Source organism: Ictalurus punctatus, chromosome 25 (genome assembly GCF_001660625.3).
Source record: "Ictalurus punctatus breed USDA103 chromosome 25, Coco_2.0, whole genome shotgun sequence".
Taxonomy (NCBI): Eukaryota; Metazoa; Chordata; class Actinopteri; order Siluriformes; family Ictaluridae; genus Ictalurus; species Ictalurus punctatus.
Window position 1 is genome coordinate 12,607,516 of NC_030440.2, and position 144,179 is coordinate 12,751,694.

Here is a 144,179-nt window from a genome sequence, read left to right on the forward strand (position 1 = left end):
TGAATTTGGCTAGAGTCAGTATGTTGTGGTGAGGAACATGTAGTTGAGAAGATTACTCCAAGTTGATGAGATGAAATTTCAAGTTGAGAGAGTGTTGTGCACTAAAATTGTTTGAACCTTTTTACATCATATAATTATGATGAATTATTCATATTTTTTCAAATTACTTATGCAAAGGTAGGCAACTGCCTTGGGCCCCCGGAAGCCAAAGTGAATATGAAAGTATTTTAAATTATTAATGCTAAATAACGTATGCTGAAAATTTAAACATCAATGTTAAAACACTGAAATGAGAGGCCCCATTCCTATGTTTGCCTATTTTGCAAATCACTAAATCCACCATTGGCTTTTACTGGTTGGAGGCAGGGAATTACAGAAACCAGGCCATTATGATTAAAATGTCCAGTTTATGTTTAGCCTATAGTTTATGTCATGCAGGTGACAGCTAGGTTTCTGATTTAAAAAGAAGAAGAAGAATTTTTAAGGAGAAAAGGCCACCCTGAAACACATTAAATATGTCTGTATTGTCCATCCATCCATTAATTTTCTGTACAGCTTATCTTACACAGGGTTGCAGTGAGCCTGGAGCCTATCACAGGGAACTCAGGGGACACCCTGGACAGGGTGCCAGTCACACGCTATGAACAATTTGGAAATGCCAATCAGCCTACAAGGCATGCCTTTGGACTTGGGATCAAAAACTCTAAAGCACAGGAGGAACATGCAAGTTCTGCACAGGAGGGTGAAGGCAGGATTCAAGCCTCCAACCCTGGAGGTGCAAGGCAAACGTGCTAACCACTAAGCCACTATGCCCCCATATTTGTGATGTGATTACTGATTTTGTTGTTAATTTGCTGTTAATTTGTGAGAAGTTAAGTGCCATGCTGACATCACAGGAGGTCACTGCCACTGCTAGCACAGTTACAATGGTGTTTAATAGGAGAAAAAAATTAACAAACATAACTTAATGAATCATAAGGGATAACCCCAAAAGAGCAAAGGCTTTTTTTCCCCTCACTTACCATTTTCCATTTCACATTTCATCATAGTAATGAGAAATCCATCATAGGTGAGACATACATTGGACTCCAAAATGTTCCAGAATGCATTGCAGTTATACGTTAGACTCAGCTCGCCTATTTAGTGATTTATGAGATGACGAGTACAATAGAGCTGATGGTGGTATAAGCATGACAACTAGGGAAGGCAGTGTAGAAATCACATAGGACTAAGCGCTAAACACGTTAAAATTGAGGGACAATGAACAGTAAAAATCCATCCATCCATCCATTTTCTGTATTGCTGATCCTACACAGGGTCACGGGGAGCCCAGAGCCTATCCCAGGGGACTTGGGGCACAAGGCGGGGTACACCTTGGGCGGGGTGCCAATCCATCGCAGGTCACAATCACACACACCCATTCACAAAGTACAGACAATTTGGAAATGCCAATCAGCCTACAATGCACATCTTTGGACTTGGGGAGAAAACCAGAGTACCCAGAGGAACCCTCTGAAACATGGGGAGAACATGCAACTCCACATACACATCGAAAAGGTGGAAATTGAGCCCCCAGCACCAGAGGTGTGAAGCAAATGTGCTGAACATAGTAAATATTAATGAACTATCTAAAAAACCTAATACCCAGTATGATGTAGTGTGATGTTTAATGCATTGCTCAATAAATGCCCATCTGTTGCACATTAGCCACAAAGCAGAGGACTTAGGAGGATTCTGTAGACAGATTCATTGCCAAGCCACTTTATTTATTCATTCTTTTGCCTTGAGTACTCACTTTATCATGCTCATGGTTGCAGTGGGTCTGGAGCATATCTCAAAGACACTGGGCACAAGGTGGTAAGACATCCCAGATGAGTCCATGCAGTCCACGCAGGGCACCATGCCCACACGTTCACACACTCATTGACACCTAGGGGCAATTTAGCCTTGCCAGTACACCTAGTAGCTTGTTTTTTGGAAGGTGGGAGTAAATCGGAAGAAACCCACACAGAATTGTTAACTTGCAGACGTATGTGTTATTCAATTTAGAGAGAGTCTAGACTGACTGCCTCACAACCGTGTGTAGGACATGGGGTACAGAAAACGGATGGATGGAATGCCTACTTGTGAAATTGAATGCCTTGCTGCTGGGTCTGTAAAGGCCACTGTGAACTGCTCCAATAAGGCACCAATGCTAAACTCCCTAAGCACATTACAGCCAAGTCAATGTGGCATCTAGGTCTTCTATGGGTGAGCTGATTTTACGTAAGAGGACGGTAATCTGGAAGTTTATGTGTTTCATAACTGTAGCCTTCAAACCTACCGAAAGGTCGATTTCACGCACCAGTCTTCTAGATTTTCCATTTTAATAAATACTTTTGAGGTCAGAGTTTTAGATTTGAGACGCAGTTCATGACAACAGTCACAGCAACTGTGGAAGATTTTAAAGAGAGACAAAGCTTATCAGTCTGTTTAAAATCACTGTGCATGAAATTACTAAAGATTTTAGAGTTCAACATGGAAACAGGGATATTTTGGCTCTGACGTGCTGTATAGTGAATGTCGACTTAATGTCGCATTTAATCCTCCAGATGTACATAAGATGATGTGAACAATGCCACTTGTGCTGCAGCTGCTTCTGCAAGTGCACGCAACGTCATCCGTCAAGTATAAACCAGACCTCTCTGCTTCACATTGGGCCACATCACACTACCCCGGCCTGGTATTTTCCTACAATAACATACCCCGTCATGCTTATGTATCATTCAAATCTGGATGCGAGCGTGGAAGGAGATGCGCCCTTTCAGACACACCTCCTGACTTGTTGAAAAGCTGTGTCAAGAAAATGCCTGCTCACACTTCTACATAGTTCCTGGAATCAAAACCTTTGCCAGGAGATTCTCACCTGTGTCTGCATTTAAACAAAAAGAAATTTTTCATTATTAATTTCAGCCCTTTCATCTGTTGCATTTTTCACTTTTGTTGCTTATTAATTGTTTTTGGAAAAACACTTTTTCTTTTGCTGGGTTTTTTTCCCCCATCTAAAGACAGCAAATGAAGGCCATCAATGTAGGATCTGCCTAAAATCATCACCAAAAAGCTATGACTAAGGCAAATGTAACATTCACCATGGCCAACATTGAGCTTGTTCGGTGTATCGAGTGCAGGAGGTCAGTCATTCTTTCTCCTTCATCAGTAATAGCTATATTTGTGATAAATGCATATTAGTTATGACATATGACAGAGAAGATTGCAGCATTAGAGGTGCGCTAGAGAGGGTTAGCGAGAGTGAGAGCAGCATAGCTTCTGTAGAGGAAAGTCTGGGTGCCTTAGACAGAGGTAGCAAACCCACAAAAAAGTCTACTAAGTCATTTCCAACAATTACTCTTTACATATTTTGAATTATGAATATATTTACATATTTACATATTTTGAATTATGAATTTGAAGGTTTCATCACAATCCTGGTTGTTTCTGTAGGCAAAGCAATTACGTTGGGGGCTTAAACGTTCATTTTGATCATCTAAAAGATGATCACGGCTTAATACTGACATTTGGATTTGATATAGAAAACCTCATCACACAACCCCAGTCTGACGCTATGTCAGATTATTACCTCATCTCATTTAAAATGTGACTTAATCACAATGTATGCACTTTAAATGACCTACTACTGGCCTCCAATCAGGTTTGCATCTCCTTGCTAGGGTTGCTTAATCTCAGTGAAGATTTTGATACCATAGTTAATCCTATTTTTCTAAATAGACTAGAAGTTAGAGGTAAGGGAACAGCTCTCTTCTTGCTCAGGTCTTATTTGACTGCTCACTATCAGTTTGTAGATGTAAATAGTGACGTCTCTATGTATACTAAAATAACAGTTAATGTTTTAGGTAAAGTGGTTTTTTCACTGTATATGCTATCTCTAGAAACAATTATTCATTAGCTTCCAGTGTTATGCTGATGACACTCAGTTGTATGTTTCACCAAAGCCAGGTGGGAGGCACCAGCTTAACAACATTGAGGCATGTGTAAAGGACATTAGACACTGTGTGCTGAGTAACTTCCTCCTACTTAATTGTGACAAGACAGAAGTACTTCTACTAGGACCACATGCAGCTAGAAGAAAGCTTAGTGGTTATCTAGTAACTCTGGATGGCCTTTCAGTTACATCATGTGCAGCAGTAAAAGACCTTGGAGTGATTATTGACTCCAGTCTTTCATTTGAAGCTCATGTAGATAACGTTACTAGGATAGCCTTAGTTTATCTCAGAAATATCGTCAAGATAAGTAATAAGAAGTTCATGCTTTTGTTACCTCTAGTTTGGAGTACTGCCTTTGTGCCTGACTGTCTGGATGTTCCAGTAGGAGCATAAACAGGCTTCAGTTAGTACAGGATGCAGCAGCTACAGTCCTTACTAGAACCAGAAAATATGACTACATCACGCCTATCTTATCCACACATCCAAAAGTGAACTTTTGCATGAATATAAAATACTATGTGATCTATAAAGCACTAAATGTGATGATGTGCTGCATACTTTGATTAAAAGGTGCAGGCTTTTTGTTGGTACCTAGAATAATGAGGATTACAGTAGGGGCCAGAGATTTATTTATTTATTTTTTTTACAGTACAAAGCCCCATATTTGTGGAGCAGCCTTCCAATTAGTGTTTGGGATGCAGACACAGTCTTTAAGTCTAGGCCGAAAATAATTTTTCTCTTGGGTAAAGGTGCAGAGCTGGAGGGTTTGTCAGAATAGTGCTTTAGTAAACTGGGATGTTTGAATGCCGTAACCTCACTACTCATGCTTTCACTCAGGTTTGTTGATGGTGGAGTAGCTGGCTGCTGTGTGTCTCAGAGCACCCTCATACACCCTCAGAGCAACCTCATATACGGGGCGGCTGTGGCTTAGTTGGTAGAGCGGGTTATCCACTAATCGTAGGGTTGGCGGTTTGGTTCCCGGCCTGAGTGACCCCACATGTCGAAGTGTCCTTGGGCAAGACACTGTACCCCAAGTTGCTCCCGATGGTAAGCTCCTGCTACCATTGGTGTGTGAGTGTGTGAATGAGACAGAGTGTAAAGCGCTTTGGATAAAAGCGCTATATAAGTGCGCCATTTACTTATGTTACCTTCTGGCTGTCCCTTTTAATTATGCTGCCACATCTAGTCTTTCAGGAGCTCCTGCTTGCACTCTGTGCACAATATACTGTACATCCACTTAAAGCACTACAGGATCAACATATTTAATACTCTGTGTTCTCTTCCTCTCAGCTGATGAGATGTCTGCCTTCTGGTCCATGCCTGGCCCATTCTGCTTAGAGCTTCCTTCACCTGTGAATCACTTGCTTCTGCTAAGGATGGCCCAGCATGGATAGCCTAACGTTTGCTGTGAGTTTGCTATGGATGGTATCACATGGATAGTCTAAAGATGATTGTGGATGTTCTCTGCACTCTGTATTTGCTAAAAAAAAAAACTATTCTCAACTAAGTCTCATTCATTATTCAGTGGATGATTTCACCGGGATATCATAGACTTAAAGCTAAAGCTCTGCCAAAATATAAAATCACCATGGTGTTTATACTGAAGATCTTTCCTAAACACCTAGCACTGCTTGACTGTATAGTATATAGTTGTAGAAGAGTAATGATTTAAATTCTCACTATCCAGCGCCACCCAGATGAGGATGGGTTTCCTCTCAAGGTTTCTTCCTCATGTCTTCTGATGGAGTTTTTCCTTGCCATCATCACCTCTCGCTTGCTCATTATGGATCATAATATCTATATTGGGGTCCAAAAGTCTGCGACCACGCTGAAAATCTGAGATATTTTTTTTATTAAAGTTGTAAATACACAGAAGCTTTTAGAATTTAAAAAACATTTTAAACAAAGAAAGTAAATGTTCAATATCTTGAATATATAATAGATTATATAGATAGATTATATAGATAGAAGATAGATTGTTTCTAGAGATTTCTGAATTCATTCTTCTGCTTCCATCATGAGTTACATCATCAGTAAAGAAGAAGTTGAAGTACTGAGGAATGGCTAAAATTCCTCCAAGTCGATGTGCAGGACTGATCAACAGTTACCCCAAACGTTTAGTTGCAGTTATTGCTGCACAAGAGGTTCACACCAGATACTGAAAGCAAAGGTTCACATACTTTTTGCCTCTCACAGATATGTAATATTAGATCATTTTCCTCAATAAATAAATGACAAAGTATAATATTTTTGTCTCATTTGTTTAATTGGGTTCTCTTTAGCTACTTTGAGGACTTGTATGAAAATCTGATGATGTTTTAGGTCATACTTATGGAGAAATATAGGAAATTCTAAAGGGTTCAAAAACTTTCACGCACCACTGTAATTTGTTTAACACACCTAGATGTCAACATGAGGACATGAAAGCTGAAATTCTGATCTATCATCTCATAGTCAGATTTTGATCTGAAACCCAAATGCCTTGCAAAAACAAATGGATTGGCCTTGCTTTTCCAATACGTACAGAGGGGACTGTATATCATTTAACACACACACACACACACACACACACACACACACACACACACACACACACACACACACACAGTATATCTCATTAATTTCATTAATTCAAAAGACATCTCCTGGGCCTTTTTAGTTTCAAAAGTATCAGTTGCTCCTGCTTTGTTTTTCCCAGAAAAATGATTATTTGATCTATGTCATTAAATACTTGCTTGCATTTTCCCCTCTTTTTGGCTGATGAAATTAAAGGACCAGTTGTAATAACCATCATCAAGGTCTTGGCAGCTGATTGCCTTGTGCTTCCCATAAACCAAAACCGTGTCTTCTCCAATGGCTTGGGCATGCATCGGTGCTTTCATCGCTTCATAAGACAATAAAACTTGTGCTAGGAATGATGAAAGGCAGCGAAATGGCTTTTCAAGCAGAGTCGGCTGAGCACAATGCGTCACACAGGTGAATATGCCTGCTCACCTAATTACATATTTTGTGGGGAATTGACTTTTCAATTTCACTTTGGTGCTGGGCGAGTGAGTGAGTGGGGGGAGGTAGCTTTATTCCATCATGTATTTGGACCTTGATGCAGTGCCTGGGATTCATAGACCCCAGTAATATGATGTGACACAGCAGCTGATGAATTTCATCTGTAGAGATCTTGAAGATATTTATTTGGGCCTTTGCTATGTTCAAAATATAAATCCAAATGTAAGGTGTGACAAGGTGTGGTATGCAAATATTGCGAAAAATCAGCTTGAGTGGAAAACTGGTATCTTGAGGGATTCTATTCAAAAAAGCTCAAATCCACACATACGCTATTAGTCATTTAGTAAAGAAAGATAAATATTTGGTACATTGTATGTTGTTAACCTTATCCATATTCAGGAACTGATTCAAATTACATTGGATTAAAACTGATTTAAATTAGGATTTGTGTTGTTGTTGTTTTTTTTGTATGTAATATTTTCACCAAGGTATTATCATTAAGATCAAAAATCTCTAACAGCATATTTTACATGGGCTTAGCAAAACCACATAGCCATAACTGATTGAAATAGTTTTATCGGGTTCAACAGATTTTCCAGGTTTTGCAGTAAAAATATTAGGCACACCTAATTACCCTGACATTATTTGTTTTTCACATATACTCTTGATCAGTGTGTCTCATCAGGTTATATATATAAAAAAAATGCATTAACTAAAAAATGCTCCCTTTATTTATGAAAATTCTGCTATCGTTAGTGCTAGAATTCTGACTCGTTAGTGTTTTATTCCTCTTATAACACAGCAATTTACAAATGGTAACAATTTTAATTTATTCAAAACATGATCAGTATCTCATGTTGTTTGAGGGCATATGTTTATGCACAGCTCTCTTAAGATCTCTCCACAACATCCCAATGGGTTTGAAGTCTGGACTTTGACTTGGTAATTCCAACACCTTGATTTTTTTTCTTCTTTAGCCACTCAGATGTCTATTTGCTGCTGTCCTTGGGATCATTGTCCTCTTGCATGACCCAACTACTGGACTGAATAGATGGATAAAGTGGAGTTCATTGTTGACTGCATGTTTTTCAGGTCCTGTGGCTGCAAAACATGTTTGTCGTGATGTGCTGTGCATGATGACCAAACATTTCCACCTTGGTCTCATCAGTTCAAAGAATATAGTTCAGGAACTTTTGTGGTTTGTTCAGATGCAATTTTGCAATCCTTAGTGATGGTGCCATATTCTTTTTGGAGAGAAGGGGCTTTTTCCTAGCCACCGTTCTGTACTTGTTCAATCTTTTTCTGATTGGTCTGTCATGAACATGAACATTTTTTGTGATTACAGAGGCCTAGGTTTTCCTTTACATCTCTGATCATTAAACAGTCTGACTTTGGACTGAATTTGCTGGGACTCCCACTCCTGGAAAGATTAGCAACTGTCTTGAAGGCTCTCAATTTGTAAACAATCCTTCTCACTGTAGAATGGTAAATTTCTAATTGTTTGTAGATGGCCTTATAACTCTTCGAAGATTGATGAGCAGCAGTAATTCCTTCTCTGAGCAATTATTCCAATCTATCTAGGCACATGCCTCTGTTAGAGAGCTGAACATGAAGAAAACTTATAATGACAATAATGACCCAAAGCACAAATCCCAGTCAAAAAAAGAACAGCTTCAGAAGAAGAAGATCAACATTTAGGAATGGCCCTGTCAGAGCCCAGAGCTAAATCTTATCATAAAATCCTGGAGAATAACTTAAGGAGGCCTGTGCACAGGAGATCCAGTCACAATCTGAGAGATCTGGAGCATTTTTCAAGGAAGAATGAGATGAATTCACCAGATCAAGATGAAGTTATTAGACTCTTATCCAAAAAAGACTTAGTGTTGTATTACAGGCAAAAGGTGATTTATTAATGTATTAGTTATGTATAAGTTATTATAATCTTTCTATTTGTTTTCCACTTGAATTTTGTTGGTTGCTACATCACATTAAAGGTGGATAAAGATCTGACATGATTTATCTCAGGTTATTTTTTTTCTTTTTACATCACGAAAACCTGCGATTATAACAGGGGTGTGTAGACTTTTTATATCCACTTGTTCTTTCAACATCACGTTGCTTGGTAACGGGTCACTGTTGACCCCATGGGTATACCTGACAAGAAACTACCACACACAGGTGCAGCACAGAATTACGGTTTGGGTCCAGTCTGTGTCATGAGCAACAGTCCACAAGCTACAGGTTCAATACAGGGAGCATTTGCTCTCTCGCACTGGTGACATAGTCATATTGTAAATGATAGATTTTCTGTACAGGAAACAGGAAAACAGGGATTTAAATACACAAAATCAAGACTGTTGAATGATCCGTGGATCCTTTCATTTTTCTTAATTGACAAATGATACTCTTGATCTTTTTCTCCTTCTCCATTTGCTCTGAGCTGTGATGCCTCAGAAGTCCACTGAGAAGATTCTTTGCCCCTGAGAGCATTTGTTGTTTTTTTTTCCTTGGATGCTCCCGTTAGCTACAAATGATCTTCCTTTCCATTGGCTTCCATTTTATGCAAAATGACAGTCATTCATACGCGTGTATTATCGCACCTAAGCAGAAGATGTGTATTCATTTATTTTTAGCACAAACCTTTTTTTGAGAGCTTAGGACCAGAAGTGACGTTGTTGGTGAACGTATATACGTCAGCGTTGACTAAGGGTTGCTAGTTCAAGTTATGCACAATTACACACCTTACTATGTCCCTGTCTATGAAGCGGAAGAGCCAGAGGGTGTGTTGAGGGAAGGGGGATGTTGGGGGGTGGGGGGTGAACCAGAGGAAGGGGCGGGTTGTTATAAGAGAGGAGAGAGCGTCAAGGCAAGCAGTTGAACAAGGCTGTGTGTTGGACACTGCTGCCTCACTTGAAGAGTCAGTGTGTTTGAGTGAGAACGCAACGACTTCCTCAGCACCGGAGTGCAGGTAAGGCTTGGCACGTCTTTTTCCTCTTTCCTTGTGTGTGTATGTGTGTGTGTGTGTGTGTGTGTGTGTGTGTGTGTGTGTGTGTGTGGTCAAGATCTAGTTTTAAACAGGCTTTCCAAAGTGGTTATATATTGCCCAACATTGTTTATTGTTTATTTTGCTTTAGTTTACTCAACATTATCATCAACACCAAAGAAAGCATTGTAATTGATATTTACAGGCATGTTGACTGTTTTTTTAGTCAAAGGAAATTCATGATCATTGCAGTGCTTTTCAAGTCCCATGTGACAATTTATAATGACTAAGCAATTCCTAATTCTTAATTCTCAATTCTTAATAAAGAATATATTAGTTATTTTAGTTATCACATCCTGTTTTATCAGTATACCTTTTCCTAATACCCTATATATATATATATATATATATATATATATATATATATATATATATATATATATATATATATATATATATATATATATAATTTCTTACATGGATTTTATGGAGTTCACAGAAGCGGTTTAAAACTTATGACTGGCTCAGTTTTATTTTACATTTACTCGTAAAGTTTCTTTGCAATGGTGAAGAAAAACGACTAAAACCATGCAGGCATCAAGAACTTTGCTCTCCCCAAGCTTTAATCTAAAACACCTTAGTGGCTTTATACACACACGCACACACACACACACACACACATATATATATATATATATATATATATATATATATATATATATATATATATATATATATATATATATATATATATATATATTATCTTCAATCATGTCTAATTTTACAGACAGGTTTACCAGTAAGTGTTCTGCTGAAGCTATGACTGATGAGACATAACGCAAATGCTCTGATGGGAACCGTTTGACTAGCATCAACCTAACAACATAGAATGAATTCTTCAGTGCTTCAGTTTCCATCGTGCAACTTTTGTATCATTTTCTCTATTTACATTCCAAATGAACATTTTTACCCAACAAGTAACACCTGCCTTTACTATAAAATACTACAGAAATTCTACACAGTCACTACAAAATAGTTAGAGGATCTTAATCGTAATAATATGAATCCAAAATAATGCCCACAACTGTGTAAATAATTTATGTGTTTAATTATTTGCTGATGAATTACCAGCAATTACATTTCAATTATTCAGAATACAATGAATTACATTTTAAAACCTGAACTTTGAGAACTGAAAGTACTTACAGACGAAAAATGGACCAAAATCTAGGGTACTTTAAAGTTTGTTCGATCTTTTACTATTACTTTTGTCATAATCCTGACGCAAGCAACATTTTATTTTCCATTCGACTGAACTGAAATGCCCAGCTGTAATTTCTTCCTCATCAGAAGGCTAAGCATGCATATCGTCTTGCGCCAATCAAGAGTGTTTTGGGACTGCAGTGTTTGTCGTGGTCTCGGTACTCCTAATTTGGTGTCATTTATTAAATGTTCCATGAAACCAACGTAATATCTCTAAGCATGACTAGCCATGTTTAATTGTATTCAGTTTAACCTTCATATACATACATTTATCTAGATATTATTTCATAAAAATGCTTAGGAAGTAATACTGAATACAAGTAAAAGGCTCTATTCTGAAAATGATTTGATTTTAATACCCCAGTCATGTTTTGCCTCGTATTCCAATTCTCCTTTCCATTAGGAGTGCAGTTTCTTACAGTGGCTGCTTTTAACATCTTATAATTGGTTACATCTGTCAGGAAATTAATGCTTGTACTGCAAGTAAGCCACGAATCAAATGAACTGCTTAATGTGCACAATGATGTTCCTCTTTCCTGCTCATGTAGTCAATATGAAATCAAAGTGTGTGTTTATTAAAGTGTGAGTTTTAAAATATGCAACATGCAAATTGTAAGTGAAAGGAAGTGCACACAGACAGCAGGAGGAAAATCTCTCCTTAGATCCATTCATAATGGCAAATATGCATGATCAAATGTTTAAGCATTTGATGTGCTCAAGTACTGATGCTATATCACATAATCAAATAATTCCTGAGTATTTTACATTTTAAATCACCGTAAAGAATCGGTCGCATATTACACCTCTGACCATGAGGTTAGCCTTTTCTGAACTTACACCATCGTGAGTTTTTTGAAGAGCATGTGCTATACTGAAGCGATGAATTTGAAATGTGCCATTAGTCGTCGCTTATCTGCATTTGGATATAAAACTTGAACTACACTGGCCCTTCATTTCGGTTCAAAAGCAGCAATAAGATGAGAAATTTCTCACGACGAGACAGATTGAGTTCATATCCATTTTCCACTAAAGTCGAGCCTGTAGAGAGTGGTGGTAATTTCATTGAGTTTGTAAGTGTTTTTTTGGAAATGTCTCCACCAAAGTCCATTCCTTAAGCATCCATTCACTGCCTTGGATTGCTTTACGATAAAGTCCCTCATGGGCACTGGGAGATAATACAATAATTGCTACTTTCCTAGTGGAGGCAGAGTAAAATCATCTCCACAGACGCCATAGCTTTGGGGTATCAATGCATTCGCAATTAAAGTGATTGAGCTCGTGCGTCTGCATCTGACTGAAAATGGTGATGACATGACGAGAGTCCTGATGATTAGCATATAACGCCATTGCGAAGGGCAAAATGAAATTGCTGAATGCAGCAAACATGTGGGCTATTACATTACTATGTAATAAAGTTGGAATGAAGTGTGTTTTATTTAATCTTCTCGTGGGCGGGATGGTGATGAGGGGTTGGATTTGGGGTGGTGGCAGGGGACATGGACAATTAGAGAGCTACCCGTGCTTCTACGTATACAGCGTCAGACATCATAGTGAGGACATCCAGATTTGCTTATCTGTCCCCAGCCTGCAACATAGTGCAATCAAATTGGATGGGCAGATGGATTGTAGCCTCAGGAATGAAAAATGGATCTAGCTGTTTACCGTGGAGTTGATAGCATCAGGTGGGTCCTCGATGGGAGAACGGCAGTGGACTGCTTTAATCGGATTAGAATTGCCTCAGATTTATCATTTCACGGCTCTTCCCTGAGGGTATGTGAGTGGAGACTCGCAATCTCTCACTGCAGCATGCAGCCCCATACAAACACACCGCTACATTAATGAGGAATGGTGTCAAAACCCTATAGAATGCACCCAATTTTAAAACTATAACCATGGGCTGTACACTGAGGTCAGCTGCAGTATATGTAGTCAGTGGCCTCATCCTACTGGAAATTTGGATTATACACTGCAAAAATTTTCAGATCCTAGCAAGTGAAAATATATATAGTTAATTTATATAGTATTTCCCATTACAGACGTACAGTTAAAATACACCATATATATGATTATTAAACATATTTCTAGACATGTTTACTAATTTTAGGCTTTAGACTATCTTATTCTATTGGCAGATAATTTAGCAAATTTTTATAGAAAGTATTATTTGCCAATAGAATTTGAACTTTTAAAGCTTGAAACGATTAGGAATTAATCCAAATGGTATTATAAATCTTATATTGGCTTTATTGTAATCATAATCGGAAATACTAGATACACTAGACTATATTCATGATATTTTGAAAGTGAAGACCATAGATACTTTTCTGATAGCTATCTTCAGTACTGTAGAGATCTCTAGTAAACTGTAATATGAAAGTGTTATTAGAACATATATGTATAATAACTACAGAACAATAATTAAAAAAAAATATCATTAAAGTAGTTAAGTACTGAGAGAAACATTTGATGGTCTTTTGTCTCTTTGGATGCAATCATTGGTCTCACACTGCCTGCTTTTAATTTCCCGTATTATCTCTAAAAACCTGCTCAGAGAAGAGTTATAGTGAGGGCGATTAAAAAAGAAAAAAGAATTTCCATCATGCAACTTTTAGAAAATTAATTGAGCTGCATTAATCGTGCGTGAGGTTAAATTGGCTGAAAAATGTTTTTGATCACTCTCCCATCATAAATGGCCTCACCTCGTACAGTATATTATAGGCCTGTAATCACTGCTTTACTTCTGTTCACTCAATAGAAAGTTTAAGAGGAAAGATTGTAATTTTTTTCCTTTTTATCCGACTTTATTACAGTTCAGAGGTTGATTTTTGGTTAAAGGTCGATAAGAAGTGTGTGAAGCCCTAATCTCATCGTGACTAATGTGTGCTGGCACAGTGACTCAGAGTCGTTGTTGCTCCCAGTCTCTCTCGCTCTCTTTCATTTCCTCTTCATTATGCCATACATGCTAATTCAGACATCAATTAAGGCCTATGATGAGTTTCGTTAATGAACATTAGAACGGGGGAAAAACAGATGGTGAATGTTTAATTTTGCCTTCTATAACATAATGTGCTAAGAAAGAGTAATCAGCCTGTGCTATAGGGTTATAAAAATAAAAAGGAGTGAAGACTGATAATCTCCGAGTTTCTTCATGGTTAAAGATTTGAACCAGGGGCAAGAAGGTGTGCAATTAAAGCTCAAGTTCTAAAATGCTACATCAATGTCCTTCTAATTCTAACACGTTGACCTTGGGCAAGACACTTCACTTGATAGCTCGTCTGCTCCAGGCTGGAGATATGCACAATTAAATGGCATATGGCATACAATGTCCTCTTCAGTGCCTCATTTGATCAGATTTGTCCTCAGTGGCAGTGCTGTGGTTGTGGTTGTGGGTAGATAATTGAAAATAAATAGCATCATGTGGATTATAATATAAATAATTACTTTTACACAGTATGCGCTGTCATTTATATACATCAATGCTGATGTATATTTAAACTGAGGAGTGACTGTATATCCATATACAATGAAATAATACAAACACTATAGATATTTTACTATACTGGTATAAAACCTTTCCTCAAAACTTACTACGACACTGACTGCTTTGATATTTATTTCTATGTTATTTTGTTTTAAATAAGAAAGGCTAGACGTGATCCTCTTCTAGCTTCCCTAAGCAAGTAATTTAATACTGACACTGCTGCAGCGCTGTGGTCCTTCAGTAACACCATGAGGTTTTGAGCAGATACTATCAAAAACCCATGAAATTGGCTTCAACAGTTATCGCACCGTGAAATTATCATGCCATTCGTCTCTAATGCAAGCACGTACTTCAAATGAATCCAAACGCAAGCATGGGTATTAGATTCAGAAGTGAAGTACAACATTTTGGATTTCTCATATAGAGTATCATCTCAGGTGGTAAACAATACAGGCTCATGACTAGAGTGTACTGTAAAACAGATTTTTTTTTTTTTTTTTTTTTTTGCATGTAATCCCTAATTAACAAGTAAGGAACTATCCTATTTCAGTGTAGGGGTTCAGGGAAACACCAATGAATAGTATATGAGCAGGATATTATCACATTGTATTACATGGTCATGATACCTGTGTGTGAAAAACATTAAGTCTGATGTGTCATGCATTGTTTAACCCTCATCATCTATAACTTAAAAATGAATGTTCTAACAACACACATCTCTTTTTACTGTTTATATTTTGAAATACCTAATGTATTGCACATACCCAATTGTATTGTATGTGCAGTATCCTCCAAACACTCCTACTCTTAACAATCTTGCTCCTTTATACCTTACGGAGCTCCTATCCTTTCGTAACCTCTCTAGAACTCTAAGGTCATGTGCTCAAGCGCTACTAATGGTTCCCAGATCTAGATTGAAGCTTAGGGGTGATTGTGCTTTTGCTGTGGCTGACCCTTTGCTTTGTAATAGTCGGCTTCTACATATTAAAACAGCTCCTACCTTAACTATTAAGTTAAAAACTGATTTCTTTTCTTTGGCATTTGACCAGCCGTAGAGATAGTTTTAAATGTGTTATATGATTGTTGTGTAATGATACAATATTAGGATTCTTATTTTTCTTCTGTATTCTCCCAAGGCAAATGTGTGCACAGGTTTGATTCTAAATAAGAATGGCTAGATGTGAACAGGGACTAAAATTACTTTTTTGTTTGATATTTTTTAACCAGATTTTATTTAAAATGACCAAGAGGTATGTATACTATGTATACAATGCCCTCCACTAATATTGGCATCCTTGGTAAATATGAGCAAAGAAGGCTGTGAAAAATTGTTTTTATAATTTAACCTTAAAGTTCACAAAAATACTCTGCTCTCATTGATATCAAACAAAACACTGGTTTAACCAAAAAAATAAATAAATTGTTAAATATAGGTGTGCAAGGTGGCACCCTTTTGGTCAATACTTTGTGCTAGCTCCCTTTGCCAAGATAACAGTTCTGAGTCTTCTCCTATATTTCCTGATGAGGTTGGAGAATACATGGCAAGGGCTCTGAGACTGTTCCTCCATACACAATCTCTCCAGATCCTTCACATTTCAGGGTCCACGCTGGTGGACTTTCCTCTTCAGTTCACCCCACAGGTTTTCTACTGGTTTCAGGTCAGGGGACTGGGATGGCCATGGCAGGGATGGCCTCAATTTTGTGGTCAGTAAACCATTTTTGTGTTGATTTTGATGTATGTTTTGGATCATTGTCCTGCTGGAAGATCCAAACACGGCTCATTTTCAACTTTCTCTCACAGGGAGTCAGGTTTTCATTTAATATCTGTTGAGATTTGATAGAGTCCATGATTCCGCGTATCCTAACAAAATGTCCAGGTCCTCTGGTAGAAAAACAGCCCCAAAGCATTAAAGAACCACCACCACATTTAACCGTGAACATGAGGTACCTTTCCATATGGCTACCTCTCTATGTGCGCCAAAACCACCTCTGGTGTTTATTGTCAAAAAGCTCTATTTTGGTTTCATCTGACCATAGAACCTGATCCCATTTGTTCCAGTTCCAGTAGTTCGAGTAGTGTCTGGCAAACTGAAGATGCTTGAGTTTGTTTTTGGATGAGAGTAGAGGCTTTTTTCTGGAAAGCCTTCCAAACTTGTGGTGATGTAGGTGACTTCGGATTGAAGCTATATTCCATGGTCTTACATATTGTTATGAATGAGTAAGGGAATTAGGCCTATCTCTTACCTCAAATTTATAAACCTATGAAACAGGAAGTCATGGTTGATCAAGTCAGCAAGGTGTACCATTATTATTATTTTTTTTAAATATCAATGGGAATATTCTTCAGACATATTTTTCTCATATGAATCCATAGGGGTGCCTATAATTGTTGCACACCTATATTTAACAAATATATTTGTTGGATAAACCTGTGTTGTGTTTGCAATTGTTTGATATCCATGAGAGCAGAGTATTTTTGTGCTTTTTTTTTTAAAAAAAAGATCAAAAAGTTAAACAATAAAGACAATTTTACAGCCTTCTTTGCTCATATTTACCATGGGTGCCAATATTAGTGGAGGGCATTGTATTTGTAAAAATATTTGCAAAAAGTTTTTTTTTTTTTTTTTGCGTGTGTTCATTAGAGATACTGAGCCGAATAAAATTGATTTTTCGCATAAGTGCTAGAACAAATTAGCTTTTTAATGACTCATTTTTGACTTGACTCCTATTTACACTTCTATTTGCTCACTTTTTTACTTAGCGAATCCTGCGACCTTTTACACTGCACTCCATTCTGGGGTTTTTCCGTGAAGAAGCCATGAAGACACCACTTTGGGTCCTGCTGTTGTTGAGTTTGTGTGTCCCTAGTCGTAGCGAATGCCAGGGAGATTGTTTAACCTGCGCACTTCTCCTGCCTCCACAGCAAACTTTCAACACCCTTGTGAGTGATGAGTTATTCTCTCTCTCTCTCTCTCTCTCTCTCTCTCTCTGTCTCACATCACATTTTACATTTCACACACTGTCTGTGTAAGCACCGAGCAAAAGGTCTAGTTTTGTTACTCAACAAAATCCTGGGCTGTTTCATGTAAATTAAATTACTCTTGCTTAAATGCTCTTTAATCAAATTCCTAATGGGTTTGAAGATGCAAAAAACTGTGCCTGAGTCAATTCAGTTAATATATGCACATAATTGGCTGGAGAAAAGTCTGCCACTTATGTGGACGGTGTTTAGTGGGTGGCAACGTGGATTTTCTCAGGCTGGGAAGACATCACGTTATCATTCTTTCATTTCTCAGCTACACACATGCTCACATTGGACTACCTGCTGAATACATGAATGCGTACAAAAATGTGTGTACACATCTGTATATCTATCTATATCTATCTATATCTATCTATATATATATATATATATATATATATATATATATATATATATATATATATACACACCAGACATACTGTATGTACAAATTCTTCCATCCAACACACAGTCCCACCTGGCACTGAGAATCCTCTGTAGCCTGTATTTAATTTGCAAGGGGTAATTAATTTGTGATCAGAGCTTTCTGCTGTATGGAGCTAAATTTTTTAAATAGCCTTTCCCAACACAAGTGACGATTTCTATTTCTTAAGTAATAGACAGTTTGCCTCATTTGGCACATTAGAACCCTTTCCTACACCCATGAGCAGTGTCACAGCCACTATGTGGATTGATACGGTATCACAGTATGGCTGTACCTTTTAGTTCTTATCATTGCACTAATAATGCTATTCTAGTAAAGTCACATTTGTCTAACCCGCCTGTGACATGATGTCTCGGCAGGTGTGTTTGCTGGAATGTGAGGCCCAGACGTTCCCAGCTCATACCTGGGATCTCTGCTACCAAGTGGTGAGTCTAAACCCAGCCGCATTGCCTACACATGATTTATTGAAGCGTACAGAAGACGAAGAAAAGCCTCTGGCCGTAGTGAAGATGGAGGACGAGGGCGTGGAATACTCAGAAGCTTTGGAGCGATTCCGCCACATGGCTCAGGTGCTCAGCAGTCACGAACCCTCCGGGGAGGCACAAAAATCGGATCAGTTTGGGGAAACCTACGACCTGGGGCTCGACTCCGGTATGGAGGACGAGGAGGAGCAAGACAGAGTTGACAAGGGGGAAGAGCAGGACCAAGATGGGGATACCGCCATCAATCTGTCCAAACGCTTTGGTGGCTTTATGAAAGGCCGCCACGGCTTCCGTAAGCTGGTGAGCTCTGGGAGACCCCTGCAGAAGCGCTACGGTGGCTTCATCGGGATCCGTAAGTCAGCCCGCAAATGGAACAACCAGAAGCGGGTGAGCCAGCTGTTGAGGCAGTACCTGAGTCTCACCGCACGCACGGGCCGCTCGGGCCGTTTCGCCAACCTGTCTGCAGCTGCAGTTCGACAAAAGAATGAGGTTTAACCACCCTCCAGCAGGTGCTGATCTCTCCTCTAACCTCCATCATGTACCACATCCAAGATGAGCTAAAAGATATTAAGAAAATTGCATCCAACAAGGAATGTTTTCTTTTCTTTTGTTTGTTTGTTTGGTTGTTTCCACGAGCTCATTGTGCTCATTAATTCAGTAATCAACAGGCTGTTGGTTTGGAATTTCAGCCGCTGGCTGAGTTTTAACCTTGGCAGAAATAAAAGCGATGCACTGAAACTTACATTGAGCATGTCCATCAGTATCATCTCTGGATGTAGGAGGAATCGCAGAGAACTGTGGTCGTTTGTCTGTCCTCTGAAGAGTTGAATGTCATGAATGGAAAAGCACTTTATCTATTTTATCATCCTGTCTTGCACACTGTTGATCACACTCAATAAGGGTTAATTGCAAACAAGGAATGACTCAAGATGTTTTTTTTTTTTCTAGGCTATTTTTTTTAATCCTATTTTTGATTTAAGTCTCATTACTACTCACCAAGAACTTTTGATTTGCTTGCTGAAATCAAAATGAGTCATTATCATCAGATATGGTGCACCACACATGCATCATGTGAACTAAATTCCCCAGAAATAAATGTTTCTATCATCAAATTGTACATGTTAACGGGTTATAATAAAACTTACTAACATATACTTAACACTGCTATTAAGGTGAGCTGAGGTGTAGTCAAGATATTACACATGTGACCAATTTATAACTATCTGTTCAGCACTATGTGTTGGATAGGGAGCCATTTTAGATCCCCATCTAGAATACTACTCCTTGGAATCTAGTTGAGCTTACATTAAATCAATGGAGCAATGCTGCCCTCTAGAGCCACCCCCCCACCCCCACACACACAGATTTTAGATTTAAACCAGCCCTGATATAGATCGATTTTGTGAGTATGATCATAAACAGGGGACATATAATAGATGATCTCTGAGGTGAATAATTCATCTCTTTATTGTTCCCATGTACATTAGAAAATAAAGCTCATGGGAACAATAAAGAGATGAATTGCCTTCTCTACACTTCTATGCTGTTATATATATATATATATATATATATATATATATATATATATATATATATATATATGGTGTACCAAAATTCTTCATACATATGTTTGCCTTCGTCGTGTGTGATGTGCTCGCCATGTTTCCTGTTAAAGTCCATCGCAACCTTGCGACAGCTTCCCGATCCAGCCGTGAGAATGATTTCCATACGTTCTTCTTTTGTCAAAGGCGTTCTTAAAGCCTATCTGAAAATATATATACATAATATAAACTAAGACATTTGGAGATAATTTTGCTGTAGTGTTAATTTCCCCTACATGCATGCATGGAGATTTTTGTCATACCCTTATATATAAAATTCTCATTCAAGTATTCCTTTTCTATCTTTTTTTTTTTTTTAAAGAATAAAATATATATTATTTGATAATTTTTCGGGAAAGTGGTCTGTTAATAGGAAGAAAAAAAACAAACAAACAAACAAGGAACTGGCATACAGATCTCATGTGTCCATTACAGTATTCTTTGTTTATGTCATTTTTAGCTTTGTGGAAAATGTATACTGCAAAACACATTACATTGTGACTTTGTGAAAGGATTCGAACACATCTTTCAGGTATTCAAAAGTGATCTTTTCTTTTCCAGCTGTCTGAATTGTACATAGAATGCAGATAAAATATCAATAAAATAGTTTACTATTTCTCTTGTGGTTTGTCATGCAACTATCAGCGTCTCCATTGTGCATATTGTATAAGGTGTGTGTGTGTGTGTATATTGTAAGTTGTATTTGAATCATTTTGAACAATTAAACAATTTCCTGTTCTTGATCCATAGTATGTGGGTATAACAACAAATTCTTGAAATCTGTCCAAGGTTTTGACTTCATCAGATTAAAAACCAAAGTAAACAAACAAAAACTTGGGACTTGCAATAGCACTTTGGTAATCAATCATAAGTTATAGCTGCTCGCCACTTTTTTTATTTCCTTTCACTTGGTAATATCTTCTCTAAATTTGGTGTGAAATGTCACTGTTACGCTGATGTTTTATGCATCTCCAAATCCTGATTCCATTCTCCCACCTGCCTGTCTTACTAACTGCTTTCACGAACTAAAAGTCTGGTTTTCCTCTGACTTTCTTAAACTTAATGACAGTAAAACTGAAGTACTACTTATAGGCACTAATTCTATTCTTTCTAGGTCCTGCAGTTTCTCATTATCCACTGATGGTTCTTCCATTTTTCCTTCCCGCCAGGTTAGGAACTTGGGGGTCATATTCAACAGCACTCTTTCTTTTGGAGCACACATCAACAGCATAACCAGGTCTTGCTATTTTCATCTTCGTACTATTGCTCGCCTCCGTCCATTTCTCAACGCTCGTAGTACTGCTATTCTTGTTCATTCTCTCGTCACCTCTCACATTGACTACTGTAATTCTCTTTTATCTGGTTTGCCACACAAGCTTCTCAGTAAACTCCAGCGGATTCAGAATTCTGCTTCTCGTATCATAACCTTCTATACAACATTACCCCAACCCTTCAACAGCGCCACTGGCGCCCTACAAACTCCGAAATTGAATTCGAAATTCTCCTCCTCACTTACAAATCTCTTCATCACCTCGCTCTACCTTACGTTGCAGATCTCTTACAGCCCTACAGCCCTTCTCGAACTGTCCGATCCTCTTCATTGGGTCTCCTCCATACACCCTCTGCTCATCTAACCACCATGGGACATAGGGTCAGTTAACATCTGTAATTCAGACTCGTTATCCCAATTTAAAATCAAACAAACTTACTTATTCAGAATAGCTTAGCCTTCATGATTACTGTCTGCACCAAATCCAGCACTTTTTGTTTTTATTACTCTTACGGTTGTCATGTTTGTAATTGTCGCACTCCTCTTTTATGGTTTTATTGACATTGTTATTTATTCTTATTTACTACTCTGACATTGTTATTATGGCTACTTCTTGTTCTTGATGTATGGTGATCTTGAGTGATTTGAAAGGCGCCTTAAATAAATAAAATGCATTATTATTATTATTATTATTATTATTATTATTACTTGATTCGGAAACGCTGTTACTTGGACATAAGTCAACCACAAAAAACTGTTGAAGAAAAACCTAATAGATAGAAACACAATGAACAACATTTTTGAACACATTTCAGGCTATAAAAACAGCAAGAGAAAAAAAAACATAATACAAATATACCAAAACTGACTATATACCAAAAGAGAAAAATCTCAAGAGCGGTTGAAGTGCACAACTGCAGGGGAATGGAAAAAAAATTCTTGCTTTATAGGTTGACAAGAAAGACAGAGGGATCAGGACTGTACCACGTCACACAGCTATCACCAGAACTCGCGTCACAGAAAAAGATCATAAAAAATACACTTCAACTCCTTTTGGAAAACAGGTACAAAAGGTAAAAAGAGGGATTCCCACCATCCTCTACAGTTCCAGGAGTAGTCCAATGTAAGAAAGGAAAGACGGAGATTCTTGCTTGCCTCAAAACGTTGTATTTTTTTTTCAATCGGGGAAGCGCTGACAGGCTTTCTTCCAGCAACACGCGGTGCACCACTGATCCCTGCGCTCCACACCGTACACCTTGCGGCACTTTTTGGCCTCGCCTCGACCTTTCCTGAACAGACACGCATAGGGAGAATGGATTAAACCATTAAAAGATTATAACCACAGTCAGAAATTGCTGAAATGACATCATGGCTGGTGAGTCTGAAACACGTATATGACTGTTTTGCATTAGCAAACACTGGTGTGCTGCTTGCACTGATTCTTTATTGGGGTTTTAATTGTTATTCATATTAACTATAAGATAGATGGATGGATGGATGGATAGAAGACTAAAAAACAATGACTAAACATTACAGTGTTTTTTTTTGTATTAGTTAACACAATGAATAGTTATGCACATACAAACAACATTTCAGAATGGAGAGCACAAACCGGATGGAGCAGTAGCCTCTGGATGGTGATACACTCATGGTATGTGATCTGGTGGGAACGCTGTTCAGCTGTAGCCACTGCTCACCCACGCTGATGGAACGGCTTCGTGACATGCTGATCTGTGAGTAAAGAGACGGTGGAAAGTTTTGACAAACCCTGCAGCAATAAGCACTTCCACTGGGGCTGGGTGATTTTTCATTTCCATTTCCTTCATCACTTCCCAGAATAAGCGGACAGTAGCTTATCGACACTATGACTTTTTGTTGCATATCTGAACTGGTTATATTTCGCTGATTGATGGCCACATACAAATGCTGAAATGAAATAAATGTCATGAAGTGTAATAGAAACTAGCAGATAATTCATTCATCTACATTTATCTTCATTTAGCTTTATCCCGGTAAGAGTTGGGGTGGATTTGGAGCTAGTCTCTGGAATACTGGGCACAAGGTAAGAATACACCCTAGATGATATGCCAGGCCATGACAGCGCACCTCGCACATGCATTCAGGTGGCAAATTTGCCATCTACCTAAATTTGTAGGAGGAAACTGAAGTACCTGGAGGAAACCCATAAGAACTTCCACTCTAGTACCAACCAAAGCGTACAATCGATCCCCAGACCCTGGAGCTGTGAGTCACAAATGCTTCCGGACTGCAAATTTTTTTTTGTATATATCAACAAGCAATGTTAATAATGTGTGTAAACAGTGAGGCAACAGCTGTGTCTACCTGAGGTCTGAGCTGGAGTCCAGCTGAAGTCCAGTCACAGGAAGAAGGAGAGTCTGGGGATATGGTCACCTCATCGGGGGCACAAGCCTAGAGAAATGAAGTATAAAAATGAGAATTTTTGTCCCTGTTGGGGATCCTTTAACAATTCTGTTTAGGATCCTACAACAAAGTTTTAACCTATGTGTAGAGTAATAGAGCCATGCTTTGTTTAAAAAAACAAAACAAATCTATTTGGTCTGCACTCATGTAAATGCACTGTTAAAAGCTGTCATATTGCAATATTGTATGTTCAACAAAGTGAGTTCAAACATAAGAGGTACAGCACTTGTATCACCTGGTAGAGATGCTCAGTGTGAATCTGCCACACACTGCTGGGGGCAGACTGGCTGAGAGTGCTGGAAGAGGACGGGGCCTCTCTGGAAGTGGGCTGGCTGGGAGTGGAGCTGCATGAGGACCAGGGCCCACTGGTGAATGACACAGAAGGAGATGGAGACATCGGTCCCTCTTCCACTGAGGAAACCTCGCTATAATAAAAATCTTCTTCTCTATGAGATTGCTCTGGTCCACTGTGTATGAGAAAAAAACACAAATCCTGATTACTGTGTACTTTATATTTAAGACCTTACAGATTACAGTATACACCAAAGGTACAGCTATAAATTAAAAATCTGTAGGTCCAGTTGCATAAAATTCCTTCCGTCAAAATGTCTGGATAAGCAAGTAACACGAATGAATCATGAATACATTAAAGACTGGCTCCTGGTTATAAATAAGACAAGGATCTGCTACAGCTATGGAGCAGGTTCATGTTTAGAAAACCATAGTCTCTGAATTACAGTTAGTTTTTTCATATATTTATCAGCTCTGTTAAAGTATTTAAAAATTTTAAAATACTTTGCCAGGTCTATGTCCGGACTGCGGTCCACCAGTTAACATCCTCTGGTATATACTAAATATATGAAGTACTCTGTACACTTCTTCCTGCACAGAAAAGCTCACCCCAGATGGAGAATGCGAATGTGACGTTTCATCGCAACCCGTGACGTCAGCACTTTGCTGCAGCCAGGCCACAGGCACTTATACGCTCCCCTGCTCGAAATCTGTCCCAGACAGAGAAAAAGAGCTGAGTCAACCTGCTAAGCATTTTCGCACAATTTGCTGCAAAACGTCATCACTCTCACCTTGCACCGCCTGGTCTCCGGCTCGTCACGTGCTCCCAGCTCCAGCTCCATGTGCAGACCCTCGTCTGCCAGCTGTCCCATGCTGCTGTCTGTCTCTGTAATGGATGGCGATGGAGCAGGACTCACACTGCCATGCTCCCAGCTCCAGTAGCCGCTGCTGCCACTGTCCGACAGTTCCCCTCCACCACACTCCATATCCAGTGGGCCATCTGGACAGTACATATGGAGAGACTGAGACATTGAGATATTTTTTTTGGCTACAGGCACAAGTCAGCAAGAAATTGGGCATATAGAGAGTATTAATGAGTAGGGTTAGGCCTGCAGTGCTGGATTTCTCTTAGCTCAATCTTTATATACATTTATATACGTCCCAACAAATCATCATACAAACCCATTGAATAAAATCATTCATATGTCTGCTGTTCTGCCAGCTTGCCTTTTTTTTTTTTGATGACTTACGTGATAGGGGATCTCTCTGTGTGGGGCTCTGGATCACTGGCCTACTGGCCAGACTAGTGAGGACCATCGCAGCCATCATCTCATCCATTTCTACTGATTCAGGACTCCTTGTAACAGAGGAGAAGTGACAACAGAAAGCAATAAAAAGATATAAATAAATGAATCTACAAATAAATCTGAATTTCAAGAGTATTCCTGATGAGTATCCCAACTTACATAATAAAAAATGGTTTATCTTATAACACAGCACTGTTAAATGATCAATTGTGATTGGTCAGAAGGTGTTGATTACCGTTGCAGAACAACACAGCTCTGTCAGTAGTGTTGGCCGTGGTTAACATCACAGGGTTATATAAACGTGCTTGTTGTAACAAGGTATCATTTCTATACTAGCGTCTCATTCATGGTGGAAGCTCCACATATTCTAAGACTAATAGTAAACAGATTTAAAAAATGGTATTTCATAAAGACATGTAATAATTGATATGATGAAGATTTCTGAAAAGAGACTTCTTTTTTGTTTTTTTAACATTTATGAAAGGAATCTTGGGTGTTTCAGGTGCTTTGTAGCAGTTTCATTTTCTGCCACAGGAAATTGATCAGGATAGAGGACGTTCCACTGCCTGTTTTTTAAATTTTATTATTAACTTCAAGAGAGAAAAGGACTAGATAAAGTGGTACGGGCAGTGCTGTTTATTGCTGCTAAAATGTAAGTGATAATAGAAACTAACTTGTCTTCTGAATATTCCACAACATTAAAATGAGCTATAAGTAGTTAATAGTGCAACACGTCATTCTTTAATCAATTACAAATTGTAAAAGTTGATAAATCGCTGTGGTAAAAAAGGAATAAAATACTTTGGCGTGGCATCACAGCACCCTATTATTGATTCTTTTCCTATAATGGTGTTTCTTTCCTTAAATGATGGGTACAACAGGGTTATAAAGTTTCCATGAAACAGGAGCAAGTGCAAAATTACATTCCCTTAATATGATATCTTGAACAAAAGTACTTTCTTGATCTCCAAGGAAGAATTCAGGCACTATACAGTAGCTGTCGAACACGGGACCTCAACTACGTACAATGACATCAGTGCACAAGCAAGGCAATAGATAACATTGAATGGAGCGTTCACAATCAGTGTGTGTAGGATGATTTATTGGATTTAGTGTTAACACACAGAACATTCACATGTGGGCCAAATAAAATGGAGTAAGATATAAACCAGCTCGGATTCTGAAAGTTACCGGTACGGCAGGTCACTGGAAGAGTGTAAGAAAAACAGGGTGTTTGATCGCTCTGAATTGGCAGACCACACTTCCCCAAGATCCGGAGAGGACTGCAAGATGGAGTTCTGCCGGTCCTTCCGTACGTCTGCGTTCTCTTGAACACAATGTCTGACCTGCAGAGAGTTGAAAGAGATCATTTTTGCTCTGGGGTCCCAAATTAGGACACAGCAAATGACTCATGGCATCAAAATGTCAAATGATGATAGTGTTAAGTTGGAATGCTGATATGTACCAGGCCTCCCTTTTTTCGCCCTGTTGCCGAATGCATGGCCCTGAGTCCTGCCTGGGACTTCACAGCTGCCATGTTGTGCCCTACCCTCTCTCGCTCTCTCCTAACGGGCCGGACCAAACAGTAGTCTCAGGCGCTCCAAAAATCTGAAACCAGAGAAGTATTATTATACATGAAACACGTGCTGAGAGACACAAAATGGCTGATAATACAATAGGCTCATTACAAGCACTGGTACAGCCTACATGACTAAACAGTGCACACTACACAGTACACACTACACTCATGTAATGCCAGCTGGATGACTCAGGATCAATTCTGCAGCTCATACTAATAAGTATACAAGTCAGATTTTATCAAATAGGAAGGATTCGCCCAAACCTGCAAATATAATTCACGTGGATTAAATCCGTGGGGTTTTTGTGTTATAAAAAGAGACAACTAGGTCTTCGCAAACTGCACGAGACTGTTTTTTTTATTATTTTTTTTTTTTAGGGCAACACACCCCCTCAGTGAGCCTCTGATGGACTCAGGCACGAGCTCGGGAGAAGAACCGATCAGACACCGGATCAGACACGGGATCAGACTCACACCTCCATCTGTGTATACGCGTAAATTAAAAAAAAAAAAAAACAACTGAAAACAAATCGTCTTTATTCTCTTTGGATGTATGCGTTGTCCGACATGTGACGTAACCTGGCGGTTTCAGGGTGTCCGCGCAGACCGACTCCGTGCACAGACTCCGCGGATCAGCCTCCGCACTTTTCCCCGAGCCGCTTTCTACTGGGCGTTTAACACCGACCTGTAAACAACCCGCCTATAGTGGGCGTGTCCGGTGCGCTGATTGGCTGAGCGGCTTTCCGCACGCGTACACGCCCTCGCTTACCAACACTTGACGTGTACAGACACGAGTTTCCGACTGGGGCTCTGTGCTGATCGGCAAAAAGCGTGCAATCCAATTAAAGAGTGCAGTAAATGAACGTAATTAACAAACCCGTTCTGCATGAAGCGCACAATTAACACCAAGGTACGAGTGTGAGTAATCTAATCTAATCACTAGTCCCTGACCAAAGAGAAGTGTTCTAGCCGAGAATCACGGTTGGATTAAAGATCTGACCTGTCTGCATACATGCATAACACAGCACGTGCACAAGCCGGTGCAAAAACATTACAAGATTAAATTAAAAATAAAAACTAATGAAAAAAAAAATTAATTAATTTAAAGCGGGTTTTTACCTGGAGTGTGTTTTCCCCGGTAGAGGAGCCACACTGGCTCTCTGGGAGCGCGCGCCTCTACACAAGGCTGTGTGTGTGTGTGTGTGTGTGTGTGGTCAGCAGTGCCGCTATGACAGCTGGGTATGCTATACACGCCTTGTATTATTTTGCCACGTGTCATTTTTTTAGCTACGACTTGACTTTTTGTGTTTAATGGGCAACCCAGAGAGTCTACACATAGGCCTAGTCTATGGGTCTCACACAGGCACTTGTTGAAGTTATTTCCGAATACATGTCGGAGACTTCACCTTTTTTTTCTGCAGTCCTTCAGAAGCAGATTAAACAACCATTAATGTTAATTCTAACACATTGATCACCTGTGACATTTAAAAAAAACTTTCTTAACGATATCCGAATACTGCACTTAGACATATTCACATATGTTTGAAATAAGAATTAGTATACTAATTAGAGGCGTATGACTGGACATCAGGTGGGCACACTCTAAATACTGTTGGGTCGAAAGAACAATCTGACTGGTAAACCAACTAAGGGTTAATATCAAGGCTGGATTATCCATATGTGGGATTGGGCGAGTGCCCTGAGGGGTTCCAAATGATTAAGATAACAACTAGACCATTGAAATATTTTTCATATTTTCTATACATAATTTTTACTGGAAGAGATATAAAAACAGATACAAAATTAACAGTTAATACTATATGTGTGTGTGTGTGTGTGTGTGTGTGTATATATATATATATATATATATATATATATATATATATATATATATAGAGAGAGAGAGAGAGAGAGAGAGAGAGAGAGAGAGAGAGAGAATATGAAAATATATGCATGTAAATAATTGCAATTTGGTGTATGTGCCCCCGGCCCCCCAGTTGAGTCCACAAGAAAAAAAAAATCTGACAAATTCAAAATGGAAAAAATTCACCATATCTTCAAAAAATAAATACATTTATGAATTCTTCCAAAAAATTTAAATATCTGACCTGAAGAAAATGATCAGTTGAAAAATAGTCAGCTTCGTGTCACTTCCTGAAGCATCATTTTAATTGAAAATAGAGCTCCAAAGTCGGCTAAAAACACCCAAAAACCTCTGCGACCTCTTTCTCAGGAACTGTAGATCACAGCGGCCCAGGGTTCATGCCATTTGAAAGCTACTGAAGAGTTCTTTTTATAACATGGTTATGCAACCATATTACCTATAATGGGTATTGTTCTTTGTGTTCCATAACTTTATAAGTGCAGATGATTCGTAGTGATGCTGCAGGCTCTACATGAAAGAACGCAATCATGTGACTAGCATGTTCTCTGTACAGTACACTTTAACTCTATGGGTCGTGCAGAATGTTCCCTCTGGTGTTCAAACAGTGAAATTCCATTAAATGCCTAATTATTGGAATGCTGCACTTTGTTTCGTTTTCTGTTGTCTGTTATGATTGAGTTTGGTTCATGATTAAACTTTTTTAAAATTTAACAATGTTGACCCAAAATTGGATAAGAGGATGTATCTCGGCTGTACTGTGATCAATCGTAATGAAACTTGATAAGCTTCATTAGCAGCATGATCTGAGGGTCCATGCCGAATTCGGGAACAGTGCCACCTACAGGTCATGAGATTGAAAAATGACAGTTTTTGTTCATAACTTCTGAATACTTTGACAGAAAATTATGATCGATGGTGTCTACAGATTCATTGGGTCATTGGTGAATCCATCGATGCTAAATGAACAAAACATTTAAGACAAAATTGATTATCTTTCTCTTCATTTATTTAGCTGCATGATGCTCTTTTCACTGTATCCACTGTGATTGCTCCTCATTAATAATTGCAAGAGGTTTTGGGTTAGAAAACAGTCAGGATTGATGAAGATTTCACCAAAGGGCACATAAAGGTTTATAGAACGTACTTATGAGCCCTAAAACGAAGCATGGGACACACTACACATTCAAAGACCTTGCTGTCATGCTCAGAGGGCCACAACAGGAAAAATGGGCCATTTGGAGAAAGGGGCAGGGCATACATAATACACGCTATCATTAAAAGGCATTCAGAACAATATATATGTTTACCACCTCTTTAGGAGCATAGTACTTTATTTCTTTATTTCTTTATTCTAGCTAGTTGCTACAGTGCTGTGACAAAGTATTACGCACATCCTGATTCCTTCTGTTTTTGTGTATATCTCATACTAAATTGTTTCAGAAATTAAAACAAAATCTAAGATAAAACAATGGCGACCTGCGACCTGAGTAAACACAAAATACACTTTTTAAATGATAATGTTATATATTGAAGCAAAAAAAAGTTAACCAATATTAACTGGGCCTGTGTGAAAATGTATTTGCCCCCCGTAGTTATTAATTCCGCAAATCTATGAAACTGCATTCATAATAGGGTTCAGCTGGACTAGACACAACCAGGTCTGATTACTGCAAACCCTGTTCAATCAAATCAACACTTTAATCGAACTTTTTCAACAGCATGAAGTTGGTTAAAAGGTTTTACCCTGTAACACACGATGCCAAAGTTGAAAGAAATCCCAGAAATGATGAGGAAGTAGGTGATTGAAATACATCAGTCTGGGAAGGGTTACAAAGCTATTTCAAAAGCTCTGGGACTCCAAAGAACCAGAGTGAGAGACATTATCTCCAAATGGAATTTTGCCAAAACCCACTTTGATGATCCTCAAACCTTTTGGGAGAATGTTCTGTGGACTGATGAGACGAAAGTGGAACTGTTTGGAAGACAGGGGTCCCGTTACATCTGGCGTAAACCAAACATAGAATTCCACAAAAAGAACTTCATACCTATGGTCAAGCATGGTGGTGGAAGTGTGATGGTGTGGGGATGTGACGCTGCTTCAGGGTCTGGGCAACTTGCTGTAATTGAGGGAAACATGAATTCTGCTCTCTACCAGAAAATCCTAAAGGAGAATGTCCGGTCTTCAAGCCGTAAATTGACACTCAAGCACAACCGGATTATGCAGCAAGACAATGATCCAAAACACAGGAGTAAGTCCTAGTCCTAGAAGTAAGTGACAGACTGATCTCTAGTTATCAGGAGCATTTGGTTGCAGTTATTACTGCTAAAGGTGTTTTCCTTCTTGGATACCTCTAGGGCTTATAAATGTAATTGTTTAATGTGCGTTACTTTTATTCATCCCACTGTTGTCTCTACATAGGCAAAGAGTAAGAAGATAAAATAATAAATTTGTTTTGTGTTTTCTAATGCACTCATTCAAAACTGCATAAGCAGTAAAACATTTTGACACAGTAATGTAATGTAATCTCAAATTATTTCTGAGAAGTGAAAAGTATTTATTTATTGCAAATATACATACATTAACATATATTACCTCTAATTTCTATTTGGTAGTCAAATATTTTTTTCTGGAATGGGCGGTGCCTCGTCCTCATCCAACACCATCATGTCTTGTACAACAGGGGCTTCTTTGATGCTTTTGTTCTTCCTGTTCACTACTGCATAGATGGCAGTTCTGTCTGTGTTTATTAACACCTGGTCATCCGGGACACCTGGGAGAGGCGGGAAATTAAATTTCAACTCCTCTGGCTTTTGGCTGTCTGTCACAGAGGTTAGGTCATAAGTAGTAGCATGCTCTGTCCATTCCTTCACACTGTAGTAGGGGCTCTCGCGCTCCCATTGGTCCTCATAAGCATCATCAAAGGCGGAGGGTGATGAAGGTCCACTGACTCTTACATTATCTATAAAGGCATAGGGATACCCCTCACTGACTGTCTCAGTAGACCCACTGTTCATATTTGGCTGATCTTCAGGTGGAGGTGTGGCGCCGTCCCACACAGTTTTGACTGTTCTAGGTTGCTGTCCTGAAGAAGACACCATTGGCGGTTCCACCTGGAGTGTGGTCAAATAGAAAACTGGTGGAATTGGTGGAAGAGAAGGAAGTCTTGCAGAAAATGAACCTGTGGATTTGACAGAGAATGTAGGCGTATCTGGAATCCTAGGTGTCATTTGCTGGCTAAAATAACTGTCCGATTTAGCTGTAAAGGAAGAGGGCCTTGTTTAGTAAGATCTCCATTAATGAGCATCACGTTGCATCAAATAAACAGTTAATAATATAACATGAATGTAAACGGTTCCATTTACAAGGAATGCCTGAATCAAAAACCTTAATAGGCTCTATTTAAATCTGCTGGCATCAGCTATGCAAATACGTGGATATATAAACCCAATTCCAAAAAAGTTGGGATGCTGTGTAAAATGTAAATAAATGTAAACAAATTTTGAATTTGATGGCTGCAACATGTTTCAAAACATTTGAGATGGGGGAAACAAAAGGCTTTGTTTTGTATAACATTTGAATATGAATTGTATATTTTTACTCAACTGAAAAATTTGTTTCCACAAATTTAATACATGTTTTTTGGTTGTACTAATTTGCATAGACAAAATAAAAAATGCCACTTTTAAAGTGATAGTAAACAGGCAAATAATGTAAGTAATTTGCCATAAACACTGCTAATATATCAGTTTGCATATTATTTTGTTATCATATATCAGAGATTGAGGTGATTTCTGAAAGCTAGAAAAGATCATAGGAAATGTTTCTAGCAGAAACCCAGTATATTGGCCCAGCAGAAACCTGTAGTATATTGCTGTGTGCCATAGAGCTTAGAACTACAAGAAGAATATTGATAAGAAAATATCATGCAATGTCATCATATTAAACAACATAGTAACCATGGCTGTGACATTCATGCATTGTTAATACTTTGCTTTTATGTCATTTTCTAACTAATTCAACAAAACTCTAATCACATCACCTGCCCTTGTTTCAATTCATCAATACTTCCCATTAAATTAAGTTGGTTATTATTGCTTTACAAAGTTCATTGATTAATGGACAGAAATTTGGGGGGAGAAAAAAATCTTTTACTCCACCATTAAAAAACGACCATTTGCATCTCTATCAGTTTAAGGAGTAGAATTTAGGTTCTAATGACTGATTTAATGCTTCACTCTCATCTTTTATCTAAGATATGACAATTTTATCTATCATCAAAAAAAAAATACATAAGAATATAAGAATGGTTTTAAAATGCCTTTAAACTGGTTAATTAACATTAAATGTAAACTTCTAATGTTTCTAATTCTGTTGATCAACTTTTGGGTTTCTTCTGGGTTCACAAGTTTCCTCCCACCTCCCAAAAACATGCCAGTAGGTGAATTGGCCATCCTAAATTGAATGAATGATGAATGAATGAATATGTGGATAAAGCAGGCAAGTTCCATATGACATTGGATCTCCTGTATGACTGGAGCAGTTTTAGCACAGAACTCCCCCATGTTTGCATTTCTGAGAAGTCAAGATAGATGTATGTGTTAAACATGACTGACAGGAAGGATGTAAACACAACCAAGGAGACTAAATGGAAACTCCACTTTCTTTGTCTTTTCATTAGCTTTGCTCACATTATATTTCATTATATTTAATTTCATTTAATTTAATTTTCACCAGATATTTCCACATTATTAGTAAGAACAACATTGATCAGTGTATCTTTAATATAGAGCATATCACATATAAAAATAGATAAAAACCAGAAAAACAAACCATCCACATTGTTCATAGTTCTGTGTGTGCTCCACTGATCTTCTAGATTCACCTGCACAAAGATGAACAGACATGTTTATGTCTTTAGCCTTATCTTCTAATCAGTTGTAATATGGACAGTGTAATATGGACAATTTGAATTTCCTGCATTATGCAATATGCCACACACTGCTTGAGGAAATTTATGAAGCAGTGACTCAGACATTTCCTGTACATAATTGTGATGCTTAGCAATTTACTAGATTATATGCATTCTGGTTACTTCCTGTTATTACAAATAAAGTACACTGGACATCTGACCATAACACCCATATGGCTTTATTGAACATCTAATTTTAGAATTATTCCACCTTTACTGTTATAATAAGCTCCACTCTACTGGGAAGGCTTTCCACTAGATTTTGGAGCGTGGCTGTGGGGATTTGTGTTCATTCAGCTACAAGAGCATTACTGAGAACATTACTGATTAGTGAGGTCAGGACTCTGTGCAGGACACTCAAGTTGTTCCACTTCAATCTTAACACATCATGTCTTCATGGAGCTCGCTTTGTGCACAGGTGCATCATCATGCTGGAACAGGTTTGGGCCTCTTAGTTCCAGTGAAGCAACAGTTTGAGGAAGAACCATATATGGGCGTCATGGTCAGGTGTCCACATACTTTTGTCCATAAATAGTATCAAAAAAGGCCTTACTTGCCTACTTTTAATGGAGTCTTTAATGTTAGCTTTATTATAGATATCCCATAGGTGTAGCATTTTCTATGTAGGCCTTATCATGAAGATATGTTCTCCATTATATAAACACAGGATCTACAGTATTTAATTGTTCACTTACACTCAGTGAGAGAGATGAGGGTAATTCTTTCTCCTCTGGACACTCTGGAGTCCCGCTAGAATTGATGTGTAATTAAAACAGACAGTTTCAGCAATTGTACTAACAAAATGCAATGTTTAAAGAGTGTCTGGAACTAAAACGCTTACATTCTTGACAAATAAAGCTGCTGTTTAACTGTTCGCTAATTAACTTAAACGTCATATTACAAGCTTTTACAGTGCAAGCATTTAACCTGAACTTATACCATGTACTTTAAATACATACATATATTCTATACTTCAAAATAAAATAGTGATGTAGGAAGAATATTATGAGAATATTTCACCCTTATAGGAAGCGCAGGACTAACAGAATGTAAATATGGAGGCACGATTATCTATAGTGCACCCAAGAATTAGTCATTGCAGTAGATTGTGGTAAAATAGTTCACTTTGAATGGCTACATCTTATTACATATTGAAAAATTATAAAAATGAATTCAATTTCCTGTGTAATTTTGCCTAACAGGGTGGAAAGTTCATTACTTAAATATGCTGTCATGTTAAAAAAAAAATGAAGAGGAGTGTTATGACTTAGGACAGCTTAGCAAGTCACTCAAAAAATTGCAAATTGATGCCAGTATACAGTACGTTTGATTCATTTCTTAACAGGACTGGGCAGAAAAGCCTAACAGGAAGGAAAATACAACTTGGGACAGATGAAAAAAAAACATTACATAAAACTGAAAATACAAATAAACTATAAATATAAAATATAACCATTCATGGAAAATAAAGTAAATAAAAGATTAGCTATTTTTATTTAATTTTAAAACATTGTATACTTCTGTGATATAATTTTAGTCACAGACATTGGATTTACCACCTGGGAACTATATATATAGTCATGTGAAATAAATAAGTACACCCCATGGAACTTGTTGGCTTTATATATATATATATATATATATATATATATATATATATATATATATATATATATATATATATATATATATATATAGTGTTTGCAATTGTTTGATATCCATGAGAGCAGAGTATTTTTTGGATTATTCTCAACAAAAGATCAAAAGATAACGACAATTTTTCACAGCCTTCTTTGCTCATATTGCCAATATTAGTGGAGGGCACTGTATAGATATATGATTGGCCCTCTGGTATTTTGATGAGGTCTAATCTGGCTCATTCTGAGAAAAGTTTGAACAACCCTTCACATAAGTTGCAAGCACATAACCTACAACTCATAAAGTATACATAAGTGTAGGCCATTTCTGTATTACACTTCTTTTCCTTACTTTGGAAGCAGATCTGGGGTTTTTTCAGGGTTCGAAAGCTCTACTCACTAATCATTATTACACAATTATTACTATAAACAAGGGCGTCCCACCTTTTTATGTCAGCTGAACCCTTTCAAGCTAAATTATTTGCCTTACGTACAATGATAATCTGAGATTTCAAATTTCAAACTTTTGCTTGTTGAAAACATTTTTACTCTTTACAGTTTCTGTATTAAGCTTCGCAGACTCACCTTGAAACATTCAACTGGTTTTGGTGCCTGGTTTCCAATGTTTTGCTTGCAAATGTCTTTGTAGGAAAACTGGCTTCATGCTTTCAATAGAAATTGCTGAAAACCTTCCACAGATGTGGGGAGGGATTTGGCCTTGTTACTGTCAGTGCATGTAAATCCAAATTTTAAATAATCCACGCCGTAGCTTTAAAACACTTACTGCTTTGGATTAAAAGTTCCTCCTCTTATGATTTTTTAAAACGGAATGTAACTGAATGAAAGAATTAGCAAAAGAATGAATTATGAGTAATTCAGAGCTTATCGCTTTTCACATTTCCATTTATTCATTTAGCAGACGTTTTATCCAAAGCGACCTACAAATGAGGAAATGCAAGCAAAATTATTTTAAATTTATTGGGCAAAGCTTTTTTTCTAATTAGCTTCCGTTAAATTATTATTATTATTATTTTATTTTTTTTTTGGGGGGGGGGGGGTTACTTGTAAAACATATGAATAAAATTGACATTTCCATCACAGTCTTACAAACCCTTGGTATAAAAAAATGTAAATTTTTGTCATAAGCCAACTTTCACACAAATTGCTCAGTGTTATAGGCTACCATAAATTGGTATAACTGCAGTGAGGGAAACATTACCTATAACAGGTGGTGCAGAGCGTGTAGAGTGTGATGTAGACAACAAGGAAGAAGATGGAGATAATGGTTATGTCTAAGGAGGAAGTGTGGCCTGACATCCAACCCAAGTCTGCAGCCATAGCACTCCATGCAGCTCCTGATATGACTACGTACTAACAAAATCAAAATACATTTTACAGTCAGTCAAAGAAATCAGAGCTGAAGGTCACGCTGTTAAAAACTATATAGCACACATGAAAACTGTTCTAAGGGAACCAATAGAAAGCGCATAAATAGGATCTACAGTAATATGAGGATCTAGTAAAGATCTTTGGATGGAAAAGAAGAATAAAGTAAGCTAGAACTCCATGCAGATAGAAAGTTGCTAGATACTGGATAATAGGATACAGAATATTTACTGTTCTGTTAAGCAATTTCATGTTAGAAACAGGCTAGGTATGAAAAAAACTATAACAAAAACAAAAGCAGTCAAACACTGAAGAGAATATGTCCATAAGTACACTGTATATTTGAACAATATGTGAACAGTAATGCTAGTTCGGTTGAAAAGTGTGGCTTTATCTTCATGTAATGATGAGACTTTATTGGTCACATATACATATGTACAGTGAAATTATTTTCTTCACATACCCCAGCAGGTTAGGAGGCTGGGGTCAGAGCACAGGGTCTCCCATGATACAGTGCCCTGGAGCAGAGAGGGTTAAGGGCCTTGCTCAAGGGCCAAACAGTGGCAGCTTGGCAGTGCTGGGGCTTGAACCCCCAACCTTCTGATCAGTAACCCAGAGCCTTAACTGCCAAGCCACTACTGTGCATATTACTCAGTGATTTCTATGAATGGTGAATTGTACTGGGATTTGCGACCGCTTGAATTTAATAGTGTTAATTTCTATACACATCATGTGCTGGTGCAGTTCATACTTACTGACTCACTTACAGTATGGTAATGTTTTACAGTAAGGTTTCCTTAACTAACATGATTTACTGCATTAGTTAACATGAACGTTAAGAAAATGTACTTTTAGAGGTAAAACTAAGTCTACACAAATTAGAAAATAAATAAAGAAATAAATAAACAGCATGTTCCTAAATGTCACCTGGTTTCCAGGTGTGAAGACTGGATCTTGCTTCAGCCTCAGCTCTGAATTTTGCCACATAGTAACTGCAAGCATGTTAATATGGTTCATATGGGTCATTATGGAAATAGTTTTGATGGACATTAGTTTAGAGTTTTGTTTTTATGTTGTGTTGAATGTTTACTTTATAGTTTGTTGACAATATTGTCCATTGTATAGTTTGGAGTCTATTGTAGAGTCTGTCATCTGTATTTATTGTACTGTCACTGTGGTACTTACTCCTTGTGTTGGATATTTCATGTTGCCTCATGTTTCATTTTCCCTAATATTACAACTGTGTGTGATGAAAGGAATGAGGAAAAACCCTACTTGACTCGACTTGACTTTCCACTTTCTTTTCATGGTTTGTTCATGTTAACTAATGTATTAAATAAAATATCAGTTCAGGGAACATTCGTATAAAGTGATTTTTATTTTAAAAAATTATGTATAAAGAGATGTTATTTTTAGCATCCATAGTATTACAAATAATAATAATAATAATAATACAGTTTATTTTATAGAGTGCCTTTAAAAGCAGCTTCTCAAAGCGCTGTGCACAAAATAAGCAGTGCATAGAAAAAAATTAATTAATAAAAGTAATCAGCAAGCAAATGCTAGTTTAAAAAAGTATGTCTTGAGTTGGGCTTTACAAATGTCATAGGTCTGAGCTTCCCTAAGTTCAAGAGGAAGAGAGTTCCAAAGGGAAGGAGCATAGACAGAAAAAGCCCTGTCAGCCATAGATTTTTAAGCAGGTTTGTGGAACAGTCAACAAATTAGCGAGATTAGTGAGGAGAGCAGTCTGCGATTTGAGGTGTAAGGGATTAACAATGCAGATAAATAATGAGGCGCCAAGCCATTTAATGCTTTGTATGTCAGGATCATAATTTTTAAATCGACGCGGAACCTGAACGGGAGCCAGTGCAAGGACCATTTCCTGGTCCCAGTCAGGATCCTGGCGGCAGAGTTTTGTACATATTAAAGCTTATTGAGTGTGGATTTAGAAACTCCGGTTAAAAGGGCGTTACAATAAACTATCTGAGAGACAACGAATGAGTTAATCAGTTTTTCAGCTACAGAGAAGTTTAGCACAGGGAACAGTCTCACTATATTTCTGAGGTGAAAAAAGGATGCTTTAACAGTTCTCTGAACAAAAGAATCAAATGTAAGACTGGTAGCAAAAATGATTCCAAGGTTCCTCATATTACTTTGAGTTTTCAAAACAGAGCCATGAACAAACAGAGACTTTGAGAATTTGATGACAGGAACCTATAAGCATCTACGAGCGTAGATTTGGGTATTGTCAGCATAAAAGTGATAATGGAGGCCGAGCGATCGCAGCAGATGCCCAATTGGAGATGAATAAATATTGAAAAGTAAAGGGCCTAAAACTGATCCCTGAGGAACACCAGTGAGTACAGAGTTAATGTCAGACCTGTAACCACCCATAGAAATAAACTGAGGACGGTCAGTAAAATAGGATTTAAACCAGTTTTTTTTAACAGGAAGGTAACCCTCTCACATTCCAAGTCACGCCTCTGATTTATGTCAACACAAAGGGAAAGACGTACATCAGGTGTGTTCACAGAAAACAACAAGCAGTAATAATTGCAATAAGAAAGCCAATTTCAATGTGCCTCTGTTTGGACTACTCACTCAACTTTCACATTTGAGAAGCATTCATATACGATAGTTGTGTATTAGGATACACGTGTGTTAGTTAACAGAAACGGCCATTTATCACAAATTATATTAAGCTGTTTCCACTGTAACCTACCAAAAGATAGCTCCCAGGGCATGTCTTACACATTTAACATTTCTTGGTTAGGCTTGATGTACATACTACTGAATGTCAACATACAACACTGAACTGCACAGATCATTTTGCCCTGTTTAAAACAATATACTACAATTGTGTCTTACCTGTAGCCTCAGTGACATCAGGATTAGCTTCGCCTGTCACTGCCACCACCCTGCGTGACTCGTCTGTCAATGTTTTTGCTGCATACTTACTGTTCCCAGACTGCAGAGTCAGTCATACCTCGCCACTCCTACCTGTTTGTTGTGTAACCCTTCAGAGATACCATCACTTGATTCGATATTGATCGAGACAGGTGTTAGAAAAATGTTTTACAGTTTCTCTTCACTTTGACTTAAAACAGTGTTTCACAGTTATGGGAATAACCCAACTATTCATGAACTACACATATATTTCCTGCTCCTAACATACCTGCTTCAACTCATCAACTCATCATATTAATCTATTCATGACTAACACTGAAATGGTAAACATGAAAATAAACAATACAAAATAATAATGAATACATTAATTCATTTCATTTCCTTTGTTTCTCGTGCATGCCAAGGTTCTTTCTGGATATCATTAAACCAGTCATTATGAGATCATAGTTTAAATGAAATCATGACACCATCTAGTGGATCAGACACATATACCATGTTGTTACACGCCACCTTTAATAGACCATTTCAGCGGCATTCACTAAATTCCAGGGGTTTCAGTACTGTGACGTAAAATGGGCTTTTCTGGAGGTGTGGCGAAGACACCCCCTTACAAAAAAAATTACAGGTCACCAAACATGTCAGTAAGAATGAGCTTATTTAAGTAAAACAAGCATTTCATAAGAATAGTATTTTTCAAATATGAAACCTATGTGATCATGGACAGGTATCTGAAGATACAGCAGTATGAATATAAAACCCATGTGATCATGGACAGGTATCTGAAAATATAACAGCACGGATGTATAACCCATGTGATCATGGACAGGTATCTGAAAATATAGCAGTATGGATGTATAACCCATGTGATCATGGACAGGTATCTGAAGATATAGCAGTATGAATATATAACCCATGTGATCATGGACAGGTATCTGAAAATATAGCAGTATGGATGTATAACCCATGTGATCATGGAGAGGTATCTGAAAATATAGCAGTATGAATATATAACCCATGTGATCATGGACGGGTATCTGAAGATACAGCAGTATGAATATAAAACCCATGTGATGTACATTTTCCTCATCAAAATCAATGAATAAAAAAATAGCATTTTTATACTATTATATAGTATTTAGAATTGTATTTTTCAAACATGAAACCTATGTACCAGGTATCTGAAGATATAGCAGTATGAATATATAACCCATGTGATGTACATTTTCCTCATCAAAATCAATGACTAAAAAAATCAATGTTAAAAAATCAGTGTTATAGATTTAACATGCAAATATATCTGTTGATTGATCTAAAGCAAATACTTGCATATACAGCACAACTCATTTGAAGCTAAGAAGTGCTACTTTGTTTACTGTTTATGCTGTGAGCAGTCACATCAATCGTGGAACATGGAGGAGCTCGGAGTTGAGGAGACCACCCCGAGTTCCAGAGTAGGAATTCTGAGTTGAGGTAATTATGACTGCAGCATATTGGATCTGTTTGAAAGGATGGGTAGAGTGAAATCTTGTCTACATTCCTTAATCTAAATTAATTACTAATTGTAAACATCCGGACAAATTAAGCAAATGAATTTCCACAAGGAAAGTATTGTGTGTCCACACTATTTAAAATGAGTTATTAATAAGGGAGTGAGGTCAAAACTGTGGTGTTTAGTGCTTTTTTTGTTTTTTAAGAAATTTGCAAAGGAACTTCTTTCACGTTGTCATTATGGGGTATTGTTTGTAGAATTTTGATTTACATAAATTTGGCAGACACTCTTATCCAGAGCAACTTACATTTTTATTTCATTTATACATCTGAGCAGTTGAGGGCCTTGCTCAAGGGCCCAACAGTGGCAGTTTGGTGGTGCAGGGGTTTGAACTCACAACCTTCAGAACAGTAATCCAACACCTTAACCACTGAGCTGCCATTGTCCAATTAATCTGTCTTGGAATAAGGCTGTAACATAACAAAATGTAGAAAAAGCGAAGCGCTGTGAATACTTTGCGGATGCACTGTACACTTATGGCCAAAATTATGTGGACACCTGACCATCACACCCATATGCACTTGTTGAACATCCCATTGCAGATGTAATCGCACTTTACTGTAATAATTAGCTGCATTCTTCTGGGAAGACTTTCCACTAGATTTTGTAGCGGGGCTGTGGGGATTTAGCCGATGGCAAGTTAGCGCCTTGCATGGCAGCTCTGCTACCATTGGTGTGTGTATGAATGGGTGAATGAGACACAGAGTAAAGAGCTTTGGAACCTCTAAGATTAAAAAAGTGTTATATAAGTACAGACCATTTACCATTTGTGTTCATTCAGCTACAAGAGCATTAGTGAGGTCAGGTTCTGATGTTGGGTGAGGAGGTCTGGGGTCATGGGCGTAGTGAAGTGTGAATGGGTATCCTTCCTGATCATTTTTAATTGAATTAAAAAACTGTATAAATTGCTGAAAAAAAAATCAGCTTTTATACCTGCAGTGTCTTTGCATAATTATCCTCTGCTTATCTATCTTTCTTTGTATCTACCCATGCATCCATCAATCATCTGTTGCGAGGCAATATTTGGGCGATACCAACTTGCACAATAACGTTACAAAATAAATTGTTTCTACATATGTTTCAGGTGATCATGCTATAATAATTGGGGGGTGGGGAATGTGTGTGGGGGGGAATGGTTGTTACTGCTAGTTCTGATTATTGGGCGGGGTTATGGAAACTACGCCCCTGCCTGGGGTGCAATTAGTGCTCCTTTTCCTCCCAAAGTCATTCAGTGGGGTTGAAGTCAGGGCTCTGCACAGGACACTCGAGTTCTTCTACACCAAACTTAACACACCATGTCTTCATGGAGCTCGCTTTGGTCACAGGGGCATTGTCATACTGGAACAGGTTTGGGCCTCTTAGTTACAGTGAAGGGAAACTGTAATGCTCCAGCGTACAGAAACATCCTATACAATTGTGTGCTTCTAACTTTCTGGCAACAGTTTAGGGAAGAACCCCAAATGTGTGTATTAGTCAGGTGTCATACAAAAGTTCGACCATAGATTGTGTCTGTAACTGGTAAGGGCACGTACCCAATTAACTGCCATTGATTTCATATTGGACACAGGGTTTATTTTGTGTTAGTGGGTAACTGGACCCTGTCTGCAGTGTTGCAGAGACTCTCTGAGATTCACCCCTCACTGTGGCTGTTACATACTCTTGCAGTTTGCATAATATGATTATAAGCATGAATAATGTACAATACAATAATAACAATATTATTTTCATACTGCTGTGTCTACATCATGCCATGACAATGCACTGTTTAATATCATGAAATGATCTACTTTATTTAAGTGTTGTTTACAGTTTCATCTTGGGTTCACAGTGGAGATGGTTTTGAGCTTCATTAGGACCCCATTAGCAGAATTGAAAACCTATTTCAAAATCAATACTCTGCATCACATGGAAAACACGCGGTCAGCTGAATACAGTACATTATAACTAAAAAAAAGTTCATATAGTCTTCTATCTTTACCAACTGGCTGAGGTAATAATAATTCTTTAATTAAATACAGTACATTATAACTAGAAATAAAGAACAAACTTACAAACAAATCATGTCATGTTCAACCAACCCCAAACCTGTGTACACATGTTTTGGTGGATATGTTGCCTGCCTCGGTTAACAGTTGTACAGAGAACAGGGGAACATTCTTGCGGTCTGAGGTAAATCTGATTAAATCTGATCTGGTAATTTCACGAGCCAGCATCTGAAAGGCTCTTTGGTAAAAACCAGTCTCACAAAATAAAATTCATTTCTTTGTTCAAACATTCCTCCTCCCGATAGCACTAAATCCAAATCTAACTTGATTCCTGTGTTCTTTTTAAGTGATTAATTGGGCCCAGGCTGAAAAGGATTAGGAGAAAATAGGCCACACACAGACCCATAAACACATAATGCGAGACATGTGAGACAACTACTTTAAATTATTGTAAACTGACCAAAAGCAACTGAAACTGATTATTATGAGGACTCTTGTACATTAGTTTTAAAATACATGTCAGTACATGATGGCTCTATGTGAGTCCAATTAACATAATTGCCCTTGAATAAATGTTACTGAATAATGATGTTACATACACTCTGTGGTCAAAAGTATGTGGACATCTGACCATCACACTCATATGTGTTTGTTGAACATCCCATTCCAGATTCATTCCCCCTTTACTGTTATGATAACCTCCACTCTTCTGGGAAGGCTTTCCACTAGATTATGGGGTGTGGCTGTGGGGATTTGTGATTATTCAGCTAGAAGAGAATTAGTGAGATCAGGCACTGATGTTGGGTGAGGAGGTCTGGGGTACAGTCAGGATTCCAGATTGAGGACAGGGCTCTGTTCAAGACACTCAAGTTTTTCCACTACAACCTTGGAACATGTTTGGACCTCTTATTTCCAGTGAAAGGAAATTGTAATGCTACAGCATATAAAGACATGCTGCACAATACTGCACTTCCAACTTTGTGGCCACAGTTTAGGGCTATTTAGGGAAGTGGTAGCTCAGCGGTTAAGGTGTTGGACTTCTGATCAGAAGATTGTGAGTTAAAATCACAGCGCTGACAAGCACTGCTAATGCTGGGTCCTTGAACAAGACCCTTAACCTTCAACTGCTCAGTTGTATTATTGAGACAATTGTAAATCACTCTGCCAAATACCATAAATAAATATCTAATATAAGAATCACATATGTGTGGGATGGTGTTGTGTCCCCAAACTTGTGATTTGCTATGATTTTTGCATTATCAAGTACTTGTACAGTTAAATGTGATGATGTGTCCATACTTCAATCAAACACATGTAAGCATTAGAAACATATGCAAACACACATTATGGTTCCCATTCATTCTCAAACTAGATAGCACTAAGGTCACAACATACAGCATAGCCTGGTATAGATCTGTTCTCTATGACAGATTGTCACAAGGCATATTCTTACTCTTGTTGTGCAGTATCCCAATAACATAAAATACTCAGAAGGGGACTGCATGTTCTGATCATTCATATATTACCTATTATTAAAAAAAAAGGGTGTAACATTATTAATGTTCACCGATGTCCTTTGTATATCTGGTGTGTGTTCGAGAACAGCACAGTTTAGTAGCCCTCAAGAACTGGAGGTAAACTCCCTAAAACCAAATTTTATTTCATTCGCTCTTCAATCTTTCTTTTTGCAACTGCCTTTGGACTCTCTGCCTCATTCGAGCTGCTGTCAGAATACTGCACAGCACCAGGACAAAGAAAGAGCCTACAGCCAGCCAGAGGCTCCACTCTCCATGCACATGCACTACCAAGCTCCTCTGCACTAAGAAGTCCTTAAAAACAGCCTCCATTTGGCACATGGTGCACATGACCAGAAAGATGTGAAAGATCTGGTGCCCGTGACCTACAATATCACACTTTCCTGGAAAAAAACGCTCAGGCACCGGGCACGAGAAGAAGAAGGCAGCCATCAGGAAGAAGGCCACTTGCAGGGCGTGCAGCACTAGCACAGGCTCATGGCAGGGTCTCCTGGCTAGTCGGAGTGCCACAGGGCTGATATCCAACATGTACGCCAGGCTAGTGGGCACAATCTGGAAGATCTTCCTGCGCAGCGGGTATGGACGGCGATAGTGCAACTTGGCGAAGCAGCAGCTGGCACATGATAACCAGCCCAGGAGAGCAGCGCCAGGCAGGAACAGTGCCCCCACCAGGCTCTGCTTCCACTCCTCCTCAGCACAGTAGAAATAATGAGCCAACGCCGATCCATACTGATACACAGCAACGCCGACATAATCCAAGAAGAAGAGGGAGTAGTGGGATAGCTCTGAGTGAGACTGGAGCAAGTGGGCTAGCGTGCTACAGGTGAGGTAGGTCAGAGCCGAAAGGGTGTAGAGGAAGAGGGGCAGCGATGAGGCGTCAAGAGTCAAGCTTCTTGTGGCGGCAAAGAGCCAGAAGCGTAGTAGCACAGCAGGTACCCCCAGAAGATGTGACCAGACATTCAGCAACTCATTGTGGCGTTGAAAGAGGCTGAGTGCATAGCAGTGCCATGGCTGGCCTACTGGACGGTAGCCTGATTGAATGTAGGGCTCACGGAACAGGCTGGGCACGTTTGAGACTTCCACTGTAGCCTGAAGGGAGGGCAAGGAATGAAGGGAGGGGGAAAGATGAGGCAGGCCAACTACCTGCTTAATGTTGAGTGTCAGGGTGCTCAGACGGCCTAAAACTCCACTTGACATAGTGATCAGCTGGAGAGGAAAAAAAAATACCAGGATCAAAAACAGAGTAAGAGGTGGTGTTGAGAAAAGGAACGTATGAGGGTAGGTAATATTTAGATGGAAAGCAAAATGCCAGTTAGGACTGTGCATACACCTGCAGCTTGTGTACACCAAACATCAGAGGCAGCACATTTTCACATTTGAATTAGATAATTTGTAGTTCAAGTGACTGCTTTGTGGCTATTTTGTATTCCTATTCGTTGCCAATGATTTCAAGTTAAATTTCAAGAATTTACTTGAAATCTTTATAAAAAAAAAAAAAAAAAAAAAAAAAAAAAAACAACTCTTGCAGATCCATGGTTTTAAGCATATAGCTACTTGTATAAATCGGTTGTCAGGTAAACCAGAAACAGCTGAAGTGTCCGTAAACACTCCCTTTGTCTTATCCATCACACTAGCGTGAACACACACCAGCTCTCCATGCTTATGTAGATAATAGGCATTGCCTGGTTGCCCCACCTAGCTTGCACAATGGAAATGTCTTTTCATGACAAGAAACATCTAGCCTTAAGTGCTGCTTGTACTGTTTCAATGGGTAACTAGAGTACCTCATATTACAGTACACTTCACTAATAAGATATACTGTATACAGGCTATTCATTGTTAGACTTTTTGTCTCACAACCAAACTTCAATACCAAAAGACTTAAAAAGACACAATCAAACATCCCACTCTGAGCTAGATTTAAGGCTTCTACTAAATCAATGTGCACATTTTTTAAAAAGAAATAAATAAACAAATAAATAAAATACAGTATGGAAAATTTTATTTTAACTAACATTCTAGCTTCTAAGTAAAATGATTGATATCTCATATATAGGACCTCACCTGTGTTTGCTGACACCGTTGGACAGCCACTGTTCACTCATGGATAAAAAAATAATAAACTGACCTCCTTTCTGGGTTATGTCCAGCGTTTGTAAGTGTACACATATCCCCAGCGATGGAGGGATTCGGCCTCGGGCGAGTCCACAGCTGAACTGGTGAGGCAAGCTGAAAGCTGAGCAGTTTCGGGAGCTGGGAGGAGTAACAAGTTTCACCACCCATGAACATCAGTTAATCTACATGGAAGTACAAAAGTGCTACAGTGCAAAAAATGACACTTTAAATATCTATAGAATATACATAGAGATATGTTTTATATTTAAATATCTATTATAAACTATTATATTATAATCTATTATGCACTAAATATGAAGATCTATAAACAGTAAATGGAATCTGAAATTGGAAACCACCATTAAGAGATTAGTATTGTGGATTTGTTTATTCTTCTTTTCATGAATTTTTCAAGATCCCCTACTACTATTTTCTTCTTCTTTTTTTTTAAAATCCAAATTTATGTCCTGCTTCACAGAGCTCTAACACATTTCATTCAACTGTGCTGTGGGAAATTTGTATTTTTTAACTTTTGAAAATCAGAATATCCAGTGGTATCACTACAGCCTCAGAAGCACTCACACTGTAAAATCGAATAAGTTCATTTAACTCAAAATATTTGAGGAATCTAATTAGCTCAAAATTTTTACGTTGATAAATCAATTTCTTTAAGCCAAATACACTTACATGTAACAAGTTTAAGTTAATTTTTTTGTTATATTTAAGTGTATTTGTTTTAAAGAAATTGATATATGAACTTAAAAATTTTGAGTTCTTTCACTTGAGTTCTTTCACTCCAAGCGTAACAAACCATGTCTTCATATAGCTCGCTTTGTGCACAGGATCAAAGTCATGCAGGAACAGGTTTGGGCCTTTTAAATCCAGGGAAGGGAAATTGCAATACTAAAGCATACAAAAACATCATATACCATTGTTTACTTCCAACTTTGTGGCAACAGTTTGTTGGAGAACCACATATGGATGTGAAGGTCAACTGTCCATGTAGTGCACTGTATTTTGTTATTTCCTAATAACAAAACAGTCTACCATGACTAATGAGTACTATTTCTTGTCTTTTTCTTTTAACAAAGAGTTTTGCTCATACAAGGTTTAATACAAGGTAAGTAATAAAGAAGATGAGATGTTAACGTAACGTTTGTTCAACTTGTAACTGTCGTGGTTCACAAGATGAAGCCTTTTAACACAACACAAAGGCTTCCGGGTCGTTCAGCGCATGCGCACCACTCTCAACTTTTCGCGCGAAATCCTGAAAGCGGATGCAAGCGCGCGCTGTTTTTGATTGGGCGCCTGATTCAGAACTCGGAATATTAAAACAGGTCGACGGCACGTTGACCAATCAGAGCGCATATCGGTGTAGCGTCAGAACTCCGTGTGGCGCGAAAAAGTCAGCGCGGAGCAGAGCAGATTCGGATACTCACTCGGTGCTTCTGTTTCTTTTTTGGTAGAAGTATATTATAATTTTTATTAGCCGGATTATATAAGATGGCTGCCGAAGTTGTGGATGATCATGAGATGAGGGAAGCTCAGAGAGATTACCTTGATTTCCTCGATGATGATGTAAGTATTCTTCTTCTACACCATTGTTTCGGCTTTTAGAACAAAAAAAGTCTCCTCGCTGTCGCTGGTAGCCATGATGGAGGATATTGTTTTACTTTGCCATGCTTTGTGTCTTATCACATTTGGAAATGTATTGTAGAGTCAGTTGATTGAGCAGATTAAAGTGTGACTAGATATGATATTCTTTTTGTTTGCACGTGCGCTAAGCACACTTGAGGCTGGGCCTTGGGAAGGAGAAGCTGCTCTCCTACATCAGCGCATATTTGCATAATATAGCTTTTTATTTTATTTTAATTATGCTCTACAGCAGGATCAGGGGATCTATCAGAGTAAAGTGCGCGACATGATCAGTGAGAATAAAGTCCGCCTCATCGTCAACATCAACGACCTGCGGCGACGCAACGAAGCACGCGCTGCTAAGTAGGTTTTTCTGTCCTTTAACTTTTCTTTTATCCCCACACAAGCCAAATTATGTCCACTTTTATTTCTCCCTCTCATCATGTCGGCTTTTTTTTGCCAACATATATCAGATATCTTAATGCAAAGTGTGAACTTTCCTCCTGCATGTTTCCTCTGTTGTTGGTTATGCAACTTATGGCGTCACAAAATAATTTGCATATTCATAGACATAAGGTATGACCCACTTTGCTTACTTGTGCACTATTTTATGCTGTTTTGGTATATGTTGGCAAACATGATGGAGAGGGCAAAATAAAAGTGGACGCTTACTATGTTGGATTGTGTGCGGAATAACAGGATTCAAGGTAAAAAAAAAAAAAAACCTAAAGAAGTTGAGAGTTTATGGTTTTTATAACAGTCCTCTGTTTACAGACTGTTGAACAACGCTTTCGAGGAGCTCCTGGCGTTCCAGCGTGCTCTGAAGGATTTGGTTGCCTCTGTCGATGCCACCTACGCCAAGCAGTTCGAGGAGTTTTTTATTGGACTGGAGGGCAGCTTTGGGAACAAACATGTCACACCTCGTACCCTCACCTCCCGCCTGCTGGGCTGCATGGTGTGTGTGGAGGGCATCGTCACCAAATGTATGTCACAGCTTGTTAAATTATAAGACAGAAACAAGACTGGAAACATTGTCAGGTTAAACAGTTGTATGCATAGTAATGTGGAAACATGTTATAACAGTACAGTTACAGAACAAAAAAAAATCTTTTTGTTCTTTGTATTCTAGGCTCTCTTGTGCGCCCCAAGGTAGTACGAAGTGTCCATTATTGCCCGGCCACCAAGAAGAGTTTGGAGCGCAAATACACAGACATGACCTCACTGGATGCCTTCCCTTCTAGCGCCATCTACCCCACTAAGGTATTCCTCATTTGTGTACATCTGTTACACATGTGAAATTTGATTTGCGAGAGAAAAGGCTGGCACTAGTGAATTTGGTCCTACAGAAAAAAGATAAACTATATGGTAGGGATGGGTGATGTGGACTTAAAACTATATCACAATATTTTCTGGTATTTATTGTGATAATGATATCAGTGATGATATAAATATAGTACCATTCACCACTGTTTTTGGCTACAAGTGATAGCTGTGATCTTGAGAGTCTCAGGAACATAAACATTGATCTAAAAGTAAAAGTGATTTTCTGTAACCAATCGAGTTCCTGATTGTAGAGGTAGCTCCTCGTTTAGCGATAAACTCCTCCTCGGCATCACGTCCACCTTCCAGCGTACTCGTTTTCACTCTGCATGTGAGCTGCGAATGGGTAGCACATCGTTGCACACAAATACTTCATCAACTAGGCTTTATTGTTATTGTCGCAGGAAGACTAATACTTATTGTGGGGAGAATTTCTACCGGTATATCACAAACGATAAGATATCGCCCATCCCTACTATATTGCATCTACTTCAAACATAACCAGTTTGATTTTCTTTCCAGGATGAGGAGAACAACCCCCTGGAGACAGAGTTTGGTCTGTCCATCTATAAAGACCATCAGACCATCACAGTGCAGGAGATGCCTGAGAAGGCTCCGGCTGGCCAGCTGCCCCGTTCGGTGGACATCATCTTGGACAACGACTTGGTGGACACTGCCAAGCCAGGAGACCGTGTGCAGATAATTGGCACCTACCGCTGCCTGCCAGGCAAGAAGGGAGGCTTCACCTCTGGCACCTTCAGGTACCACAAGAACTCTTTCAATATTTGTTAGATATGGAACATGACCACTGAACACTTTATGTACACACTGTGGGGAGTATTGGCTAGTCCATCAGTCCTCATTGATTTTAACACCGATATTATCAGTAGTAGAGTTAGAATATTGACGTTGATATGTAGGGACTGGGTGTCTAATCAACAGCCACTAGTTTCTGAGCATGCTTATTTCTCCCTTTGTTTCTCCTACATTTAGGACCATCATGATAGCTTGCCAAGTGAAGCAGATGAGCAAAGAGGTCATTCAGTACTTCTCTGCCGATGACGTGGTGAAGATCAAGAACTTCAGCAAGTCTCGAACCAAGGTGAGGATGTGGACATTGCAACACATTGGGTGGAGATCAGAGATCATGTCCTGGTATTTAATGTAAATTATTCCGCCACTAGGTGGCGGAGATGTTCTGTTTTATGGTTGTCCTTACTCTGACTGATATTCTCATCAGCATGTAATCTCAAGAAAAAGTTTCAACGTAACAAGCAGATGAACTGATTACATTTTTGTAATTGATCGAGACAGAGTTGAGGTCATTTGTCTGAAATGTTATCAGTAGCTTCCTTCCTGATGTTATGGTCACATTCATGTTCAGGAAGTCAAGACCTATTTCCTGGTGTAGAGTTTGCCAATTTCCTGGCTATCTCGTTGTAGATTTCTGCTCATTACAGATATTTCATTTGCAACGCATGTGACCAATAGATCTGACATGTTAGAGATAATAAAGACTAAGAATATTTCATTTAATTGGGTCATCTACCTGGATCCTCCGCTCTGTCACTGCCAAACTGGAAGCAAGGTGTGCAGAATACCTGGGCACAGCACAAAAGTATCACATAGGTGTGGGAAACACTGCACAATTTAGACTGGAGAGCCTGTGATGGGTTACGACTAAGGGTGTAACAATACACTTTGGTCATGGTTCAATTTGATTCACGATGCTGATGTCACCATTTTTGCAAAACTCTGACAGAAAAGACTCCTTTTTAATTTCATAAACAATGCAAAACAATGATTTATTTCATTTTGTACAGACAAAAATGCACAACGAGGTTTAATATTGTAAACAAAATGTGCAACCCCAATTCAGAAAAAGTTGGGACAGTATGGAAAATGCTATTAAAAACATAGGAGTGACTTGTAAATGTACTTTGACTTGAATTTAAACAAAAAACGTATGAAGGCAACGTATGTGATGTTTTATCTAATCAACTACACAGTTTTTTTGAAGGTAAACATTTATTTTGAAATTGATGCATGCAACAGGTTTCAAAAAAGTTGGGACAGGGGCAATTTAGGACTAATAGCGATGTGACGAGTTGAAATAAGGAGGTGACGTGAAACAGGTGAGGCAATCGTCTAATCATATTACACTGTATAAGGAGCCTCCAAAAAAGGCCTAGATCTTCAAGAGCAAAGATGGGTCGAGGCTCGCCAATCTGCCAACAGATGAGTCGGCGAATGATCCAACACTTTGAGAACAACATTCCCCAAAGATAAATCGGTAGGATTTTGGGCATTTCACCTTCTATAGTGCACAATATAATTAAAAGATTCGAGGAATCCGGACAAATCTTGGTTTGTAAAGGGCAAGAAAACCACTTCTGAATGCGCATGATCTCTGATCCCTCGGACGTCACTGTCTTAAAAACCGTCATGGGTCTGTAATGGATATCCTGACATGGGCTCGGGAATACTTTGGTAAACCTTTCCTGCCAACATATGCTGCCATCCAGAGCAGGACAACGCCAAGCACATTCTGCCCAGATTACAAGCGCATGGTTGCGTAAGCAGAGAGCGCGGCTGCTAGCATGACCTGTCTGCAGTCCTGACCTGTCTCTGATTGAGAATGTGTGGTGCACTATGAAGCGCAAAAATAAGGCAACGAAGGCCTCGTACAGTTGCGCAGCTGAAGAAATGCATAATGGATGAATGGGGGAAAATTCCGCTTGCTAAACTTAACCAACTGGTGTCTTCACTCAGCGCCCAAACGCTTAAAAAGTGTTATTAAAAGAAAGTGATGTTACACAGTGTCAACTGTCCCAACTGTTTTGGAGTGTGTTGCGGTCATCAGATTTGAAATGTGTACATTTTCAAAAATAAATTAAATTCACAAAGTAAAACATCAAATGTGTTAATAATGTGTCTTCAATATAGTACAGGGTGAACTGAATTTTCAAACGACTCTTTTTGTTTGTTTTTTTGCATTGTCCATGCTGTCCCAACTTTTGCGGAATTGGTGTTGTACTACAGGTTCAGCATATCTTAAAAATAAATAAATAAATTGAGAAATTCTCCCAAAGTGTTGATTGAATAAACAACGTGTCTGACCTAACATAATGAGCTCCGTAGCAGAAATGGAGCTCCAAAGTCGGCTAAAATGCCTGAAATATATATATATATATATATATATATATATATATATATATATATATGATGTACACGTATGACACTACTGTTCACAGTAAAATCATTAATAATGTCGTAAATTTATGGCTGTCCCTCATGTTCTTGTACAGAATGTGTTTGACCAGTTGGCCCGCTCTTTGGCTCCCAGTATCCATGGTCATGAGTACATTAAGAAGGCTATTCTGTGTATGCTGCTGGGTGGAGTAGAGAAGGTCCTAGAAAATGGATCACGCATCCGTGGAGACATCAATGTCCTCCTCATAGGTCTGTATTACAAATGGGCTATTACAATTCACAGAAACTCATGTTTTCGAACCTTAGAAATTAAGCTCGGAAGAGCCTAGATATCGTAAAATGAAGTTTGCACATGCTGTTTGAACCTAGCGAGAAAAATCGCACTCTAGTCTTGAATGATTTAATTAAAGGTTTGGAACGACTGCGTATTGGCAATGTGATGTAACGTAAACGGTTCTCTTTCATTTGCCAGGGGATCCGTCTGTAGCAAAGTCACAGCTGCTGCGCTATGTGCTGCAAACAGCCCCTCGCGCAATTCCCACCACAGGCCGTGGCTCATCAGGTGTTGGTCTCACTGCAGCTGTCACCACAGACCAGGAGACAGGTACTGCAGCATGAACATTAACTGAATCTGCATGCTTTTATGTATTGTCCTGCTGCTCCATGATTGGCTGCTTGAGTGATAGCATAAATGTTCAGGTGTACAGGTGTTCCTATTAAAGTGGCTGGTGAGTATAACTTGAGTGCTAAGGTTTGCATAATCTGGGTTCTGCAGCAAAAAAAAGAGATGGACTGTTAATTGTTTTTTGCCGATATTTTTCGCGATATTTAAGCATTTTTCGGATATCAATTTTGTTATATCGGCTCCACCGATACATGGTTCTCGTGGGTGTTTCGAGAATTGCATACAGGACCTCCGGACATTAATGCACAAATGAGTTGTGTTGCATAAATGTTTGATACTATGAAATATAGACAAACTCACAGAGTCACATAAACTGTTTACCTCATCAAAGCTTTTATTTAAAAAAATAAAAAAAAGGACACTTTAGTAACAGTGCACTTCATTTTTTTATTTTTTGCTCTCTTTCAGAGCGCTCTATATATTGATGTATGAATAAGAAGGAAGTGAGAATCACTCAAATTGTTGTAAATAAAACAGTTTGTTCAGTTGAGTGATGTTTTTATCGGTGTGTCAAACAGAAGTAAAACAGTAAATAAATATCGGTTCTGCATATCCGTTATCTGGAACATAAACATGCAAATAATCGGTGTCGGTTATAAAAAATCAATATCGGTTGAAAAAAACAAAACAAGGCAAACATACCCAATGGGCCTGTATATCTGCACTATATGGCCAAAAGTATGTGGACACCTGACCGTCACAGCCAGTTGTGCTTGTTGAACATCCCATTCCAGATGTATTCCCCTTTGTCATTATGACAAGCGCCACTCTTCTAGGAAGGCTTTTCACTAGATTTTGGGGCGTGGCTGTGGGGATTTATGTTCATTCAGCTACAAGAGCATTAGTGAGATGAGGAGGTCTTTGATCAGTTGGTGTTCCTGTTCATCTCGGAGGTGTTCGCAAACCACGTCTTCATGGACCGTTATCATTTTTACAGTAAAACAGTCAGTGTTGTAATTATGGAAACCCAATGGAAATCTCACTCTGTGTTGTACGCTCTTGTCTTATAGGTGAGCGGCAGCTGGAGGCTGGTGCCATGGTGCTGGCTGATCGAGGCGTGGTCTGCATTGACGAATTTGACAAAATGTCGGACATCGACCGCACTGCGATTCACGAAGTCATGGAGCAGGGGCGTGTCACTATCGCCAAGGCGGGCATTCATGCTCGTCTGAATGCCCGCTGCAGCGTCCTGGCAGCAGCCAACCCTGTCTATGGCCGGGTGAGTCCTTTATAAAAATGATTGGTATGCTCACCCGCTCATATAAACAAAACTACCATTTCTACAGTATATGGATCATCTAGTACGACTGTAAAGACCTCTTGGTTATGGATCCACAACAGTTAGTGTGACTGTCTCTGTCTTGCTGTCTCTCTGCAGTATGACCAGTATAAGACTCCCATGGAGAACATCGGGCTGCAGGACTCTCTGCTGTCCCGTTTCGACTTGCTCTTCATCGTGCTGGATCAGATGGATGCCGAGCAGGATCGTGAGATCTCTGACCACGTTCTGCGCATGCACCGCTACCGTGACCCTCGCGAGCAAGAAGGAGCAGGTACTCATTCACTTCAACTATTCAGTTGAGACCTTGGGTTGCAAAACTTAGCAATTAAATTAAGACCAGATTTAGATGTGTCCTTACTCAGTAAATCTACCTTGGCTGAGCCAAGCACCATGATATTTGTTAGTTAATTTTAAGTGAAGTCACACGGCAAGTATTGTATAATTACACCCTCTTCTGCTCTCCCTTGATGTGTTCCAGCATGGGCTCTGGGTGGTACAGTGGATGTGTTGGCCACTGAGGACCCCGATATGGCACAAGAGGAAGAGGAGGAGCTACAGGTTTATGAGAAACACAACCATCTTCTCCATGGCAACCGGAGACAGAGGTAAACATTGTTGAAATCTGGTCTGGACAAAGTGACGCAGCATTGTGACCAGTTTAACAAGTTTACACGAGTGTTTAAATGTTAGTGATGTCATGTGGTGTTATGTTAATATATTATTAGTGCTTCCTGTGTTCTATCCCATATCCATATCCATGTGTTTATACTGTTTGTAGTCCACAAGCTGATTGAGTTTCTTATTGTGCATGAAATTAAATGAGTTAATTACGACTCCACGAAGAAGAAGAAAGTGTGTGATACATAGGGCTTCTGGTTTTTTTTTCATTTTTTAGGGGACGAGTGGTAAGCAAAGAGTTCATGAGGAAGTACATCCACGTTGCCAAGGTGATTTCTCCCGTATTGACCCAAGAAGCAGCCGATCACATCGCAGAGGAGTACACACGACTGCGGAACCAGGAGCAGCTGGGCTCGGACATTGCTCGGGTGAGGAAAGCAAAGCGCACACGCTCTATCTCTTTCTTGCTTGTCAGTTTGATGTTGATTCTCATAAGCCACAAGATCTTCCAATTTAATTTTTGAGTTATAGCAATCAATTATTGCAGGTGTTTTTTTTTTTTTTTGTTTTTTTTGTTTTTTTTTAAAAGGACACCAGAACAAGCTATGCCTCTGGCAGTGACCTTGTTTTTGCTGTTAATTTGCCTTCGTGGGTTTAATATGTGACCTTTTTCTCCCTCCACCAGACCTCCCCGGTGACCGTCAGGACTCTGGAGACTTTGATCCGTCTGGCCACGGCCCATGCCAAGGCCCGTATGAGCAAAGCTGTGGAGCTCGAGGACACAGAGGTGGCTGTGGAGCTGGTTCAGTTCGCCTACTTCAAAAAGGTTAGCAGGTTTTCCATGGACCTGCACACACCATTAACGTGTAATAATGAGTGGTGTTAATGTCATGAGTGTTAATGTCATGTGGTGTTAATGAGTGGTGTTAATAACATTTTGGCATAATGTCCACATTTTATAAGCGCCTTATAAACCATTAAAAAAAAGGACAGTGTAATCAGAATGTCAGTAACACTTAGTGAAGAAAACTGGTATGCCTAGTGATTCGTTAGATAGTAATCATTCCTTCTGATCCTCTAGGTTCTGGAGAAGGAGAAGAAGCGTGCCAGACAGGGAGAGCATGATGTGACCTCTGAGGATGAGGAAGAAGAGGAGGAAGATCAGGGCACCCCCAGACAACAAAGGAAGAGGTCAGAACACTTAAATCTACGTTTAATCTGTTGTTAGGAAGCAGATATTTACCCTCGTTTTGAAGCATTAAGTTTTGAATGTGCTTTCTGTCCTCTAGGAGGCGACGTTCGACTGAGCGCAGGCCGTCACAAAGCAGTGAACCGTATGACCCGTATGACTTCACCACCTCGGCAGATGTACCTCAGAGTGAGCAGAGTTGCACCATCTCATTATCATAGTGGCTTGATCTGATGACATTACTTTTTTTATATGCTAATATACTTACATTATTTTTTTCTTGTGTTCAGTCCAATCTCCAGCTTCTGCAAGGCCCAGTGAGGAGCCCATGGAGACGCCTGAGCAAAATGGCCACGCAGAGCTATCAGTGGATAGGTGGGTTGCAAAGCACAATGAAGAGTCGCAGCAACCAAATACAAATAAATAGAAAATAAACAGCAAATTACCTCCATAAAGGTACACGTGGGTCATTTACAAAGGGAACACATGTTTTAATAGACTTCAATATACAACTAAAAATAGAACACAGGATTGCCTTCAATTACAAACTATTAGAAAGTTGTAATTGTATTTGAACAGCAAACTATTTTAACAGTCCCAGTAGCCACAGATTACTCTAGACTTAGACAGTTTTGTCTGATGTTTTCTTTACGTTTTTATGCAAGTGTCCTTTATAGAGAAAACATCTGGGTTACGCATGTAACCCTGTTCCCTGAGAAGGGAACGAGACGTTGCGTGAGCTTCACGCTGTGGGAAACGCCCTCACGCATGACTGGTATCTGAAGTCTGTGTGAAATCACGCCTATTTATAGGCCTGCCGTGGTCAGGTGACGTGACAATTTCACGTATCTCATGACTATAAAATGGCACCTGTGAACCACGTCATCAGCCTCTATTATCTGAAGCGAAGACGCAATTCGCAGGATATGCCCCAGTATGACAAAGCTACGCACAGGGAACAGGGTTACATGTGTAACCCAGACGGTCCCTTTCAAAGAGGACTCAACGTTGCATGTGCTTCACGCTATAGGAACGAGAATACCCACTCCGTCATACTGATGGTATTGCCTGTTCAAAAGATCCGAGCCCGAGGGTCACTGCAAGACACTCGAACCCAGGGTGGAATGCATGTTAAAACTGTAATATCGAATGAATGTGTGCGGCGTAGACCACCTCGCGTCAGATTGTCATTGCACTGTGACAGATCGCTGATCAGAGAAGACTGAAAACTTGGGACGACATTGGCTTGGGGAGGTCCTACAATAACACTGGGGGATAACTGCCCTGACAACCTCATGTCCCCTGATTCAGCTGAGAAGAGAGCGAGCCGTGAGCAGAGCTGCCTAATTGTGGTGTTGAAAGTGCAGACAGACAGCCCTCTCAAGGGGCATGTGGCATGCTCCACCCCCAGACAGTTCACACAAAAAGTGTGTCTGTCCCCCCGTAATGAAATGGGGGCGTGTGTGTGTGTGTGTGTGTGTGTGTGTGTGTGTGTGTGTGTGTGTGTGTGTGTGTGTGTGTATTCTTGTGCCATAGAATCTGACGTGTGTGTTTTGCAGGCTGAAGGAGTTCAAAGCCGCATTGCTGGAGGTCTTCCGCACCGCACACGCTCAGTCCGTGGGCATGAACGCTCTGATGGGAGACATCAACAAGAACCGATCCGCTCCGTTCGAGCAGGCCGAGGTCCGAGCAGCTCTCGCACGCATGCAGGACGACAACCAGGTCATGGTAGCTGATGACATCATCTTCCTCATCTAATGAGGGGAAAAAAAAAACTAAGGATGGAAAGAGAAAAGGGAGAAAGTGATAACACTGCAGAGTGTGGACTTGTTTTTGTTGCAGATATGTATTTGGATATGTAAGGTTTTATTTGTTGTAATTCACATGCACATCTATATTCATTCTTTTATTTCTTTTAAATTGTGATTTGCATTATTTTATCTGTGGTTGTTTTTTTTGTATGTAAAATGTATGTGTATTTCATTTAGTTGACCTTTTTTTTTTTTTTAAATTCAGTCTTTGAATTAAGTAAGTGGTGACAAGTGTGTGTGTGTGTGTGTGTGTGTGTGTGTGTGTGTGTTGTCTATTGTCTATTACTCAAAAGAAGTTAATGTTTCAGTTCAATGGAAAAAATAAATTAGCTGTCACCTGATTTTAGGCTTGATTGACTGTTTTGTTTCTTACCAGGTTTAGAGTGTAATTCAATGACTCAGATAATTAAAAAAGAAGCAAAAACGTACAAACAAAAAAATCAAACTCCAGAAGCATACCTGTGGTTTTGTGACTTTTGTTGCTGGGCAAAATGGACAGTTCCAACATATACATTACAATCTTTCTTAAATACTATACAAACAGAAATCCTGTTTCTGAATGTAAATCATGAATGTCTGTGAGACGCAAGAGCAGTCACGTATCTTTAATTCCAGATATGATTTTTTTGCTGGGGAGTTGCCCACTGTCACTGTCACCTTTCCTCCACTGGCCTCAGACTGAAGCGATAAGCACTGGGGGTAGAAACAGACGCGACTGGTGTGTCATAGTGAAAGTGTAGCTGATGTATCAGTGCTTGGAACTCTGCTGTGTTATAAGTAATGCAGTACTTCCCAAGCACTCGCACACACTCACTCACACACACAGTCCCACACCACCTTAACAAGATTATGTGCATCTCCACAGAGTATGCAATTTCTTATGCGTAGGGGTCTTGTTTAAACGGCAGGGTCACTTACGGATATCACCTCAGTACACTGACATCATAAACGGTACACTATTACTATCAGATATAACTGAGATGCAGTTTTCACCCACTCAAGGAGTATTTCTCTTTTTGATGTACTGCAACATCAAATTGAATTGTATCCGAGTGGGATTTTCCCCCCTGCTGCTTTTCAAGTGTCTCAGAAATAAAATGAAAGTATTTACATGTCCTCAGACTTGATAAGTGTTCACCTCCTCAGTGTGGATTACAGACTTGAGTTGTCTCAGATGTGCGTCTGTGAGCTTTGCGCCTTTAGATTTGGGGATTTTCTTCCATTCCTCAATAGAAATTTTCTCTATAACAACTCTATAACAAATTAGATCGAGAATTTTGGTCGACAGCAATTTTCAGGTCATGTTACACATTTTCCACTGGATTTAAATCTGGGCTTTGATTCAACAAGCCACTCCTTTGCAGTTTTCCCCCTGTGCTTTAACTCATTGTGCAGTTGGACCATATATTTTTAACCTAAATGCAGATTTCTGGCTGACTGGAACAGGTTCTCCTGAACAGTTTACTTCTATTTTGCTCCATCCAATTTGCTTATGATGGCAACAAGCTTTCCAGTTCCTCCTGCTGAAAAGCAGCCCCAAAGCATGATGCTACCACCACCATGCTTGATCATATGAATGGTGTTACCTGGGTGTAGAGCTGTATTTGGGTTGCGCTTGAAGTTCTGCTCAAAGAGTTGAATTTTGGGCTCATCAGTTCAGAGGATCTTTTTCCTCATGCTGTCAGATTCCTTGATATGCCTGCTATATGATTTTACTCAGGAGTGGATTCCGTCTAGGTACTCTACCATAAAGGCCTGATTGATGGAATATTTATGAGATGGTTGTCCTCTGGTCTGCTGAGCCAAAAATTCAACTCTTTGAGCAGAACTCTAAGCGCAACCCAAATACAGCTCTACACTCAGGTAACACCATTCATATGATCAAGCATGGTGGTGGTAGCATCATACTTTGGGGCTGCTTTTCAGCAGAAGGAACTGGAAAGCTTGTTGCCATCATAAGCCAATTGGATGAACCTTTGCAGAGGTCTTCTGAAGCTGGTCACCTCCATGACCTTCTAGCCCGGTTACTGAATTTGGCCAGAAGGCCAGCTCTAAGAAGAGTCTGGTGGTTCCTAACTTCTTCCATTTCACAACGATGCTCCTGGGAACATTCAAAGCTTTATAAATGGTTTTATACCCTTGCCCAGATCTATGTCTTAACACAATTTGATCATGGAGTTCTACAGAGCTTGGCTTCATGGTTTGGCATGCAATTATGGGACCTTTTACACACAAGTGTGTGCCTTTCGAAATCATGTCGTATCAGATGAATTTGCCACAGTTCTGAAGACAACTCAAGACAATTAAAGCAAATAGGATGCACATGAGCTCAATTTGAGTACCTTAGTCAAGGGTCTAAATACTTATTTAAATGAGAGATTTAAGTTTTTCATTTTTAATAGATTTGCACCAATTTCTAAAACAAACAAACAAACAAACAAAACAAAACAAACAAAAACATTGTTTTTGCTTTTCCATTATAGATTATTATGTCTACATGGATAGGAAAAAAATGTCAATTTAATCCATTTTAAATTAAATCTATAACACAATAAAGTTTGCAAAAAAACAGAAGAGATCTGAATACCAAAAGCATTATTATTTTTATTACGATAAATTTACGATTATTATTATCGTCCGAGAATGACTCATGTGATCGTATCTCCTGTTGTGGTTTTAGCATTCGTTGCCAGCTGTGTTATAAGAAGTCAATCAGCATTTTAGTGACCTACATTCATGCAAAGTGGGCGACATCATGTCTGCTAGAAGCTGCTTGTGCTGGAGGAAACTGTAGACCTAAATGTGCACAATCCTGTCACTTACACATAACCTTGATAACTACAATGCTTGGAGAAACACTTCCTCTGGGAGAACAGTTTTTCTGGATCATATAATCCCAATATATATATGTAATATATATATATGTATATATATATATTATGTTTGTGTTTAACCCAATGTTTAGGGTCATTGTGTTGTTGAATCACCCAGAATCTCCCCAGATTCAGTTTCTTGGCCATTGAGATTAAATTCTCCTCTAATATGAATGTCTCGATACATCACTCCATTCATGATGTTTGCCTTTAGTGTGTACAATAGAACATGGTGATCAGTATATCAGCGGTGATACTCATTACTCGGTTACACTAGATGATAGACTTTTGTGAATAGCTCAGAACAGGAATAAAATCAAGCATTTACAGGGTAAGAAAATGGTTACTCACCTTAAATCTGAACTTTTTGTGGCCCTAGTCTTGGGCCTCTAAACATGAGAAACCAGGGTAAAATATCTTTTCCTTAATTTGGACTTTCATCAGTATGCTCTCAAGTCAACAGTGAGCCTAACAGTGAGTGGCTCAGTGGTTAAAGGCTCTGGGTTATTGATCAGAAGGTCAGGAGTTCAAGCCCCAGCACTGCCAAACTACCAATGCTGGGCCCTTGGGCAAGGCCCTTAATGCTCAATCGCTCAGTTATATAAATGAGATAAATGTAAGTTGCTCTGGATAAGGGTGTCTGCCAAATACCATTAATGTAATGTAAAATAGGTCTCAGTGACATGGATTTACTTAGCTCTAACATACAACACTCAGGTACAATCCTCTACAGCATTCTTTGTCCAAGGTGTTTTTAATTAACACAGTTTAAAAGAAACATTATCTACAGTTCTTTCAAAGTCAGTGTAGTGACAAATACAATTCAAACATCTTGAACGGTTGAACTAACCTTCTGAACAGTAATGGCAAAATATCCATCCAAGTGTTAGTGAAGTTAAAATAAAATGCTGCCGTGAATCTTAGAGCTGTGTTTAGTATGATAGATCATTGTAATTTTAGTCAGGCAATCAGAAAGACATGTTCTGTGTTTTCTGTGGTGTTACCTCACATAACCCCCCAACCACCCCCTTTCTTAAAAATAATAATAATAATAATAATTTGCCAACTTCCATATCTGTATAGGCAGTACAGAACCATGGTTCAGGTTTTGGCAGGTTGTTCCCTTGTTCACTTTGATATTTTACCCCTAACACATGCCAAATAACACTTTTAGTGTCTGGGGGTGCAGTCGAGCACACATCTAGGGAAACTGCATGATTTCACATATAATTGTGTTGCATTATCAGTGTATCTGATGAGGAGGAATTAACACAATAGAATCAAACAGGTCAAAATGATATTCATACATTTTAGAAAAGACATCGACAGATAAATTATGCTTACATGCTTGATTACAACAACAACAACAAAAAAACCCCCACCAACATTAAATGGTTTCTCTTCATTATTATATCTTGGATTAAACAAACAATCAAAAAAACAAAGCTTTACACTGAGTAAGATTATGGTTTAGAAATGAAACTGAAAAGACATTTTTACACATATCGCTTTTAGGTTGCTCCTTTGCACGGGCCCAGACTGGAACATATTCAACCACTCATCAACATTTAAAAAAAAAAAGTGTGTCATGGGAAGGAAACACAACACAAGAAAAACATGACATGTATAGCTATATAAAGAGGGGGGAATTCACAAACTCTCATTATTCGCTGAATGGACCAGTTCCACACTGAGGACGGTCTACAATACTGACAGCACGCCTGTTTGTCTCAAGATGCACATTTCAGTGGTTAGTTATCATATCTACTTTTTTCCTGTAATTTTGCTGTAGTATCACTGCTGTAAAACTCTGTTAACGAGTGCTGTAATGTAATCATTGAAACTGTCATGAGCACGATGTTTGTAGAAATGTTGACTGATATGCATAGAAACTGGTGCGTTTCCCTGGAACATTGATTACAAGCCTTAGAAGACATTTCTTTACTAAATAAAATCTCCTCTCCTCCCCTCTCCTGTCCTCCAAGCTTTTCAAGGTCGTACTGTTGTTGGCGTTGGGTGTCCTGTTGCTCGGAGCAGATCGTTCTCCTGCAGGACGCAGAGGAAAGAAGGACTGGAAAAATGGTCCAGCTAAAAGGGGCTCCAAAGGAAAGGCCCCAGAACTGCGGATAAGTTTTGATTCTGCAGTAGAAAACCAACCACATACCTACCAAATCTCTCCAAACCAGTCAATATCACCATGGACTTATGAGTGAGTCTGTTTAAAATTTATACACGGTGTTATATACATACAGTGAGGAGAAATTAGTGTTCAGACACTTTTGTTTTTGGTATTTAATATTCTTTCAGAACATCTAGTCAGATTTAACTAGTATTTCCTGTTATAAGACTACAATATAACAAATATAAGATTATTAATAGTCTTTCTACACATTTTTTTAAAACTAATTTCAAACTTGAAATTGAATTGTTTTACTGTCACTATGCTAAATCTAAGCATTTATTTATAGATAGACACATAATTATCTGCCAGTAGAATAATAAAATTTAGCACTTGAAATGAGTAAAAATGTCTAGAATTAGGTTTAATACAATTTGGTTGATTGTAACCTTACACCGATCAGGTGAAGTGAATATCATAAGAAGGGGTGGGATATATTAGGCAGCAAGTCAACAGTCAGTTCTCGAAGTTGACATGTTGGAAGCAGGAAAAATGGGCAAGTGTAAGGATCTGAGTGACTTTGTCAAGGGCCAGATTGTGATGACTAGACAACATCTCTAAAATGACAGGTCTTGTGGGTTGTTCCCGTGAAACAGTGATTAGTACCTACCAAAAGTGGTCTAAGGAAGGAACTCCCAAGGCTCACTGATGCGTGTGGGGAGTGAAGGCTCGCCCGTCTGGTCTGATCTCACAGAAGAGTTACTGTAGCAGAAATTTCTTAAGAAGTTCATGCTGGCTCTGATAGAAAGGTGTCAGAACACACAATGGATCACAGTTCACTGAGTATGGGGCTGCGCAGCTGCAGACTGGTCAGAGTGCCCATTCTGACCCCTGGCCACTGCTGAAAGCACCTAAAATGGGCACATGAGCATCAGAACAGAACCATGGAGCAATGAAAGAAAGTGGCCTGGTCTGATGAATCATGTTAACTTTTACATCATTTTCTTTTATGCTGCTTACCTGGGGAAAAGGTGGCACCAGGATACACTATGGGAAGAAGGCGAGCCAGCAGATGCAGTGTGATGCTCTGGGTAATGTTCTGCTGGGAAACCTTGGGCCCTGGCATGTAACATGTGGATGTTACTTTGACATGTACCACCTACTTAAACATTGTTGCAGACCAAGTACACCCCTTCATGGCAACAGTATTCCCTAATGGCAGTGGCCTGTATACAGTAAAAGTCCACATAAAATGGGGGTAAACTGTACACGGTTATTTTGGGAGCATGACTGCAGTCTTGTGGTATTGACCTGCCGTTAACCTTTTACTCAGCACAGAGCAGATCGTAATCTCAGACATGCATAACAGGGTTTTTTTTTTAAATTCCTGTTATACCGTAACATGACCTGAATATTAAAGCAGTGAACGCATAGTCAGTAAATTACTTTATTAAAACGCTTCATTGTTTGCATTCTCACTGATGGTCTCAAGTTAATCTATTCAAATACATCTCCTGAAGGTATCTAATAACTTAAAACAGCCAAGACATGTTTACTTGAGTTTTATTTAAAACAGTAAATAGTCAAACGATCATAAACCCTCTAGTTTGCTGTTATGAGTCAGTGGGCTGCTTACGCATACAATTGTGGTTACAGTATATGAGCTCTGATTTTCCGGGGGCTGTGAAAGAGAAACAGCTTTTGTGTGTGTGTACTCAAACAAGAATGTTTCACAAAGTCATGTAGTGACATTTTAATACAGTGTTTGCAAGAAATACTACTTTTATATCGCAATCCTGTCTTATTGGTTGTGCCTATTCAAAAGGAGAAAGAACCCTAGTGGTTATCCATGATCCCATTAAAAGTCTACTACATCACACACGTCCTATTTATCATTCTTGTCTTGTAGCAGTTGAGGAACTGTATTCAAATACACTCAGTATATTGCTGTAACTCTTTGACTTTTGCTAAGCTTTAAATCTGCATTATCAGAGACAGGGCATTGAGGTGCACTATAGAATATGGGCAAATGTATCTAATATTTCTTATTATGAGATTAATATAAATTATTGTAAATCAAATATAAGCTTACTCAATCTGTTTTTAGTTTAAAAAATGCTTTAAATTTTTTTAGAAGCATTACATTTTTTATTCTATTGATAATTTTGCTTATTTCTAGAAATATGTAAATACTGTAAATAATTTTTTCAAATTCTGCCAACAGAATAAGACTACTTCAAGCTTGAAATGAGAAAGGTTTAATAATCTTATATATAGTTTGTTTGTAACCTTATAGGAAATACTAGATAAATGGGATTGTATTCTAGATGTTCGTACTTGTTAGATGTCAGTTTTGTTGTGTGTAGTTATTGTATTGTCAGGATTTACATAAAGTTATACATTTCTTACTAAACAGTATCATAACCACAAAACACTATGTAATAGGCAAGAAAATAAGCTCTGTGGGTTAAGGTGTACAATGGAAATTAACCTCTTTGAACGTACTGCCTCATCCCAGGGTCTCTTACGACGAATCCCGCATCCCGAGCCATATCTTTGAGGCGAAGTGTGAAAGGACTGGCTGCATGAATAAAGATGGACATGAAGACGCTGGTCTGGAATCGAAACCCATCTTCTACCAAATCCTGGTGCTCAGAAGAGTAAAGGGCAAAAAGAAGAAATATTCCTTCCGTCTGGAGAAATATACCACCAGAGTGGGCTGCACATGTGTTTTACCTTACATCATCTCTCACATGTAGTGCTGCAGTGCCATATTTGACTGAAAAAAAAAAAAGTGCCTACACCTTCAAGACCCCCTGTATAGGCTATACAAGGTCATATGTTGCTCTATTATTGCTTGCTTTTCAACTCAGGAAACTATCAAACATAAAGAGCTTGACATGAAGAACACTGTCAAGGGGCTAAACATTTGAACTGTTTTCACAAACATTAGCGTTGTCTCCTCAACTCTAAGCTGTTTTTTGTTCTGAGTCTCATTAACAACAATAAAGGACCAACAAAAAGACAAAGCACAAATTAGTCATTTAGTAAAGATATGTTTTACTGACTGTCATGCCAAATCAGAAATACGATCTTTATGACAACCACAAAAAGAGCAAATGGGTTTTCCTCAACAATTCACATCAATATTGTCATTTTGTCTTCGGCCTAACTGCCATTAACAGGTGGCATGACAACACAAAGAAAAACACATAGACGTTCCCAAACAAATCACAGCATTCACAACTAATGCTAAAGCACCTTCTCTGATTGCCACTTCATTAAAATATAAGTACAGCATCTAAGTGTTTCTTAATTCTCTCTCTCTGCCTTTCTGTCTCCCTCTTTCCCCATCTTGTGTCCCTGCTCTGCTCTCTTGATATCTCTTTTCTTAGCTATCATTTGAGCATGATACAAACAAAAGTCCTTTAGCTTATATATGCCTTTGAATTGTGCTTAAACATTTATTAAGGAATATCATTCTGAAGAGGATAACAGTTATGAGCTTATAATTTTTTTTTTGTGTCATCAAATCTCATGAAAATGCATAATGTTAGTTTAGAGAAAAATCTGCGTAGAGAACAAAGGCAATGTGAATAAACTCCTTTATAAATGTTTTTTATTGAGAAATCACATGTGCCTCTATAATAAATAAATGGTAAGTGAATAAACATGCATAGCTTGCGCTTTGCTTTGCTAGATGGCATACATTTAAGAAAAAGCAGATTATTATTATTATTATTTTTATTATATTTTTTTTTGCAATGTGTATAGACATTTATGAAGTGCAATATCTGGTTGTCTTGTCCCCAAAGTACTGATCGTAAGTTTCAACGTCTGTACGTTTGCATTATTTATTAGCTATTTCTTGTTTCTCTTCTGTCTTCTACATCATCACCTCAGTACGTACAAAGGATTGATTTTCTAAACGGTTGCTGATATCTGCCACCTGAACGTTTGACACTAGAAATTCGGCACACTTTGCATTGTTGTCCAGACAGTTATTAATTTTGACATTTTATACCCCATGAAAAAAAAAAGCTTTGTTGAGTTTTAAATTGCCATTAGCAATGTCCACTATTCGCCTCCAATACTTTAATGAGAAGTGATGTCTTCTTTTACTGATCTCCCTCTCGTCCTACTTTTTTTTTAAAAACCATCCCAAACACAGTCCGCTTTTCCTCCACCACTCTATCGGCAAGCTTCCTCCTTCAACTCCTTATTCTTCCTCACTTCTTCTGCGTGCTTGTCCTAAAAGCATCAAAAACAGTCCTCATTAGAGTAATTAAGGACAGCTGAAAAAAAAAGCCTCAGTATTGGGCTCCAAAACTTCTCATATTCAAGAGAAAGAACATTTCTAGGCAATAAAACATTATTTACATTATTATACATTATATAACATTACAGTTATGCCACTGCTGAAGGGAGGACATATTTACATTTATGGCATTTGGCAGACCCCATTATACAAAGCGACTTACATTTGTTTCATTTAAGAACCTTGCTCAAGGGCCAAACAGTGGCAGCTTGACGGTGCTGGGGTTTGAACTTCTGATCAGTAGTCCAATGTCTTAACCATAAAAGTCTAATGTTTCAAAGTTATCTGGCATCATTTATATTAGAAAAGAAGGTTAAACCTACAGCTCTTTAGTTTGTTCCCAACCTTCTATTTACAGCCCTATAACAGGGTATTACTCAGTCAGTGATGATTTGAAGTAAAACCCCTTTAGGAAGCTAAGAACTCTTACGATAACTATGGTGTCGGTCTCAGCTACTGTATCTGTCTATATTCAGAGCAGATGAGGGTCTTGCTCAAGAGACCCGACCAGCAGCAGATAGTGACCAGGGATTTTGGTCAGGCAGGGCAACATTAAGGCCATTAGAGTAACTCTGCAAAAGGCAGTTGAGAGTCAACAACATACAGTGTTTAATCTTTGAGTCTAGCAGCTAAATATAATAAATGAACAGAGTTGACATCCCAATTTCTCAAAAACCACACAAAAGGCTCAAAACAAACCCCAAACCTTTTGGCATTGGAAAATGGAGATATGTATCTTGTATCTGCAATGTATGTTAAATTGTTATAAGATTAATTAAGAGAAATTGTTCTCTACATCATAGACACACTGTCTGCATTTACTGTATATGTTGCCATATTGCAGAATTTGTGAGGTTTTATTATTAATTTTTAACTATTCCAATCTAGCAACCCTGTCATTACCTGTCCTGTCTGTTCCACCTGTTCGACTGAAAATGTTCACAGAGCGAGTATGGGCCAGGAAATATCCTGCCCCTACAAATCTCTCTTAGGGCTTGTTGCAATTCCAATTTAGACCACTAGGTGCAATAATAACTCATGAGGTGGCAGTGAGCACGCTGCCTCATGGTTGATGCACATCTAGAAATGTGAGCAAATCAACAAAAATCGTTTGTATGTATCAAATAACTATATCAAATACCCCCCCCCCCCCCCCCCCCCCCACACACACACACTGCTCGCTCGCCCTCACAATGAATTAAAGGGCCAGTACACCGTTGAAAGATTTAAATGAAGATGAGTTGACAAAAAAGTATATATTGCGCAGAAAAATATATTTGTAGAGTAGTATATTTCATATCCAGTTAATGTTATTATATATAAAGTTGATATTGTATATTACCAATTTGATGTTCAGTGATGAAGTAGAAATGCTTTTGTTGTGGTGAGTGAATGTGAGACTAACAGGAGGTCTTTTAGAATTCAGTCAATGTTAATATGAATTAATAACATTCAATAAGTTAATAATCTTACTTTAATCTTCAGAATTTAGGTCATGTGTTCATGTTAATGTGAGTAATGTGTTTTCTGCTTATGAGACCAGTTACTGTGAAATAAATTGTTCAAATGGAGAGAATAAAGTTTATATTTACAGTTCCTTCAGAATTAATAAATAAATTTTATTATATATAAATATATTTAATAAATGGATTATTATTAATTCATAAGAAGGTTTGAAAGGCAGGACTATCAGTATCGGTTATCGGTATCAGTCGATATCACTCTGAATAATCGCTTATCGGTATCGGTGTATTAAAAGTGATTTTCTGGATTAAATACACCACTAACAATTGGCTTGAAATGTGTATCTTTAGGCTAGAGAATCCATCCTGAAAAAGAAATTGCTACAAATTTTATGGTGCATATTTGGGAAATAATATAGTGCACTGTCCAGGGAATATTCACATTTGGACGACACTACAAAATGGCCACACCCCAAATAGTGCACTATATGGTGAATATGGTGAAATTCAGACATGGCGGCTATTTTCTTTACACGATACCTTTTCCTGAAGTCTCTCCAGCATTGCGGCCAGCAGGGCCTCGCGGTTCTCTTTGTTGGTCTCCATCTTCTGTTCCAGCTTCTCCTTTGCGTTCTTGATGAAGTTGTTGTTCTCCTCAAAGGCCTTCTGGATGACCTCCCTCTCGTGCTCTCTCTTCTCAGCCAGGTGCTTCAACAACTCTGCCTCCTGGAACTGAGCGGAGGCTTATGTGTGTTAATATCTTATTGTCTGGAGATTATGTGTGTGAGACAAAGACAGTGTGTGTGCGTGTGTTTGTGTGTGTGTATGTGTGTGTGCATTCTAACCTTCCGTCTCTCCTCAGCAGCCTCCAGCTTCTTCTGGATCTCCTCCAGTGAGGGGTCCTTGCGATGTGGCATGGTGGCATTCAGCTCTGGCACGCCATCGAATGACGGGGGTTTCAAGATCACTTCAAATGCCTGGCCCGATGCACGCTTGTTCAGCTCGATCACTTCAACGTCCTTGATCTCACACCAGTTCAGGTCCACTGCATCTATCAGAGAATGATTCAAATCTTATTTATAATATTACAAATGAGACAGGGACAAGTGGTCCCCCCCCACCCCAAATTAGAAGGAAGGTAACAGGTGTCAGAGTACCATAACTTTAAAATGAAAAGAAAGTCAAACAATGCAGGCAGATAAATATCTTAAAATCACTGTAAAGCAACATACCAAAAATACAATATCTAGTATTTTTAAAAGCATGAAGAGCTAAACAATGCTTATTTATAGTGATAGTGAAAAATTAAAGACTTTGTGGTTAGTATAAATATAATGAACTGTAACCAAGTGAGTAAATGTATTGAGTGATGGTAAAATGAGCTAAGAGTTGCCAGGCTACACAGGAGGCCATTTACCTTCAGCTTTGTAGGTCGGCTTCTCTGTAATGTCTTCCTTGATGCAGGAGCAGAATAGTGACACTAGAGGGAGCTCCTTCAGCTTGTCTCGATATGCTTAAGGGAGAACAGTCATGTCAACAAAGCGTCTACAAAGTGGTTCCTTCACTTCAGAGGAACTACAAACAGCATTAGGAACAACTTGGTCATTTATCTTTAGGCCATGTGGAGTAAAACTGTAATGAACATGACCTGTGGAATAATGCAACCAGTCAACATACCTGCCAGGGTCATACTGTTCGTTTTCTTTCTTCACGTAGCTAGCAAGGAAGTTTAATCGGCTCTTTTCACTGAGAGAGAGAGAGAGAGAGAGAGAGAGAGAGAGAGAGAGAGAGAGAGAGAGAGAGGATTATGTTTCTTTCTTCATCAACTGCACTTAAAGTAAGCATCAAATAACCTCATGAGCAAAACTTGTTGGCTATTGATTATGTTAAATATATCTTTTCCCCAATACTTCTGACTAATGATATAATGATAGTATAATCCAAAATGTTGATCCTAATTAATGCTAGTGTTTTGCGTAGTGTTTTCCCCACACTTTTTAAAAATTTTATTCAATATTTCATTTCAAGACATCTATCAACACACTGACCAATCAATAAATCAATAAATCAATTGATCGATATTGAATATTGATGTTGTTTGCTACTTTGCCCCAAATCCATGGTAACAGCACATCCACATCTCATTGTGTAATGAGTGTAATGATGAGGATGACTGACTACACTGTGATTTTGTCCTGACACCTGCTGAGGGAATAATGTAAATTCAGATGAGGGTCAGCAAAAGGGTTCAGGTCAGTGATATGTGCTCTGGGTTTCATTTCATAATTACATAAACACATGATATGACCCATATAACATGCAGAAAAAAATTCTCATGCACCTGTCTTGGCATATGATTATGCATAATAGTGACACATGCCTTTGAAAGTGGGAGACACCCCCCATCCCCCCATCCCCCCACCCAAGCCCACACACACACACACACACACACACACACACACACACACACACACACACACACACACACACACACACACACACGCTAACCTTGTGCAACCTCCTATATACACGGAGTGCTGATCAATATCCACTTCCTGCAGACGTGGCTGTTTATTTACAGCTTGTCAGTGGAATGGAGAGAAGAGCCACGGCTGCGCTTGGAGGTTACTAGACATGTTACAATACCACTTTTACTTTTTCCGATACCAATAATGATACTGAAACCTTAAGTATGAGCCGATATCGATACCCATCTGATATTGTTCTCTTTGCCCAGATGAGGATGGGTTCCCTTCTGAGTCTGGATCCTCTCAAGGTTTCTTCCTCATATCATCTTAGGGAGTTTTTCCTCGCCACCGTCACCACCCGCTCGCTCAATAGGGATAAATTCACACACTTAAAATCTGTATCCTGTGTTCATATGTTTCTGTAAAGCTGCTTTGAGACAACGTCCATTGTTAAAAGTGCTACACAAATCAAACTGAATTATATTGAAATTGAATTTGCAAACTACTAAGATTTAGAATGTATTTATGTATTTACTTTTCTGTTTTTTTTTCCCCACACTCTCTCAAAAAATCCAAATTCAATCTTTGCCATTTGTTAAAAGATCTGATATCAAATCCACCATGATTTGCTGCTATCAGACCCGATACCGATACTGGGTTCCATCTCTACCAGCTATCATACACTGATATTATTGAAATTTTGAGCATAATTGTTACACATGCAACTTTTCCCTGTAAATCCCACTTTAAATGTATTACATAACAATCGGCTTCTGAGGCCAAAATGGCACACAGGCATGATGCCAGTCTGTAGTTAGTATCATGCTCTTCCTAGACCATAAAATATCAATCAGTGAGTACAACAACAAACATCCTCATTCACCAATAAATTTCAGCATTGACTTTCACATATACACACAAGCTGCATCACGTACATTATTAATGACTAAACAAAAATGTTGCATTAGCACAGACATTACATTAGTGAACAATCTTCATTAGTGATCTCTGATGCAGCACAATCAGTCCTTTGTTAAATCAGTCTAATCCGAACATTTTGAAAGGTTAGATAAATGTTCAAAAAAGTCACTGGGTGGTTTGTTTTTGGTACAGTGCACACTTACCCAGTCTCCTTAATAATGTCCGTAATGGTCGTCCCCCTCTCTCCTGCTTTTTCTCAGAGTCTGCACGTCCTCGGATACAAGAGCTCAGCAGCATCAGCAGCACTACCACTCCTAATGCATGACATCACCAGCTAAGGCTGCTATTGGCTGAGGAGCACAGTGCTTTCAGAGGATGGAGGGAAAGGAGGGGCAGCAATAGAGCAATAGAGGGATATATATATATATGTGTGTGTGTGTGTGTGTGTGTGTGTGTGTGTGTGTGTGTGTGTGTGTGTGTGTGTGTGTGTGTGTGTGTGTGTGTGTGGAAAAGAGGGATGGGGTGACGACTTACTTTTTTGCATCGTTCTTTGGGTTCTTTTAGCCTCTCAAGCCACTGGGTTATTTATTTCAATAATTTACTATAACTGCCTTTGTAGTGCTGGAAATGGCTCTAAGCCTGCTTTGTACTGCACAAATTTAATAAGGAAATTCTTATTCTTAAACTCATTTATGCCATTTCAATTTCTCTAGAAAAAGCAAATAGACAATAACATCTCCTCTATTCAGTTTCTGATACTTTTTCATGCCAATTAAAAAAAACCTGCTTGTTACATTTGTAAGATACATATCTGAAAATAAAAAATAACTTAAAAAAAGCTGTTTATGACAGCCTTAATTATCATTAGATGACATCTGAAAATTCTTTAATATGCGTGATACTGGCTTAAAACAACATCTATTTCAGTTTTACAAGTGTTCATGTGTCAGACTTTGCTGTTTGGTTGTCGCTGCCAAAGAGAGTTGTCTCTTTGAGAGGTGTGAGACAATGTCGAAGGCTGTCGCGGAGCTAAAATGCAGAGAAAAAAAGGAGAAGAAAAGACGTAGAGTGACAAACCTAGTCAGCATGGAAGTAAAAAAAAAAAAAAAATCACTGTCACTGACAAGAGAATTGAGTTTTTATGATGATGTTAAGTTTTGCTTTAGGAAGCATGGAGTCAGTGTTGTGGCTGAACAGGAGAAATAATCAGCTGCCTGTTTATATCTTGTGTCACGTGTAATATTTCATTCAGCAAAAAAACCCATAACATTTAGTTGCTACTGTAATTTGAATGTTATTAAGAACATGTCACTCCTTCATGCATGTGGTGCACACTGCAAAAACTTACATCTTAGCAAGTGGAAATACAATATCTTGAATATAATCAAATGTATCTAGTGTTTCCTATTAAAAGATTACAATAAACTAAATATGAGATTATTAAACCTATTCCTATCCTTTTTTATTTCTAGCTTTAGCATTTTTTTTTTAGCTTTTATTTCTAGAAACAAGCAAAAGGATCTGACAATAGAATAAGAAAATTTAAAGCTTGAAATGAGTACAAATGTCTATAAAAGGGTTTAATAAATGTATAGTAAATTGACAGTTTAGTGCAGTTATAGAAGGGAATGATATATAATTGCACTATCCAGTGTCACCCAGATTAGGATGGGCTCCCTTTTGAGTCTGGTTCCTCTCAAGGTTTCTTCCTCATATCTCTCAGGGAGTTTTTCCTCACCACCGTCGCCTCTGGCTTGCTCATTAGGGATAAATTCATACATTTAAAATCTGTATCCTGAATTTATATATTTCTGTAAAGCTGCTTTGGGACAATGTCCATTGTTAAAAGCAAATATACAAATAAAAGCAAATTGAATTGAATTGAATATTGTGCTAATGATAAAAAATACTAGATAAATTTGACTCAATTCAAGATATTTTCACCTGCTAAGATGACATTTTTTAGAAACCCAGCCCTGTTGATCTGATATATTACAGCAGCTATATTCCCATAATCTAGATGATGTCATCCAAATGACTTTTATCGGTAGTGAAGAGAGAGAGAGAGAGAGAGAGAGAGAGAGAGAGAGAGAGAGAAGATCACAAAAGAGGGTGTAGAATGAAATAGGAGGAAATAAAGGAACTCAGAACAATACAAGAAGGGATGTTAGGTTTAGAGAAATGTAGCCAAGTTGATGTGTGTCCTTATGTCGTTGTCTCCCCACTACACATAAGGATATCTAAGAGAGGATATCACTCTCTTACATGAAAGATTCAGAGCTATTAACTCACACTTATATCCTGTAAATGACAAAAACCATAAACTTCCAATGACATCATACACACAAAGCCTGTGTCAACCCTCTCTGTTTCTATTTACTCTCAGTTGTAGTGCTCCACTAGGACTATGACTTAAACCTGAAAAGCTTCTCGTGGCAGACTTCAGGAAGCTCAGGATTTGCACAGATGCCAAACATGACTCACTCAGGTAGGGCAAGTGAGAGGGAGGAAGTGCAATCTGACATCGACTCCCTCTTCTCAATGACTTCACTCTCTTGCCTTATCGATCCGGTGTAGCAAATTAGATTGCATATTTGAATTCAGTTAAAATGATGCCAAAGTCATGCATTAAAAGGTGACAGTGTCCTAATTCCTGAATAAACACACAGTAAGTAAATCATTTGTTCCCTATTCCTCGTTCCTGTTTCCCTTTGTCTGAATAAGTATTAGTTTAGTCTTTATTACAGATGTGAGATAATTCCTGTTATTCCATTGGGTCAAATTGTTCTACTGAGAGAGAGAGAGAGAGAGAGAGAGAGAGAGAGAGAGAGAGAGAGAGAGAGAGGACTAAAGGGCAGAAAATGGATTTATATTCCACTGAGATTTGTAATTAATTCAAGGCATCTTAAAGAATGCTCAGTGCTGCTTTCCTTGCAGTCAGTACACAGAAACAGCAAAAACACACATCCCTTCTTGAAGCTTTCTTTTAAATTTCTTTTTTGTTCTTGTTGTTGTTGTTGTTTATTTATTTATTTATTTATTTATTTATTTATTTATTTATTTTACAGAAATATGTGTCGCCTTCCTAATCAGACTTTGGATCTTGGCCACCTTGAAAATAAATGTCCTAGAACTTATATTACTTTCAGGCAGTTCTGTTTTATTCCTGATTGTTGTAGAACGCCTTTTCAGCCTCTTGTCCCCCTTTCCTTGACACCCGCCCCCCCCATGTTTGTTAATATTCATTGAATTGCTAAGCTTTCTCAATGATAGAGCAAACATTTTGCATGCCAATATAATCAGACGTCTTCTTTCAGAGATCAGCAACTTATTCAGCTTTTTCAAACCTAGTCAGAATATATGCTGATTCACTGCTGTTTACTGTTGCCTTTTTTCATACGCTGATGTAGTCTGAGAAAATGATCTTGATCCCATTATCAGATTTTGAGCTGTCTGTAAATATAGAAACCGTTTCAGCAGGATTGTCTTGTTTAACAAAAAAATGGTTATGTTCTGTGTTTGGTGACTATTGTACTGAATCATGGCATTTTGTCTATGTGTGACTACCATGGATAAATTATGGTAAAAAAAAAAAAATAGTACTGAGAGTATTGAGTTAATTGAGTATTGAGATATTAGTGTATGGAATAAATAAATATTTTTTTTACCACTTTGGAGCTCTCAATTTGAGTATTGTTGCTCGTGTTAAATAGGGTAAATAATAGTAAATAGTATAGTACGTGAAAATAATGCACCATCAGTGGATTGTTCATATAGAATATAGGTGAGAAGCATATATTTGATAAGCTTGTCATGACAGATATAATTTAGTAGATATAATGTAATAAAGAGCAAACAAAACACCAAACATAAACTGTGAACCCGTGATACTAAGAAAAGACACATGGACATGAAAGCATAGAGTACAAAATGACAACATGAGACAAATGAAGACAGTATGTGCGGTGCAAAACGTGCCTTATACACAAGAGCTAATTAACCCCAAACATGACAGCACATTGGCTTAGTGGTTAGCACCTTTGCCTCATACCTCCACCCTGTGTGTTCGTGGAGTTTGCATGTTCTCCCTGTGGTTCAGGGGTTTCCATTCATAACAGATGTTTAGTAGTTAAACTGTCCACTGTTCTTCAGAAAAATCTCCCAGGTCCTACACATTCTTAGCTTTTCCAGCATCTTCTGCATATTTCACTTCTTTCCAACAGTGGCTATGTGGAGATCCATCTTTTCACCATCTTTGGGGGGCAGTAGTAGCTTAGAGGTTAAGGCTCTAGGTTACTGATCGGTTACAGGTCAGAGGTTCAAGCCCCGGCACTGCCAAGCTGCCACTGTTTGGCCCTTGAGCAAGGCCCTTAACCCTCTCTGCTCCAGGGGCGCTGTATCATGGCTGACCCTGTGCTGACCCTGCACTCTGAACCCAACTTCCTATTACATGCTGGGGTATGCAAAGAAAAGAATTTCACTGTGCTGTAATGTACATGTGACCAGTAAAGACTCATTATCATTATCACACTGAGGACAACTGAGGGACTCGTACACGACTATTACAAAAGGTGCAAACATTCACTGATGTCCAAGAAAGCAACACGATACATAAGGTTTAATAATCTTTTAATTTGAGATTTTCAATCATTTAATAAAAATTACTAGACACATCTGACTATATTCAAGAAATTTTCCCTTGATGTCATTTTTTTTCCTCGCAATGTTACTGAATAAGGAATGCATGATTATGAGTAAAAGAGTACTGGAGCAAATGATCCTCAGTTATACTTACTGATGTTTCATTATTATTTTTCCGAGCCTGGATTGCCTTAAAAGGCCTCATCCTCATCATATGCTGTTGCAAGCACTGTGATTATCATTCACATACGAAGAATATGTTTAGCTCTAATAATCAGGGCATGATTTCTTTCTGAACTGTAGGCTGGTTTGGTCTGTCTCATCTGCATGCAATGAGAAAAACCACATCCCAGTTCTGTTACAGAGCGATTCATCACACATATGCAAAACCTGCTACAGAGCTCATTAGCACATAGCATGATATATCGATATGCTAGTAGTGATGAGGCTCGTGTGCCCTTGAGCTCTGAGCTACAGCTCTTTCACCTCAACATTACAATTTACTAGAGGAAGTAAATAATAATCACTTTCCCCAGATGTTCTGTGTGACTTCCTTTAGACATGACTGGAAAAATAGAATGAGAGCCCAGAGTTCAGGTGGATGACATGACCTCTGAGGTAACAGGAATAATATATACGATATATATGCTGGAATGTCGGCCTGGTAGGACTCCCTTCTGGGAATATAGCATTCATGGATGAAGTGGATTGCACTTGAAGATAATGTGTTGGGGAGGGAACACACTGCTCTCCTTCATCCACATTAGTACTTCCAGTATGCTATGCTCCTGTTTCAGGTGGATTCTTGGTTCTTCCAGTTGAAAAGTTTTCTTAGATATTTTCCTCTATTATTTCTCTGTGGGATTTTTTTCCTGCTCTGATGGTCACAGTGATATTTGTAATAAGGCAGTTGTATACAATACTATAAATGTGCATAGTTGCTTTGTTTTGACTTTGAAATACTCAAAGGATTATCAAAGACTAATTCATGACACTCAAACTAGGCATGCCAGCGCAATTGTTTTTATTCACGTGATGTCACAAAAAAAATCTGTCTGCCATTTTGATTCCCTACACAAACACCACATCTCAAACACTGTGTAGTAAATATGCCAATTTGTGGTATGTTCCAGTTGACCAGGTGGACAAAGAAAGTTGTGATGAATCAGGACCCCAAGACTCAGATATTAAGGAGAAGTGGGATCGAACGATCTTCTGTTTAAACTGTTTTGCTCTTTCAATATTTGCTTTCTGCAGTCAATGACAAAGTAAAATGCTGTTTTACTGCACTGTGAAGTCCAGACTCCCAATCCTTGATTACATTACCTCACCCAGGTTGATCTGTTCCACAGATATAGCGAATGGATTTGAAACGTACAACTTAATTAGACAGTTTTAATTCTAAAAATTCTCAACAATACTGACAAACCATAAAGATCTTCCAGGAGCGATCTCAACCCCCATCCTACATGCACATACACGGAGGTACAGTCATTTGTCACCTGGGGTGAATGAGTTACATGTAGGACTGGAATGGTGTTTTTTTTTTTTTTTTGTTTTTTTTTTTTGTTTTTTTTAAAGAAATTAAATAAAAATAGTTTGAATTTCATGTAAGAAGGCCTATCTGCATGAAAGGACCAATCCATTAGGAAATCAAAATGGCCACACAGTTACAAACCTGTTGCATTGTGGCCAATTGCATAGATCGCAGTGAAAACATAGGATGCAATACTAAAAGTAGGAAAATGGCTCAATTTATCCAATAAAATAATGTAATGCATAAACTAACAAGATTTTTATTATTATTATTATTATTATTATTATTATTATTATTATTATTATTATTATTATTATTATTATTTATTTATTTATTTATTTATTTATTTATTTATTTTTTACAAAAGACTGAATGGAAACATAAACAGAAATATTGATGTATAATAAATGCTAGCATTTGATAGGTCTTATTAGCATTCATTCAGGCAAGTAATGATGTAGTGATGTAATGATGACAACTGGGACAGTGACTTTGCTTATATAGAGATATGTTAACATACACAGTATAATATACGACAGTTGTTGATATGTTAATGTACAAATAATGTAAAAAAATATATATATTCTCAATGCTGATGTTTGATATGAGCATGATCTGAAGCTCTTGACTTGTATCTGCATGATTTTATGCATTGTGCTGATGATTAGAAAACTGCATAAATGAGCAGATGTATAAAAGTGACTGTTTAGTGTATGCCTGAGTAATAAAAACAGATGTGCAGACTGCAAACTCACTTTTTCATTATGTTTAATTCTATTGTGTACGATTTCATTAGCAGATTTCATTATTAGTACTCTGTAGCTCATAGGTTCATTCTTATTAAGTGAAATCTTTATTTAACCAGGCACACTCGCTTTCATTTGCAAGATTTGTCTGGGTAAGAATGAGCATGAAGAGCACTTTATCAATCTTAAAATGCTAAATAGGCCAGTGTGCTGAACACTGACTTAATAGCTACTTAGAAATACATTTGAAAAAGAAAAAAAACTGGCTTAAATCTAGTATTATTAATATTGGGGTTTACTTTTACTGATTACTGTGCAAACATTTTTCTAATTTGATATCTCATTATTGGTGTCACATTAAAGTATTTCAGCTTTGTCATGCACTTTAGAGATTGTTTTTGAAGGCTACACAAAAACTCACATCCTCATCTTTCTACCTTTCCCACAGCTGGTCTCCTTCTACCTTATGAGATGGTCTGAGTCACTGCTTCTGAGGCGGGTATGACTTTTCCTCACATCCTGGGAGGTGAGATACACTCTGCTACTAGAGAAAACTTGCCGTTTATTTATTTATTTATTTATTTATTTATTTATTTATTTATATATATATATAAATGACTAGGGTAACTGCATTGAGCATTACTTACACCCTAAGGTGTTGTTGTGCACGCCCTCTTGTGGTGAACATGTGCTTCTAACTGCCTAGACAATGCAACAATCCTTAAAGTGATACTCCATTAAAACGGTTTGAGGATATCTTAAGGGTTATATCTGAGAGCCACAACCATGGCATTCCATATCTTCTTGTTCATTCAGTCCCTCACATGCAGATCCACATGTTTGAGGCAGTTCATAATTAGAGTACAAATATAAAGTATACCCAGCAGTGTTTTTCTATATAATCATACACATTATGCTCATTACAAGTGAGGACAGATTCCTATCATATGACCGCTATCGACCGGATAGGGTGAAGTCTAATATGTGCGCCTTTCAGACACATAAAGCTAGCCAATCATTTCTTTTCAAACTGCTGCTCACAGGGCAGTGTAACAAACTCAAAGGAAAGCTCTATCCACTTTCTTCTGCAGACATGTGCTCACAGACACCCATGATTGGCTAGTGTAACTGTGATTGACAGGGCAGAGAGTGTATGCCCCTCCCACCAGAGAGGATGGGCAAAGTTTTGCTCCTTTGGCTTTGTGGATTGCTGTGGGATCCATCCTTGGGATTCAAACTCACGATCTCCACATGATAGGTTGAATGATTCTCTGTTGGTGCACCAGTTCTTCAACCTCAGCTGCAACACTCCTGTTTATAATTGGTCTCAGCTAGTGATATGTGTGGGACTGTTTCGTTTTATCCCACTAGTGCAGTTATTATTTTTTCTTTGTACTTGCTTTTGATCATTTACAATGAATTATTTAGGTCGATTTCCCAAAATATAAAACAAACTAACAGCCTAATTTAAACCAGGCAGTAACTAAGGTTGAATGAACAGATTATCTAAGTGGATTGCTGTTTGTTCTTTGTCGTTGTTTGTCCTGCCTTCTTCATATCTGACTGCTCGCCCACACCTGCATGACTTTTATGCTGTGTTATGTAAGATCCCAGGCCTGAGGCACACCTTGTCTTAAAGATATCCTGTAAACCTTCCTGTAAAGCTTTCTAAAATAAAACAAATAGTGCGTCTCTTATTCTTATCAGCCGAGTCAACAGGAGGGCCTAGGGGTGGCCTGACCCACCCAAAAACAAAACTGGCCCACCTGGGGTTGACTCCCTATACAGGTCAACCCCACTTTTTGGGAAAAACAAACACAAGATCAGATTCAATGCAGGGTACCATAGAAACAATAATAATTTAAAAAAAAAAAAAGAAGAAGAAAAAAAAAACAACTGAATATTGTGACATTAAATATTTGGATTAAATAGTTAAATAATATCATTCTTACGCTCTTTCATTCTTGCATTCTTGTCTGTTTAACTTCAGATTCATTATAAAGCAAAAACACAGAATAAATCAAAAAGACAAAGCTGAAGAAGGGCCTGATTTGTATCTGTATTTCCATATGTGTAGAACACATTATCCGTCTATTCTGTATAGTGCATTTGTATAACCTTCGATCCTCACAGTAAAATCCCTAGTGTTGAATTAACACCCACAGTGTTCATATAAACACTGTAGGGTGTGAATTCAACACTCTGGGTGTTAGATCAACACTGGTGATTTTGCTGTATGCATAAAATCTAACCCTCATTCTGGCCAATAAAAGTAGAAACAGTTTGACTCAAAAATACTGGACGTGTATGTGTTTATAACGCTACTGATCATGTCATTACAGGATTCCATAGTGATAGTTCGTTCTATTATGAAGCTCATCCCACCTGTTTGAAAAAGTGCAGTGACTCTCATTAGCAGGGATTGAAACAAGGCTCATTACTGCCTTTGGGCTGCACTGTTCAGAGAACAACACTCACCTTTCATGACATAAAATGACTAATATAATAGTAATAGCTGTCAGGGCTTATTACACTGTGTTTCCAAATGCATGCCAGGATGTCTGTAGAGAACGTTGAAAGGAATGCACAAAACAGTGATAACCGTCACCTCACTTGAATAAAGCAACACGTTAGGTGAAAAAGATTTCACTTGGACAAGCTTTGTAATCAGCTGAAACAGAGTCAAATGGATGCAAATACACAGGACATTCTACAGTAGTTACAGTCTCTCTAAACAAGTACGTCAATATGATATATCAATATCATGATACACTTTGTATCATGTGTGTACAGTAGACATGATCGTGTGTTCTGTTCTTAAGGCACATTTGAAGGAAAACCTATTGACAGGGTCTCTTTGAATGTGATTGGCAGCAAAGGTGTGCCTATGCAGTGTTTGGTAATATTGTGACAATTACAAGACCTCTTTTCAATAAATCAATATTCTAGGACATACCTTTTGTGAAACATTATATAATAATAGCTTCATTTTTAAATAAACGGTGGAAATGGGGATACACAAATTTAATACCTACCCTTCGGACATATGAAATTATGCATGCAAAGTAGCTTTCAGATTTAGTAAATCACATTGTTGTAGTACTATTAATTAATCTGCATGGACACCTCACTGTGTTCTGCACTTAGAAACACCCTTAATTCCCTGTTCATTTAAGGAAACACGCAAACTACAAAACATTCATGTGAAACACACAATGCACTTACACTGTTATAGCGGGCTATGCGTTCATACCCTGTCTTAGTTAATCAGAGCCTGACACTTTAAGAGGTTAAGAAAGAGGACGCTAGAAAAGCTGCTGATTTTTTACATGAAAACAAGTTTGGTCCCCCATAACTGCGGTTGTACAACGTTGCTTTATTTATATTTAGTGTATATGATTTTCAGAATGGCCTCTGGCACTCAAACAGGAAAAGCACAATGTTAGTTGACACAAGAGACTCCTTTTGAGGATCAAATACTGCTGTCTGCCCTCTTTATCAGGGTTAATAGGAAGCAGATCTTATGGTCTTATGGTTCACTTCCAGGAATGTACCGTTATGAAAAGGGAAGCTTTGTAGCTGTGTGAGGAGAACACGTACCCGTGCTATGCACATCCTTTTATGATGTGGCAGACGTCAGAGAGACTTTATTTAGGGCACTGTATATGGAAGGAAGGAAATAAACTGATAAATCTGCTCTTTCAGCAAATTGAAAATACACTTTTAAGAACTATGGCAGAACTATGCCTTATTTAAGACAGTCCTGGGTCAAATTAGCAGACAAGCAATCTTTCAAATTGTTACCACTACCTGGATGAATGCAAAGGCTTAAATAAAACAGGAGCATATTCAGCAAACCGGAACCCAGGAGCCCACAGCATGCATATTCAACAAACCCTGCTGTAATCATGATGTTTTTTCCAGGGAATGGGGTCTTCCATTCTCAGATTTATTGATGTTTCATCGTATGTTAAAAGGGAGTCGAGGCAGGAAATGTCTTATCGGGAACATGTAAACCAGCTGTCAAATGGTGAGCACGTTACAGTCCACCCAGGCTGTCATGGAAGGCTTTCCTGTCTCACCATTTGAAAGCAAAGCTGTGTATCATCTTCGGAGGGATGGACAGGAAGAGCATAGCTACATTCTCACTGTCACGTTAGATAAGAAGCAACATTTGCAGATGTTGCATATATGTATATATTTTTTAATCTTTCTTTTGAGTACGCTTACTCCTCTATCAGTTTCAACTATTTGCTCATAACTATGAAATGCCACTGAGTGTGTTCTTCCTGCATTAGGACTAGCTTGAGATAACAGCACAGTCGGACATCCATTTGAGTAACAGATGTCCTACAGTCTAGCAGGCCAATACTTATGAAAGGATAAACTTTCTAAATCTCTCTAAATGGCAAATTGTACTTTACAGAATCCTGATCATGAAATGCCTACTTTCCCTTAAATATAGCCTGAACCTTCTACACCAGATGTGGTGCAATCGGATCACATCAGGACTACAAGAGATACTGTAGATGCAAGGCAGAAAGCGGATTAATACATGCATTTTACGGAACAAGAGGTGATCCTAGGAACTTGGACAATATTGCTAACAAACAAATAACTGCACAGTACTGTACTGTAATCTGCTAATCATAAGAGTGCTTTAATAAGAGGTTAAATATAACAAATATCCAGAATCCAAATATCATCATACACAGATTAATCTCAGAGTAAATTAATCCAGAAGTCACATGCAAAATCATAATCAGTAACCACAGGCAATGGTAGGCACGCAGTATATAAGAATAAACTAGACCCTGGAATAATCCAAGATGGGAAAAAACTAGACAGGCACGATCATTTGCAAGAATCAGTCAAGATAACAACAGCTCCGAACTTAGCAAATGGAAAGACTTCGTGTCTAGGATATTGTCCATACACTTTTTATATGTTCATAGATGGAAATTAAGGAAATGAATTGTTGATCAACAAAGGAACGTTCAAAATTTAGAGGAAGGTACTGTTTGGTGGTGTGGTGGTGAATTGTCTATGACTGGTGTGACAATTGTCTCACTTTTTATTTTATGTTTTCCCCCAACAAACACACATAGGAAGATTGGAATGCGACTAAAATTCCATTGTCCCTTTTTCCCCTATAGTAGTCATAACGTATTGATCAGCTATAAGATTAAAACCACTGACAGGTGAAGTGAATGACATTGATTATCTTGGTACACGGGCATCTGTAAAGGGGCGGGATATATTAGGGAGGAAGTGAACAGTCAGTTCTCAAAGTTGATGTGTTGGATGCAGGAAAAATGGAAAAGCGTAAAGATCTGAGCAGCTTTGACAAGGACCAAATTGTGATGACTGAACGACTGGGTCAGAACATCTCCAAAACAGCAGGTCTTGTGGGGTGTTCCCGGTATGCAGTTAGTACCTACCAAAAGTGGTCCAAAGAAGGACAACCACTGAACCAGCAACAGGGTCATGGTCGCCCAAGACTCATTGATGTGTGTAGGGAGTCCAGCACAGTGCCTCTAAGCACACTCCTCAGTTAATTTACAGTTTAAGGAGGTGTGTTAGAGCAGAAAAATAATAAAACTATGCTAGATTCCCAAAAAGCAGTACATGCCTACTAAACATGTATAAATAAACAGGTATTTGTACCTGTAGTAGTATAAAACAAGTGCCAAATTCACTAGTATTAGACTGGATCATACATATTAATACATTGTGTTCTACTTTAGTTATCAACAAGGGGCCCCACTTTGAGATAATGGCCCTGGAAGGTAAGCATTCCTATGTATAAAGCCCTCTTTAAGTTTACATATGGTGGTGAAGGAATTTCAGATTAATCATGTGCTTTGCCAGTTTTTCCAAGGAGTCCAACAAAGAGGGTCTTTTATGTGCAACTCTGAAGTTGACAGACATACTCCACCCAAGTCACTGAAACCTTTTTCCATCTAGACATTCTCCTCTCTCAGCCGCTGGTCTGTTTATGGCCTATGACGTTTCTGGGAGTTGGCACCATTGGCGTATGGTGAGAACCTTGTCTATGCCTTTCCTTCCCAAAACCACATGTCAGCAGGGATAAGAAAGCCTCCTGCAGATTTGGACAGGTCAACTGTTTAAACACAGAGAGCCAGTCATTGGAGGACAAGGTCCTTGGCTCTGATGAATAAGATGGAAACTTCAGGAATCAAATCCCGTGCAGAGCTCATTATGCATTGCAGTGCTTTACATGGTTTTTATCAGGCTTCACTTTAACTTCCCCTACTATTAGGCTTTGGTGTGATTCACGTCAGTGTTTGAGTATTGAGAAAAACAGGATCAGTGCATGTACAGTAAAATTGTGTACGCCTCTCAAGGTCTGGCAGTCACTCAGAGAGAGCGTTCGAGTGTTGTGTGACAGTAAGTGCTGTATGACCATTAGTGCCATAAGCATGCTCTTTGTCAGCACTGTGAATAACACTGTTTTTTTTAAATAGTTGTGCAGAAACCAGACAAAAACAAGCTTTATAAGGAAACACCTCTTGAATTGGAAGACATTTTGGATACATTTCCTCTCAGTAATCTTAGCATGGTTTACACTGCCTGACAGTCTTTTACTTTCCGAAAAGAGTGTTAAGGTTTTGCTTAGTGTGCTTTATTAGTCATTTAACTGGATGTTTGTGGTATGAGGTCAACAGCACAATTTTGCACAACTGCTGAAAAAAAAACACGTAGATATTATCCAAATTTACCACAGACTTGGCTCACACCAGACCCACTCATGTGCAGACTGAAAGAAAAACTTCACTTCCTACTAAGCCATAAATCTGCCTATTTTATGAATGTCCATATTTTTCAGTGTTTACATTATCACAGGTTAACATGTGTCTGTATTCCTCTTGTGCTATCTGCAGCAGGTTTGGCCCCCAAGTGTGCGCTCCATCATACTGATTTAAGGCAGTAAGTGGTGAGTAAAGATGGCCTGACTGCTTTGCACTGCACACTGTGTTATTTCATATAGCATATTTATGAACTAAGTACTGATTGGGGATCAGCCATCTTCTTGTCCATCTCTAAACCTGCTCCCATTTCAACAACTTCAGCAACTGTCAAGAGATGAACATCCCTCAGAACCTGTAAGTTCTCAGAGCAAGCAGCTTTCCCATTCCTAGGTCCACTGGTTTGACCTGACCAAGCAAGAGTATGAAGGAATCCACATGCCTCTGCCTCATTTACTGCTACATTATTTTAATTGTCATTGTTTTAACATTTTTTTTTTGTTACTTTGTACTGCTGCTTCATCTACTTTTTATACTCTCCTATGTCTATAGAGGACTGCTCGGACACTACAACTACACACAGCTACTAGTTATTTTACTACCTTTTGCATTTTTGACTGCACAAATTCCTGTCTCTACTGTTAGGATCAGCGCTATATACTATCAAGGCTCACATACAATACATAATAATAAATTCTGCATATTTTATATGTATGTATGTATGTATGTATGTATATATATATATATATATATATATATATATATATATATATATATATATATATATATAGTACTTGTAAATAATCTCTTTTCCTTATTATATATATATATAAATATATATATATATATATATATATATATATATATATATATATATAAGGATATATATATATATATATATATATATATATATATATATATATATATATATATATATATATATATAAAAGGATATATATATATATCCTTATATATATATTGTATCACACAGCTGTCAGCCTCACAACACATACAAATATAATGTACAATTGTCATTGACATTTTGTGCACATAACTTAAATAGACTTGAAACTTGAAACATGATGGCCTACACTGCTCTGAAATGCACAACACACAATAACTTTTTTATTTCAGGATTGTTACCCTCTCTATTTTCTTCGATGTGCCATTTCCTTTATAGTTCCTTTTCTCATTTTCTGATAAAAAGGAACTGTATTTTTGCCTTGCCTATTTCCATTATTTAAAAATGATGTCATTTTGAAGGAAACCTGTATTTCACAATAAGCTGTTAAAATAGCTAGGAGTTGCAGTCTGTTTAAGCAGTGTAACAAATATCCCTCAAATCCCAATCCCTCCTCGATCCTTACTACGCAGAAAAGGAAGCATGGACATACATTGGTCCCTTTGTGCATCTTCATAATATGCAGCACACGGTGGTTAAAAGGTCAGTATTGATACTCCACAGTGAAGGAAACATTAAAAGCACAACCTTTGACCACTTTTCTACTTGCTGTGCTATCTTCATGACCGACTCAAATAAACCAGAGTAAGGATTAAAAAAAAAATAAAAAATCTATGAATGATAAAACACAGATTTCATTCTCGTTGTGTTTTTGAAATGAAGCAAACTCTGAATTTTTTTTATGAGACATTGACATTGTGCAAGAAGCCAGTAAAGTAAAAGATTTTTTGGATTTTATATGTATGCTTACTGATTTGAATATTGCTCAGTAAAGTATCATTGCCAGCATTGGACAGTCATGAAGTTCGCTGCTCATTTTGTATATGTTAGTCATAATCTCTCTAAATTATATGAATCTTGATCTTTTTTCTATCCAAGACCAATTCAAACCATCACTACATGATAGAGCTAATTCTAACAATAATAATTCTACAGCAAAGACAGATTCACTATGAACAGCTTTTGTATATTTGTTTGAGGATTCGGATCACATCGAGGATTACAGAAGAAGGTCTTCATTTCATACTAACAGTGTTAAAGTGAGAGAATTTGCTGATATGACCAGCATAGTTATTTTGCCATATATGTTTCATGTTGAATGTTGTCCGCATTAATGATGCTTATATTGTGAATGTCATTTAAAGTGATAAAAAGGGACCATTTCTTTGTACCTTATTCTTTGGTTTTACTCCATGCACATCAGGTTTGTTTTTCATTCATTGGTGTATTATGCTTCTTTTTTTTTTTTTTTTTAGATTACAAATGAACACTAAACCATATAATAATTTGTTGGCTATTTCCCCCAAATACTATCAAGCTTTCACTCTTTCATTTCACATGTGGGATGCTTTAAGTATTGGATATCATGTTAGCAAGATGAACAGGCCTTTAGTCAGCAATAAAATATACAGTCAGGAATGCAATAATGGCTTGTTTTAGATAATTAGAGCTATTTCTTAGAGGCATCTTAGATGCATTTCTAAGGGAAAATGAATAAGTTTTCAACATCCTAGTGTTTACATGGTGAGACACAAGTGGTGAGTTCTTGGGTTTAATAAGTGCTACAGGTCAGACAGGGAGGGACACGAGTAGTCACTAAGTGAGTAGGCATTTAGTGAGTAGCCATTTAGATGCCATTTCTTGTTTTATGCATCAAAGTGGCAGATGGAACCATGCTAAACTGATTATCCATGATTAGTTCAGGTTATTTATAAGGAAGAGAGTCTGCTCTTTTGAGAAAAGGTGCCCCTGTGAACAACCCTGGCCTGGATAAAAGCTCTGATTGTCTTCCTCTGTGAAAAAGAAAGAAAAAAAAAAAAACGTTTCCAGTTCATCACCCAGCAATGTTTTAAACCTGGTTTAGAGCTGCACAAAAGCAGAGGAAGCACAGCCTATGGTTCACTACAGCATTCCAGGCATTAGCTCTTCAGCTAAATTGCTCTGCAGGGAACTAGAGAGGTGCAAGGAGGCCATAAAACCCCTTAGCTCTGACATTTGCAGAAGGCTGGGATAAATTCTCCTTATGTCTAGAGAGAAATGATTGAAGGAGAATGAAGTGGTTTGTGGTGATAAATTTTTTCCAGTTTAGGGACAACTTACTGATTTACCTCCACTATCTTACATTAAGGACCTAATGGAGTTAACGCTGGTCATAACAGAAGGTGAGTTATAAACAAAAGTGCAGTGGGACATGACATACTCACTGGACTGACATTTTTAGAGTGGTACAGTGCATTAACTTCACCACTTAGCATTTAAGTATAAACACGAGGGAGTCTGATGGCCAATGCAAAAGTGAAAAACGTTCTACTTGACTGTTATCACTTACCAAAAGCCACACTCGTGTGATTTTGTGTCTGGTACAGGCTGTCCATCTTTGAATAAAAAATAATAAAGTACACTTGAAAGTATGAATATTTTGTTAAAATCCACACATAAATGTGACAAATATAATTGAATTGAAATTCAGAACATTAAGGTAATGTAGTAAAATATGCATAGACAAACTGTGAAATGTAATATAAATAAATAATTAAATAAGTATAATGAACTTTTGACAATTTGCCTCAGTGATACAACGTGTAAGTTCAACACCCACTGGTAAATTGAATGCTTGTTAACTAGCTGATGTACAGTAGCACAGCAGACCACAGACACCCAGATGGCTAGCTAGCTATAAATGTAGGCTTGCTTGTTAGCTAGCCTTCCAGTGGCAAAGATGTGTAAAGTAGTTTATAAATTTACAATTATACTCAATAAAAAAAAATAATCCTCACACAAAGAATAGTAATAGTAATAGTAATAATATTACATTGGCACACACCTTCAGTTATGTTCACATAAAACTAATTATAATTCATTTTCTGTTATTTATCAGCTAATTATCTGCACTGGTGTCCACATACTGAATCATAATGATACAAATTACATGAATGAAAATGTATCCAACAGACTAACATGGCAAACAATCAATAAACACTGATGCAGCAATGTTAAGCAAGTTGTGATTGGCATTATAGGAGAGAAATTGCTTTAGTTTGAGTTTTTTTTTTTTTTTTGGGGGGGGGGGGGGGGGGGGATAGGGTGTAGTGTTTTTTGGGTGTACTTAATATAAGTTTTGGCTTGGTCAGATGTCAGACCACTGTCCATACTTCAAAGGCCCTCAGCTTGAGGATCCTGCCTGGACTCTTTGATTTGTTTATGTGAGGAAGATTCAAGGTATAACAACATCAGCAACAGAGAATGCAGTCAATTGACGTTTGTAAGAAGTCAAAAGTGAGATGTTCATCTTTGATAAGAGAGATAGATTTCTTTCCTATTGAGCAGACGTCTTTGGCTTGTTCCTAATTGGGACTAAGCACAACTAAAATGTGATAAGGTAAGATAAGATAAGGTATGCATGACTTCAAAACACAGAGCACAGTATGTGTCCCAAATGAGTGCCAGTTAACATGCCAATCATTTAATGATCAGTGTGAGAGTCTGTGAACTTGGCATGGAATGTAGATTATGTGGTTCGCATTCTGGACTAGCAAGTAACTTTACTGACACTCCATTCAGATGGTATTAACATCCGTATCGGGTGATCTGCAGTAAACATTGTCAAATGGCTCTTGTGATCCTTTCATTCAGACACAGGTGGTCTGGGACCCATGTAGCCACATTACAGTTGTTGTGTGAATTCAAGCATCCTAACACCATCAAAAGAATCACCAGTGCTGCTACGTGTCTAGCCATTCTATTGCTACACAACGGGCTTCTTTTTTTAATACGTGGCATTAATAAAACCTTTATAGTAAAACTAAATCTCAATGTTAAAACATACCAGCCACACATGCAATTATCTAATCAACCAATAATGTGGCAGCATCACAATGCAACAACAACAACAAAAAAAAAATAAAAAATTCATTTCATTCATTCATTTCAATTCATGCCTCAGGTTCCACTCCTGTCAGCCAAGAACAAGAATCTGAGGCTATCATGGGCACAGACTCACCCAAACTGGACAGCTAAAGACTGGAAAAAGTTAACTACGTGAATGTGAAGGTGTACACATGTTCCTAATAAAGTGGACGGTGAGTCCATCCACTTGAATAGAAACCTCTATACATCTGCTCATTCATGCATTATCCAATCAGCCAATTATATAGCTGCAGCACAATATATAAAACCATGCAGATGCACATCAAGAGATGTGTGATCTCTATGACTTTAAATGTGGCATGCTTGTTGGTGCCAGATGGGCTGGTTTGAGTATTTCAGAAATGGCTGATCTGCTGGGATTTTCACACACACAGCAGTCTCTTGAGAGATCAACGGAGAATGGCCAGAGCTCTAGAGCTCAAGAAAACTACAGAAACTCAAATATCTCCTCTTTACAAATGAGATGAGCATAAAAGCATCTCAGAATGCACAATACGATATGTCAAAACTTGACGTGGATGGGCTATACCAGCAGAAGACCACATCCTGTTCCACTCCTGTAAGCCAAGAACGGAAATCTGAGGCTACCGTGTACACAGGCTTACTGGAAACCACACTTTTGAAGATCACAAAAAGACCAGGAGATGCTTTTCTTATCTTTAACTGTCCATGTTTACAGCAGATGTGGTCTTCTTCAGTTGTGTGTGATTGTGCAGTAAGTGCACTCCAAATGTTGATGTGGCCTGTATCAGAAAAAAATATGTGTTTGTCCATCCATCCATCTTCTATACCGCTTATCCTCCTTCAGGGTCACTGGGAAACCTGGAGCCTATTCCAGGGAGCATCGGGCACATGGCGGGGTACACCCTTGACAGGGATATGTGTTTGTGTGTGAGAATATTATTCCTCTGCTTAAACTGCCCAGTTGTGAGGGAATGCTACTGATAGCCTGGAATGTTTTGGGATGCTACACATTCCATCTACTCCTCCAGTGTCACCACTGATATCAACCAGGTTCTCTGCTTTGGCATGGTCAGCCAATATAAAGGATAACCTCCAAATTCTTATGCATTCTTTATAAAGTAATATGCAATCCAAATGCTATCCAATACACTGTTTTTGTTTGTATTATTTGTAGCCTTGCCTAGCGATTCGGGTACAGCTGCATTTAACTTTCCTGTTTGAGAAATTAATATGTTATGCGGTCTGATAGCGTTCCTGTCTGGAATGTCTCGTCTCGGAAATAGAGATGCAAGACTCCTTCACTGGTTTGGTTTGGCAGCCTGATTAGATCCGATAAATCCACTCCACACATGGGTTGGAAAGTTTATTGACTTTACTCTTCACTGATAGTAATTAAAAGTGTCTTAACTTGAGAATGGAAAGTTTCAAACTGGCCTTAAAAAAAATAAAAAATTTAAATGGTGCAAATTTGTAGGAATTGTTTTGTGATTTTGAGGTAGCAACACAAAGCTAATAAACACAATTTCATGAAATGCATTGCAGATTTTTTTCACGTTTAATACACAACCAATCCACGAAATAGCTATAATTAAAACCCACCTGGCTGGTTAACCTATGTGTTGTATATTATGAATGATGGCTTTGTCCCTACCAAGCAGTAGGCCAATTCATGGAGGAGGGAGAACGTACTGCAGGTACTTGTGCCTGAAGGTTATTTGTCACCAAAGAGGAAGTTTCTTGACTTGCTTTTCAGACTCCATATAGATGGGCCTCCATACACTGAAAGCAGAATACTTCTTCATACCCTGCATTTAGTCCATAAGGAAGTGCATCGAATGAGACCCTTGAGCTCTGTGTTTCAGTTTGATTAGATTGCTTATACTTCCCAAGGGCCTCATTTCTCCATTAGTCTTTTGGTTTAAAGCAGGTATCAAACATCATGTTATTTTTACTCTGTTTTCTCAGTATCTTATATTCACAGAAACCCCTTGCAGTCAAAGTGAAAGCAGAAGTGGCAAGAATAGCATTTTTGATGTGTATGTGTATGTGTATGTGATTTCGCTGCTGACTCCCTCATAGCTCCTGGGGTTATGGCTGAACGGAAGTCAAAGGAAAGGGGGAGGGTGTGGAGGAAAGAGAGGATGGGTTCAACCGTCGACCACACACACAAAGAAGGGCTTTCTTTACCCTGTCTCTTTGCTTTCTTAACTTCTGCTCCCATTAAAATCCCTCTTTCCTTGTGTGGGACACCGGTGTCAGAATGACGATTCACCGGAACAGAACTCTGCTCTGCCTTACTGTCCAGAGGACCACACCCTGGATCTGGTGCCCTCCAGACCAGAATCTTTAACCTATTTGGGGCAGGAACATAGTTAGTGACCCTAATTCTTACCAAAGTGTTTGCAAATTCTTACAGATTTCTTCTATCTTCTTGTTTATTTCTTGTTTATTAATTAGGTATGTGTTGTATAACACATTTCATTGGAGAATGCGAAACAAGTCAAAAATGATGGCAACCGGCTTAAATTTTTCAAACAGAATTACTTTTTCCCACCGGCAAACAATGCCAGCTCATGAGTGCCGTTTGTGACCACAAACTGTGTGATGCCTACTGAGAAAAAAGCAAGGTGCAGATGGTAAACATTAACAGCAACAGAGCTGCCTCATAAATGAAAAGGGATTAACCAACAAAAGTTGTTTACTTTTTTCCACAGTAGTCATTAGTCTCTTGCATGTGTTACATACACTGTGCCTAAATAGCCACTTTTATTTTATTGGTTAAGGACCCCAAACATTGTGTGGTTAGGTCTTGCACGCATAGAGTACAGGTGTTTGCTGATTTGATTAGTAGCAACTAAGGTAGAAAATCCTATCATGATAAAGTTGTGGAACTGTTGCTTGTATATGTAGTTCTTACTGATATTTCTAACTGGCATTCAAGTATTGAGAAGAAGAACTTTGGGTTTATTTTTGGCCTGAACTCCAGGCCAGTGCCGTACATTTTAGATCTCCAATGCAGCTTATGCCACTAGGAAAACCTGACAGAGCCACACCTATGAAATAAAAACCAAAGAAAACTCATGAACTAAACAGAAGTCTGTTATTCCATCCATGAAACAATCAGACCTCTAGTTATTGAAAAGCAATGTTGGCAATGGAAAATCAATCACCACTGCACTGACCCCAAAGGTTAAAATACCATCACACTCATATGTGCTTGTTGAACACCCTATTCCATATTTAGTCCCTCTCTGCTGCTATAATAAGCTCCACTCTTCTGAGAAGGCTTTCCACTAGATTTTGGAAGGTGGCTGTGTGGATTTGTGTTCATTCAGCTACAAGAGCATTAGTGAGGTACTAATGGCACTGATGTTGTGTGAGGAGGTCTGGGGTCGGTGTTCCAGTTGATTCCAAAGGTGTTCAGTGGGGTTGAAATCAGGACTCTCGGGTTCTTCCAGTACAACATTAACATGTCTTCATGCTTTGTGCACAGTCATGCTGGAACATGTTTGGGCCTCTTAGTTCCAGTGAAGAGAAATTGTAATGTTACAGTATACAGAGACATCCTATACAATTCCAACTTTGTGGCATCTATTTGGGAAGAACCACATTTTGGTGTGATGATCAGGTGTCCACATACTTTTGGCCATATAGTGTATTAACAAACGACACACAGTGCAAACTGACATCAGTGATGATTCTAAGATGCGAAAAAATACAACATAATAAGATGCAAATATAGAGCAAGTTTCAAAATAACCTTCACAACATTCAAGTTGGTGAGTATGGCATCATATATGATGATTGTATGCTTACATATATATGAATTCTGTCACGTTGTTCATTCACTCTATGTAGCTGGATGTGCGTCCCATGGATATTCATAGTAGTTGCAGAATATATAAGGAATAAAACATGGCAGGGCTTGCTGTCATAAGGAAAAATCAACGACAGATTGGTGTGATTTGTTACCACACCAAAGTTAATTATTTTTCAATCACAGCACATCCTGAAACTTTTAATTCATCTCATGCTACAGTATTTTGCCAAAGAATGCATTAAAAAAAACGAAAGTATGTATAACATGCAGTGTACATTTAACCGTTTACAGCTATATGTAACATTACGGAACATCCCAGAAACAAGTTAGTTCCTGTTATTACTTACATTATAAACAGTATATCCTTTTTTCACCCTCTTTCTTGAAGCAAGTAAAACACAGCTTGTCATGATACACAGAAACGGGAAACTTACTGACCATTACAGAATGCTGACGCTGAAGAATGTTAAATAAACCTCTCCACACAGAAAGCTTTACCATATGAACAATTATCATTTCTTTTCATTAAATAACATATTTTCTAATGCCTTTATTTATTGGCATTAGTTCACTCCATGTGATTGAGCTGTTACTATAGAAACAATAATGTAATAGTACATGTGCATACATGTGCATTAATATAAAGCCTGCAGCTGGCACTATTGTGAGAGACGTGCTGTTATAGAAAATGAATCAACACCTTCTGCAGTCAGAACTGAGGATTCCACAGTGTTGTGGTATAATATACAGATGGGTTAATAAACCCTTTTAAAGTCATTTGTCAAGCAGGGTGCACGGTGGCATAGTGGTTAACACGTTCCCCTCACACCTTCAGGTTTGATTCCCGCCACGGCCCTTTCCTCCGGGTACTATGGTTTCCTCCTCCAATCCAAAGACATGCACAGTAGGCTGATTGCCGTGTCCATAGTGTATGAATGAGTATGTGAATGTATGTGTGATTGTGCATTGTGATGGATTGGCACCCTGTCCAGGGTGTACCCTGCCTTGTGCCCAATGCTTCTTGGGATATGTTCCAGGTTCTCTGCGACCAAGTAGGATAAGCGGTATACAAAATGGATGTATGGATGGATTTGTCAAGCACACAAGTAAAGTTAGGCTTGTCAAATCGGTGCCTTAGCACCTTTCTAATTCATCTTTGCTTTTCTACATAATGATGTGCATTACTGACACAACATGCAAAAATAACAAAGGGCTGAGTATCTTTAAGGAGAGAAATCGATCAGTTTTCCTAGACTGCAACGGCATACCATTTCCACAATTAAGCCAGCAGAGTAAATATTAGCTATGTCACTAGGCAGCAGACAAATGGCCCGAGCTTTCCACCAATGTAGGCACAGCAGCCATTGTGCCAGTTTCCCAAAAGAATTTAAGTTAAATTAGTTAAGATCATCGTAACTGATAGAGAGGGAACAATTCTGGGGGGGAAAAAAATAGAAACAGAAAAAAAACATGTATGACACCAAAAATTTCAACTTTACATTTTAACACAATTTAACTGGTTTGTTAAATTTGATGGAAAAGTAATGGAATAAATAAATAAAGGTGACAAAGTATAGGAAATAAATCCAGCATAATGTGTTGGTTAGGTTATTGGCCACAAGAAGATATTCTACTGGTCAGAATGGATGGGCCATCATTCGTCACTGAGGTTCGCTCACCAGTGTGTTCAAATGTACCTTCTGTCAGAAATGCTGACCTGACCACTCTCAGACATATCTAAAATGCCAAATGTGCACAGACAAAGTAGCGCTTTATGGTCTACAAGTTTAAAATGAAGAGCCTAGATATATCTAATACACATACAATGCCCTCCACTAAATATTGGCACCCATGGTAAATATGAGCAAAGAATGCTGTGAAAATTTGTCTTATTGTTTAACCTGAAAATTCCCCAAAATACTCTGCTCTCATGGATATCAAACAATTGCAAACAAAACAAACACAGTTTTATATATTAAAAAAAACAAAAAAAAACAAAACAAACATCTTTGTTAAATATAGGTGTGCAACCATCATTGGCACCCTTTTAGTCAAAATTTTGTGCTACCTCCCTTTGCCAAGATAACAGCTTTGTGTCTTCTCCTATAATGCCTGATGAGGTTGGAGAATACTTGGCAAGGGATCTGAGACCATTCCTCCATACAGAATCTCTCCAGATCCTTCAAATGTCGAGGTCCACGCTGGTGGACTCTCCTCTTCAGTTCAGACTGGGATGGCCATGGCAGGACCATGATTTTAATGATAATGATAATGAGTCTTTATTAATCACATATACATTACAGCATGGTGAAATTATTTGCTTCGCATACCCCAGCATGTCAGGAAGCTGGGGTCAGAGCGCAGGGTCAGCCAGGATACAGAGCCCCTGGAGCAGAGAGGGTTAAGGGCCAACCAGCACTTGGCAGTACTGCGGTTTGAACCCCCGACCTTCTGACCCAGAGCCTTAACCGCCAAGCCACCACTGCCCCTGATTTTGTGGACAGGAAACCATTTTTGTGTGGATTTTGATGTATGTTTTGGATCATTGTCGTGCCTGAAGATCCAACCAGGCAATCAGGTTTTCATTTAATATCTGTTGATATTTGATAGAGTCCATATCCTAACAAAATGTCCAGGTCATCTGGCAGAAAAACATCCCCAAAACATTAAAGAGCCACCACCATATTTAACCATGGGCGTGAGGTACTTTTCCATGTGGCTACCTCTCTGTGTACGCCAAAATCACCTCTGGCGTTTATTACCAAAAAGCAATAAAACTTCTGTAATTTTCCAGCTGTGATCTTTGGAGATTTTTTGGCCACTTGACCCATCCTATTCACAGTGTGTTAAGACAATATAGACACACGTCCAATTCCAGGTTGATTCATAACATTTCCAGTTGACTGGAACTTCTTAATTATTGCCCTGATGGTGGAAATGGGCATTTTCAATGCTTGTGTTATTTTCTTATAGGCACTTCCCATTTTGTGAAGCTCAACAAACTTTTGCCACACATCACAGCTATATTCCTTGGTCTTACCCGTTATTATGAATGACTAAGGGAATTTGGCCTATGTGTTACCTCATATTTATACCCCTGTGAAACGGGAAGTCATGGTTGAACAATTTCCTGTTCCTAGTCACTCAGGCGTACTAAAAAAAAAGTCAAATATCAATGGGAATATACTTTAAATATATTTTTCTCATATGAATCCATAGGGGTGCCATTAATTGTTACACACCTATATATATATATTTTTTTAATACACCTGTGTTGTGTTTGCAATTGTTTGATATCCAATATCCATATTGTTTGATTTTTTTTTTTTTAACAAAACATTCAAAGGTTAAACAATAAGGACAATTTTTCACAGCCTTCCTTGCTCATATGTACCAGGGGTGCCAATATTAGTGGAGGGCACTTTACATTAAACAGTTTATCCAGTCTAGTACAAACTGAGGATTTGAGTTTAGGCTAATGTTGGAAGTATCTTCCTGAGAGAGTGTGGGTGTGTTTTGCAGAGGAAGGCAGCTGTCACTGCATTTGATTGAGCGTATTTATGTAAACATAAAGAGTTTGTGTGTGGTCACGCAAAGCCGTGTCTGAGGCGGCGTGTGGGACAGCGCACTGTAGTTTAATGACCTGTGTTAAACCAGACTGAGCTTTATTGCTCCAGTACAGCTCCTGCTAAGTTGGTGCTTTTTCTTAATAGCACCACTGCTGTGATCTAGTAAAACTATATGAAAGTAACATGCATCCTGTGGGTGTCTGAAAGTGCCAAATAACAATAGCTTAACAAAAAATAATAATAAAAAAAAAATAAAAATAAAAGTAATTAGTCTATTAGAGTACAGTTTGCCTCAGGATCTTGGATTAAAAAACTGCAGGTTGTGTCTGTGTTACAGCAGGACTTTAGAATAAATTAAATAGAATATAATTAGCATTGCTGGTTATAAACTGGAATTTTAATACCTACCAGAAATTCCAGAGTCTTAACAGTGCTTTGTAAAAATATGAAATGAAAGTGGAAAGGATGCAGGAAAAGCAGGGTCATAATGTTACAGATCAGATTTGATGAACTATACTCATTGTGGTAATGCTATAATAAATATATTGTACAGTGGTGATATTTATGGTTTGGATTTGAAAAACAAAATATTTATCTGAGCCTGAGATGCTGACAGAAACACATGAATGAATAACACACTTGATGCAGACAAATATGATATTTCTGTTATCAAATGATTAAAGAGATTGTATTTTCAAGTTAAATAAATGCCTGTCTTTTGAGGTCAAGTTGTGTTGGCTATGAAAGCACTGAAGGAGGATACACACATTCCACACTTAAAAATAAAATAAAACAATCCATCGTCAACTTTGCTTAGCTGCTAATCCTAAACACATCCAACTAGATTTTCATCCAAAGCCAGTGACCTGACTTTTTCTCCCAGAATTCCAAATACCTCTCGGATTAACTGCTAGATCCCACTGGATTTTTAGAAACTATTTTTGGTCACACTCTTGCAACGGAGATGTCAAGTGAGTAGAGAGAACTGGCTTATGCAGACCATGATCTATCAGTTGTGGAATATAAATAATGTATATAAGTACTGAAACGCCTGCTGTGTCAACAAATGTCTCCCGCAGGGATGTTAAAGGATCTGTTTGGGACACATTAACACTGAGACATAGTTGCTTGATTCCCTTCTTTTTATGCTTTTTAAAAATACTTTTCCCTGCCTCCGGGGTTGGGGGTTCGAATCCTGCCTCTGTGTGCATGGAGTTTGCATGTTCTCCACGTGCTTCGGGGGTTTCCTCCTGGTTTCCTCCCGGTTTCCTCCCTCAGTCCAAAGACATGTCTGATTGTCATTGGCTTGGGTCTACTTTTCCTCTTAGAGGTGAAAGTCATTCCAAAATCATTGTAAAGTTATTCTGGCTGATCACCTTTATCCTTTATCCTAGTACAGGAGTGCTCTCTTCTAGGATGACTCTGCCCATGACCTCAGGAGAGACTGAGACCAAAACTGCGTTCTGGGCCGGAATGTGTGTTTGTGTTTACATGGCGAACCTGTCAGTCACACTCTCCCACACTTCATTCCACGCTCTGCTAACATGCTAATACGGCTTATTACCAGTCTCACAAGTCATTATGAGCCCGATTTTGTGTGTTTATATTGTTATATTGTGTGATCGAAAGTGATGTCATGACAGTCCTTGCTAATGCTAACACTAGTTGAACTTCAAATCTTATTCAGCTGCATCAACATTCAGCTCTACCTACTTAACTGGTAAAGACCTAATCTGGACAAACCTAATGCACCTTTAAGTACAGTTCCAGAGATTTGTAGAATAAGTGCCAAGGTGCATTGAAGCTGTACTAGAAGCTTGTGGTGGCCCAAGAATTCACTAAAATATTTTATACTTATCACCTGTCTGTATATGACTTGTTTGAGAGGGGGGAGAGAGAGACAGAGGGTGAGAGAGATGGGTGTGTGAGAGAGAGAGAGAGAGAGAGAGAGAGAGAGAGAGAGAGAGAGGTGGGTGAGAGAGTGAGAGGTGGGTGAGAGAGAGAGAGAGAGGTGGGTGAGAGAGTGAGAGGTGGGTGAGAGAGAGAGAGAGAGGGGTGGGTGAGAGAGAGAGGGGGGTGGGTGAGAAAGAGAGAGCGAGAGGTGGGTGAGAGAGAGAGAGAGAGAGGTGGGTGAGAGAGTGAGAGAGAGGGAGTGAGTGAGAGAGAGAGAGAGAGAGAGAGGTGGGTGAGAGAGAGAGAGAGTGAGAGAGAGGGAGTGAGTGAGAGAGAGAGAGAGAGGTGGGTGAGAGAGAGAGAGAGAGGGAGTGAGTGAGAGAGAGAGAGGTGGGTGAGAGAGAGAGAGAGAGAGAGAGAGAGAGAGAGAGAGTGAGAGAGAGGGAGTGAGTGAGAGAGAGAGAGGTGGGTGAGAGAGAGAGAGAGAGAGTGAGAGAGAGGGAGTGAGTGAGAGAGAGAGAGAGGTGGGTGAGAGAGAGAGAGAGAGAGAGAGAGAGGTGGGTGAGAGAGAAAGAGAGAGAGAGGTGGGTGAGAGAGAGAGAGAGAGGTGGGTGAGAGAGTGAGAGAGAGGGAGTGAGTGAGTGAGAGAGAGAGAGAGAGAGAGAGAGAGAGAGAGAAAGAGAGAGAGAAGTATTCTGTGCTCCCCTGAACACGCAGCAGTAGTTGTATTTCCTCATGACGTTTCTCAGAGTGGATCATCATGTGGACACTGAACGGATCCTCAGTTTTGGCTCGCGAGCTTCTTACAGAATGACGGAAATCAACTTAAACCTGAGGTTATGAGACTTTTCAAAGAGACAGAGGGAGAGATCGGATTAGAACTTTGCGGTCCTGTGCGTAACGCGGACTTTTTTAAAAAAAAAAAATATATATATATATATACCTTGAGCTGTTTTTGTTGTTGTTTTTAGGGGGTGTAACTGCATACTGAATCGAATGTAACTCTGTTTAGATCTGATCCTTTATTCTGTAAATCATGGCGCGCAGTTTTCTCCTGTGTTTTGCTGCACTGCTGTTGAACAGATGTGTTTGGGCAGCGGGATCTTACACACCACCAACACGCACTCAGCAAGCGCGCGCCGTCAGCAGGCACAGGTGAGGAGACCTACACCCAAACTGAGCACACACACTGTATAGAGGGAATACTGCTCAAGTGGGACACACTCCAATCTCTGTATGTTAACGTGCACTGTGTATGGTCTGAGTTATAAATAACTACGTCTCATACAGTATAAGAAACCTATACTGTAGCCTATATGACAGCCACTTCAGCACTGCTAAAGATCTGATGAGAACTGGTGTGCAGTTTCTAATAATAATAATTATTATGTTTACATAATGTACATAAGGGGGCAGTGGTAGCTTAGCGGTTAAGGCTCTGGGTTCAAGCCCCTGCCACTGTTGGGCTCTTGAGCAAGGCCCTTAACCCTCTCTGCTCCAGGGGTGCTGTATCATGGCTGACCCTGTGCTCTGACCCCAACTTTCTGACATGCTGGGGTATGTGAAGAAAAGAATTTCACTATGATGTAATGTATATGTGATTAATAAAGACCCGGTATCATTACTAGGCACTGTGACTGTAATTCAATATTACTCCAGTTTACTGAAAAAAGTCAGATGCACATGGACAGAATTCATTTACAGAATTTATTATTCCTTCCCTCACGTTCGCCTCACCCCTCCAGGGTCTGGGGTTCGAGTCCCGCCGGGGCCATGTGTGTACGGAGTTTGCATGTTCTCCCCGTGCTGCGGGGGTTTCCTCTGGGTGTTCCGGTTTCCTCCCCCAGTCCAAAGACATGCATGGTAGGCTGATTGGCGTGTCCAAAGTGTCCTTATTGTATGAAAGGGTGTGTGAGTGTGTCTGTGATTGTGCCCTGCGATGGACTGGCACCCTGTCCAGGGTGTACCCTGCCTTGTGCCCCATGCTCCCTGTGATAGGCTGCAGGTTCCCCGTGACCCTGAAAAGGAGTAAGCAGTAGAAGATGGATGGATGGATTTTTCCTTCTCTAATGATTGAATAGGCAGTGTGACTTGTAGGCAGATTTTCCTGACCCAGGTTTTGTGCCTGTGTGCCTCAATCTCCACTCGTTACAAAACACCCATGATATTTACTGGGCAGATTATGGGCCATTGCCAGAGTGGAAGGAAGCTTTATAAGTATATCCTCTCTTGAAACAATTGAAATTCACAACATGGTAACACAGAGTTTTAATAAGTTATGGCAATATGAAAGAATGTGAGTGCATATTTTAAAACAAAAGATGTACTTTGACAAAATATGTTGCTAACAGTGTTGCTAACTGTTGCTACTAACTCCTTTTAGAGGAAAGTAACTAATGAACGTTTAGAACGTAGGTGGAAGTTGGCGTCATCGATTATTTTTAATATTCAGTGATAACTTGATCAGGATTAAAGAATTAAATATATATATATATATATATATATATATATATATATATATATATATATATATATATATATATATATATATATATATATAAACTAAGCATTTGGAAGGTACCATATCAATTTTTTTAAATTTTGTTAATAGGGCAACATAACAATCATAAAAACAATTTCTTTGCGTTAAGTAGATCTTGGCTTGCTTTTGCGGTAAGTTTTGGATCATTGACCGTCTGTACTGTGAGGCCCCATCCTATACGTTTTGTAGTATTTGTCTGAATCTGAGCAGAAAGTATGGCTCTATACTTTCACAATTCATCTTGCTCCTTCTATCAGCAGTCACATCATCAATAAACACCAGTAACCCAGTTCCATTGGCAGCCATACATGTCCATGTCAGAACTGGTCAGGATTTTTTTTAAAAAGAGGTTTTAGAGGTCTAATCTGGCCTTTCTGCTCTTGAGTGTTGCCAGCGGCTTGCATCTTGAGGTAAACTGTCTGTATTTACATTCATGAAGGTGTCTCTTGATTGTAGACCTTGACAATGATACACCTCCCTCCTCCAGAGTGTTTTTGACTTGGCGAGATGTTGTAAGTGGTTTTTCTTCAACAAGGAAAGAATTTGTATGATCATCCACTTTAGTTGTCTTCCGTGGTCTTCCAGGCCTTTTGGTGTTACTGAGCGCACCAGTGCATTCCTTCTTTTTAAGAATGTACCAAAATTGTTGAGTTGGCCACTCCTAAAGTTTCTGCTATCTCTCTGATAGTTCTGTTATGTTTTTTTCAGCCTAATAATGGTCTCTCTCACTTGCATCAAAACCGCAATGGGCTTCATATTGAGAGTTCCCATGTACAGCTACCAAATGCAGTCAACACTTGGAATCAACTCCAGAGCTTTTATCTCCTTAATTTGTCATAAAATAACGAGGAAACAAGCCACACCTGGCCATGAAATGGCTTATCAGTCAATCGTCCAATTACTTTTGAGCCAGTGAAAATGGAGGGACTCTGTAAAAAAAAAAAAAAAAGGCAATATCTTAATGCAATATTTTTGTTAAACCCCTTGACTTAAAGCTGAACGTCTACACTTCAGTCATTTCAAATCCATTATGGTGGTGTACAGAGGCCAAATTACAAAAATTGTGTCACTATCCAAATACTTATGGAACTGACTAGACATGAAAGGGGAGACTGGAAAGGAAGGGAGACCAAATGTGATCAAACTTTGGTTGAATCATTGCCTTTAATTCTAGCACTCAGACACTCAAGGGGAAAGATTTTTAAAAAAAAAAAAAATATATATATATATATATATAATTTCCTTGTACCAGAGGTTAGTTGTAGGTGATTTGTCCCCAATTCAGTTAATCAAGATACATTTACGTGCAATGAACAATAGTTTAAGAGCGAGCTAGATTTCAAAATGTCATTATTTCTATGAAGAACGTAGACAAAATGAAGCAGTGGAAGCGGCTGTGATCTGGAGAGCCATATCTAGTGTGTAACAGTCACACACAATGTCTACTCAGTAATCACTCGAGTGGTTTAAAAAGTCACCAAATCTCACTAAGTAAACAACACTGGCAGTGTATTCAGTAATCAGTTGTAAATACCACCCAACCTAGACCATAAATGAGCACATTTGAAATCTGTAGCAAAAGCATGAAAGTTATCAGCGTCTCCATCAACATGACAAAGCGATTTGTAAAACCTGGCCTTTTTTGGCTTTTGTTGTCTGAAAGAGCACAGTATTCAGTGGGATTACTGTCAGAGTCCTTAGCTGCACCCACGAGCAGAGATGTACTGTTCTTTTTGAGAAAGAATGCCACTTCAGAGTGCTTGTTGGATCTCCATTTTATTTGAACAGATGTGTGAAATATTACATGGCTAGCAATATCAGTAGCTCTTAATTCCTTCCTCTCTCCTTTGGCATTTTAAGTGCTTGGGCCTGGGTTTGTGTTTCCAGTGGATGTACTGTGTTCATATTTTGCTAATTCACCATGCGTGGTAGAAGCATGTGTAAAACCAACTCTTTAATCCTATAACTACATTTGAATACAATGCAACTGTCTTCTTTGGCAGAAAGAACATCTGGCAAGAGGTTAGGTTTATCACTGGGTTGTGTGCCAGTCACAGAGTTTATACAATCTCTAGTCTGTAGCGGTAGACAATCAGACATCTGGCGGTCTGACACTTAGTAGTCCAGTCGTTTCCAAATTCTCTGTATTACTATATTCAGTCTCTGGCCCCCTTTAAGGGTTTGTTAAAAGTTGAATGATGTTTTTTAGGAGCAGGGAGTTTAAAACCATGTAAAAACACTTACATAGATTTAAACCTGACCAATCCTGAACGTCTAGTGAAGAATTCATTTGATGGTAAAGCACTGGCAACGTAGAAACTTTGTGAAGAAATCTTCTTTCTCAGAAGTGGTCTTGACTAAAAATACATTAATACTTTGGGGAGGAGTATGACAGGAAAGCATCATTATGAAACTTAAGAAGTGTTTCATTTGGCCATATTCAGGGTTCAGTTAAGCATGTACGTCAGGAGTGAGGAGCAATATTAAATCCAGTGCCACTGTATGGCACTTTGATGTAACCACAATTGTAAATGCACTTAAAAATCTATGGAATGCCACTTAGGGCGGGCGTGAGCCCCCCACACACATTATGAGTCAGTTTATTTGAAAATAGTACAGATACACAACGAAATTTTACGACCTGGCAAATTCTGATGCAATCGCCTGAATTTTCGCTCCATTTATCAATAAAGCACTGCACGGATGATGTATTTTTGTAGACCAACCAGGAAGTTAGCATCATCCTGGTTCCCTTGACAAAAATCCAACAGGACTTTTCCATTAGCTTTTAGATTATTGCAGAAAATAAGCTCTGTGACCAACAAAAGTTTATGATTCTTACATGTTTTGTTCATCAAGATATTCTTCACAAATGAACACAGCTTTTATGAATTTTGAAGCCTAAATACAATCGGCAAAAATAAAAAGCTAAAGTTAGGCTATAAACGAACTACACCACGGTCGCATGACTTCACTGTCACCACCATGAAGCCTCCGACGACTCTTTCAATCGTTATTTAAAAAACACTACAAGTAGAAAATACTACAAATTGATAAATCTACAAGCTGGTAGATTGAACTTCAGGTAGATCGCCAAATCGGCTCGTTCAGTGTTTAAAAATGTTCAGAAGGTCGTAAACTGCTCGTGAGCAGCTCGGCTGCACTTGTAATACCTCTCACATGACAGGCAAAAATCGCACCGTCTACGCTCCCCCTTAAGGCCAATATTAAATACTATTTTAAAAAATTCACACAGAGGACATCTCTTATTCAGAGACATAGCTTATCTTGAGGACTGAATTTTTTTTATGGGTAAAATTATTAACTAAATTTGAATTGTAAATGTAGCAGATGCTTTATGAGCTGATTTTTTCTTTAAAGCACAATGCATCAAATTATTAAAAACACTGGGCTTATTTTATTAAGTCAAGAATTCAACATAGCAAATTTAAATAAAATGTGATAAAATACCCTATATCTGTGCACACATTATGATTTCATGACCAATTTAGTATCTCTTTAAGATGTGTACTCTAAGTTGCAGTTTTATACACATAGAACTAGAAGGCACATATAGGACATTGACTCTGTGAAGTCAGTGGACCTCTCTGTTAATTGGGGACAACAGATCTACCTTAGCAGTCCAGGTACTAGTGAAACCTGCCATTTTGTGATCACACGACTCTGTGGCCTAATTACTGTATTCTTTGTATTCTGCAGAAACAGTGGTAGAGTTGGTAGAGGTGGTCCCATATTCTCCAGTCCATATGTGTTGCATTGACATTGACATGTCTGCTCCCCAATTGTGCTGTCCCATGAGTTGTTGTCAGTGAAGATGGCTCTTGGTGACAGAGAGTGCCATCTGACCTCGTGCCACCCCTGTGATTGATGTATCTGACATTCACAATATTGTGTGATAGTCCAGCTTGCTTCAATGTCTCAGAACCATTTGCCCTCAGTTCCTGCTGGTTGTTTCAATCTGTGGACTCCACACCCCACTTGGGTCCCCCCAGTGTCCTGGTGAAAATTCCCCAATTGGCCCTTCTCTATCATGGCACCCTAATAATCCCCATCTCTGAATTAGCTACATCACTCTCTCCTCTCCACTAATAGCTGGTGTGTGGTGGGCGTTCTGGCACACTATGGCTGCCGTCACATCATCCAGGTGGTTGTTGAGGATACCCCCCCATACTATGTAAAGTGCTTTGAGTGTCTAGAAAAGCTCTATATACATGTAACTGTAACTGGTGAAGAGCTGTCTCTTGTACTGACTTAGGTGTCCCACTGCTAGGAGAGAGTTTCTTATCAGCTCCTCCAAAGAGGGGTCCACAGCTGTTTCATAGCTAATGAATTGCTTCTGTAATATTGCAAGATCTCGCAAAAGATCCTCAGTGCTTTCACTTATTCTCTCCCTTTTAACCACTGATTATATTTTTATGTTTTATAACAACTGAATAACCTTCATGATTTTATAGTTTATAAAAATTGAGTAACCTCTGATTTTGGATGTGAAGACCCAACTGAGATAGAACTGTTCTGCAAATTTGTCCAAATGTAGACCTGGATTGACAAAGTAGCTCAGAATATGTGTGCTGATTTTGGATGAGATCTTGTGCTTAATTGACAGATATTTTTTACTATGGAGTACAGAAGAAAGCTGACTCCAAACCAGTAGCCCCTACACAAAGCCTAAGCTGCTTTGTAACAGGCTTCATTTCAAGGGTGATTTCAATGGTGAGTTCCGTGCATTGATGGCCCTAAAGAGCAGGGGCACTGGCCTGATTTTGTCTTTCAAAGAGGCTGCCACTGTCTTGCTCAGTAGGGTGGGAGAGGCAGAACCGGAAAAGAGACCATCAAAGAGGTCTTAAGTCTGACCTGTATGCCTTTTGCTGACCTCTAGACCTTAGCTTTCTTCTAAACAAAACAAATAGGAAAATAAAACTTTTGACAGGCCTTTGAAGACTATGTATTGAAGACTAATCACAAAGAGCTTTATGGTAAATTAACATATCACATAGTATGTAGCTCTTAAGTAGCTGTTTATGTGGTTTAGTTAGCCCATGACTATGCTTCTTTTTTTGGCACAAAAGTGTGTGAATTCAATATACTGCTGTCCATCACTAATTTAACATTTGCAGTATTGTGTTGGTGTGGCCAGGTTTTGTCATAAGATGTCATTTGCTTGTGTATAAAAGCAGTATGCTGACAGGTGTTGCCTGCTGTATGGGCTAGGATAAATGGCTCCTGTGTGTGTGTGTGTGTGTGTGTGTGTGTGGTGCCCTGCGATCAACTGTCGTCCCACTCGGTCTGATTTCCCTTGGGGCGACACAGACATAATGGTTTCTTAGACTAAGCTTTAGCAAGGAACCACTCTAGCAAGCAAATGGCTGATGTTGAAAACTATAACAAAGGTAATTAATCATAGTTCACCTTCACACAGTGCTTATTTGATCAATCAAACTTTAAAATGTTTGATGTAGGGTAAACGGTAGGTTAAAATAGCTGAGAAAGTGTAGTGCTTAAACAGGATGGGTGGCTACCTGAACCACAAACAAATTTGATGATAACTGCAAACATTTGTTGGCAAACCCAAAACTATGACTGTGTGAAAATGTTATTCCTGTGTGGTCACCAGAGAGAGATTTGCTGCTGGAGTAAGAGTAACCGGTGTGTAGTTATTGCTGAGGGGAAAGGGAGGACAATGAGTGATAGAAAAGATATTTATGGATCTTTGTGCGTCATGCTGAGAACAGATATTTTGGTGGGAAGGGGCTCAGGGGGAAAAATTAATAGCACCATTACCATTCCACCACACCTTATACCAGCTGTACACACACACACACACACACACACACACACACACACACACATGGTGTTCAGCCTCAAGGTGTGACATGTCGTCTGGTCTGAGATGCTTTTCTGCTCACCATGGTTGTACTGTAACGTGTAGTTATTTATTTGTTTGACCGTAGCCTTTCCTGTCAGCGCGAACCAGTCTGGTCATTCCCCTCTGACCTCTCTCATCAACAAGGCGTTTCTGCCCACAAAGCTGTCACTCACAGCAGTGGCTGAATCACTCAAACCATTCTGATGTTTGATGTGAACACTAGCTGAAGCTCTTGACCTGTAATGGCATGATTTTTTGCATTTGTACTGCTACCACATGATTGGCTGATTAGATGACTGCGTAAATGAGCAGGTGTTTGTAAAGAGCAGTAAAGAGTAATGAACTAAATCAAATCAATAAACTATGTTGTGACTTCCCTTTGATTTTAAAACTTCATTAGTTCTCTCACAACATTATAGCCTTACCTCATTCTTCATCACTTAGCAGATCAACACTTCCTCTCTCAAGTGGCACCAGCACTTACACCCAAAGTTTCATCTAGTTCATCGTTGAAGGGACTTTTTGTAAACAGATTCCCTGAAAACCCCACAGACAGTCATTCTTTTTTTTCTTCTTTTTTTTTTTTTCCCCTGTAGCCCAAACCCCTCTCCACACCACACACCATAGTAGGGGATGCAGTAGGAGTGAAAAGATCATAAGAGTGATGGACCAAACATAATCCACTAACTATTATGTATAACAGTTGTTCCTCAGTGAAGCAGATCTTGGATAATGGCACGGCCAAGCCGAGACCCCTGTTGCAACTTTCATGACTTCACTCCAGGCGTGCTTCTTTGCCGTTTTAACTATAATAATTATTATACATGTTGACCAAGAGGCACTTGTCCTGTCTGAGGGATAAAGGGCAGGGGCTCAAGCTCACCCCTGGGGGTGATCTTTGCATCGGCTTGCTGTGTGTGTCTGGGAAAAAACACAAAATGGCTGCTCTGACCTTTCTGCCAGCCATCTCTCATCAGAGTTGGGGAATAGACGAAAGGAACAGGATGTTGTTGTGTTGGTGGGTGTGTACAGTATGTGTGCATATATTCAACAATAACAGTTACTTGATGCATTTCTCTATTTGTGCCGTGTCTTTCAACAGGAATTGGTGTGCCTATGTGGTTATGAAATCTGTTAGCTGTGTTATGGAGGATGGAGTGGAGACCTACGTGAAGCCTGATTACCAGCCATGTGGTTGGGGCCAGTGCTCGCGGGTTGTGGTGTAAGTATTGCTCTGTTTGTTAGAAATATGGAGCTTGTCCCCACTGACTATTATGCCTCTCTCATGGTCAGGTCAATGTCCTCATAAAGCAATGACTTAACACACAAACATACAGTACAAGATGTTTAATCTTATGACAACTGGCTTTATATAAGCATTTTTATAATATTTTACAGTATGTTTGCTAAGCCACTCAAACATTTACTGAACAGCACTTTTCTATAAATTTCTTACTCAATAGATATCGGACATTCAGAAGACCAAAGTACAAGATTTCGTACAAAATGGTGACAGAGATGGAATGGAAGTGTTGTAATGGTTACTCAGGTGAAGACTGCAGCAATGGCCCCAATCTCGACTCACAGAACAGCAATAGTGGATCTTCTACATCTGGATCTAATGTTGAAAATGAACAGAAGGGTGGACAAGGTAAAGAAATTATACTGCTGAACATGTATATATAGTATTATAATATAATATAGACCCTTTAGTTCTAACAGTGTACCCAGTTCCATATATGGTTCTATATATCTTCTTGTGTTTATGTTACATTTTTACCTCTTTACTATAGTATATAGGATTTAAAGATTGATTTTAAAATGAAAGCATAGAATGTCAGTGTTTTGGGGTATGTATGTAGTGGGTGAACTGACTTTTATACTCTTCTACTATTTTAGGGGTTTTGTTGTTTGTTTTGTTGTTGTTGTGTTTTATCTCAGAATAAGAAAGCCCTTACTGGCCAAGTAAGATTTCACTTGTAAGGAACTTGACAGCTGCTCCATTAACACATACTAATTTGAAAAGTAAGACAATTAAAGAAGTATCCCATTGTCATATTAATGCTGTGCATCCAGTTTACTGTCGGAACATGTAATGAACATAAAATGAAAGGATAACTCTTTTTTGTGGCTGGTTCACTCATTTTTGCATTTGCGGTTCTGCCTATGCTTTTAATTTTCTGCTGTTGTTGGAACAAAACATCGGCCATGTCTAGCTCAGCCTGTAAAAAATAAGCTGTGCTGTATCAAGTGCTATTTTATAAGCTTGGTGCCAATCAATGTGGGTGGAGCCTATATTGTTAAAATGAGAAACTTGTAGTAACTGTGCGATTAACATAATCATGACTGGCATCTTTTCTGCATCTTTTCTCCACCATGAATAACATTTTTTACCACCATATGGATTAATCTGACAGTTGCAATTAGTACACATTCAACGAGAATTTAGTGTTGGACATTCATGGTTTGTTGCTTTGTTTAAATTCTCTCTCTCTCTCTCTCTCTCTCTCTCTCTCTCTCTCTTTTTTCCCTTCTCTCTCCATTCACCACCTAGTCATACTTCTATCCGCTTAGGCTAGATGACATTTTACATATTGGCGCTGGCGTATGTATGATGTGTTTATAGCCCCTGACAGTGTTGAGTGCAAGTTACTATTACAGAGCTGTCAGGGTGATTTATAGACTAAGGAGCAACAAATTATAGAGGATAGTTTTTCTTTCATGACACAATCATGGTTTGTTTTTTTAGTTGTTATCATAATAATCCTACAAACTGTAAATCTGTTTCCCATTTAATTTTGCAAATAAGAATATGGGCCATTGTCATTGTTTCATATCAATTCCATTCTGTTGGAATACAGAACCAATCCACAGAAATCATGACACAATATAAATAATAGCGTTCACATATTTAGTGACTTTTTTCCCCTTCCTTAGGAACAGGAGAGAGTGATAAAATCATACAGCTTGAGGAGAAGATTCAGAGTCTGACTAAAGAACTCCGTGACATGCAGTCCACCTTACAGAGAGTGAATCAAAGAATAAACGAGCCTGCTGATGCAGCCCGACCCGAAATGAGGGAAACCATTAACAGCATTCAGACCAAGCTGGATCTGCTTGACAACATGACGCAAGTGCATGACAGGACCCTCATCAGTATAAACAACCATCTGGTCGGTGGCAATAGTGCAGGCAATGATGTAGACAGAGGAGGTCAGTACAGCACGCTGAAGGATGAGATTCTACAGGAGCTAGAACTTCGCATCACACTGTCCTGCTCTTCCTGCCAGAGTGGAGTAGAGAGCATTCAGCGGCAGCTGCAGGAGGACAGGGAGAGAATCCGTGCATTGGAAAAGCACATAAGTGTCATGGAGCAGCACAACAGGCAGACAGTGGAGGTCTTGCAGAGGGAGCTGGCCCGCTCACAGAGCTGCTGTGACTCCAGTGTGGAGCTGGAAAGGCGGGTTGGCGTACTTGAAAAGAAGGTTAGTTCTACTGCAGAATCATATGACATCCTACATGGGCGCATTGAGAAAGAGTTAAAAGAAACCACTGGGAATACAGGACAAGGAAAGGTATCAGATGAGAAGCTAAACAGCCGCCTGAGAGACTTGGAGCGTCGACTGAATGGAACGGTGAGGAAAGCTGAGCAAAAATGCTTTCACACGGAGAGCAGTATGAAGGAGCTACTGCAAAGAGAAATCAGCAAGATACGGACCTCTGTCCTTAATCAAATTCCTGATCATAACTTAAGAATTTCAAACATTGAACGCGACATGAGGGATGTAGAGGATTCCATTTATGACCACAAGGATCGCATAACTAAGTTGGAAAACAAGACATCTGTCTTTGAGAACAAGTTGACGTCAGCAGTTGTTTTGTGTGCAGAGACATGTGCAGCACAAGACCAAGAAAATAAGATTGAGGATGCTGTGAAAAAATTGGAGTGGAAAATCATTGCCAACAAGGAAGACATCCAGAGGTTTGACACCAGGCTGAAAGATCTCTCTGTGTCTGGTGACTCCATGATGGACCGCATTTCAGACCTAAGCTATAACGTTCAGGACATCATGGCTTCGATTGGTGAGAATGGTGAGAACTTTAATAAGATAGTCTCAGAAGTGGAGATGTTAAGGCTTAACTGCAGTGCTTGCAGTTCTGCTTTCACTGAAATAGAGAATGAACTCAGAAACCTGAGAAACACAACCATCAGCACGTTTGAGAAATATCAAGGTGAATTCACCAACTTGCACAGAAAACTGACCTCTGGTGAAAGTGAATGCTCTCAGATCTGCTCCAACTTGCAGGAGGAAGTGGGCAAGCTTAAAGAGGAAGTGGAGAAATGCCAGGACCAATACCATATTAGTACGACTGAACACCAGAAATACATCAAGGGTCAGAATATCATAACTAGCACACTGGGAAAGGAACTCAGGTCCATTCAAGGTGAGCTCTCAGGAATCAAGCTGACCTTCAGCTCCATCAATGACACCCTGAGGGGACTAGATCATACTGTTCAGACACATGGCAGCACTATAACTGACCTGGATACTTCAAAGAATAAAATCTTTTCACAGATCGACAAGATCCAGGGTGGGCTGGACGAGCACATAGAGGATAGTCAGGAACAGTTCAAGAGCATTAGCCATGACATTCAGAAATTCAATAGCAGTCTGTTGGTGGAGACGAGTGAATGCAAACATGCTAGTGAGGGGCTGGAGAAGAGGCTTTTGAAAATGGAGAATGTTTGTGGTAGACTGGACTCACTTTCAGAGAATCTGCAGCAGATCCAGAATATAATAAGCGAACATATTTCTGGACTTTGGACCTGTGTTAATGGGCTCAACACTACCATCATTACTCAGGGAGAGGCCATACACAACATTGAGAGTGTGAATTTGGAGAATATCCATGTCAAGATGAACAATCTCAACTCAACACTATTGGACATCCTGAAAGAATTCCAGACCTTCACTGAGCAGGACTTTATTGGTACGTACCGAGAAATAATAAAAAAACAAATCGTGATAATAGTGGCTATAACATTTGATACATAAACAAAACATTCTGGAGCACAAGAAGCAAAATACTTTAACTGATAATAACTGGAAATATACTAATGCATCCTACTGTATAATAACTGTATATATGTACTCTGTATGTGTTACAATGTAGACTAGTACCTCTGACAGAAACCTGTGATGAATGAACAATATATAGAAATCTTAAGAACTTTGCAAATACTAAGTTCACATTAATAAGTTAATTTGGCTGTCCTTTATACACATAAACCTGATCAAAAATTAAATGATAGCATATTGTGCAGCTACTTAATTATGAGTCATCTCAATATGTAACAAGATTTTTAGTTTGAAGTTTGAGGAACCCTGTGATAGGCTACACATCTACAACCCTGACATGGATTAATTAGTTATTTAAAATGAACAAATAAATGAACCAAGATAAAACATTTCTTACCACCCTATTGACATTCTAGTATTCCTATAGTATTTGTCTTTCTAATAAAAATCACTATTGTTAAACAACTATATTAAAACAGATGCAAATCCTGTACAGTCTCAAATCAAGTTTTTACCATTAAAAAAAATATATATTAATATTGTACTTAAACCAGTTACCGTTTTTGATATGCAGGAAATTTTAAACAATTACAGTTATATTTAAAGAATTTCTAATGGAAAAAGTTGTTTGTCTGTTTTATTCCAGGACCTCCTGGACCACAAGGAGAGAGAGGTGACCAAGGTTTACCAGGTCCAATGGGACCACCGGGGAGAGAAGGTCGCCAGGGCATACCAGGGAAGGAGGGACCAATTGGACAGCCAGGTGCAGAAAACCCTGATGAAACCAGAAACTCCATAACTGTTTTACAAGCTTTAATTAATTAAATCATTAAATGTCTCTGTTTTGCTTTGCAGGCTCAAGGGGTGAAAAAGGTTAGTGTTTTAATCTTTATGACACATTACCCTGCTCAGACACACAGATGAAGTGCTTAATGAAAACTTACAAGGAACAAAGAAAATGCTCTAAGAGAATTCACTACCTCACAGTGCAAACCAGGGAATATAAATATACTGGTTAACAAGCAGACGGATTGGAAATGGGCCATAGACTATGTTTACATGCACATCAATATTCCGATATTAATCGGAATTTGGGCAATATTCTGATTAGTATTGTGTCATGATTAAGACAATATTCCCCAAATTCTGATTCCCACCCCTGGAATATGCCTGCTTTAAACGGGAATTTGTTGCATGTAAACACCTTATTCAGAAAATCCACTGAAAGGAGATACATGCGCATGCTCAGTCCGCAAGGAATTGTGGGTGCTAACGGATGCTTAGCTGTAGGCTAGGCATTTAGGAATGGCAACTCAGGCATAATTACAACAACCATGTATACAGGAATATTCTGATGCCTGCACGCATATAAACATCATATTCGGAATATGGCTGCAACCCGAATACAGACCTTAAATGGAATTTGATGTGCATGTAAACATATTCATAGTACTCAGGTGAGGCTAAATACACTGCCAGGGACACTGGCATGACAGTCCTCTTTATAACGAATGTGCCATTTAAACCCAACAGGTCCTCCAGGAGATGATGCAAAAGTACCACGGCTGTCCTTTTCAGCAGCTCTTACAAAACCACAAGTTAGTTCAGGCACCATCGTTTTCAACGAGGTCTTTGTCAACGAAGGGATGTCATACAGTCCGCACACAGGTATGCAGGCGTGTTGTTAATGATTTTAGGAGTCAACCATTTGACTTTAAATGGGCTTAGCTGTAACTGATTAAATGATGTCATTTATGAATGATATATGCGGATATTTTAACAGGCATATTCACAGCACCGGTGAGTGGACGTTATTTCTTCAGTGCAGTCCTGACTGGTCAGAAGAACATGAAGATAGAGGCAGTGTTGTCCAAGTCTGACTACGGTATTGTGCGTGGAGACTCAACTGGATACCAGCCAGAGGGTTTGGAGAAACCTTTGGCTGAAACAAGAAACGCTCCAGGATCGCTGGTCATTTTCAATATCATACTTCCCCTAGAGGAGGGAGACACCGTGTGCATTGACCTGGTCACAGGGAAACTGGCCGATTCCGTCGAACCTCTTACCATGTTCTCTGGGATGCTGCTGTATGACAATGTGGACGCTGTGTTATAAGAGTGAAATGTTCTACTTAGAAAAGGAAAACCGGAGATGTGCAGACTTGATGATGAAGTACTTTTGAAAAATAATTTACATTGCCAAGTGGCAGCAGCACTGTGGGGTGACGCAATATGCGTTATTTCTTAAAGTCATATTTGTTGTGCCACCTGTTAATACTTGGTGTAGGAGAGTGTTTTTTTTTTCTTTTCAGATCAAGATTCAAGATTTTATTTGTCACATACACAATTATATACAGGATATAACTTGCAGTGAAATGAAAAATCGGCCTTATCCGCTTTAGACTGTGCATTTTGACTAACATTTCTGTTTCAGTAAAATTTATCAGTGTTAACAAGGTCTTTACACAAAAAGAAGTTTGTACTGGCTCAGTGGCTTCGTCTGGAAATTTTAACCAGGAAGCTCTCTTTTCTTGACACTCAACATCCAGATGTGGCATCTGTACAACACCCCCAAACCACTGTGGTTACATTTTCTTTCTTTCTTTCTTTCTTTCTTTCTTTCTTTCTTTCTTTCTTTTAAAAAAATTTTTGTAGACATGCATGTTGGAGTTTAAATTGAATTAGCAAAGAGAGAGAGAGAGTGAGAGAGAGAGAGAGAGAGTGAACAAAGCAGTGTGTGTTTGCTCAAGGCTAAATTTTTCCTGAAATGGCCATAATAAAGTGGTCATAATTATTTTATGCCTTCAAAACTCCATATTTGGGGTGAAAGAATTCACTTCCGTGTGACTGCAGTTCAATGAGCAAAAACAACAAAAAAACAACAACTTTGAAGCAGACATTTCAGATCATAAATGGCAGAATCTATGAGAAAGCATGCTTTTGTAAACCACAGAACTGTCAGTGTGATGCTGTTGGTTTCCTCAGCAATGAACTTTTACAATACAAACAAGATAAATAGCTTACATATACTGCGGCTTTGAAGTTCACATTGTTTTCATGAGTTCATGAGAGGAAAATAAGGAGCATCTTGGTGGACCAGTGGATCTGAGACCAGTGGAAACCTTAATGCAAGGGATTGTACTTTTCAACTTGACTGTTGTGAGAACACTGACCTCTTGAGCTAAATTATCCCAAAAGACAAGAAAAGAAACAGGGACCCTTTAAAGCCACTGGACTTTTTTTTATTAAAGAATAATTTTTCAAGGACATTGCTAGTTCCTTGCTGTTTGACCATTGAACTTTCATCATTTTGAATCATTATGTATGCGCCACATATATTTAGTTTTATACTCTAAATGCCCATAGTTTATATACAGTATTAATGTGCATCAAATACATTCTAAGCAATTATTTTTTCACATAGTTGTCTGAAGATAATCTTTGAAAATGCTTTTTTTGTTGTTGTTGCTTTTGTATTTTGGGGGGAATGTTACCATTTCTAACTTAAAAAAAAAAAAAAACTTTTTGGAAAAAAATACACCTTTATAGACATTTATTGTTTTGTGTGAGTGTGTGTGTGTGTGTGTGTCTCCTCATTTTCTAAAATAAATATATGTAAAGTCTTGGATGCTGGAGTCAATAATATTATAGTGAAGGACTGTAGGCTAATTTGCTAAGGATGGGTTATACACAGTAGACCAGTGTTTCTTTGAGTGGGTTCTGGGGACCACAGGGGTCAATGAAGCAAAGCCAGCGGATATGTGATTATTATTATTTTTAAAAATTGTATTACAGTGATGGAAATCCAATCATCATTAACAAAGTTATTATATTAATTATTTAGTTTTATTTATTGTCCTGTTTGACCTGTTGCTTGAATCGAATGGTTCTAATCCAAACCTCAATCATTCAAAAACAAGTAAATAATGTCAACTTGTGTTCTGCCTATGGACAATTTAGGTATAAAAGCTCCATGGCTCTAATAAACAAATATTACTTTACACATTTGAATAATTAGCCAGATATTCGAATTGTTGAGTTATGTTCAGAAAATAAATCTGTGCTGAAGAGGTCTGTGAAATGTATTTTCCAGTAAAAAGTGTCCCTGGCTACAAAAACTTGGAGAACTGCTGATATAGACAGTACATTAATGTGGGATGTGTTTAGTGCTGGGGACCTCTTGTGTCAAAAGTGGAAGTTTGCAGCGTGAACTACAGGTTTCAAGACTCTCACTCAGTTCATGACCTGGATCACTGTATCATATACCATCCCATACGAAACTATTGGAATGGCAAGGGCTTGTTGTTGTTGTTATTGTTTTTTTTTTTTTTTAACAATACAGTTTTTATTTATTATTTTTTATTAAGGAAAAAAAAAAAAAAAAAAACTTTATCCAACACATATCACCCATGTGAAAACTAATTGCCCATTTAAACTTAAAATCTGCCACCTTTAGCAGCAATAACTGCAACCAAACACTTCTGATAACCGGAGATCAGTTTTCCCTGACTTCTAGGACCCTAGTACTTAACTTACTCCTATGCTTTGGATCATTGTGCTGCTGATAATCCAGTTGCACTTGAGTTTTAACTTATGGACTCAAGACCGGGCATTCTCCTTTAGGATTTTCTGATAAAGATGGGGGGCAAGATGGTCCCATTTCATAATTTTAATTTCTTTGCTGTTACAACTAAATTGTTAATTGCTTCCATTTGATTCCCATAATAGTATGTTGGGTGATGCATAATGGACTTCTACATGCTAAACTTTACCAGTAAATGGACATTGTTTTTAAAACGGGGCATCTTCCTCCATCTTACCGAAGTACTGACACAATATAAGCCTTACTATTTTAAAGTTCTTCAGGTCCATATGAAATTTAGGTACCAAAATTCATGCCCCTGCCCCTTCCATTACAATATTATGGTGTTTTTCCCCTCCCCTGACTCTTTATTTTCTACACACTGTAGCTTTAACTAATGAAAGGAGAAAGATGGTGACAGCTGAAACTGGAGTGGGAGCTTCACTTCTCCGTTAGCTCAGACTTAAGAAGCGCTCGAGCGTTCCTGTTGCTATGGAGGCGGGCTGGCACTAAAAGAAACAATGAGTTAGGAAAGTATGTGTCCAGCACTCAGTTACTCAGAGCTGCTCTCACTAAGAAAGTACTCTACAGCTGCAGCTCTTTTCCAGTTCCAGTTGAAGGTAGGAAATATGATATATTTGTAATAAAAAAATACCCTCTTGAGGACTAATATGCGGTATCTTTAGTAGATGTAGCCAGTGGCTGCAGTCCTCACCATCAGTCGGCATGATGTCTGAACATGGTTAACATGACTGTTGATAGCCTTTTTTAAAATACAAGTGGATAAGTTTGATGAAGCTTATTTGACCTCTTTCAATATTGTCATTATGAATTTAGGTTTGTTATTATTATCATTGGTAGTAGTAGTAGTAGTAGTATTATAATTATTATCATCATTATTATTGTTATTATTATTATTATTAATAATAATAATAATTGTTACAAAAGTTTCTATAGGCGATGTGTGTGTGTGTGTGTGTGTGTGTGTGTGTGTGTGTGTGTGTGTGTGTGTGTTTGTTTAGATGATCTACATTAGAGTACTTCATGCTTTTTTGGTAGCAGGTTTAAGAACACATGAGTTATATATGTATATGAGCATATTCGACTAGTAAAAAATAGGAGAATGTACAGTAGTATATATAGGCTATACTTTGAATATGTGTATTGGTTTCATTACTTAACATGAGAGTGCTTTTCACTGTTGCATATACATGTGCATAAATTTGTCCCATGTGTCCCACATAATTATGTGAAGAAATATAATCTAAAAGATTAACATGACAGCAAAAAATCATGCGTAAAAAAAAATCACATGAAATAAAAACACATGTGCTACATGTAGAAAGTCCATTATATGTGAAGTCTAAAATGTGCAAGTCCAAAAAATCACATGTTCATTTATGAGGATAGTAGCTGCTAGTGATCTCCACAGTCTGTAACTAAAATAATAATAATAAAAAATTTTTAAACAGCATGTGACTAAATTTGATACCAAATAATAGGCCTATATGAGAATATTCGCCTTCTGCTATCAGTATATTTGACATAATGAATCTTTATTGGTCACATATACATTACAGCAAAGTGAAAAGTTTTTCTTTGCATAGCCCATCATGTTAGGAAGGTGAGAGCACAGGTTCAGCCATGATACAGCACCCCTGGAGCAGAGGACCCAAGAGTGGCAGTTGGCAGTGCTGGGGCCTGAACCCCCAACCTTCTGATTAGTCATCCAGAGCCATAACCAGCCATAACCACCAAGCCACCACTGACATGGTCTTCATCATCATTTTTGTTTATTATTTGCAGGCTCCTGATGAGCTCGGTAGCTGCGTGCCGCCTGCAGGAGCTGCAAATTTACCGGCTACTGCATTGTGTGCAGGCGCGAGACACTGCACAGGTCAAGAAGTTGTTGCGTGTTGGCGTTCATGACCTTGTCAACCTCACGGAGCCACATGAGGGCAAAGGCGTCCTGCACGTTGCTGCAGTAGCTAACAACACCGACATGATCGAATTTCTTATGCTTCATGGTGCTTGTCCAGATGTCCAGGACAAGCAGGGACGCACGCCGGTGATGTTGGCAGCTGAACTCGGACATGACGGTGTGGTGACTGTGCTGGCCGAGAAACACGCAGATATGAAGTTGACAGACATAGAAGGGAAAGGTGAGAGAAAGAAAAACATAGCAGAAAGGAAAATATGGCAAATCTCACTGATGGAACATGATTTAGAAAGGCACACACATGTGTCCTACATTTCACAGTGCACTTCAGAACAAAATCCAAGCCAATCCAACCCAAGAAGCTCTCTGTAGACTTCCACAATTTGCAAATTGTGTCAAGACATAGTTCTGAGCAATAGTATAAACCTATTTCTAAAGTTTTGAATGAGCACAGTGGGATCCATCAGTGTGAAATGGTAAAAGATAAGAAACTGCAGGTTTAGAAACACCAACAATATTTCTAGAGCTGGTTGATCTGACCAAATTTAGTAACTGGGCTTAAAAGGCCTTGGTCAGGGACGTGACCAAGAGCCAAATGGCAACTCTAGCAGAGCTCAGAGTAGCTAGACAGAATCCACTCTTGAGTAAAAGGCATATGTCAGACATTTAAAGAATTCTGAGAGCAAAAGGAAATAGATTCTCTGGTCTGATGAGACAAAAAAGTGACCTCCTTTGGCTGAACTCCAAGTGCTACTAATGTTGAAAACCAAGTAATGCTCATCAACTGGGTAATACAATCCCTACCATGAAGCATGGTGGTGGCAGCATCATGCTATGGGAGTGCTTCTCATCGTCAAGGACAGGGAGACTGGTGAGATTTAAGAGAAGGATGAATGCAGCTAAATAGAGAGAGTTCCTTGAAGAAAACCTGCTCTAGAGTGTACATGATCATATAAGTGTGGGCAAAGGTTCACCTTTTGGCAAGACACCTGACCTAAAGCATGCAGCCATGACAATGCTGGAGTGGCTTTAGAACAAGTCTCTGAATGTCCTTAATTGGGTCAGTTTCACTCCCCCGGCTGCCAAAGATGCTTCTTCAAAGTATTGAATAAAGCGTCTAAATACTTATCTAAAAGTGAAGGGGTGTGAGTACTTTCCAAAGCCACTGAAACGCTAGCTATATAACTTGTTTTGAATAGTTTATCTTTCTTTTTACATTTAGATTTTGATGTGTTATTGATGCTTCATCTAGTGCCCTAAATCAAGCATCTACAGTGCCATATTTATTGCATTTCCAGCTCACCTACTTGAGTTACACAAGTGCTGCTACAAGTGATAAAGTACATGAAGTATCTAGATGGCCATTTGATGCACTGCTCTCTCCCACTGGTAATATATTGATGAGGTTTCAAGCACACTTCATGGTACAGTAACTCCACATGCTAAGTGACATTCTATCACTCATATTAATTCAAGTTAACAATCGGTAGGTCCTCTCTGGTGATCAGACACAGCAGAGTGCAGAATCCTCCTTTTTGTGGGTCTGTCTAATTACAGATCAGAGTAGGGCCAGCTAAATCTTGTTTGTAATGTGATCTGCCTCTGTCTGCTCTACTAGGCGTGCTATTCTACTGCCTCTGTCCCACCAAAAGACACGCGCGCTGCCTGCAGGTGGCGCTGAACAACATGGCAGACGTAAACAACGTGTCACATGCGGGCATCCCGCTGTTCCTGCAGGCCTGTGAGAACGCTCGGGAATGTGAGGACATGTGCCTCAGCCTGTTGGATAAGGGGGCTGACCCCAATTCTGTCAATCAGGTATGGTGTGCTGAGGAGTGTGTCGTGTGTGTGCCAAGTGTGAGTGGGCAAAAAAGGCAAAGAGATGGCTTACATGTGTGTGTGTGTGTGTGTGTGTGTGTGTGTGTGTGTGTGTGTGTGTGTGTGTTTGAGATTCTTATTATCTAACACCTGTCACAGTGCAGTTTGTAGTTGTGTGTAAATTATTCATTTACTGTGCAATGCAGCATTTCAGTTTAAGGATAACAAATCAACCAGTTCTACCAAAATGACTTGATGCCTGTGGACCTAGGCAAGATCACATAATTTTACCAAGCAAACTGAAAGTAGAGACAAAAACAACTATATTTTATTCAAACAATTAGGAAAAATAATCTCTTTCAAAAGCATATGTGGAAAATTCATTAAAAATAATGGAAATACATGTAAACAAATTCCCAGTCTCAAATTTCAGTCTCCAGGTACTTTATTCTTGACCATTCTGTTTTATTTATTTATTTATTTATTTATTTATTTATTTATTTATTTATTTATTTATTTGCATATAAATATAATATTTCACATTTCATTGTCACATTTTGTGACACTTATTTTCAATAAACAATGCAAAAAAAATAGATAAGTAAAACAACAACAACAACAACAAAAAAATAGCCCAACATTGGTTGGTTAGTTACTGTGATAAAACTAACTAGCTTCTTAATAGCATTAATTATCACAAGAATGTCAAAACCTAGCTCATTCTGTAAAACCTAACAATGGAAATGACTAAATATGAGTAATTACTACTCAGATGTGTTTAAATGTCATATTCACTTCATTTGAATTACATTATGTGATCTTAGTAACTGAACATTGTTGGAAGAATTTTAAGTAAGAACAACTCATAAGACTCAAGCTTAATTACTCAAATAATATTCGTTTAAACTAGACCAAACCTTGTTGGTGTGTTTTATCCCTTAACTCCAGTTCAGTTACTTAACAAACTGTGACCAATGTAGGGCAAAGGTATTCAATTAAATTAAAGGTCCAGTTCCATGAAAAAAAACAACACTGTTTCCTTACAAAGGACCGGAAAAGTGACTTTCATGACTGAACATCGACAACAGTTAGCTTCAGTGCAGTGATTAGTTGGTGGCTACTACTCAAATAACATAAGATGCATCAATTATAGTATATCTATAGTATATCTGTTTTATTTTGGTGGCATGAACAAGAACACTTTATCAATGTGATCATAAGAATAATCAAATAATTAACAATACTGTTTGAAAAAAATAATAAATCCCCATAATAGCATAATTTACAGCTTTAGATACCAGAGGCCATATTACAGAGGTCTGAAGGTCCTAAGAAAAATCTGATCACAAATTCATATTACAGAAAAGAATATTATCTTAATTTAAGAATATCTTATTTTGCAACATTTAATCTCATGTAAAGAAATCCTAAACTATAGTCAATAATCAATGATCACACCTGTTATCTAGAACTGATGACCCCATGGAGCTGTTACACATAAACAGAACACTACAAATGTAGATGGTTAATCCTCCTCATTACAAATATAGTCCACTATAAATGCTGTAAAAGCCATTATTTCAAGTCACATAGTGCTCTATGCGTATTCGTATAAACACAGCTTGCTGTAAAAATAAACATTCAATCGCCGGAGTTGCTAATAAACCTTTTGTTATTGCCTCATATATAATTTCACTTATTACACTGTTACAAGCATTTCAGTAATATGGTACCTATTTTCACCATGTACAATATAAATGAATGTCACACCATTATGCTACAGTAGCTGATGTTAGTAAACAAACTAATATTATGGTACATTGTCAGCTATCTTCAGTGCAATGGCTAACAGTAGACAGTAAACCATAGAAAAACACAAGTTAATCATGACTGGAGTTATCCTAAAGTTAAGACCCCAGTTCTGATGTCACTGACTGTGTTGAACTTCCACCATGAAGCAGAAGATTTAGTCCTGCAAGTAACTATGTCTGCGACTAAACAAATTCAAGCTCAGGATATATTGTACCGTTACACGAAGGGAACATCTTGTGTTAGATATCCATACTAGATCAGTGTATGAAGTTTATCCACTCTGACACATTGCATGAAATACAGTGTTGTCAAATTGTGCCGACAGCATGTGTCTGTCAAATTCCTGTCAGCTGCAACATGATATGAGGAGACACAAGCCAAATGTACTTTGATAGCAGGTGTGCGATGAGTTATTCATATTTGCACTTGCAGGTGACAGGTCGCACTGCTCTAATGGAGGCGGTGAGAGCAGGAGCGGTGGGGCTGGTGAGAGCCATCCTTAAAAGAGGGGCAAATGTCAACACGCTGGACAGCAAGCGGTTCAATGCAGTTCACTTCGCTGCTGAAGGAGGCTACTTTGAAGTGACTACAAAATATCTTTCATAATTCGAAGTCACATTTAAACACTAAAGTCAAGCTCGCTGATTTTGCCATTCTAAAGATCTATGTAGAATGGTTGTGTGTTGTGGGTCTGTGTGTTAGAAGATGCAATATACAGTACCGTCTAAAACCCAGTGAAACAAGTGGGCAGCATTTGCATCACACTACCTGTCTGTTATTATAAATTTCTTGTTGGTTATTAGCAATCTTAGCATTTTTGGGTGAAGAAAATCTTTCAACTTCACCTGGTCTCCTGTCCAGATCCTTCAGGTGTTGTCTGCATATGTGGCGGATATGGGCGTAATGACAGCAGAAGGAAACACGGCTCTGCACTATGCTGCCCAAGGGGGCTTTGCTGACTGCTGCAGATTTTTGGCACAGAGAGGTAATATTTCCAAGAAACAGTCTTCTAATTTCGGGCTGTTTTATTATTTTTTTTTTTTTAATTTTTTGAGAATGACAGTAAAAGCAATGTTGGAAGGGTGGAGTTTAGTAGGAGTTTTATGAATTTTTTTTATGAGTTTTTTTCGTGAATATGTCATGAATGGTGGACAGATGGAAACAGGTGCAGGTTCAGTCTTTATTATAATCGACTTAGCAAGTAAACATCCCAAAGGAGCTAGGCAATTCTCAAAACTATACACAGGCAAAAGTTTAGGTGATCACCAAGCAGGCATGAACTGCAACAGGCAAGGTGAATGAAACAACTAGACATAATAAGCCATGCAAATGTGAATTTTGCATGTGAGATGTCAGTAATTTACTGAATGTCTGAGTTATTTAAGGAGTGTGTGCAATTGCAAACTGGTGAGTCTCATTAGAAATCTGGAGATTGGGACTATGGATAAGTTTCGCTTTCAGTGGCATGTGTCGTCGGAACAGGCTGAGGAGAGTTTTTGGCAGGTACAGACATGACAACCAGACTCAAGCTCCAGGTTCATACATGAGTGTTTCCAAGTTCTGTCTCTGAGCAAATTTTTTATGTTGTTGAATAGCTTGATCCAGATCTAGGGCATCTATGGCCAATCTCCCATGGGCCATTTTGTACCCATTTATCTACGTCAATGGGTGTGGTGTTCTGGGGAAACAGAGGGAAATTAGTCACACAGGAAAAGTGAACAGTATAGCAGAGTGATGTAGGGAATTCAGGGTGTACAAGGTCCACAGGAGGAAATGTGAGCACCTCTCTCCTGTTCCAGTATCTTGGTTCATTCTCTCAGCTTGACCAGAACTTGAACTGACTCCCATATTTTCAATGAACACTCACCATATGTGTGACATGAAATGGGGTCACCTGTCTGACTCTGTGTCTGCAGTGAGGCCAAAGTACTGGAAAACATACTGAAACAATACTTTCAAAATCTAGTGGGTGGAGAGAGAGGAAGTCTCAAGTGGTCATCATTCCTTGGGAGGAAGGCAAATCAGTGACAATGTGAGATTATGGTCTTTGAAAGATTGAAAGAACCAAACAAATGTGCCATGGTAAATGCTTGTTTTTAAGGCCGGATCAGCTTAGGCATTCTAAATATTTTTTTCATTAAAAAAAAGCGATATGATGGAAGGCTTCCACATATTAAAAGCAGGATTACAGGAGTCTGGATCAGAGTTCATAGTTCAAGGGACTGTGGATAGGTTTTGCTTTGAGTGACATGTAATGTGAGAACCATCTGAAGATTATGGGAGTTGAGTTCATGGCAGGTTCAGATGTGACACTCTGCTACAACATTGCTTTTTAACAGCTCACATCTGACTTAATTGATGTAAGGTCTAATTATTGGGTAATTGATATTAAATTAAATGTGTTGGGGCAGACCTGCTGGACTGAGAGTTGAGAACATGATGTGGGTCCTTTAGTCATAATTATAGCCACCGTGTGTGTGAGCAGATGCATACACAATGCATACAGATGCATAGCACCAGCAATTTTGTTACTACATCCTATCTAGAACCTAATTTTGAACATCTGCACTTGCTATAGGTTTTATCGTGACATGTTTTATTCTGATAATTTCAGGATGCAATCCCAAACAGAAAAACATGGAAGGCCTGTTACCACGTCAAATTGCTAAGGACTTGGATCACAAAGCCTCAGTGAAAGAGCTTAAGAAGGCTGAACGTTTGAATGGGAAGCTTTTAAAGAGCTGCACTAATGAATCATGGGCACTGACCCTTTATGATTGGTCTCATGAAAATGAAGCCGAACTGCGAAAGGCCTTTGAATTCACTTCATGTGGAATTACCAACTCAGAGATGGTGTCTTTTGAGAATTTCATCTCTGTTCTCCAAGACTTCCAGGCACCGATAAATGATGACCATGTCCGGAAAATAAAGCTCGCTCATGACAAGCGTAGGCAGGGTTTAATTAACATCAACGACTTTTTCAAAGGAGTCAGATATCTGCCCAGGACTCTTGTTATGACCTACTATGAACTAAATAGGACAAAAAAAAGGGCTGGCAAGTCAGTGAAGGGCAAGAAGAAAAGCAAGTTGAACCTTCCAATGCCAATTTGCGTCACCTCACCAGAAAATGTTTACCGACAAGATGACAGAGGGCCACCACATTTCATGATTGAGAAGTACCAGCTTTTTACAGACACACACCGATTTAATCAGGACCATCCACCTAGGCACCCGATAGAGGATGACTCAGCCTGGTATAAAGATGAACCAGAAAAGACATACATAAACATAAACTACTGCGTTAAAACGGGAGACATCGAATCCCTGAAGATGGCCTTTAGTCGGAAGGTCCCAGTTGATGTGAAGGATCGCTTTTACAAGACACCACTCATGACCGCTTGTGCAAGTGGGAATTACAGAGTGGTCAATTTTCTACTCAATCTTGGGTAAGGTTAGTCATGATATTTATTTTATGATATTTATGTACACATAACAACTAACTTTCAAATCAAACTATGCCAGGCATGTTTGAACAAACACTTGAATATTTCTCATTTTTTCTATTTAACATTACAGATATTTTATATAGAAATTATTCTAATTCAATGTGTTTATTCATATTTGGGCTGGGCTGTCAAATGATTAAAAGAATTAATTGTAATTAGTCACCTATCTATCTATCTATCTATCTATCTATCTATCTATCTATCTATCTATCTATCTAACTAACTGGTCAAATAAATTAAAGAAAGCCTTAAAGTACAACACAGTGAAAATTGGAGGCATTCAAAATTAAAAGACAACCACAATTATATTCCTTATATTCCTGCATTGCTACATTCATGAAATTTTCTGTTTTCATTATGGTCTGACCATGTGAATGCCTTTTCCTGTTGCTGATTTCACCATTCACAGCCAGTCCTTGTACATGTGCACCTAGTCTAATCTACACTATGCACTACAGGTTCACAGGTTAAAAAAAAAAAAAAAAAAAAAAAAAAACCCTGAATTAATGGCATCATAAAAATAATGGTGTTAAATTCAAATTTGCTTTAAATCATTATCAGTGCAATAATTTTGACAGCTCTAATACATATACTGTACACTATTGTTGTTTTAATTAAAAGACGTTCATGCAGTGTAAGTCTATGTGCAGGGCTGATGTGAATGCTTGTGATCAGTTCTGCTGGACTCCATTACACCATGCCTGCCATACTGGACAACTTGACATCATTAAAAAATTAGTGGAGGCAGGGGCAGCAGTGAACACACCCACTTTCAGTGGAGCCACACCCCTAATGAGGGCCATTGAGAGTTCCAGACCCTGCTGTGTGGACTACCTTATCAAGGCTGGCGCAACAGTTACAGCAGCAAACAAGTCAGGTACGGATGCAGCCTCCATCATGTACAGTCATCTGTACCGTCATAAAAACATAGTCAAATATTTCCTGGCCAACCTTTAGCAGCTCAGAATCACTTGGTTCTCTGGCTACATAACATGTCAAACTTTTTTATTGTAGAAATGAGATTTATTTATTTTAAAAAAAGTACGTAGAAAAGCCTTTTATACCTGCTACTATTACGTAATGCTGTTTTTTTTTTTAAATAACCGCATCACTACATTACCCCCTACCATCTCTCCACCTTGACTGCTGTGAGACAGCATGAAAATTCCTCTAAACAAACAATATCTTTGCATGATCAAAGCATATATCACATTTTTTTTTGCTGTTAGATCAGTGCTACCTCATCAGAGGAAAAGAAGCTACTCTGATTTACTGAACTGTGATGTATTAAATAATTAAGAGTGATTAACTGTGGATCCAGCTCTCACCGGAGTCAAGGACATTCAATCTTTTAAATGCAGAGCAAAGCTGCTTGGACATTGCCCATGCGTATGCAGACTTTAGGATTGTAGAGCTGATCCAGGCCAAGATTGACAGCCTTCGGAAGCCAAAGGACCACAAAATGGATAAGGCAATCAAACCTCAGGCCAAACCTAGACCAGCCACTGGCACTTCTGAGGAGAAGGTACACAAAACTTATAGCTACACTTATTTGCCATTTTAACACATTGATTTAGGTTTACAATTACTTACTATAGTCCATCTTTTACATCTCTTGCACAGTTTTAAGTCTTAGTATGCACAGCCTCCTTCTACGCCATCCATTAGTGAAAAATTACTTCCTTGTACAGTTCTGACAAGGGTGTGTGTGTGTGTGTGTTAGATTGTTATTAATGTTTCGAGCATAACAGTTAGCTAACTGCTGGATTGAAAACCAACCAACCATTGAACCAAAATATCCAGACAGAAGTGGTCCTGCGGTGAGAAACTGAGCGCTGATGAGAGCCTTGATTAACACAAATTATGCCCAGAAAAAGATGAGCTACAGTCTCTAACAGTCTATCTACAAAGTTGACCAAAAAGGTAGATGTGTCTAATAAAGTGTCCAGTGGTGGTCTATTATTCGTTCCTTTTAATGGAGCCGGTGACGGATGGCATAGAAGGGGTTTGACAACATATATAGCGATATATGTACTTTACAAATACAGTATTCATCATGAATGAAATCTTGAATACAAGCCGGTTAGTTATTTAATATGCACACTGTAACTGATCTGTACTGAAACATTGAACCTGATAGCAGAAAGACAGGAGTAGGCCTCAGCAAAGTGTAAGCAAATAAGAGTGGATGTGTCGGATTACGTCTGCTTCAACAGGCTGTGTTACTGCTGCCAGAGAAACCATGTACTATGCCATGTCTGTGGTGTCTGTCAGTCACCACTGTAATTACCATCAGGGGTAGTACTCGCATAAGCATGCATGTAATGCATGTTCCTTCTCTGTTTTCATTGATGAAGTAGTCATATAATAAAAGTGTAGGTAATTACAGTGTAGGTGCTCAGCACACTCAATAGAACTTTCTCACAGTTCACAAAAACTCCAATGACCACAATCCATTATTCCTCGCATGAAGCACACAGCTACAACTTACAGAAACAAGTGAGTGATACAAAATGTTTTCAGATGGAGAAAGAAACAATGCTGAAATTGAATTTAGGCGGTACACTGCTGTGTGACTATACCAGACAAGAACTTTCACAAGTAAAACATGATACTGAGCAACAATAATCCCCAACAAACTTTTTAGCTGTTTTTTTTTTTTTTGTCCACGCTATGTGCTGCGTATAGGCTTTTGTCTTGTGTTTTATCTTGTGGTTTTATAATGCGTCTGGGTGTCTATCTCAAACTATATTAAAAGGTGCTCAGTATTTATAGATGCGAAACAAATTCAAAACAATGAAGATTACCACACATATACCAATGCAGGCATGGTGTCAATTTGACCATAACTTTTAGCCCATTAATGCCAATGCTGGATTCTATTCTCATTTCTAGTATAATTTTCATCTGTGGTATCACTGAAAGTGATTATTGTTGCTCTCAAAATGCACTAAAATGCATTTTATACTTTATTTATACTATAGTCTTAACAAAGTAAAGGGGTGCTGGGACTCATGACCTCGGTATTTTAACAAATCCTGGCTACGGCTCTGTGTGTGTGTGTGTGTGTGTGTGTGTGTGTGTGTGTGTGTGTGTGTGAAGGTATTTGGTTTGTGTCACGTCTGCCATGTTTAGCATCTGTCGGGACTGCTAGGTGCTACAGGCAGCAGTACACACACTCCCCACCTTCATCCTTTACTTGACAGAACAAACAGCTTTGTCTACATGCTCCTCATAACCAGACCAATGAGACACTCACTTTCAGAAATCTCACAAACAACAAGAGGTATTATATTTGACTTGTAACAGAAAGTGATGATCATCAAGTCCCTTTGAAAAGTTAATCCACCAGCATTGTTTTTGGCCTTGCCTTTGGTTTTGTGGCCTGATGCCATCTTTATTCTGCGTATCTCTAGCAGGGGGCTGTTCCCACACCACAGGCCTCAGAGTACTTTGCAACCTCGACAGGGAAAACAGAAGCGCAGGCCAACAGTGTGATCCTTCACAGCACTCGGATCACCAGTGGAGCACTGAAAAAAGTGGACATCAGCTTTGTGCCAAAAACAGTACGTTGGTTAGCTGAAAAACATATGATCCTGGAGATAAGACATACTTGATTATATTGATATATCTTGATTATATCTTAGATTTTCCTGTTGTGTTCATTTGTGGTTCTTTTTAGTAATGTGTAAAGGAAACAATGATTCCTAAATTCGATTTGGGTCAAAAACAAACACAAATGGAAATCCAAAAATGTATATGCTTTAGTCAGTTTCTTTTATAAACTTTAATAATCTATCTATCTATCTATCTATCTATCTATCTATCTATCTATCTATCTATCTATATGCACACACACACATACACGCACACAAAATAATGAAAATAAATGTTTCTATATTTACATAAAAAATACTATAAAGAGTAGTAAACAGTAAAAAAATTAAACAAAGTCAATAATCAGTGTAATGACCCTTTGCTTTAAAAAATTAAGGAAATGAATTCAATTGAATTCAATTTTATTTGTATAGTGTTTTTTTTAACCATTTAAATTTTCACAAAGAAGCTTTACATTAATATATAAATTCAGGATATACATTTTAAATAATTAAATATTATATGTATATATTGTTTTACACACACACTCACATTTGCACTGAAACTGTTTGCGTACACTGATCAATGTTTTGGTATGGTTGTGTAAACAAAAGAAATCAATGTCAATAGGACATCCATTGCTGATGGAATGTTAGTGAACTGTTTCCCATATTCACCATTTATGCATTTTGGAGCTTCCAATATTATATATAAATATTATAATAATTTGGATCTGTATTGAAGGTTTGGAGCAAACAACTCACTACCTGCCAGCTGATGGAGAAGAAGGAGAAAAGGAGACAACGGTTTACCCATGAAGTGGATTTTGATGAACTCGAGATGCCTTTCAACAAGAATATTGAGAAGAACACACTGGAGCTATCACAGATCTTTGAGCATAATTGACGAAGGGCGAATCGTCTGACTTAAACTAAACTCCAGCCTCAATTCATTAAAAAAATCTATGAAAAAGCCAGGACTGAACTTATCATATGCAATTATGGATTTATATTTTTGTTTGTTTATTTAGATGTGTAAATATGACATCATGTGCCCTATAAAGATCTCAGTAAAAGTACTGTACGTATTTACATATAGCAAATAATGCATGCATCATCTGTACTCTCCTCAGAAAGAGATGGGGGAAGAGGGGGGAAGAGATCTCTCTCTTTCTCTCTCTCTCTCTCTCTCTCTCTTTGTGTTGTGTTGTGTGTGTGTGTGTGTGTGTGTGTGTGTGTGTGTGTGTGTGTGTGTGTGTGTGTGTGTGTGTGTGTGTGTGTGTGTGTGTGTGTCCTGCCTGCTTTCAGGGCTGGGCCACTCTATGCTGGCATTTCTCCACACCTCCTCCTTTATCTTGTTTATCTGAGAATCCTACGTATCTGCATGCTGCTCATACCCCTGGAGCATTGGCTCTATCACCCCTTCCTCAAATCTAAGAAGACATACACAACATAACATTGGTGTTTTGTGACCGAGGAGGAGTCTGAAAGCTAACTCAGCAGCACTGTCCACACATATTTCCAGCTAAAATTGTTAAATCATTCAAAGTGAAAGAAGAGTGTCAGTTAGTTGAGCTCATTGGTTGACTTGTAGCTGCAAGATCTGCTGGATTCGTTGACTAGATGTACTACATGGACTGCATGTAATAGGCCTGTTTTTTTGCTTCGCAGGTCACACGGGGAAATGCGCCATACTGCAGCACTACTCCTGCAGCACTCTTCCTCTTTATTCCTCGCAGTTCTTGTGAGTGACCAGCAGAGGGTGAAGCAGGGGCACAATGTTGACATATGTTTAAAAAAAAAAGAAAGAAAGAAAGTAAAAAAAATCTTGTTTGGAGAGCTGGCTATGTGCTTTCAGAGTCTTATAGCAAAATGGCAGCCACAATAATCGGGACTGGTATTGTTTTCCCTCAATATTGACTTTTTTCCCCTAATGAACATGAAAAGATGCGGTTTTGACTTTTGGTCAATTCAGTTTTATTTGTATAGCACTTTTAACAATGGACAATGTTTATATAAATTCAGGATATAGGTATTAAATGTATGAATTTATCCCTAATGAGCAAGCCAGAGGCGACTGTGGAAAGGAAAAACTCCCTGAGACGATATGAGGAAGAATCCTTGAGAGGAGCCATCCTTATCTGGGTGACCCAGAGTGCAATTGTAAATAAATAAATCCCTTCTATAAATGTGCTAATACTACATGGCCAAATAGTGTAGTTGTGTAACCAGGAAACTTCATTACAGTTTTTACATGAAGTCTGTTTTGTTGAACTTCTCCACTGTTCACTGATGGAGACTTGAAATGGTTTGTGCCACAAAATGGTTTGTGGCAATTGCAGTGCTAAAGCTATCATAGAAATTGTAGTCCTAGCCATCACAGCATAACTGTTCATATGACTCAAGGTCCAAAGTGGTTTTTAAGTGGTATCATCCTCAGTAATCTCAATGATCTTTAGGCTGCACCATGTGGGGCCATCCACAGCAGCAGCATGTGACTTCCAATTGATGAGAACTCTAACCAGAAGTAGGGCATCAGGATGGATCAGGCAGGTCCGGAGATCAGAAGGAGTCAGAATCACTGGTATCTCAGGAGTATCATGTGTAGCTCGACAGAAAGAGAGAGGGAAAGAGAGGTAGAGATTATCAGGTATGCTTATTGCCCCGTAATGGTTAAGCACAATGTGTTGTGCTTGAATGCAAACAGGGACTCCAGCAAGACTACCTATGACTGCATAACTAAAAGGGAGAGCCAGAAGGTAACACAGACATGAAGGCGCCCTGGGACATAAGTGGACCAAAACACTCTATGACTGTGAGCCTCTAGATCTGCTCCTTTACCTAAATAAAAAAACTATTCACAAAAAGTTTGAATAAACAAATATGTTTTCAGCCTGGACTTAAACACTTAGACTGTGTCTGAGTCCCAAAAACTAATTAGAAGACTGTTCGATAACTGTGGGGCTTTGTAAGAGAAAGCTCTGTCCCCTGCTGTAGCCTTCACTATTCGAGGTACCAGCAAAGACACTGCACCTTTTGATCGAATAGGCGTGGAAGATCATAAAAGACCAAAGTTTGCTGAGGTACTGTGGCATGAGACCATTTTATATTACATCATATTGTCCTACAAAGATAATCCAGTTCGGGGCTTTACTGTTAGCACCCCTAAGCACATTATTTTTGCATAACCGCATGGTCTGGAGTATGTTACTCTGCTTAAATCAAAGTGATTTGCCAATGATTACAATTTTTTTTATTTATAATGAATGACATGTCACACTTTTTAATGGTTTAGAGTTAGATTTAATGTTGTGGAACATCCATGAGACAAGTTCCTGTTATCTCCTGTTAGTTGTATTATAGCCATGATAAACAGTCTCTCTCTCTCTCTCTCTCTCTCTCTCTCTCTCTCTCTCTCTCTCTCTCTCTCTTTGTGCTTAGACACCCTAGACTCCTTTCATAAATGTTACATAAATATCTCCTAACAAAAAGTCATCACATCAACAATTGATTGTAGTCACTGTGTACGAGCTGTTCATATAGAAACAATACAGTATTAGAATGAGTGCATTAATATAAATCTGTCCTTCATGTTACAGCAGGCACTACTGTCAAAGCTGTGCTGTTACACAGAAATAATGCACAATTTCTGACGCTCTGTGGTATAAAACAGACTGGGCAAATATTAATTGACAGAACCCAAAATAGTTTAATTCACATTATGTTGCATTTCCTCCATGTCTTAGTGGCACACACACCTCATTACACACACCTGCAGGTCCCCAAGCATGAGAAGTGGTTTTCCTCTTCCCCATAAACAGACGCTGGTCATTTTAAATGTCATTTTGCACAGCTGCTCAAAGTTAATATGACCCCTGAAGAGTACATCCATTACTAAGTAACAAACAGAATAGGTTAGAGAAGCTGTGTCTGAAAAGTTGAGGAACAGAGGCAATAAGACTGCAGAGCAAGACCCAGATTAAGCTCACTCCTGTCTGCTGATACGTAATTACTGCTGAATTAGATTGTTAGATTTGAGGCTCTTCGAGGTCTACTGGGTAGAGTTACATAACCAAGCAAGCAAAACCAATGGCCTTCACACTGCTTCCTTCAAAGTGTTTAATCTGCCCAGCTAATCTAAATGGTAAATGGCGCACTTATATCCAAGGCGCTTTACACTGTGTCTCATTCACCCATTCACACACCAATGGTAGCAGAGCTGCCATGAAAAGCGCTAACTTGCCATTGGGAGCAACTTGGGGTTCAGCGTCTTACACGAGGACACTTCGGCATGTGGAGTCATGTGGACCGGGAATCAAACCGCCAACTCTACGATTAGTGGACAACCTGCTCTACCACCTGAGCCATAGCCACCCCTAAATGCACACACACACACACACACACACACACACACACACACACACACACACACACACACACACACACACACACACACACACACACACACACACACACACACACACACACACACACACACACACACACACACACACACACACACACACACACACACACACACACAGAGAGAGAGAGGCAGAATTGCATTTACAGTAAATGTTTATTGTTTGGTGAAATATATGTATGTGTGAGAGTGGACAAAGCTATTTGGAGTGGATGTGTATTAGAGAGATTGGTTTAGAGAAGTGGCAGAATACAAATAATAAAAGAGGGATAGAAAAATATGAGGTGGCCAAGAGGACAGAGTGCATCAGAGAGAAAAAGCGAAGGGCAGCCCAGTGTCAGAGTGAGCCCATGGTGACATTCATCTCTGTGGATGGGTGTAATGAGACACAGAGAGCTGGGCAGGGTGAGTCGGGGATAGAAAGAGGAGAGAAAAGAGAAGGAGATTGGGGAAAGGAGAATAGTAGAATAGTAGAAGAGAAGGAGAAGTTTTTTTTTTTTTTTTAATGAAATCAATGCAATGCTGCTTTAGCGTAAACACCAGCTGTGAGCAGGGATAAAACAGCACCTGAGTCGTTTCTGTGGATGGAAGAATGTTGCATGTCAAAGAAAGTCTCACCATGTTCTTCATATTCAGGCTGTGTTTAGTTGATAAGATCTGCCTGTGTGCACTCTGCCTTCTGAGGAGTTTTTTCTTGCAGTACTGCAGTGCCTCAGCACCCCCCCTTCACCCCCATCCCACCATCAGCAGCACCCCCCCCCCCCCCCCAAACACACACACGCACTTACACACTCACACGCATCCACACCTACATTATTACAAGCTTATTCAGCAGTCCTGCTCTCTCTCCCTCCCTCCCTCTCTCTCTCTCTCTCTCTCTCTCTCACACACACACACACACACACACACACACTTTACAGGCAGCTCTGTCCTACTACCAAGCCCCACAGTTATAAGAACAATCAGACGGCGTCCCCTCAGGCTCATTACATCACCATGACTGACCTGATACCTGTAATGTAATCTAAACTAAGCAGACTGAGAGCAGCAGTAAACAATACAATACTATCTGAACAAATGTGCACTATTTTCAGCCAGCTTTTTGTCACAGATTTAAATTATTCATTGTTTGCTTATATTTGTCTGCCACTGGGGACAGTAGTACACAGACCTGACATGAACCTTACGAGCAGAGCGACGACCATTAAACCGGTAGGCTTCCAGGTATGGGCAAAACAAAGAAAGTCAATTGTTCGTCTAGTATTGGTGTCCGTTACAAATAGTAAATAAAAGGCTGTAGGGCCATATTACTCCTCAAAGAAACAATGGACTATACATGTAAAAGGTTTGGATAGCATGATGGGATAGACCACATATGGGTATTGAAGCTTTTTATACATCATAAGGTTAAATGAGTGCATTGAGGGCTGGTCTCACTTATAAATTAAGAACTATGTGGCACTAAAAAAAGTTAGTAGTGTTTGTTTTTGAATTGAATAATTTAATGGCCAAAATGTATAATGAATGGATTCTTCATTTGATTATTTTCCAGCTGGAAACTACAGATACAGATTATGTTCACTCGTGCAAATGATCTTGATGGATCCAGTGTCCATATTTGCAATATTATACAAATATTTACATTGCTGATACAACAGCCTCTAAGAGCCAGTATAGAGAAACATTGGCAGTACTTTATTTTACAATTTAATTGCATACTAAAATGTGAGTCCATATGATTTATTTATTTATTTATTTATTATTAATTAGGTAAATATGTAGTAATTACTACGTAATAGCTGTTCTATATTTTGCATGTTGTATATTCAATTATTCAATTATAGTAACTCAGGTGAAAACTACTATTTATGTCCAGCAGTGAATTGTGCTACAGTGTTCACAATTTTATGTATGTGTATGTATATGTATATGTATATGTATATAAATATATATCAATAAAGTTTGTAATCCTTACAATCATATAACAAAAAGTAACACATGGAGGCATAACTTGAAGTTATTGATATTAACTTAACATAACTTGAAGTTAAAAATTCAGAAGTACATACATACTAATGTGAGCAGCATACCAGAAATACCATAAATGTGGCAGTGTTCGTGCTAAAATCCATATTTGGACATAAAATTATCAAAACCAATGTTATGATATTCAGCTTAATATTAAATAATTACATAATGCTAAGCATTAGCACACATTTGTGGCCTCTACTTGTATACTGTTTATAGATAAACCTGTGTTTACTGAAGTGTGGTAATACTTACCATCTGAAAATTCAGTGCTTAGCGAGTACAACGGGTATAAAAGTTTGCATACTCCTGTTAAAATTGCAAGTTTTTGTGATGTCAGTTTTATTTCCTTTCATGTGGTAGCAACCAACAAAATTTCTTCACATCTGAAGCCTGCTGAAGTCAAAGTGCTTACAAAGAATGTAATGGATCTCATTGTTGAATAGTATTGATAAGTAGAGGGGTACAAAAGTATTACCAAAACATTAGGTGAACCACGGAACACATTTCCTACAACAAGCGTTGAAAATATGGCATCACTATGACATCACCAAGAACGTAATGTCCCTCCAAAAATGTAGAAAATGAACAAGAAAGAAGAAAACAGATCTGGGAAGTTTGGGAGACCTACTGCAATGCCCAAGAGGAGCTGCAGGAATATTTCGCAAGTACTGGTAACATGCTCCATGTGACAACAATCTCTCGTACAACCCCAATTCCAAAAAAGTTGGGACGCTGTGTAAAATGTAAATAAAAACAGAATACAGTGATTGGCAAATCTCAGTAACCCATATGTTATTTACAGTAGAACATGGAAAACATATCAAATGTTTAAACTGAGGAAATGAACCATTTTAGCGAAAAAATTAGGTAATTTTGAATTTGTGAATGATAATGTGCAAATAAATTGTCACATAATTTCAGTATAAACACACCAGTTGCTGGAAGGCCTCATGAACAGAGAACACAACTAAACAAACAGCATGAAGACCAATGAGCTATCAAAACAAGTCCAAGGCAAAGTTCTAGAAATGTATCAATCAGGGATTGGTTATTTAAAAAAGAAATCTAAAAGTCCTACTGAGCACCAATAAATCCATTATTTAAAATGTAAAGAACATGGCACGACTATGACTCTACCTAGAGGAGTCCATACACCAGACTTCACTGACTGGGTATGGAGGGTATTAGTCAGAGAAGTAAAAAATGATCAAGAGTAGCTCTGAAGGAGCTGGAGAGATCCACGAATCACATGAGAGAAACAATCATAGGCAGACACTCTCCAAAGCTGGGCTTTATGGAGAGTTGTGAGCCCTACAGTTTGTTGTTTATGAAAAGCCGTGTTTACTAAGACACAAATCTTCTAAATGTAGAAAAAGTTTATCTACACCTTTTTGCCGTTGGCACAAAGAGTTATGGAAACCCAACACTGCTCATCACCCTGAAAACACCATCATGGCAGGCTGTGAAGCATGATGGTGGTAGCATGATGTCCGGCATTACTCTTGGTTGCATCATTAACTAATCCCCCCCGACCCGATTACTGACATTTGCAGGCAGAGAGACATGGCAGTGTCATATTCTTTCTATTTTTTAAATAATAAATGTAATAGTGTTCTGTGAATTGTTCTGCTCTTTGGTCTTTAATGTGAAAAAGTTCAAGTGGGTGAATACTCATACAAGGCACTGTCCATGTCGAAAACCTAAAAATTATTCCACTTTGTGTCTTTTTAAATACTAAGTGCTGTAAAATCAAATGCTAATGAGATTTGTTTTGTTGTTTTTAGTTCTTAAAAATATTTTAAACATTCTGGTACCTGCATGTCTAAGATAACCTCCTTATCTACCACACAATACGAACACTGTATATGTTCTGAATATGAACACATTCATTCAACACTCTTTTCTACAATTCATTTGTGTAATAAGCACTCTGGTAATATCCACCTGCTCTTACTGCCCTGAAGTGACCAATGCTTGTGTGGAATTTCAGTAGTTGAGGGCAGATGGATGCCTTTAGAGTTCCCTGCTGCTGGCCATCTTTCTTCAACTAGTGCTGCACAGCGTCTGCGCTTGGCACACTCACTCAGAGCCTTCGCCTCCCTCCTCTGCTCTTTTCCTCCTACTTTGCCGAGTCAGAACAGTGAGCAGAAACCGGAGAGCAGTAAACTCTATGCATGCACTGACGGTGAGGAGCTGTAAAGATGAATGAACTAAATCTTGAAAAATTACATAAGTGGAGTTGGAGGAGGGCATTGAGCAAGGAGTAAAAATAGTGCAAGGATAGGATGTGCGTTTGTATTCAGTAGGCAAACAGGAATATATAAACAGTGTTTGTCTTTTGCCATATCCCTTTCTGTTATTCAGCCCTGGCAGTTTAGACTGATGAAGTGTTGGTTCGTGATAAGCTTTTAATAAAGTCCCACAGTACACAGACGAGTATCAGCTCACTGTTAACATACAGTAATGACATGCTACTGTGCCATGATAAATTATGCAATTATCTTTTCTTTTCTTTTTTTAAAATACAGTCTCTTTCTGGGCTCATAAAGCTTCAGGAGTGTCATATTCCTCAGTGTGCAGCATTATTGATCTCAAATACACCATCAAGATTAGTAACTCTAATCATAGATGCTTTAGAAGTAATGGCAGCAGACAGAGCGAGGACTTTGTTTCATAGTGTAGCTTAAAGCAATCACATTGCAGTCCATGGCAAAACATTAGTGTGTGTAGCTGTGTGCTAGGGTTTGTGGACTATAAATCAGTGTCGGGGCAGAGACAACACTACGGAGGTGCAGTCCTTCCATCGATCCAGCGAAGTGGCAATGGTTTCACTGCAGTGGAGTCATGTACCATTCTACCTTGAGGCCATCACGTACACACTGTCTCTCTCTCTCACACACGCGCACACACACACACACACACATACACACACACACAAACACAAGAAGGCGTGAAGAAACCTTGAGGAAATCCATAAGGACAGATATTTATTGTCAGTCACTTTTGCACTATGCTCAAAGTTCTTGCAGTGTGTGTGTGTGTGTGTGTGTGTGTGTGTGTATGTGTGTGTGTGTGTGTGTGTGTGTGTGTGTGTGTGTGTGTGTACAGATTAGTTCCCACGCTTTCTTTTTTCACAAGCACAGGCAGCACCAAGTGTGTGGCGTATTCTTCCTCTACAGAGAATTGTGTCTCGTACGAAAGTCGGAAAGAGACGACAAATCAAGGCTGCAGGTGATGCAGACAGTCTAGAGAGGAACCCTGCGTTTCCATGGCAATGCACAGGTGAAGGTGCAGAGGGCTAATCAGGTGCTCCATTTGCGGTATTGTCCCACTCCCTTATACACAAATACACATCCACACTCTCAATTTCTCTGTCATACACCCACACATGCATGTTTTTCTCTTCCCTGAAGTCTTGCATTAAGCTTTCAGTGCTAACAATTAGCAGCACAAGCCTTGAGTCATCAACCGGAACAATGACCTCCACAACGGAAGGGGGGGGGTTGGCACCAAAAAAAAGCACAGTAGCTGTGTGTAGGAGGATTGATGGTTTTGGTGACACATTCCACTCATCCCGCTATCCATATATTTTCCAAATGGCACACTCACCCACAACTCCACAACACCTCCCTTCCTTATAAAGCAGACTCTGTAGCAAAATGGCTGGCTGAGAGTGTGATATCTCAGTCCTATTTTTATTTATTAAGCCCGAATAACAATTTAAGAGTTATAGTACATCTGCTCAGAGATATTCACACATCAGATATGCTCATGCAGCAATGATCACATAGCCTGAATACACACGCAAATAAACACTCATGCAAAAGAAGAAGAAATGAAGCACTGCAGGAGAAACACACATTTTGTTGGCTTCCTGTGAGCTGGCCAGAAGGGACAGTGCATTCTGGACCATTGCACACACACACGCACGCACACACACACACATACACGCACACACACAGTATGCTACGACTACCACACAGATCTGATATAGACTTAGTTGCACACAAGAAGCACCTATTTATGTGCAAATTCCATCAAACAGAGTTTCTCAGAGGATAAATGTCAAGTATCAAGTTGTCAGTTGGAATTCCAAGTGATTTTACAACCAGGTCCTCAGGTGATTACTGGAGAGTTATATCAAACAATCTGTTTTCTACTTAACCTCTGCCTGAACTGGTTTGTGTTGTGTATGTATGTGCATTTCAAACCTTTTGCTTTGTTCAAACCTGCACTCACTATCGTTATGTGACATTGTAATTACTGTCATGAGTATTTAACACAATCTTCTCTACAAATCGTCTCTTTGCTTCTGTATATTCTCTACAAAAACCCGTTTCATTAATACATTCATATTCAGTAGCCTGGTCAGGTGGTTTTAGCATGGGGAGACTAAACACTTCCTGGGACAATACTCCTCCAGTTGCATCTCTGCTAGTGTTGGCCATGGTTTAAATACAAATCCCAGCTATGGGTATATACTATGTGCATATTTAGACAAAGTCCTAGGGCATTTAACCCAAGTTGGTATCAAAGTTTGTCCATGGCTAGAACACTCCGTAAAGCTAGACACATATGTACAGTTGCAATCAAAATTATTCGCCCCCCACTGCAAATCAGGTTTATTGTCAAAATGTACAGACTTTCAGCTGTTTGCAATGAAAAAATCAAACAAACACAATTGAAACAGCTCAACACAATGAATACTTCAAGTGATTTCCCCAAATTCAACTGAAAATGCAAGTTATAATGATTTCTCCAGTTTCAAAATGATTCAGCACCTGCATGGCAAGCATCTTTTTTACTTAGTAGAGCACCCTTTTGCTGTTATTACCTGCTGCAAATGAGATGCATATCTTCTGGCAGCGTTCCTGAGGATTCTTAGCCCATTCCTCATGAGCAATGGCCTCTAGTTCAGTAATATTCTTGGGTTTGCGTACTGCAACCGCCTTCTTCAAATCCCACCAGAGATTTTCTATGGGGTTCAAGTCAGGTGACTGTGATGACCCTGTAGAATCTTCCACGACTTCTTCTGCAACCAAACCTTAGTGGAATTTGAGGTATGCTTGGGATAATTGTCCTGCTGTAAGGTCCAGTGACTCCCAAGCTTCAGCTTCCTCCCAGATGGCATGACGTTTTCTCCTGATACTTCAATGAATCAATCTTGCCTTCCACACGCTGCAGGTTTCCAGTGCGAGAGCATGCAAAGCAGCCCCTGAGCATCACCGAGCCACCACCATGCTTGACTGTGGACAGAGTGTTCTTTGTTCATTCTTCTTCCTCCAGACACACCGCTGATCCATCATGCTGAAAAGTTCCAGTTTTGTTTCATCACTCCACAGAACAGAATCCCAAAACTTCTGTGGCTTATTTATATGATTTTGAGCGACTTTTCTTGTGCTTTTGGGTCAGTAGTGGTGTACAACTTGGAGTTATGGCATGGAAACCTTCTGTGTTTAGTACGTGCCTTGCTGTGCTCACTGAAACTTCAGTGCCTGTTGCCACCAAGTCTTGCTGCAGGTCTTTTGCAGTCACTCGAGGGTTTTTCACAACCTGCCTTCTCAGAAATCTGCTTGCAGCCGTTAATAGCTTCCTTTTTCTGCCCCTTGCCAGTTCATGTGTTCCAGCTCAAGCACACCTGGTGCCCTAGATTAGTCGCATCAGGTGTGCTTGAGACAACACCTGTTTTGCATATTTGTGCTGTTGTGAGGGATTCTATTCAGGGGGTTGAATAATTTTGAAACTGGAGAAATCATTACAACTTGCATTTCAGTTGAATTTGGGGAAACCACTTGAAGAATTCATTGTGTCGAACTATTTCAACTGCTTTTGTTTGATTACTTCATTGCAAACAGCTGAAAGTCTGTCAATTTTGACAATAAACCTGAATGGGGTGTGAATAATTTTGATTGCAACTGTACATCTGCTTCTCCTGTTGAAGGTTTGGGCCCACAAATGATATTGTAAAGTACAGATATTTATTATATAAAATATTAATTATTTAGAGGGGCATGGTGGCTTAGTGGTTTAGCACGTTTGTCTCAAACCTCTGGTGATGTGGGTTCAAATCCCGTCTCTGCCCTATGTGTGTGGAGTTTGCAT

General features: G+C 38.8%; 9 protein-coding genes across 17 annotated transcripts; 5 read left to right on the forward strand and 4 right to left on the reverse strand.

Annotated features, from left to right (window-relative positions):
• Window positions 1-9,845: 9,845 nt before the first annotated feature.
• On the forward strand, window positions 9,846-19,814 carry pnocb (prepronociceptin b). The gene is made up of 3 exons (XM_017455574.3): window positions 9,846-9,951; window positions 17,472-17,651; window positions 18,537-19,814. Exons 2-3 carry the CDS (start codon window positions 17,529-17,531, stop codon window positions 19,152-19,154), a joined length of 741 nt encoding a protein of 246 aa, XP_017311063.1. The 5' UTR covers window positions 9,846-9,951; window positions 17,472-17,528; the 3' UTR covers window positions 19,155-19,814.
• Window positions 19,815-20,678: 864 nt separating this feature from the next.
• znf395b (zinc finger protein 395b) lies at window positions 20,679-28,356 on the reverse strand. 2 transcript variants are annotated; one of them, XM_017455381.3, is made up of 10 exons: window positions 28,269-28,356; window positions 27,036-27,178; window positions 26,762-26,916; window positions 25,514-25,620; window positions 25,055-25,263; window positions 24,873-24,973; window positions 24,208-24,439; window positions 23,874-23,960; window positions 23,143-23,261; window positions 20,679-22,819 (listed from the first exon to the last, which is right to left on the reverse strand). In XM_017455381.3, the coding sequence occupies exons 2-10, from the start codon at window positions 27,105-27,107 to the stop codon at window positions 22,708-22,710; spliced, it is 1,194 nt and encodes a 397-aa protein (XP_017310870.1). In that variant the 5' UTR covers window positions 27,108-27,178; window positions 28,269-28,356; the 3' UTR covers window positions 20,679-22,707. The 2 variants fall into 2 exon arrangements, with proteins under 2 accessions (XP_017310870.1, XP_017310869.1); XM_017455380.3 differs by lacking the exon at window positions 28,269-28,356 and adding an exon at window positions 27,414-27,796.
• A 1,713-nt stretch (window positions 28,357-30,069) lies between these two features.
• Window positions 30,070-40,000, reverse strand: LOC108257523 (uncharacterized). Its single transcript, XM_017455382.3, has 5 exons — window positions 39,896-40,000; window positions 36,861-37,012; window positions 34,700-34,754; window positions 33,866-33,917; window positions 30,070-32,291 (listed from the first exon to the last, which is right to left on the reverse strand). Exons 1-5 carry the CDS (start codon window positions 39,911-39,913, stop codon window positions 31,648-31,650), a joined length of 921 nt encoding a protein of 306 aa, XP_017310871.1. The 5' UTR covers window positions 39,914-40,000; the 3' UTR covers window positions 30,070-31,647.
• A 3,449-nt stretch (window positions 40,001-43,449) lies between these two features.
• On the reverse strand, window positions 43,450-48,561 carry paqr8 (progestin and adipoQ receptor family member VIII). The gene is given in 3 exon segments (NM_001200190.1): window positions 43,450-46,209; window positions 47,132-47,256; window positions 48,048-48,561. A coding segment is annotated over 1 exon segment (1,071 nt). The 5' UTR covers window positions 46,201-46,209; window positions 47,132-47,256; window positions 48,048-48,561; the 3' UTR covers window positions 43,450-45,129.
• Window positions 48,492-59,212, forward strand: mcm3 (minichromosome maintenance complex component 3). The gene is made up of 17 exons (XM_017456660.3): window positions 48,492-48,696; window positions 49,004-49,116; window positions 49,528-49,736; window positions 49,883-50,013; window positions 50,596-50,834; window positions 51,067-51,175; window positions 53,382-53,535; window positions 53,759-53,890; window positions 54,982-55,190; window positions 55,350-55,524; window positions 55,732-55,858; window positions 56,149-56,299; window positions 56,557-56,697; window positions 56,953-57,062; window positions 57,161-57,249; window positions 57,351-57,435; window positions 58,620-59,212. The coding sequence occupies exons 1-17, from the start codon at window positions 48,622-48,624 to the stop codon at window positions 58,816-58,818; spliced, it is 2,448 nt and encodes an 815-aa protein (XP_017312149.1). The 5' UTR covers window positions 48,492-48,621; the 3' UTR covers window positions 58,819-59,212.
• Window positions 59,213-63,368: 4,156 nt separating this feature from the next.
• Window positions 63,369-66,733, forward strand: il17a/f3 (interleukin 17a/f3). The gene is made up of 3 exons (XM_017455432.3): window positions 63,369-63,494; window positions 63,730-63,953; window positions 66,382-66,733. The coding sequence occupies exons 1-3, from the start codon at window positions 63,480-63,482 to the stop codon at window positions 66,620-66,622; spliced, it is 480 nt and encodes a 159-aa protein (XP_017310921.1). The 5' UTR covers window positions 63,369-63,479; the 3' UTR covers window positions 66,623-66,733.
• Window positions 66,734-66,903: 170 nt separating this feature from the next.
• Window positions 66,904-73,341, reverse strand: stmn4 (stathmin-like 4). Of its 4 annotated transcripts, none has more exons than XM_047150984.2 (7): window positions 73,237-73,334; window positions 72,355-72,477; window positions 71,322-71,390; window positions 71,062-71,157; window positions 70,490-70,695; window positions 70,185-70,376; window positions 66,904-68,114 (listed from the first exon to the last, which is right to left on the reverse strand). In XM_047150984.2, the coding sequence occupies exons 3-7, from the start codon at window positions 71,332-71,334 to the stop codon at window positions 68,055-68,057; spliced, it is 567 nt and encodes a 188-aa protein (XP_047006940.1). In that variant the 5' UTR covers window positions 71,335-71,390; window positions 72,355-72,477; window positions 73,237-73,334; the 3' UTR covers window positions 66,904-68,054. The 4 variants fall into 4 exon arrangements, with proteins under 4 accessions (XP_047006940.1, XP_047006939.1, XP_017310917.1 ...); XM_047150983.2 differs by having other exon boundaries at window positions 72,330-72,477; XM_017455428.3 differs by lacking the exon at window positions 72,355-72,477 and having other exon boundaries at window positions 73,237-73,341.
• Window positions 73,342-101,513: 28,172 nt separating this feature from the next.
• On the forward strand, window positions 101,514-117,993 carry emilin1a (elastin microfibril interfacer 1a). Of its 2 annotated transcripts, none has more exons than XM_017455707.3 (9): window positions 101,514-101,697; window positions 101,874-102,016; window positions 110,393-110,512; window positions 110,754-110,941; window positions 112,228-114,282; window positions 115,018-115,134; window positions 115,227-115,244; window positions 115,905-116,039; window positions 116,155-117,993. In XM_017455707.3, exons 2-9 carry the CDS (start codon window positions 101,898-101,900, stop codon window positions 116,484-116,486), a joined length of 3,084 nt encoding a protein of 1,027 aa, XP_017311196.1. In that variant the 5' UTR covers window positions 101,514-101,697; window positions 101,874-101,897; the 3' UTR covers window positions 116,487-117,993. The 2 variants fall into 2 exon arrangements, with proteins under 2 accessions (XP_017311196.1, XP_017311195.1); XM_017455706.3 differs by having other exon boundaries at window positions 101,515-101,754.
• A 124-nt stretch (window positions 117,994-118,117) lies between these two features.
• On the forward strand, window positions 118,118-136,745 carry ankef1a (ankyrin repeat and EF-hand domain containing 1a). 4 transcript variants are annotated; one of them, XM_017455711.3, is made up of 10 exons: window positions 118,118-119,572; window positions 120,759-121,114; window positions 122,510-122,709; window positions 124,954-125,103; window positions 125,383-125,506; window positions 127,136-127,967; window positions 128,678-128,904; window positions 129,389-129,552; window positions 131,444-131,593; window positions 132,369-136,745. In XM_017455711.3, the coding sequence occupies exons 2-10, from the start codon at window positions 120,766-120,768 to the stop codon at window positions 132,528-132,530; spliced, it is 2,358 nt and encodes a 785-aa protein (XP_017311200.1). In that variant the 5' UTR covers window positions 118,118-119,572; window positions 120,759-120,765; the 3' UTR covers window positions 132,531-136,745. The 4 variants fall into 4 exon arrangements, 3 of the variants coding, with proteins under 3 accessions (XP_017311200.1, XP_047006933.1, XP_053531751.1); XR_008393448.1 differs by lacking the exon at window positions 132,369-136,745 and adding an exon at window positions 131,130-131,313 and having other exon boundaries at window positions 118,118-121,114; window positions 131,444-131,512; XM_047150977.2 differs by having other exon boundaries at window positions 118,118-121,114.
• The last annotated feature ends 7,434 nt before the right edge of the window (window positions 136,746-144,179 follow it).

Coding starts and splice junctions, on each gene's coding strand:
- mcm3 (XM_017456660.3), top strand. CDS start 48,622: ATGGCTGCCGAAGTTGTGGATGATCATGAGATGAGGGAAGCTCAGAGA. Junction 55,191..55,349: donor CCAACCCTGTCTATGGCCGG/GTGAGTCCTTTA, acceptor GTCTCTCTGCAG/TATGACCAGTATAAGACTCC. Junction 55,525..55,731: donor TCGCGAGCAAGAAGGAGCAG/GTACTCATTCAC, acceptor GATGTGTTCCAG/CATGGGCTCTGGGTGGTACA.
- emilin1a (XM_017455707.3), top strand. CDS start 101,898: ATGGCGCGCAGTTTTCTCCTGTGTTTTGCTGCACTGCTGTTGAACAGA. Junction 110,513..110,753: donor CAGTGCTCGCGGGTTGTGGT/GTAAGTATTGCT, acceptor CTTACTCAATAG/ATATCGGACATTCAGAAGAC. Junction 114,283..115,017: donor CACTGAGCAGGACTTTATTG/GTACGTACCGAG, acceptor GTTTTATTCCAG/GACCTCCTGGACCACAAGGA.
- ankef1a (XM_047150977.2), top strand. CDS start 120,766: ATGAGCTCGGTAGCTGCGTGCCGCCTGCAGGAGCTGCAAATTTACCGG. Junction 125,104..125,382: donor CTGAAGGAGGCTACTTTGAA/GTGACTACAAAA, acceptor TCTCCTGTCCAG/ATCCTTCAGGTGTTGTCTGC. Junction 129,553..131,443: donor CTGGCACTTCTGAGGAGAAG/GTACACAAAACT, acceptor GCGTATCTCTAG/CAGGGGGCTGTTCCCACACC.
- pnocb (XM_017455574.3), top strand. CDS start 17,529: ATGAAGACACCACTTTGGGTCCTGCTGTTGTTGAGTTTGTGTGTCCCT. Junction 17,652..18,536: donor AGCAAACTTTCAACACCCTT/GTGAGTGATGAG, acceptor ATGTCTCGGCAG/GTGTGTTTGCTGGAATGTGA.
- LOC108257523 (XM_017455382.3), bottom strand. Junction 33,918..34,699: donor CCTCATCTCTCTCACTGAGT/GTAAGTGAACAA, acceptor ATCTTTGTGCAG/GTGAATCTAGAAGATCAGTG. Junction 32,292..33,865: donor AACTATGAACAATGTGGATG/GTTTGTTTTTCT, acceptor CTTCCTTTACAG/CTAAATCGGACAGTTATTTT.
- znf395b (XM_017455381.3), bottom strand. CDS start 27,107: ATGGCAGCTGTGAAGTCCCAGGCAGGACTCAGGGCCATGCATTCGGCA. Junction 24,974..25,054: donor CGGAGACCAGGCGGTGCAAG/GTGAGAGTGATG, acceptor TGTCTGGGACAG/ATTTCGAGCAGGGGAGCGTA. Junction 23,262..23,873: donor GACTCCAGCTCAGACCTCAG/GTAGACACAGCT, acceptor CTTTACTCACAG/ATCAGCATGTCACGAAGCCG.
- stmn4 (XM_017455428.3), bottom strand. Junction 70,696..71,061: donor GCCGACCTACAAAGCTGAAG/GTAAATGGCCTC, acceptor ATTCTCTGATAG/ATGCAGTGGACCTGAACTGG. Junction 68,115..70,184: donor TGGAGAGACTTCAGGAAAAG/GTATCGTGTAAA, acceptor TGATGCTTTTAG/GACAAGCACGCAGAAGAAGT.
- il17a/f3 (XM_017455432.3), top strand. Junction 63,954..66,381: donor ATATCACCATGGACTTATGA/GTGAGTCTGTTT, acceptor GCCTCATCCCAG/GGTCTCTTACGACGAATCCC.